This window comes from Leuresthes tenuis, unplaced genomic scaffold (genome assembly GCF_036924035.1).
Source record: "Leuresthes tenuis unplaced genomic scaffold, fLeuTen1.0.hap1 SCAF_8, whole genome shotgun sequence".
In the NCBI taxonomy this organism is placed as follows: Eukaryota; Metazoa; Chordata; class Actinopteri; order Atheriniformes; family Atherinopsidae; genus Leuresthes; species Leuresthes tenuis.
Window position 1 is genome coordinate 28,588,416 of NW_027325362.1, and position 144,179 is coordinate 28,732,594.

Consider the following 144,179-nt stretch of genomic DNA (forward strand, 5'->3'; position numbering starts at 1 on the left):
ACCGACCCGTCGTTGTGAAGAGGGAGCTGAGCCAGAAGGCGAAGCTCTCTACTTACTGGTCAATCTACGTTCCCATCCTCACCTATGGTCACGAGTTGTGGGTAGTGACCGAAAGAACAAGATCGCGAATACAAGCGGCCGAAATGGGTTTCCTCCGCAGGGTGTCTGGGCTCTCCCTTAGAGATAGGGTGAGAAGCTCAGTCATCCGGGAGGGGCTCGGAGTAGAACCGCTGCTCCTCCGCATTGAGAGGAGTCAGATGAGGTGGCTCGGGCATCTGGTTAGGATGCCCCCTGGGCGCCTCCCTGGGGAGGTGTTCCGGGCACGTCGCACTGGGAGGAGACCCCGGGGGAGACCCAGGACACGTTGGAGAGACTATGTCTCTCGGCTGGCCTGGGAACGCCCCGGGGTCCCCCCGGAAGAGCTGGAGGAAGTGGCCGGGGACAGAGACGTCTGGGTTTCTCTGCTCAAGCTGCTGCCCCCGCGACCCGACCCCCGGATAAGCGGCAGATGATGGATGGATGGATGGATATATCCTCCACCAACCAGACTTACAACCCCCGACTAGGGTAGCAGAATTTCTAAGCATCTGTACCCCAAAACTACTATCAAAAATATATAAATTATTGTCTAAGATAGATGACACAATGTCTCTTCCATCCTTAAAATGGGAGGCAGATTTATCCATCAGTTCTGGTCATAGCTTCTAACCACAAATATGTTTGAACACCTTCATAAAGACTTGAAATCCTAATTTACAGCACATACAATACAAAATCCTTCATAGAACACACTATACAGGACAAAGGATGTTCAGGATGGGTCTAACACACTCAAACATCTGCTCACATTGCACAGATAACACACCTGATGATTATGCACACGCTTTGTGGTTTTCTGCGCCTGTCCAGAAGTTCTGGCTTGAAGTCTGTGAGGACCTATCAACATGGCTAAAGTGTAGCATCCCTGCATGCCCCACACTGTGCATACTGGGTGACTTAGACAACATCAACATGGAAATTAACTCAGCACACATGGTTGTCACAGTGTTATGTATCGCAAAGAAAACTATTCTCATGAACTGGAAAGCGAAGAACAATCTGTGTATTAACCAGTTTAGAAATTTTCTTTTAGATTATATTAGCATGGAAACAATGTCTGCCTCCTCAAAACATCAATTGGCTGAATTTCATTCTCTCTGGTCCCCTCTGATTAGTTTTATCACATAGTGGTGGTGGTGGGTTGCTGGGTGATGGTGGGTCTCAGGCCCGGGCTGCTGCGACTGGTGTGACCGGGTTGTTTGTTTGTTTGTTTTTTGATGTTGTTTGTTTGTTTTTTGTAGTGGTCCTCCTGGGTGGGGTTGGGTTGAGTGGGGTGGGGCGGGATGGGTACCTTCTGGGGGTACAGTAGCTCCCGGAATATGGTCGCTGCAGGCCCCGAGCCTGGTGGACATCAGGCCCTCCTGCCCATTGTTGGCTCCCAGGTAGCGGGGATGCCTATTGCAGCCAGTCCCTGGCTGCCCTCTCTGGGGGAGAGTAGCTCCCCCGGTATATATCCCCATACCCCTCTCCCTTCTGGCTCCTGTACACAGCACACACTCACACATGAAGGGTTTTGGGGGCGTGTGTGTTCGGTGGGGTGTAGTGGATGGGGCCACGTAGGTGGTCCCCTTTGGTTGCACTCTGCAGTTCCCTGCCCCTGTTTTAATTACACCTTAGACATTACTACTTATCAAACACACTCACACACACACATTAGGTCTTGGGGGGTGGTTACACTGAGTGGCATCTTGTGGGCGGGGCTCTTTGGGTATGTAGGCTGCCCAGAGTGCCGCGCTCCCAGTTCTACAAGTTTGGCTGCCCCTCAATTTTAATTGCTCACTATTAGAAAATATTGAAGAGCCAGAAGGGTGAGGGGAGGGGTCTTCTTCGCACACCCCTGCTTCCTGGTGTCTGCTCGGGGCAGGAGGGGCCAGGAGGATTAATTAATTGTTCTGCTGGTTCGGGGTCTGTGGTGGCTGGGGGGTTGCTGGCCTCCTGGTGTGCCCGCTGCACTACACCCCAGCAGAGTCGAGGGAGGTAGGATGTGTGGATGTATGGGACGTGAAAGTGTGTGTGGTAATGATTGGGCCTGGATCTGGGACTTGCTGTCGCCTGGCCTGCCTGTGTTTCTCCCGATGGGGCATCAGCGTTGCCTCTCCCCACTGCTCGCGACTTCACCCACCTGTGGGCACGTCTTGACTCCCAGGGCACTTGGCCAGGGGCGCTGGGGCAGGCGCTGACCCACTTTGTGGCTGTCTGGGGCGCTTGGCCCTCCTGGGTATTGGGTGGGGCCTCTGCCGGGGGGTTTGGGGGCGCTCGGGCTCCTGGGGCCCAGGTCCAGTGCACGGCCCATGTCTGGGCGGCTGGGGCCTGGCGGGGTCGGTGGGCTGTTACCCCTGGTTCCCGGAGTGCCTCTGCCCTATGCTTATGGGGGCTCTTTCCGGGGGCTTCCTCTGCAGTCTTCTGGGTGGATGCGTGGTTGCCCCTGCGGTGGGCTGCCTGGGTTCTGTGCTCTGTGGGGGCTGCTGGTGGCCTGGGTCTTGTGGCCCTCTCTGCCTGCTTCTGATTGCTTGGGGGGGGGGGCTGTGGATTGTGGCCCTGTACGCTTATACACTCATAACTAAGCATGGTTATCATGTAGGTCCTGTGCCATGGGTGTTGCATGTTCTCACACACACACACACACATTCATTAGTCCAGTAGCATGGTCACTAAGCAGTTGATGTATTATCATGTCGTCTCAGGTCATCTATATCCACAGCTGTGTTGTATGCGATTGCCGCTTCTTGTGCTTGTTTTTGTTTGTTTGTGTGTTTGTTTTTTCTCTGCTTGTCTGCTTTCAGGTGCTCCTGGTGGCGCTAAGGCTGGATTCCCCTCATAGGCCATGGATTGTTGTCTGTTTTGTTTTTTACAGGTGTAGCAGCTGGTTGTCTGGTTTTTGTTTCTATTTTTGTTCTGTTTCCTCTTCTTTCCTCTTCTTCTTTCCTTGTCCCCCGGTCCGGTTCAGTTCAGTTCATGTCATATATTGTAAACAGAAATAAATAAATGGGCATCAAGGGGAGCTTTACATTTATAAAACTTCCCTTGGCAAAACAAATCTGTTTGGCATCAAAGGTATTCAGACTACAATTCTTCTGACATAATGCTGAACAGGACAAGGGGAAAAAAAAGTAAAGAAGACAGTTCTGCCGAAAGCCAGGGATAGACCTGTTCTAAGTTCTATACTTTTTAAAAGGGGCTTGTTTATCAACTATGGAATTAGAAGATTTACAAAAATGGTCAAGTGCTAGATCTTCATCTGGGATTTTAACAGTGTCATATAACTATTCAACAGATCAGTTAAAAAAAAGCCTGCTCATGGAGATGTTTCAGGATCTGGATACCAAGCGTGGACCTAATGTTTTCATTTTTGCAATTCTGATACAGGCTATTGAGCAGTGATAACTAACACCAAGTTCAGATACTGCGGATTTTCTACCTTTGATTTGTTAAGATTGAGCCAATCAGGGACAACCTTGAAGGATCTCTTTGGTTTTGTAGGATCAGTAATTACCTGAGAAAGGTTGATATTGGTACACACCTTTTTTAAATGATCAGAGGCAGAGTTCAACTTGTTTAAATTAAAATTGCCACACAGAGATTGGGTTTAGGCCACATGCACACAGAATGACATCAACAAATATAAGAAATATTAAACATTTACACATAGATTTTTGAATATATGTAGAGGAATGATACTTTGAAATGTGCTCATTGCGAAGTTATGATCAGTTGAGTAATGAAGGTTGAACTATTCTGGGAAAGAGGTTCTATTCCCAGCATCATGATGGACACTCCTGATATAGAAGGTTTCGCTAACGCATTGGAATTGTTTTACTATTTTCATATGCATGTGCAATGAAGAATTGCTTGCTGCTGATAAATGCAAAGAAGAACAGCTTACACATAGATGCTCACATATAGGCTGCTGAATGCAATGAAGACCTGCTTATCAAGTAAAGTTCAATGTCAATGTGTAATATTCAATTAGGATTTGCAAAACAGTGAAGTTAAACAATGAATGGGTCCATAGTCGGTATGAGAAGACTACAGGAATATTTACCTGGGTGTACGTTCAAACAGAGATGAGAAAATTGCGATAAATAATTGTTTGTTTGTTTGTTAGTATGTATATGAATGTTATGTGTATAAACTGTGTTGAGTTATAGTTACTCAGTAGTGTCTCAGTGAAACAACCGACGGGGGAAGCCTTGCGGTGACAACAAAAGCAGTGTTTTACTGATCAGTCAAGTTGCTCCAGTGTACTCCATACAAACCGGTTGGCTACTGAAGGGATAGAAAATGGGGAATACTTGTTTTAAAGCAAACAAGGAATTAGATGGGAAAAATACATGTTTTAACGGGACCCAGACAATATTAAATACTCAGACAGATGGTAGAAGAAGTGTAGTTTTGTAGGAAATCACAAAATTATTACATAGAATTAGTGAAATCAATTGAAGAATGCCTTTCTGAAGAGCTGTTTACCACAGATGAGCAGCTTTGCGACCAAGCACATAGTAGATCGCTTTACTGCCAAAATGATCTAATTTAATGGATTGGTTTAGACATGCATAACAGCATTTTAAGAACAAAGAGAGAAACAAAAAGGGACAACGCTTCATGGTGGAAGGTGATGTATAAATAACTGTGTATATGATGAAGGGGGTGGCAACACCCATTCCGAAATCCCGCCATTCCGCCATCCCGCTATTCCGACATCCCACCATTCCGACATACCACCATTCCGACATACCACCATTCCGACAAGCAAACGTCCCACCATTCCGACATCCCGCTATTCTGACGTTCAAATTCCCACCATTCCGACAAGGCTTTCCGTATAAGGAAATGTGTGTTACTCAACAGGTGAGTCCCTTCTTTCTGTTCATGCAATTTATATGTTTAACACATGTTTATAGACAAGCATTATTAAAAACACAAAGTCTCGGCAACTGGAGGAGGAGAAGCAGTCCGCGGTGGTTTTCAAAAGACGCATGGGCTCTGTGGAGAGCTCCGCTCCAGCTGGCTGCTGTGACAGCTCACTGACACTGTATTTCTGCTTAATCAGTTTCAGTCTCGCCAGAGTTACATTAATATCTGTATTTTTATATTTGAAATTCAGGGGATTTTGATAATAGATTATTAAAGTTTGTTTGCGAGGCTGTGGCCTCTGCATGTGCAAAGCTTGTGCGCCAAACTTTAGGGCGTATTTGCGCCGGCATATCATTAGTGCAAAATGTTTTGGGTAAAAAATAGGCTATTAAAAGGAACTGTCGGAATGGCGGTATGTTAAAAAAAACAAAAAACATACCGCCATTCCGACCATAGGAGGAAAAAAGTGTCGGAATGGTGGGACGTTTGATAAAAAATTAAGTGTCGCCATTCCGACAATTGGAGACCCATGTCGGAATGGCGAGATGTCGGAATGGCAGCATGTAACCATGATGAAGGAGAGACCATTTGAGCAGCACAGCCATTTCGCAGCACAGGGACAGCAATCCAAGTTACAGGATCTCCCACGTGGTATCACCTGTCACATTGTGTCAAGGCATCAAAAGAAGAAAAAATCACCAAACTCAAGGACAAAAAGACAAAGACTCCGGTGAACGAAGACAGAGGACTGACAAACCAGAAATATAAAAGGATTCTCGATATCAAGATCCAGAAGAAGAGGCTAACAATGCCACGAACACTTACGATGCTGGGAATGATGCCAGCAATGAACAGAGAAGAAGATTCAGTGTCATCAATCTGCATTACGTGCCTCTAATGAGGGGGTGAATATAGAATCCTCAACGATTACAACGTCTCTGGGAACTGTGACAACAACAAGGTTTAAACCATTTTGATATATATTGTAACCTATTGTCTAAGAAATAGTGCTGAAAATGAGGTAAATCTAATCCACCACTGTCCTTGGTCTTCTGTAGGGTTTTTAAACTAATACGTGGTGGTTTGTTTTTCCACAGAAATTTGGAGATGCATGAATCTAGTGACTTAAACCAAGTAGCAGATGGTTTTATGGGGATCATTGAGAACAAATAGTTAACTTTTGGTAGTATCATCATTTTAATGGATGTAACTCTCCCCATAAGTGATATAGGTAAGGACTTCCAACGAGAGATCGTCCTCTACTGTCTTTAATAATTGCACATAATTTAGCTTTGTTAGCTCTGAGAGCTAACAAGAAGATTTGAATGTCCATCAATAATTGCTTTAAAACATGAAAGAAAATTTTCGAATATCAAACCGCACATGATCATAAGCGGGAGAGGAGTTGTTCAGCTGCAAGAAGGTGTGAATGTCCACCCATAATTACTGAAAAATAGTTAAGAAAAGATGAAAATGCCCAACCATACATCATCAAAAGCAGGAGTGGATGTGTTCGGCTACAAGAAGGTTTGAATATCCGACCATAGTTTGTAAAAAGCGGGTAAGAAAAGGTTCGAATGCCCGAACATAGACCATCAAAAGAGGGAACGGAGGTGTTCCGCTGTAAGAAGGTGTAAATGTCCGACCATAGTTGGTAAAAAGCGGCTAAGAAAAGGTTGAAATACCCGACTGTACACAATCAATAGCGGGAGCGGAGTTGTTTGGCTACAAGAAAGTGTGAAAGTCCGACCACGGTTTGTAAAAAGCGGGTAAGAAAAGGTTCGAATGCCCGAATATATACCATCAAAAGTGGAAGTGGATGTGTTCGGCTGCAAGAAGGTGTGAACGTCCGACCAAAGTTTGTAAAAAGCAGTTAAGAAAAGGTTCGAATATCCAACCAAACATAATCAAAAGCGGGAGCAGAGCTGTTCGACTGCAAGTAGGTGTGAATGTCAGATCATAATTTGCAAAAAGCTGATGAGAAAGGGTGAGAATGCCCGGCTATACACCATCAAATGCGGGAGCGGAGTTGTTCGGCTGTGAGTAGGTGTGAATCTCCGAGCATAGTTTGTAAAAAGGGGGTAAGAATAGGTTCGAATGCCCGAACATACACTATCAAAACAGGGAGCTGAGGTGGCTCAGCTGCAAGGTGTGAATGTCTGACTAGAGTTTGTAAATAAGGTGCGAATGCCCAACAATGTATAATCAAAAGAGGGAGCGGAGGTTTTCGGCTACAAGAAGGGTTGAATGTCCGACCATAGTTTGTAAAAAGCGGGTAAGAAAAGGTTCAAATGCCTGACTATACACCATCAAAAGCGGGAGCAGAGGTGTTCCGCTGTAAGACGGTGTGAATGTCCAACAATATTTGGTAAAAAGCGGGTAAGAAAAGGTTAAAATACCCGACTGTACACAATCAATAGCGGGAGAGGAGGTGTTCAGCTGCAAGAAGGTGTGAATGTCCACCCATAATTACTGAAAAATGGGTAAGAAAAGGTGCGAATGCCCAACCATACATTATCAAAAGCAGGTGTGAATGTCAGATCATAATTTGCAAAAAGCTGATGAGAAAGGCTGAGAATTCCCGACTATACACCATCAAATGCGGGAGCGGAGTTGTTCGGCTGTGAGTAAGTGTGAATCTCGAGCCATGATTGCTGAAAAATGTGTTAGAAAAGGTAAGAATGCCGGTCCATACATCATCAAAAGCGGGAGAGGTGGTGTTCGGCTGCAAGTAGGTGTGAATGTCCAGCCATAATTACTAACAAACGGGTAAGAAAAGGTAGTATTGCCAGACCATACATGATCAAAACAGGGAGCGGAGGTGGTTCAGCTGCAAGAAGGTGTGAATGTCCGACTAAAGTTCAAATATATTAACAAAAGCGGGAGGAGAGGTCTTCGGATGAGAGTGGTTGAGAATTTCCAACCATAATCTATAAAATGCGGTGAAAAAAAAGGTGTGATAGAACACTTAAAGGTGGAGCGGAAGTGTTCGGCTGCAAGAAGGTGTGAATGTCCGACTATATTTGGTGAAAAGCAGGTGAAGCAAGGTCTGAATGCCCAACCTTACATCATCAAAAGCGAGATCAGAGGTGTTTGGCTGCATGAAGGCCATAGTTTGCCAAAAGCAGGTAAGCTGCGAATGACCGACTAAATATCAACAAAAGGTCTTCGGATGCAAGTGGGTGTGAATATCCCACCATACAAGTATGGTGGAGAGGAAGCTGTGAACAGCCGACCATAGTTGGCAAAAAGCGGGTGAGAAAAGGTGCGAATGTCCAACCATACATGATCAAAACAGGGAGCGGAGGTGTTTGGCTGTGACAAGGTGTGAATGTCCACCCAAAATTAATGAAAAGCAGGCAACAAGTAGGTTTGAATGCCCAACCATACATCATCAAAAGCAAGAGTGGATGTGTTCGGCTACAAGAAGGTTTGAATGTCCGAGCATAGTTTGTAAAAAGCGGGTAAGAAAAGGTTCGAATGCCCAAACATACACCATCAAAAGAGGGAGCGGAGGTGTTCCGCTGTAAGAAGGTGTGAATGTCCGACCATAGTTGGTAAAAAACGGGTAAGAAAAGGTTAAAATACCCGACTGTACACAATCAATAGCGGGAGCGGATGTGTTTGGCTACAAGAATGTGTGACAGTCCGACCATGGTTTGTAAAAAGCTGGTAAGAAAAGGTGCGAATGCCCGACAATGTATGATCAAAAGAGGGAGCGGAGGTTTTCGGCTACAAGAAGGTTTGAATGTCCGACCAAAGTTTGTAAAAAGCAGTTAAGAAAAGGTTCGAATATCCAACCAAACATAATCAAAAGCGGGAGCAGAGCTGTTCGACTGCAAGTAGGTGTGAATGTCAGATCATAATTTGCAAAAAGCTGATGAGAAAGGGTGAGAATGCCCGGCTATACACCATCAAATGCGGGAGCGGAAGTGTTCGGCTGTGAGTAGGTGTGAATGTCCGACCATGGTTTGTAAAAAGCTGCTAAGAAAAGGTTCGAATGCCCGAATATATACCATCAAAAGCGGGAGCAGAGCTGTTCGACTGCAAGTAGGTGTGAATGTCCAGCCATAATTACTCACAAACGGGTAAGAAAAGGTAGTATTGCCAGACCATACATGATCAAAACAGGGAGCTGAGGTGGTTCAGCTGCAAGGTGTGAATGTCTGACTATAGTTTGTCAAAAGCGGGTAAGACAAGGTGCGAATCCCCGACAATGTATGATCAAAAGAGGGAGTGGATGTCTTCGGCTGCAAGGTCTAAATGTCCAACCATAATTTCTAAAAACCGGGTAAGAAAAGGCTCGAAAGCCCGACTATACACAATCAAAAGCGGGAGCGGGAGGTTTTCAGCTGCAAATCCTTCACTCAAACCAAGTGAAAACTGCTTTGTCCTTCATATTTATCAATGTCTAGATCGACTTCAACAAAGAACAACATTGTATTTTGCAGTAGTAGAAAGAGCAACTCTTGAAGGAACAGGAATCCGAGAATAAGCTTATTTTCATACGTTCTGCATGATTTGGGATTTTATGTATAAAATGAATTCCTTTACTCAAACTATGTTAAAACTGCTTTGTCCTTCATATTTATCAATGTCTAGATTGACTTCAACAAAGAACAACATTGTATTTTTCAGTAGAAGAAATAGCAACACTGAAGGATCAGGAATCCGAAAACAAGCTTTTTTTCATACGTTCTGCTTGATTTTGGATTTTGCTATAAAATTAATTCCTTCACTCAAACAAAGTGGAAACTGCTTTGTCCTTCATATTTATCAATGTCTAGATTTACTTCAACAAAGAACAACATTGTATTTTGCATTAGTAGAAAGAGCAACACTTGAAGGAACAGGAATCCGAGAATAAGCTTATTTTCATACGTTCTGCATGATTTGGGATTTAATGTATAAAATGAATTCCTTTACTCAAACTATGTTAAAACTGCTTTGTCCTTCATATTTATCAATGTCTAGATCGCACCTTTTCTCACCCGCTTTTTGCCAACTATGGTCGGCTGTTCACAGCTTCCTCTCCACCATACTTGTATGGTGGGATGTTCACACCCAGTTGCATCCGAAGACCTCCGCCCCCACTTTTGTTGATATTTAGTTGGTCATTCGCAGCTTTCCCGCTTTTGGCAAACTATGGCCTTCTTGCAGCCAAACACCTCTGATCTCGCTTTTGATAATGTAAGGTTGGGCATTCAGACCTTGCTTCACCTGCTTTTCACCAAATATAGTCGGACATTCACACCTTCTTGCAGCCGAACACTTCCGCTCCACCTTTTAGTGTTCTATCACACCTTTTTTTCACCGAATTTTATAGATTATGGTTGGAAATTCTCAACTACTCTCATCCGAAGACCTCTCCTCCCGCTTTTGTTAATATATTTGAACTTTAGTCGGACATTCACACCTTCTTGCAGCTGAACCACCTCCGCTCCCTGTTTTGATCATGTATGGTCTGGCAATACTACCTTTTCTTACCCGTTTGTTAGTAATTATGGCTGGACATTCACACCTACTTCCAGCCGAACACCACCTCTCTCGCTTTTGATGATGTATGGACCGGCATTCTTACCTTTTCTAACACATTTTTCAGCAATTATGGTTGGACATTCACACCTACTCAGAGCCGAACACCTCCGCTCCCGCATTTGATGGTGTATAGTCGGGCATTCTCACCCTTTCTCATCAGCTTTTTGCAAATTATGATCTGACATTCACACCTGCTTTTGATAATGTATGGTTGGGCATTCACACCTTTTTTTACCCTTTTTTCAGGAATTATGGGTGGACATTCACACCTTCTTGCAGCTGAACACCTCCTCTCCTTCTTATGATCATGTGCGGATGATATTCGAAAATTTTCTTTCATGTTTTAAAAAAATTATTGATGGACATTCAGACCTTCTTGCAGCTGAACCACTCTGCTCCCGCTTTTGATGGTGTATAGTCGGGCTTTCGAGCCTTTCCTTCCCGGTTTTTACAAATTATGGTTGGACATTCAGACCTTCTTGCAGCCGAACACCTCCGCTCCCTCTTTTGATCATACATTGTCGGGCATTAGCACCTTTTCTTACCCGCTTTTTACAAACCATAGTCGGACTTTCACATCTTTTAGTAGCCGAACAACTCCGCTCCCGCTATTGATTGTGTACAGTCGGGTATTTTAACCTTTTCTTACCCGCTTTTTACCAACTATGGTCGGATATTCACACCTTCTTACAGCGGAACACCTCCGCTCCCTCTTTTGATGGTGTATGTTCGGGCAGTCAAACCTTTTCTTACCCGCTTTTTACAAACTATGGTCGGACATTCAAACCTTCTTGTAGCCGAACACATCCACTCCTGCTTTTGATTATGTATAGTTGTGCATTCGCACCTTTTCTTACCCATTTTTCAGTAATTATGGGTGTACATTCACACCTTCTTGCAGCCGAACACCTCCGCTCCCTCTTTTGATCATACATTTTCGGGCATTCGCACCTTTTCTTACCCGCTTTTTACAAACCATGGTCGGACTTTCACACCTTTTAGTAGCCGAACAACTCCGCACCCGCTACTGATTGTGTACAGTCGGGTATTTTAACCTTTTCTTACCCGTTTTTTACCAACTATGGTCGGACATTCACACCTTCTTACAGCGGAACACCTCCGCTCCCTCCTTTGATGGTGTATGTTCGGGCATTCGAACCTTTTCTTACCCGCTTTTTACAAACTATGGTCAGACGTTCAAACCTTCTTGTAGCCGAACATATCAACTCCTGCTTTTGATGATGTATGGTTGGGCATTCGAACCTACTTGTTGCCCGCTTTTCATTAATTATGGGTGGACATTCACACCTTGTCTCAGCCAAACACCTCCGCTCCCTGTTTTGATCATGTATGGTTTGACATTCGCACCTTTGCTTACCCTCTTTTTATACTGATTGCTCAAGATTAAGCTGTTCTTTCTCAAACTACAAAATTTTTTTAATTGTTGAAACTTGATTTGAAGTGGATAAATAAGGAAGACAAACAGTTTTAAGTCAGGCTGATAGCAATTAATTTTATAGCAAAATCTGTATTTCGTCATTTGTCGAGAGATGCTTATTGCTGAAGAAGTTCTTTCTCATTCTACAAAGTACAACGTTGTTTATCATTGAAACTTGATTAGACATGAATAAATATGAAGGACAAAGCAGTCTTAACTTGGTTTGAGTTAAGGAATTCATTTTATAGGAGAATCCGAATTCGTGCATAACTCGTAAAATAGAGCTTATTTTCGGATTCCTGAAGAATGAGTCTGGTTCTTTCTCATAATACAAAGTTTGTTGTTTATTGTTGAAACTTCATCAGACCGTTAGATATAGTCGGACTCACCTCGACGCACGGCTTGGGATCTGGAACCAGTACTCTTGAGAGGGGTTGGACTCTCTTCCACTCTGGAGTTGCCCGTGGTGAGAGGCGCAGAGCAGGTGTGGGCATACTTATTGCCCCCCGGCTGTGTGCCAGTACATTGGGGTTTACCCCAGTACCCTTTTTGGAGTCTCTGGGGGAGGCACTGGAGAATGCTCCTACCGGAGACTCCCTCATTCTGCTGGGGGACTTCAATGCTCACGTGGGCAATGACAGTGAGACCTGGAGGGGTGTGATTGGGAGGAACGGCCCCCCCGATCTGAATCAGAGTGGTGTTATGTTGTTGGACTTCTGTGCCAGTCATAGACTGTCCATAACGAACACCATGTTCAGGCATAAGGGTGTCCATATGTGCACTTGGCACCAGGACACCCTTGGCCGCAGTTCGATGATCGACTTTGTGGTTGTATCATCGGACTTGCGGCCGTATGTCCTGGACACTCGGGTGAAGAGAGGGGCGGAGCTGTCAACTGATCACCACCTGGTGGTGAGTTGGCTCCGCTGGTGGGGGAGGATGCCGATCAGACCTGGCAGGCCCAAATGTATTGTGAGGGTCTGCTGGGCGCGTTTGTCAGAATCCCCCGTCAGAAGGAGCTTTAACTTCCACCTCCGGCAGAGCTTCAACCATATTTGAGGTGGGGGACATTGAGTCCGAATGGGCCATGTTCCGTGACTCCATTGCCGAGGCAGCTGGTCGGAGTTGTGGCCGTAAGGTGGTCGGTGCCTGTCGTGGCGGCAACCCTCGAACCTGCTGGTGGACACCAGTGGTGAGGGAAGCCGTCAAGCTGAAGAAGGAGTCCTATCGGGCCTTTTTGGCCAGTGGGACCCTGGAAGAAGCTGATAGGTACCGACGGGCCAGACGGGCCACGGCTTCGGTGGTTGCTGAGGCAAAAACTCGGGCCTGGGAGGAGTTCGGTGAGACCATGGAGAACGATTTCCGGACGGCCTCGAAAAGATTCTGGTCCACCATCCGGCGTCTCAGGGGGGGGGGAGTGGCTCACAGTCAACACTGTTTACAGTGGGGACGGGGCTTTGCTGACCTCAACTAGGGATGTTGTGAGTTTCGGTGGGGGGAGTACTTCGAGGAACTCCTCAATCCTACCAACACGTGCTCGGAAGAGGCAGAGTCGGAGAGCTCGGAGACGGGGCCTCCCATTTCTGGGGCTGAGGTTGCCGAGGTGGTTAAAAAGCTCCTCGGTGGCAAGGCCCCGGGGGTGGATGAGGTCCGTCCTGAGTTTCTCAAGGCTCTGGATGTTGTAGGGCTGTCTTGGCTGACACGCCTCTGCAGTATCGCGTGGACATCGGGGACAGTGCCTCTGGACTGGCAGATTGGGGTGGTGGTCCCCCTCTTTAAAAAGGGGGACCGGAGGGTGTGTTCCAACTATAGGGGTATCACACTCCTCAGCCTCCCTGGTAAGGTCTATTCGGGGGTATTGGAGAGGAGGATCCGTCGGATAATCGAGCCTCGGATTCAGGAGATGCAGTGTGGCTTTCGTCCTGGCCGTGGAACAGTGGACCAGCTCTATACCCTCGGCAGGATCCTGGAGGGTGCATGGGAGTTCGCCCAACCAGTCTACATGTGTTTTGTGGACTTGGAGAAAGCGTTCGACCGTGTCCCTCGTGGAGTCCTGTGGGGGGTGCTCCGGGAATATGGAGTGCCGGACCCCTTGATAGGGGCCGTTCGGTCTCTGTATGACCGGTGCCAGAGTTTGGTCCGCATTGCCGGCAGTAAGTCGGATACGTTTCCGGTGAGAGTTGGACTCCGTCAGGGCTGCCCTTTGTCACCGATTCTGTTCCTAACTTTTATGGACAGAATTTCTAGGCGGAGCCAGGGCGTTGAGGGTGTCCCATTTGGCGACCTCAGAATCGGGTCTCTGCTTTTTGCAGATGATGTGGTTCTGTTAGCGTCGTCAGGCCGTGACCTTCAGCTCTCACTGGAGTGATTCGCAGCCGAGTGTGAAGCGGCTGGGATGAGAATCAGCACCTCCAAATCCGAGACTATGGTTCTCAGCCGGAAAAGGGTGGAATGCTCTCTCCGGGTCGGGAATGAGATCCTTCCCCAAGAGGAGGAGTTCAAGTATCTCGGGGTCTTGTTCACGAGTGACGGACGAATGGAGCGGGAGATTGACGGGCGGATCGGTGCGGCGCCTGCAGTGTTGCAGGCTCTGCACCGACCCGTCGTTGTGAAGAGGGAGCTGAGCCAGAAGGCGAAGCTCTCTACTTACTGGTCAATCTACGTTCCAATCCTCACCTATGGTCAAGAGTTGTGGGTAGTGACCGAAAGAACAAGATCGCGAATACAAGCGGCCGAAATGGGTTTCCTCCGCAGGGTGTCTGGGCTCTCCCTTAGAGATAGGGTGAGAAGCTCAGTCATCCGGGAGGGGCTCGGAGTAGAACCGCTGCTCCTCCGCATTGAGAGGAGTCAGATGAGGTGGCTCGGGCATCTGGTTAGGATGCCCCCTGGGCGCCTCCCTGGGGAGGTGTTCCGGGCACGTCCCACTGGGAGGAGACCCCGGGGGAGACCCAGGACACGTTGGAGAGACTATGTCTCTCGGCTGGCCTGGGAACGCCTCGGGGTCCCCCCGGAAGAGCTGGAGGAAGTGGCCGGGGACAGAGACGTCTGGGTTTCTCTGCTCAAGCTGCTGCCCCCGCGACCCGACCCCCGGATAAGCGGCAGATGATGGATGGATGGATGGATATATCCTCCACCAACCAGACTTACAACCCCCGACTAGGGTAGCAGAATTTCTAAGCATCTGTACCCCAAAACTACTATCAAAAATATATAAATTATTGTCTAAGATAGATGACACAATGTCTCTTCCATCCTCAAAATGGGAGGCAGATTTATCCATCAGTTCTGGTCATAGCTTCTAACCACAAATATGTTTGAACACCTTCATAAAGACTCGAAATCCTAATTTACAGCTCATACAATACAAAATCCTTCATAGAACACACTATACAGGACAAAGGATGTTCAGGATGGGTCTAACACACTCAAACATCTGCTCACATTGCACAGATAACACACCTGATGATTATGCACACGCTTTGTGGTTTTTCTGCGCCTGTCCAGAAGTTCTGGCTTGAAGTCTGTGAGGACCTATCAACATGGCTAAAGTGTAGCATCCCTGCATGCCCCACACTGTGCATACTGGGTGACTTAGACAACATCAACATGGAAATTAACTCAGCACACATGGTTGTCACAGTGTTATGTATCGCAAAGAAAACTATTCTCATGAACTGGAAAGAGAAGAACAATCTGTGTATTAACCAGTTTAGAAATTTTCTTTTAGATTATATTAGCATGGAAACAATGTCTGCCTCCTTAAACATCAATTGGCTGAATTTCATTCTCTCTGGTCCCCTCTGATTAGTTTTATCACATAGTGGTGGTGGTGGGTTGCTGGGTGATGGTGGGTCTCAGGCCCGGGCTGCTGCGACTGGTGTGACCGGGTGGTTTGTTTGTTTGTTTTTTGATGTTGTTTGTTTGTTTTTTGTAGAGGTCCTCCTGGGTGGGGTTGGGTTGAGTGGGGTGGGGCGGGATGGGTACCTTCTGGGGGTACAGTAGCTCCCGGAATATGGTCGCTGCAGGCCCCGAGCCTGGTGGACATCAGGCCCTCCTGCCCATTGTTGGCTCCCAGGTAGCGGGGATGCCTATTGCAGCCAGTCCCTGGCTGCCCTCTCTGGGGGAGAGTAGCTCCCCCGGTATATATCCCCATACCCCTCTCCCTTCTGGCTCCTGTACACAGCACACACTCACACATGAAGGGTTTTGGGGGCGTGTGTGTTCGGTGGGGTGTAGTGGATGGGGCCACGTAGGTGGTCCCCTTTGGTTGCACTCTGCAGTTCCCTGCCCCTGTTTTAATTACACCTTAGACATTACTACTTATCAAACACACTCACACACACACATTAGGTCTTGGGGGGTGGTTACACTGAGTGGCATCTGGTGGGCGGGGCTCTTTGGGTATGTAGGCTGCCCAGAGTGCCGCGCTCCCAGTTCTACAAGTTTGGCTGCCCCTCAATTTTAATTGCTCACTATTAGAAAATATTGAAGAGCCAGAAGGGTGAGGGGAGGGGTCTTCTTCGCACACCCCTGCTTCCTGGTGTCTGCTCGGGGCAGGAGGGGCCAGGAGGATTAATTAATTGTTCTGCTGGTTCGGGGTCTGTGGTGGCTGGGGGGTTGCTGGCCTCCTGGTGTGCCCGCTGCACTACACCCCAGCAGAGTCGAGGGAGGTAGGATATGTGGATGTGTGGATGTATGGGACGTGAAAGTGTGTGTGGTAATGATTGGGCCTGGATCTGGGACTTGCTGTCGCCTGGCCTGCCTGTGTTTCTCCCGATGGGGCATCAGCGTTGCCTCTCCCCACTGTTCGCGACTTCACCCACCTGTGGGCACGTCTTGACTCCCAGGGCACTTGGCCAGGGGCGCTGGGGCAGGCGCTGACCCACTTTGTGGCTGTCTGGGGCGCTTGGCCCTCCTGGGTATTGGGTGGGGCCTCTGCCGGGGGGTTTGGGGGCGCTCGGGCTCCTGGGGCCCAGGTCCAGTGCACGGCCCATGTCTGGGCGGCTGGGGCCTGGCGGGGTCGGTGGGCTGTTACCCCTGGTTCCCGGAGTGCCTCTGCCCTATGCTTATGGGGGCTCTTTCCGGGGGCTTCCTCTGCAGTCTTCTGGGTGGATGCGTGGTTGCCCCTGCGGTGGGCTGCCTGGGTTCTGTGCTCTGTGGGGGCTGCTGGTGGCCTGGGTCTTGTGGCCCTCTCTGCCTGCTTCTGATTGCTTGGGGGGGGGGCTGTGGATTGTGGCCCTGTACGCTTATACACTCATAACTAAGGACGGTTATCATGTAGGTCCTGTGCCATGGGTGTTGCATGTTCTCACACACACACACACACATTCATTAGTCCAGTAGCATGGTCACTAAGCAGTTGATGTATTATCATGTCGTCTCAGGTCATCTATATCCACAGCTGTGTTGTATGCGATTGCCGCTTCTTGTGCTTGTTTTTGTTTGTTTGTGTGTTTGTTTTTTCTCTGCTTGTCTGCTTTCAGGTGCTCCTGGTGGGGCTAAGGCTGGATTCCCCTCATAGGCCATGGATTGTTGTCTGTTTTATTTTTTACAGGTGTAGCAGCTGGTTGTCTGGTTTTTGTTTCTATTTTTGTTCTGTTTCCTCTTCTTTCCTCTTCTTCTTTCCTTGTCCCCCGGTCCGGTTCAGTTCAGTTCATGTCATTTATTGTAAACAGAAATAAATAAATGGGCATCAAGGGGAGCTTTACATTTATAAAACTTCCCTTGGCAAAGCAAATCTGTTTGGCATCAAAGGTATTCAGACTACAATTCTTCTGACATAATGCTGAACAGGACAAGGGAAAAAAAAAAAAAAAGTAAAGAAGACAGTTCTGCCGAAAATCAGGGACTAGACCTGTTCTAAGTTCTATACTTTTTAAAAGGGGCATGTTTATCAACTATGGAATTAGAAGATTTACAAAAATGGTCAAGTGCTAGATCTTCATCTGAGATTTTAACAGTGTCATATAACTATTCAACAGATCAGTTAAAAAAAAGCCTGCTCATGGAGATGTTTCAGGATCTGGATACCAAGCGTGGACCTAATGTTTTCATTTTTGCAATTCTGATACAGGCTATTGAGCAGTGATAACTAACACCAAGTTCAGATACTGCGGATATTCTACCTTTGATTTGTTAACATTGCCACACAGAGATTGGGTTTAGGCCACATGCACACAGAATGACTTCAACAAATATAAGAAATATTAAACATTTACACATAGATTTTTGAATACATGTAGAGGAATGATACTTTGAAATGTGCTCATTGCGGAGTTATGATCAGTTGAGTAATGAAGGTTGAACTATTCTGGGAACTATTCTATTCCCAGCATCATGATGGACACTCCTGATATAGAAGGTTTCGCTAACCCATTGGAATTGTTTTACTATTTTCATATGCATGTGCAATGAAGAATTGCTTGCTGCTGATAAATGCAAAGAAGAACAGCTTACACATAGATGCTCACATATAGGTTGCTGAATGCAATGAAGACCTGCTTATCCAGTAAAGTTCAATGTAAATGTGTAATATTCAATTAGGATTTGCAAAACAGTGAAGTTAAACAATGAATGGGTCCATAGTCGGTATGAGAAGACTACAGGAATATTTACCTGGGTGTACGTTCAAACAGATATGAGAAAATCGCGATAAATAATTGTTTCTTTGTTTGTTAGTATGTATATGAATGTTACGTGTATAAACTGTGTTGAGTTATAGTTACTCAGTAGTGTCTCAGTGAAACAACCGACGGGGGATGCCTTGCGGTGACAACAAAAGCAGTGTTTTACTGATCAGTCAAGTTGCTCCAGTGTACTCCATACAAACTGGTTGGCTACTGAAGGGATAGAAAATGGGGAATTCTTGTTTTAAAGCAAACAAGGAATTAGATGGGAAAAATACATGTTTTAACGGGACCTAGACAATATTAAATACTCAGACAGATGGGAGAAGAAGTGTAGTTTTGTAGGAAATCACAAAATTATTACATAGAATTAGTGAAATCAATTGAAGAATGCCTTTCTGAAGAGCTGTTTACCACAGATGAGCAGCTTTGCGACCAAGCACAATGTAGATCGCTTTACTGACAAAATGATCTAATTTAATGGATTGGTTTAGAGATGCATAACAGCATTTTAAGAACAAAGAGAGAAACAAAAAGGGACAACGCTTCATGGTGGAAGGTGATGTATAAATAAAAGTGTATATGATGAAGGGGGTGGCAACACCCATTCCGAAATCCCGCCATTCCGACATCCCGCTATTCCGACATCCCACCATTCCGACATACCACCATTCCGACATACCACCATTCCGACATGCAAACGTCCCACCATTCCGACGTTCAAATGTCCCACCATTCCGACAAGGCTTTCTGTATAAGGAAATGTGTGTTACTCAACAGGTGAGTCCCTTCTTTCTGTTCATGCAATTTATATGTTTAACACATGTTTATAGACAAGCGTTATTAAAAACACAAAGTCTCGGCAACTGGAGGAGGAGAAGCAGTCCGCGGTGGTTTTCAATCACACACTCCAATGCCACTTGTTTCAACTTCCGAAAATTTAATCCAGGAAAAAAAGGCTTACAAACATGGACCAAAACGGCTCCATAACACGCACAAGAATCCAAAAGAAACGAAAATTAACTAAAAGAAAGCAAATAAACAGTATGAAGTGGTCAAAATTGGTTTTACGCATGCCTATGTGCGTCTGGCACATGCGTCTTCGGGCTCTCCCACATTGGTTTGTGGATGAAAGCTATATGTTCAGCTGTAATGTCATGTAAAAACAATCTCTACATGACATTTACTCCCAGGTGTGACCAGTTACGTCCTTAAGATATCAACAGGCTGTATAAAGCCTTGCGCAACGGCTGTGTGTTTGTGCCAAATGCGCAAAGCCCATCCGCGCTTCCCAAAATTGGAGCGAGTACTCATAAATCACGTGAATAACATGAATAAACGTTTTTACTGCATTTTGTTGTGTTTTATACGTTCTATGCTGTCATTTCTCTCTTCTCCTATTGGCAAGGCAAGGCAGAGTGCTCGCAACTGTGTCCTGTGCCGTAGCCGTGATATCTGTGCAATTATTACTTTTGCATATGATGACAGCGTGCAAAAGACGCATGGGCTCTGTGGAGAGCTCCGCTCCAGCTGGCTGCTGTGACAGCTCACTGACAATGTATTTCTGCTTAATCAGTTTCAGTCTCGCCAGAGTTACATTAATATCTGTATTTTTATATTTGAAATTCAGGGGATTTTGATAATAGATTATTAAAGTTTGTTTGCGAGGCTGTGGCCTCTGCATGTGCAGAGCTTGTGCGCCAAACTTTAGGGCGTATTTGCGCCGGCATATCATTAGTGCAAAATGTTTTGGGTAAAAAATAGGCTATTAAAAGGAACTGTCGGAATGGCGGTATGTTAAAAAAAAAAAAAAACATACCGCCATTCCGACCATATGAGGAAAAAAGTGTCGGAATGGTGGGACGTTTGATAAAAAATTAAGTGTCGCCATTCCGACAATTGGAAACCCATGTCGGAATGGCGAGATGTCGGAATGGCAGCATGTAACCATGATGAAGGAGAGACCATTTGAGCAGCACAGCCATTTCGCAGCACAGGGACAGCAGTCCAAGTTACAGGATCTCCCACGTGGTATCACCTGTCACATTGTGTCAAGGCATCAAAAGAAGAAAAAATCACCAAACTCAAGGACAAAAAGACGAAGACGCCGGTGAACGAAGAGAGAGCACTGACAAACCAGAAATACAAAAGGATTCTCGATATCAAGATCCAGAAGAAGAGGCTAACAATGCCACGAACACTTACGATGCTGGGAATGATGCCAGCAATAAACAGAGAAGAAGATTCAGTGTCATCAATCTGCAACACGTGCCTCTAATGAGGGGGTGAATATAGAATCCTCAACGATTACAACGTCTCTGGGAACTGTGACAAAAACAAGGTTTAAACCATTTTGATATATATTGTAACCTATTGGCTAAGGAATAGTGCTGAAAATGAGGTAAATCTAATCCACCATTGTCCTTGGTCTTCTGTAGGGTTTTTAAACTAATACGTGGTGGTTTGTTTTTCCACAGAAATTTGGAGATGCATGAATCTAGTGACTTAAACCAAGTAGCAGATGGTTTTATGGGGATCATTGAGAACAAATAGTTAACTTTTGGTAGTATCATCATTTTAATGGATGTAATTCTCCCCATAAGTGATATAGGTAAGGACTTCCAACGAGAGAGATCGTCCTCTACTGTCTTTAATAATTGCACATAATTTAGCTTTGTTAGCTCTGAGAGCCTGGAGGAAATGTTTATGCCTAAATATCTAATATTTCCTGACTGTAAAGTGATCGCAGGTATATTATGGACCCTACAGTTAATGGGCAGAACTGTGGTCTTAGACCAGTTGATAGAGTAGTCAGAAAGTGTTGAGAATTTATTTATGAGTGTGATCGTGTGAGTGAGAGACGTCTGTGAGTTCTGAAGGAAAAGTAATACATCATCAGCATAAAGACTTATTTTATGCTCAATATTTTGGGATTAATTACTCACAAACGGGTAAGAAAAGGTAGTATTGCCAGACCATACATGATCAAAACAGGGAGCAGAGGTCGTTCAGCTGCAAGAAGGTGTGAATGTCCAACTAAAGTTTATAAAAAGCGGGTAAGATAAGGTGCGAATGCCCGACAATGCATGATCAAAAGAGGGAGTGGAGGTTTTCGGCTGCAAGAAGGTCTGAATGTCCACCCATAATTCCTGAAAAATGGGTAAAAAAAGGGTGCGAATGCCAAACCATACATCATCAAAAGCAGGAGTGGATGTGTTCGGCTACAAGAAGGTTTGAATGTCCGACCATAGTTTGTAAAAAGCGGGTAAGAAAAGGTTCGAATGCCCGAATATATACCATCAAAAGTGGAAGTGGAGGTGTTCGGCTGCAAGAAGGTGTGAACGTCCGACCAAAGTTTGTAAAAAGCAGTTAAGAAAAGGTTCGAATATCCAACCAAACATAATCAAAAGCGGGAGCAGAGCTGTTCGACTGCAAGTAGGTGTGAATGTCAGATCATAATTTGCAAAAAGCTGATGAGAAAGGGTGAGAATGCCCGGCTATACACCATCAAATGCGGGAGCGGAAGTGTTCGGCTGTGAGTAGGTGTGAATGTCCGACCATAATTGCTGAAAAATGTGTTAGAAGAGACTAGAATGCCGGACAATACATCATCAAAAGCGGGAGAGGTGGTGTTCGGCTGCAAGTAGGTGTGAATGTCCAGCCATAATTACTCACAAATGGGTAAGAAAAGGTAGTATTGCCAGACCATACATGATCAAAAGAGGGAGCAGAGGTGTTCAGCTGCAAGAAGGTCTGAATGTCGACCAATAATTACTGAAAAATGGGTAAGAAAAGGTGCGAATGCCCAACCATACATCATCAAAAGCAGGAGTGGATGTGTTCGGCTACAAGAAGGTTTGAATGTCCGACCAAAGTTTGTAAAAAGCAGGTAAGAAAAGGTGAAAATACCCGACTGCACACAATCAAAAGAGGGAGCGGAGTTGTTCAGCAACAAAGAGTGAAAGTCTGACCATGGTTTGTAAAAAGTGGGTAAGAAAAGGTTTGTATGCCCGAATATACAACATCAAAAGCGGAAGCGGAGGTGTTCGGCTGCTTGAAAGTTTGAACGTCCGACCAAACTTTGTAAAAAGCAGTTAAGAAAAGTTTCGCATATCCAACCAAACATAATCAAAAGCGGGAGCAGAGCATTTCGACTGCAAGTAGGTGTGAATGTCAGATAATAATTTGCAAAAAGCTGATGAGAAAGGGTGAGAATGCCCGACTATACACCATCAAATGCGGGAGCGGAGTTGTTCGGCTGTGAGTAGGTGTGAATCTCCGAGCATATTTTGTAAAAAGGGGGTAAGAATAGATTCGAATGCCCGAACATACACTATCAAAAGAGGGAGCGGAGGTGTTCCGCTGTAAGAAGGTGTGAATGTCCGACCATAGTTGGTAAAAAAACGGGTAAGAAAAGGTTAAAATACCCGACTGTACACAATCAATAGCGGGAGCGGATGTGTTTTGCTACAAGAATGTGTGACAGTCCGACCATGGTTTGTAAAAAACGGGTAAGAAAAGGTGCGAATGCCCGACAATGTATGATCAAAAGAGGGAGCGGAGGTTTTCGGCTACAAGAAGGTTTAAATGTCCGACCATAGTTTGTAAAAAGCGGGTAAGAAAAGGTTCGAATGCCCGAACATACACCATCAAAGGAGGGAGCGGAGGTGTTCCGCTGTAAGAAGGTGTGAATGTCCGACCATAGTTGGTAAAAAGCGGGTAAGAAAAGGTTAAAATACCTGACTGTACACAATCAATAGCGGGAGCGGAGTGGTTCGGCTACAAGAAGGTGTGAAAGTTCAACCATGGTTTGTAAAAAGCTGGTAAGAAAAGGTTTGAATGCCCGAATATATACCATCAAAAGCGGAAGCGGAGGTGTTCGGCTGCAAGAAGGTGTGAATGTCCGACCATAGTTTGTAAAAAGCAGTTAAGAAAAGTTTCGAATATCCAACCAAACATAATCAAAAGCGGGAGCAGAGCTTTTCGACTGCAAGTAGGTGTGAATGTCCAGCCATAATTACTCACAAACGGGTAAGAAAAGGTAGTATTGCCAGACCATACATGATCAAAACAGGGAGCTGAGGTTGTTCAGCTGCAAGGTGTGAATGTCTGACTATAGTTTGTAAAAAGCGGGTAAGATAAGGTGCGAATGCCCAACATTGTATAATCAAAAGAGAGAGCAGAGGTTTTCGGCTACAAGAAGGTTTGAATGTCCGACCATAGTTTGTAAAAAGCGGGTAAGAAAAGGTTCAAATGCCTGACTATACACCATCAAAAGCACGGAGCGGAGGTGTTCCGCTGTAAGACGGTGTGAATGTCCGACCATAGTTGATAAAAAGTGGGTAAGAAAAGGTTAAAATACCCGACTGTACACAATCAATAGGGGGAGCGGAGTTGTTCGGCTACAAGAAGATGTGAAAGTCCAACCATGGTTTGTAAAAAGCTGGTAAGAAAAGGTTCGAATGCCCGAATATATACCATCAAAAGCGGAAGCGGAAGTGTTCGGCTGCAAGAAGGTGTGAACGTCCGACCAAAGTTTGTAAAAAGCAGTTAAGAAAAGGTTCGAATATCAAAACGTAATTAAAAGCGAGAGAGATTGTGTTCAGCTGCAAGTAGGTGTGAATATCCAGCCATAATTACTCACAAACGGGTAAGAAAATGTAGTATTGCTTGACCATACATGATCAAAACAGGGAGCGGAGGTGGTTTAGCTGCAAAAAGGGGTGAATGTCCAACTAAAGTTCAAATATATTAACAAAAGCGGGAGGAGAGGTCTTCGGATTAGAGTGGTTGAGAATTTCCAACCATAATCTATAAAATGTGGTGAAAAAAAAAGGTGTGAAGGAATGAATTTTATAGCAAAATCCGAAATCATGCATAACTCCACAAAAGGAACGTATTGCTCAACCAAAGGGATGCTTCTTTCTCATTCAGGGTAATATGAGGAACTTTATGCTTGATACATTTTAGACATGGATAACTATGAAGGACAAAGCAGTTTCCACTTTGTTTGAGTGAAGGAATTAATTTTATAGCAAAATCCCAAATCAAGCAGAACGTATGAAAATAAGCTTGTTTTCGGATTCCTGATCCTTCAGTGTTGCTATTTCTTCTACTGCAAAATACAATGTTGTTCTTTGTTGAAGTCAATCTAGACATTGATAAATATGAAGGACAAAGCAGTTTTAACATAGTTTGAGTAAAGGAATTCATTTTATACATAAAATCCCAAATCATGCAGAACGTATGAAAATAAGCTTATTCTCGGATTCCTAAAACTTTTGATTTGCTCTTTCTTTACTGCAAAGTACAATGTTGTTCTTTGTTGAAGTCGATCTAGACATTGATAAATATGAAGGACAAAGCAGTTTTCACTTGGTTTGAGTGAAGGATTTGCAGCTGAAAACCTCCCGCTCCCGCTTTTGATTGTGTATAGTCGGGCTTTCGAGCCTTTTCTTACCCGGTTTTTAGAAATTATGGTTGGACATTCAGACCTTGCAGCCGAAGACCTCCACTCCCTCTTTTGATCATACATTGTTGGGCATTCGCACCTTGTCTTACCCGCTTTTTACAAACTATAGTCAGACATTCACACCTTGCAGCTGAACCACCTCAGCTCCCTGTTTTGATCATGTATGGTCTGGCAATACTACATTTTCTTACCCATTTGTGAGTAATTATGGCTGGACATTCACACCTACTTGCAGTCGAACAGCTCTGCTCCCGCTTTTGATGGTATATATTCGGGCATTCGAACCTTTTCTTAACTGCTTTTTGCAAACTTTGGTCGAACGTTCACACCTTCTTGCAGCCGAACACCTCCGCTTCCACTTTTGATGGTATATATTCGGGCATTCGAACCTTTTCTTAGCAGCTTTTTACAAACCATGGTTGAACTTTCACACCTTCTTGTAGCCGAACAACTCCGCTCCCGCTATTGATTGTGTACAGTCAGGTATTTTAACCTTTTCTTACCCGCTTTTTACCAACTATGGTCGGACATTCACACCGTCTTACAGCGGAACACCTCCGCTCCCTCTTTTGATGGTGTATAGTCAGGCATTTGAACCTTTTCTTACCCGCTTTTTACAAACTATGGTCGGACATTCAAACCTTCTTGTAGCCGAAAACCTCCGCTCCCTCTTTTGATCATACATTGTCGGGCATTCGCACCTTTTCTTACCCGTTTTTTACAAACCATGGTCGGACTGTCACACATTCTTGTAGCCAAACACATCCGCTCCCGCTATTGATTGTGTACAGTCGGGTATTTTAACCTTTTCTTACCCGTTTTTTTACCAACTATGGTCGGACATTCACACCTTCTTACAGCGGAACACCTCCGCTCCCTCTTTTGATGGTGTATGTTTGGGCATTCGAACCTTTTCTTACCCGCTTTTTACAAACTATGCTCGGACATTCAAACCTTGTAGCCGAACACATCCACTCCTGCTTTTGCTGATGTATGGTTGGGCATTCAAACCTACTTGTTGCCCGCTTTTCATTTATTTTGGGTGGACATTCACACCTTGTCACAGCCAAACACCTCCGCTCCCTGTTTTGATCATGTATGGTTGGACATTCGCACCTTTTCTCACCCGCTTTTTGCCAACTATGGTCAGCTGTTCACAGCTTCCTCTCCACCATACCTGTATGGTGGGATATTCACACCCACTTGCATCCGAAGACCTTTTGTTGATATTTAGTCGGTCATTCGCAGCTTACCCGCTTTTGGCAAACTATGGCCTTCATGCAGCCAAACACCTCTGATCTCGCTTTTGATGATGTAAGGTTGGGCATTCAGACCTTGCTTCACCTACTTTTCACCAAATATAGTCGGACATTCACACCTTCTTGCAGCCGAACACTTCCGCTCCACCTTTTAGTGTTCTATCACACCTTTTTTTTCACCGCATTTTATAGATTATGGTTGGAAATTCTCAACCACTCTCATCCGAAGACCTCTCCTCCCGCTTTTGTTAATATATTTGAACTTTAGTCAGACATTCACACCTTCTTGCAGCTGAACCACCTCCGCTCCCTGTTTTGATCATGTATGGTCTGGCAATACTACCTTTTCTTACCCGTTTGTTAGTAATTCTGGCTGGACATTCACACCTACTTGCAGCCGAACACCACCTCTCCCGCTTTTGATGATGTATGGACCGGCATTCTTACCTTTTCTAACACATTTTTCAGCAATTATGGTCGGAGATTCACACTTACTCACAGCCGAACAACTCCGCTCCCGCATTTGATGGTGTATAGTCGGGCATTCTCACCCTTTCTCATCAGCTTTTTGCAAATTATGATCTGACATTCACACCTGCTTTTGATAATGTATGGTTGGGCATTCGCACCTTTTCTTACCCATTTTTCAGTAATTATGGGTGGACATTCACATCTTCTTGCAGCTGAACACCTCCTCTCCCGCTATTGATTGTGTACAGTCGGGTATTTTAACCTTTTCTTACCCGCTTTTTACCAACTATGGTCGGACATTCACACCGTCTTACAGCGGAACACCTCTGCTCCCGCTTTTGATGGTGTATAGTCAGGCGCTTGAACCTTTTCTTACCCGCTTTTTACAAACTATGGTCGGACATTCAAACCTTCTTGTAGCCGAAAACCTCCGCTCCCTCTTTTGATTATACATTGTTGGGCATTCGCACCTTATTTACAAACTATAGTCAAACATTCACACCTTGCAGTTGAGCCACCTCAGCTCCCTGTTTTGATAGTGTATGTTCGGGCATTCGAACCTATTCTTACCCCCTTTTTACAAACTATGCTCGGAGATTCACACCTACTCACAGCCGAACAACTCCGCTCCCGCATTTGATGATGTATTGTCCGGCATTCTAGTCTCTTCTAACACATTTTTCAGCAATTATGGTCGGACATTCACACCTACTCACAGCCAAAAACTTCCGCTCCCGCATTTGATGGTGTATAGCCGGGCATTCTCACCCTTTCTCATCAGCTTTTTGCAAATTATGATCTGACATTCACACCTACTTGCAGTCGAACAGCTCTTTTCCCCGCTTTTGATTATGTTTGGTTGGATATTCGAACCTTTTCTTAACTGTTTTTTACAAACTTTGGTCGGACGTTCACACCTTCTTGCAGCCGAACACATCCACTTCCACTTTTGATGGTATATATTCGGGCATTCGAACCTTTTCTTACCCGCTTTTTACAAACCGTGGTCGGACTTTCACACCTTCTTGTAGCCAAACAACTCCGCTCCCGCTATTGATTGTGTACAGTCGGGTATTTTAACCTTTTCTTACCCGCTTTTTACCAACTATGGTCGGACATTTACACATTCTTACAGCGGAACACCTCCGCTCCCTCTTTTGATGGTCTATGTTCGGGCATTCGAACCTTTTCTTACCCGCTTTTTACAAACTATGGTCGGACATTCAAACCTTCTTGTAGCCGAACACATCCACTCCTGCTTTTGATGATGTATGGTTTGGCATTTTCACCTTTTCTTACCCATTTTTCAGTAATTATGGGTGGACATTCACACCTTCTTGCAGCTGAACAACTCCTCTCCCGCTTATGATCATGTGCGGTTTGATATTCGAAAATTTTCTTTCATGTTTTAAAGCAATTATTGATGGACATTCAAATCTTCTTGTAGCCGAACACATCCACTCCTGCTTTTGATGATGTATGGTTTGGCATTTGCACCCTTTTTTTACTCATTTTTCAGGAATTTTGGGTGGACATTCAGACCTTCTTGCAGCCGAAAACCTCCGCTCCCTCTTTTGATCATACATTGTCGGGCATTCGCACCTTATCTTACCCGCTTTTTACAAACTATAGTCAGACATTCACATCTTGCAGCTGAACCACCTCCGCTCCCTGTTTTGATCATGTATGGTCTGGCAATACTACCTTTTCTTACCCGTTTGTGAGTAATTAATACCAAAATATTGAGCATAAAATAAGTCTTTATGCTGATGATGTATTACTTTTCCTTCAGAACTCACAGACGTCTCTCAGTCACACGATCACACTCATAAATAAATTCTCAGCACTTTCTGACTACTCTATCAACTGGTCTAAGACCACAGTTCTGCCCATTAACTGTAGGGTCCATAATATACCTGCGATCACTTTACAGTCAGGAAATAATAGATATTTAGGCATAAACATTTCCTCCAGGCTCTCAGAGCTAACAAAGCTAAATTATGTGCAATTATTAAAGACAGTAGAGGACGATCTCTCGTTGGAAGTCCTTACCTATATCACTTATGGGGAGAGTTACATCCATTAAAATGATGATACTACCAAAAGTTAACTATTTGTTCTCAATGATCCCCATAAAACCATCTGCTACTTGGTTTAAGTCACTAGATTCATGCATCTCCAAATTTCTGTGGAAAAACAAACCACCACGTATTAGTTTAAAAACCCTACAGAAGACCAAGGACAGTGGTGGATTAGATTTACCTCATTTTCAGCACTATTCCTTAGACAATAGGTTACAATATATATCAAAATGGTTTAAACCTTGTTGTTGTCACAGTTCCCAGAGACGTTGTAATCGTTGAGGATTCTATATTCACCCCCTCATTAGAGGCACGTAATGCAGATTTATGACACTGAATCTTCTTCTCTGTTCATTGCTGGCATCATTCCCAGCATCGTAAGTGTTCGTGGCATTGTTAGCCTCTTCTTCTGGATCTTGATATCGAGAATCCTTTTGTATTTCTGGTTTGTCAGTCCTCTGTCTTCGTTCACCGGAGTCTTTGTCTTTTTGTCCTTGAGTTTGGTGATTTTTTCTTCTTTTGATGCCTTGACACAATGTGACAGGTGATACCACGTGGGAGATCCTGTAACTTGGACTGCTGTCCCTGTGCTGCGAAATGGCTGTGCTGCTCAAATGGTCTCTCCTTCATCATGGTTACATGCTGCCATTCCGACATCTCGCCATTCCGACATGGGTCTCCAATTGTCGGAATGGCGACACTTAATTTTTTATCAAACGTCCCACCATTCCGACACTTTTTTCCTCCTATGGTCGGAATGGCGGTATGTTTTTTGTTTTTTTTAACATACCGCCATTCCGACAGTTCCTTTTAATAGCCTATTTTTTACCCAAAACATTTTGCACTAATGATATGCCGGCGCAAATACGCCCTAAAGTTTGGCGCACAAGCTTTGCACATGCAGAGGCCACAGCCTCGCAAACAAACTTTAATAATCTATTATCAAAATCCCCTGAATTTCAAATATAAAAATACAGATATTAATGTAACTCTGGCGAGACTGAAACTGATTAAGCAGAAATACAGTGTCAGTGAGCTGTCACAGCAGCCAGCTGGAGCGGAGCTCTCCACAGAGCCCATGCGTCTTTTGCACGCTGTCATCATATGCAAAAGTAATAATTGCAATTACAGATATCACGGCTACTGCACAGGACACAGTTGCGAGCACTCTGCCTTGCCTTGCCAATAGGAGAAGAGAGAAATGACAGCATAGAACGTATAAAACACAACAAAATTCAGTAAAAACGTTTATTCATGTTATTCACGTGATTTATGAGTACTCACTCCAATTTTTGGAAGCGTGGATGGGCTTTGCGCATTTGGCACAAACACACAGCCGCAACGGTTGTAGCTTTATACAGCCTGTTGATATCTTAAGGACCTAACTGGTCACACAATGTCATGTAGAGATTGTTTTTACATGACATTACAGCTGAACATATAGCTTTCATCCACAAACCAACGTGGGAGAGCCCGAAGACGCATGTGCCAGACGCACATAGGCATGCGTAAAACCAATTTTGACCACTTCATACTGTTTATTTGCTTTCTTTTAGTTAACTTTCGTTTCTTTTGGATTCTTGTGCGTGTTATGGAGCCGTTTTGGTCCATGTTTGTAAGCCTTTTTTTCCTGGATTAAATTTTCGGAAGTTGAAACAAGTGGCATTGGAGTGTGTGATTGAAAACCACCGCGGACTGCTTCTCCTCCTCCAGTTGCCGAGACTTTGTGTTTTTAATAACGCTTGTCTATAAACATGTGTTAAACATATAAATTGCATGAACAGAAAGAAGGGACTCACCTGTTGAGTAACACACATTTCCTTATACGGAAAGCCTTGTCGGAATGGTGGGACATTTGAACGTCAGAATAGCGGGATGTCGCAATGGTGGGATGTCGGAATGGTGGGACGTTTGCATGTCGGAATGGTGGTATGTCGGAATGGTGGGATGTCGGAATAGCGGGATGTCGGAATGGCGGGATTTCGGAATGGGTGTTGCCACACCCTTCATCATATACACAGTTATTTATACATCACCTTCCACCATGAAGCGTTGTCCCTTTTTGTTTCTCTCTTTGTTCTTAAAATGCTGTTATGCATGTCTAAACCAATCCATTAAATTAGATCATTTTGGCAGTAAAGCGATCTACAATGTGCTTGGTCGCAAAGCTGCTCATCTGTGGTAAACAGCTCTTCAGAAAGGCATTCTTCAATTGATTTCACTAATTCTATGTAATAATTTTGTGATTTCCTACAAAACTACACTTCTTCTCCCATCTGTCTGAGTATTTAATATTGTCTGGGTCCCGTTAAAACATGTATTTTTCCCATCTAATTCCTTGTTTGCTTTAAAACAAGTATTCCCCATTTTCTATCCCTTCAGTAGCCAACCAGTTTGTATGGAGTACACTGGAGCAACTTGACTGATCAGTAAAACACTGCTTTTGTTGTCACCGCAAGGCTTCCCCCGTCGGTTGTTTCACTGAGACACTACTGAGTAACTATAACTCAACACAGTTTATACACATAACATTCCTATACATACTAACAAACAAACAAACAATTATTTATCGCAATTTTCTCATCTCTGTTTGAACGTACACCCAGGTAAATATTCCTGTAGTCTTCTCATACCGACTATGGACCCATTCATTGTTTAACTTCACTGTTTTGCAAATCCTAATTGAATATTACACATTGACATTGAACTTTACTTGATAAGCAGGTCTTCATTGCATTCAGCAGCCTATATGTGAGCATCTATGTGTAAGCTGTTCTTCTTTGCATTTATCAGCAGCAAGCAATTCTTCATTGCACATGCATATGAAAATAGTAAAACAATTCCAATGCGTTAGCGAAACCTTCTATATCAGGAGTGTCCATCATGATGCTGGGAATAGAACCTCTTTCCCAGAATAGTTCAACCTTCATTACTCAACTGATCATAACTCCGCAATGAGCACATTTCAAAGTATCATTCCTCTACATATATTCAAAAATCTATGTGTAAATGTTTAATATTTCTTATATTTGTTGATGTCATTCTGTGTGCATGTGGCCTAAACCCAATCTCTGTGTGGCAATTTTAATTTAAACAAGTTGAACTCTGCCTCTGATCATTTAAAAAAGGTGTGTACCAATATCAACCTTTCTCAGGTAATTACAGATCCTACAAAACCAAAGAGATCCTTCAAGGTTGTCCCTGATTGGCTCAATCTTAACAAATCAAAGGTAGAAAATCCGCAGTATCTGAACTTGGTGTTAGTTATCACTGCTCAATAGCCTGTATCAGAATTGCAAAAATGAAAACATTAGGTCCACGCTTGGTATCCAGATCCTGAAACATCTCCATGAGCAGGCTTTTTTTTAACTGATCTGTTGAATAGTTATATGACACTGTTAAAATCCCAGATGAAGATCTAGCACTTGACCATTTTTGTAAATCTTCTAATTCCACAGTTGATAAACACGCCCCTTTTAAAAAGTATAGAACTTAGAACAGGTCTATCCCTGGCTTTCGGCAGAACTGTCTTCTTTACTTTTTTTTCCCCTTGTCCTGTTCAGCATTATGTCAGAAGAATTGTAGTCTGAATACCTTTGATGCCAAACAGATTTGTTTTGCCAAGGGAAGTTTTATAAATGTAAAGCTCCCCTTGATGCCCATTTATTTATTTCTGTTTACAATATATGACATGAACTGAACTGAACCGGACCGGGGGACAAGGAAAGAAGAAGAGGAAAGAAGAGGAAACAGAACAAAAATAGAAACAAAAACCAGACAACCAGCTGCTACACCTGTAAAAAACAAAACAGACAACAATCCATGGCCTATGAGGGGAATCCAGCCTTAGCGCCACCAGGAGCACCCGAAAGCAGACAAGCAGAGAAAAAACAAACACACAAACAAACAAAAACAAGCACAAGAAGCGGCAATCGCATACAACACAGCTGTGGATATAGATGACCTGAGACGACATGATAATACATCAACTGCTTAGTGACCATGCTACTGGACTAATGAATGTGTGTGTGTGTGTGTGAGAACATGCAACACCCATGGCACAGGACCAACATGATAACCGTGCTTAGTTATGAGTGTATAAGCGTACAGGGCCACAATCCACAGCCCCCCCCCCAAGCAATCAGAAGCAGGCAGAGAGGGCCACAAGACCCAGGCCACCAGCATCCCCCACAGAGCACAGAACCCAGGCAGCCCACCGCAGGGGCAACCACGCATCCACCCAGAAGACTGCAGAGGAAGCCCCCGGAAAGAGCCCCCATAAGCATAGGGCAGAGGCACTCCGGGAACCAGGGGTAACAGCCCACCGACCCCGCCAGGCCCCAGCCGCCCAGACATGGGCCGTGCACTGGACCTGGGCCCCAGGAGCCCGAGCGCCCCCAAACCCCCCGGCAGAGGCCCCACCCAATACCCAGGAGGGCCAAGCGCCCCAGACAGCCACAAAGTGGGTCAGCGCCTGCCCCAGCGCCCCTGGCCAAGTGCCCTGGGAGTCAAGACGTGCCCACAGGTGGGTGAAGTCGCGAGCAGTGGGGAGAGGCAACGCTGATGCCCCATCGGGAGAAACACAGGCAGGCCAGGCGACAGCAAGTCCCAGATCCAGGCCCAATCATTACCACACACACTTTCACGTCCCATACATCCACACATCCACACATCCTACCTCCCTCGACTCTGCTGGGGTGTAGTGCAGCGGGCACACCAGGAGGCCAGCAACCCCCCAGCCACCACAGACCCCGAACCAGCAGAACAATTAATTAATCCTCCTGGCCCCTCCTGCCCCGAGCAGACACCAGGAAGCAGGGGTGTGCGAAGAAGACCCCTCCCCTCACCCTTCTGGCTCTTCAATATTTTCTAATAGTGAGCAATTAAAATTGAGGGGCAGCCAAACTTGTAGAACTGGGAGCGCGGCACTCTGGGCAGCCTACATACCCAAAGAGCCCCGCCCACTAGATGCCACTCAGTGTAACCACCCCCCAAGACCTAATGTGTGTGTGTGAGTGTGTTTGATAAGTAGTAATGTCTAAGGTGAAATTAAAACAGGGGCAGGGAACTGCAGAGTGCAACCAAAGGGGACCACCTACGTGGCCCCATCCACTACACCCCACCGAACACACACGCCCCCAAAACCCTTCATGTGTGAGTGTGTGCTGTGTACAGGAGCCAGAAGGGAGAGGGGTATGGGGATATATACCGGGGGAGCTACTCTCCCCCAGAGAGGGCAGCCAGGGACTGGCTGCAATAGGCATCCCCGCTACCTGGGAGCCAACAATGGGCAGGAGGGCCTGATGTCCACCAGGCTCGGGGCCTGCAGCGACCATATTCCGGGAGCTACTGTACCCCCAGAAGGTACCCATCCCGCCCCACCCCACTCAACCCAACCCCACCCAGGAGGACCTCTACAAAAAACAAACAAACAACATCAAAAAACAAACAAACAAACCACCCGGTCACACCAGTCGCAGCAGCCCGGGCCTGAGACCCACCATCACCCAGCAACCCACCACCACCACTATGTGATAAAACTAATCAGAGGGGACCAGAGAGAATGAAATCCAGCCAATTGATGTTTTGAGGAGGCAGACATTGTTTCCATGCTAATATAATCTAAAAGAAAATTTCTAAACTGGTTAATACACAGATTGTTCTTCGCTTTCCAGTTCATGAGAATAGTTTTCTTTGCGATACATAACACTTTGACAACCATGTGTGCTGAGTTAATTTCCATGTTGATGTTGTCTAAGTCACCCAGTATGCACAGTGTGGGGCATGCAGGGATGCTACACTTTAGCCATGTTGATAGGTCCTCACAGACTTCAAGCCAGAACTTCTGGACAGGCGCAGAAAACCACAAAGCGTGTGCATAATCATCAGGTGTGTTATCTGTGCAATGTGAGCAGATGTTTGAGTGTGTTAGACCCATCCTGAACATCCTTTGTCCTGTATAGTGTGTTCTATGAAGGATTTTGTATTGTATGAGCTGTAAATTAGGATTTCGAGTCTTTATGAAGGTGTTCAAACATATTTGTGGTTAGAAGCTATGACCAGAACTGATGGATAAATCTGCCTCCCATTTTGAGGATGGAAGAGACATTGTGTCATCTATCTTAGACAATAATTTATATATTTTTGATAGTAGTTTTGGGGTACAGATGCTTAGAAATTCTGCTACCCTAGTCGGGGGTTGTAAGTCTGGTTGGTGGAGGATATATCCATCCATCCATCCATCCATCATATGCCGCTTATCCGGGGGTCGGGTCGCGGGGGCAGCAGCTTGAGCAGAGAAACCCAGACGTCTCTGTCCCCGGCCACTTCCTCCAGCTCTTCCGGGGGGACCCCGAGGCGTTCCCAGGCCAGCCGAGAGACATAGTCTCTCCAACGTGTCCTGGGTCTCCCCCGGGGTCTCCTCCCAGTGGGACGTGCCCGGAACACCTCCCCAGGGAGGCGCCCAGGGGGCATCCTAACCAGATGCCCGAGCCACCTCATCTGACTCCTCTCAATGCGGAGGAGCAGCGGTTCTACTCCGAGCCCCTCCCGGATGACTGAGCTTCTCACCCTATCTCTAAGGGAGAGCCCAGACACCCTGCGGAGGAAACCCATTTCGGCCGCTTGTATTCGCGATCTTGTTCTTTCGGTCACTACCCACAACTCGTGACCATAGGTGAGGATGGGAACGTAGATTGACCAGTAAGTAGAGAGCTTCGCCTTCTGGCTCAGCTCCCTCTTCACAACGACGGGTCGGTGCAGAGCCTGCAACACTGCAGGCGCCGCACCGATCCGCCCGTCAATCTCCCGCTCCATTCGTCCGTCACTCGTGAACAAGACCCCGAGATACTTGAACTCCTCCTCTTGGGTAAGGATCTCATTCCCGACCCGGAGAGAGCATTCCACCCTTTTCCGGCTGAGAACCATAGTCTCGGATTTGGAGGTGCTGATTCTCATCCCAGCCGCTTCACACTCGGCTGCGAATCACTCCAGTGAGAGCTGAAGGTCACGGCCTGACGACGCTAACAGAACCACATCATATGCAAAAAAGCAGAGTCCCGATTCTGAGGTCGCCAAATGGGACACCCTCAACGCCCTGGTTCCGCCTAGAAATTCTGTCCATAAAAGTTAGGAACAGAATCGGTGACAAAGGGCAGCCCTGACGGAGTCCAACTCTTACCGGAAACGTATCCGACTTACTGCCGGCAATGCGGACCAAACTCTGGCACCGGTCATACAGAGACCGAACGGCCCCTATCAAGGGGTCCGGCACTCCATATTCCCGGAGCACCCCCCACAGGACTCCACGAGGGACACGGTCGAACGCTTTCTCCAAGTCCACAAAACACATGTAGACTGGTTGGGCGAACTCCCATGCACCCTCCAGGATCCTGCCGAGGGTATAGAGCTTGTCCACTGTTCCACGGCCAGGACGAAAGCCACACTGCATCTCCTGAATCCGAGGCTCGATTATCCGACGGATCCTCCTCTCCAATACCCCCGAATAGACCTTACCAGGGAGGCTGAGGAGTGTGATACCCCTATAGTTGGAACACACCCTCCGGTCCCCCTTTTATAAGAGGGGGACCACCAACCCAATCTGCCAGTCCAGAGGCACTGTCCCCGATGTCCACGCGATACTGCAGAGACAGCCCTACAACATCCAGAGCCTTGAGAAACTCAGGACGGACCTCATCCACCCCCGGGGCCTTGCCACCGAGGAGCTTTTTAACCACCTCGGCAACCTCAGCCCCAGAAATGGGAGGCCCCGTCTCCGAGCTCTCCGACTCTGCCTCTTCCGAGCACGTGTTGGTAGGATTGAGGAGTTCCTCGAAGTACTCCCCCCACCGACTCACAACATCCCTAGTTGAGGTCAGCAAAGCCCCGTCCCCACTGTAAACAGTGTTGACTGTGAGCCGCTTCCCCCCCCCTGAGACGCCGGATGGTGGACCAGAATCTTTTCGAGGCCGTCCGGAAATCGTTCTCCATGGTCTCACCGAACTCCTCCCAGGCCCGAGTTTTTGCCTCAGCAACGGCCGAAGCCGTGGCCCGTCTGGCCCGTCGGTACCTATCAGCTTCTTCCAGGGTCCCACTGGCCAAAAAGGCCCGATAGGACTCCTTCTTCAGCTTGACGGCTTCCCTCACCACTGGTTCCAGCAGGTTCGAGGGTTGCCGCCACGACAGGCACCGACCACCTTACGGCCACAACTCCGACCAGCTGCCTCGGCAATGGAGTCACGGAACATGGCCCGTTCGGACTCAATATCCCCCACCTCAAATATGGTTGAAGCTCTGCCGGAGGTGGGAGTTAAAGCTCCTTCTGACGGGGGATTCTGACAAACGTTCCCAGCAGACCCTCACAATACGTTTGGGCTTGCCAGGTCTGATCGGCATCCTCCCCCACCAGCGGAGCCAACTCACCACCAGGTGGTGATCAGTTGACAGCTCCGCCCCTCTCTTCACCCGAGTGTCCAGGACATACGGCCGCAAGTCCGATGATACAACCACAAAGTCGATCATCGAACTGCGGCCAAGGGTGTCCTGGTGCCAAGTGCACATATGGACACCCTTATGCCTGAACATGGTGTTCGTTATGGACAGTCTATGACTGGCACAGAAGTCCAACAACATAACACCACTCTGATTCAGATCGGGGGGGCCGTTCCTCCCAATCACACCCCTCCAGGTCTCACTGTCATTGCCCACGTGAGCATTGAAGTCCCCCAGCAGAATGAGGGAGTCTCCGGTAGGAGCATTCTCCAGTGCCTCCCCCAGAGACTCCAAAAAGGGTAGGTACTCTGAACTGCTGTTTGGCGCATAGGCACAAACAACAGTCAGGACTCGTCCCCCCACCCAAGGCGGAGGGAGGCTACCCTCTCGTTCACTGGGGTAAACCCCAATGTACTGGCACACAGCCGGGGGGCAATAAGTATGCCCACACCTGCTCTGCGCCTCTCACCACGGGCAACTCCAGAGTGGAAGAGAGTCCAACCCCTCTCAAGAGTACTGGTTCCAGATCCCAAGCCGTGCGTCGAGGTGAGTCCGACTATATCTAACGGTCTGATGAAGTTTCAACAATAAACAACAAACTTTGTATTATGAGAAAGAACCAGACTCATTCTTCAGGAATCCGAAAATAAGCTCTATTTTACGAGTTATGCACGAATTCGGATTCTCCTATAAAACGAATTCCTTAACTCAAACCAAGTTAAGACTGCTTTGTCCTTCATATTTATTCATGTCTAATCAAGTTTCAATGATAAACAACGTTGTACTTTGTCGAATGAGAAAGAACTTCTTCAGCAATAAGCATCTCTCGACAAATGACGAAATACAGATTTTGCTATAAAATTAATTGCTATCAGCCTGACTTAAAACTGTTTGTCTTCCTTATTTATCCACTTCAAATCAAGTTTCAACAATTAAAAAAATTTTGTAGTTTGAGAAAGAACAACTTAATCTTGAGCAATCAGTATAAAAAGAGGGTGGGCAAAGGTGCGAATGTCAAACCATACATGATCAAAACAGGGAGCGGAGGAGTTTGGCTGAGACAAGGTGTGAATGTCCAGCCATAATTAATGAAAAGCGGGCAACAAGTAGGTTCGAATGCCCAACCATACATCATCAAAAGCAGGAGTGGATATGTTCGGCTACAAGAAGGTTTGAACGTCTGACCATAGTTTGTAAAAAGCGGGTAAGAAAAGGTTCGAATGCCCGAACATACACCATCAAAGGAGGGAGCGGAGGTGTTCCGCTGTAAGAAGGTGTGAATGTCCGACCATAGTTGGTAAAAAGCGGGTAAGAAAAGGTTAAAATACCCGACTGTACACAATCAATAGCGGGAGCGGAGTTGTTCGGCTACTAAAAGATGTGAAAGTCCGACTGTGGTTTGTAAAAAGCGGGTAAGAAAAGGTGCTAATGCCCGACAATGTATGATCAAAAGAGGGAGCGGAGGTTTTCGGCTACAAGAAGGTTTGAATGTCCGACCATAGTTTGTAAAAAGCGGGTAAGAAAAGGTTCAAATGCCTGACTATACACCATCAAAAGCGGGAGCGGAGGTGTTCCGCTGTAAGAAGGTGTAAATGTCCGACCATAGTTGGTAAAAAGCGGGTAAGAAAAGGTTAAAATACCCGACTGTACACAATCAATAGCGGGAGCGGAGTTGTTTGGCTACAAGAAGGTGTGAAAGTCCTACCACGGTTTGTAAAAAGCGGGTAAGAAAAGGTTCGAATGCCCGAATATATACCATCAAAAGTGGAAGTGGATGTGTTCGGCTGCAAGAAGGTGTGAACGTCCGACCAAAGTTTGTAAAAAGCAGTTAAGAAAAGGTTCGAATATCCAACCAAACATAATCAAAAGCGGGAGCAGAGCTGTTCAACTGCAAGTAGGTGTGAATGTCAGATCATAATTTGCAAAAAGCTGATGAGAAAGGGTGAGAATGCCCGGCTATACACCATCAAATGCGGGAGCGGAAGTGTTCGGCTGTGAGTAGGTGTGAATCTCCGAGCATAGTTTGTAAAAAGGGGGTAAGAATAGGTTCGAATGCCCGAACATACACTATCGAAACAGGGAGCTGAGGTGGCTCAGCTGCAAGGTGTGAATGTGTGACTATAGTTTGTAAATAAGGTGCGAATGCCCAACAATGTATAATCAAAAGAGGGAGCGGAGGTTTTCGGCTACAAGAAGGTTTGAATGTCCGACCATAGATTGTAAAAAGCGGGTAAGAAAAGGTTCAAATGCCTGACTATACACCATCAAAAGCGGGAGCAGAGGTGTTCCGCTGTAAGACGGTGTGAATGTCCGACCATATTTGGTAAAAAGCGCGTAAGAAAAGGTTAAAATACCCGACTGTACACAATCAATAGCGGGAGAGGAGGTGTTCAGCTGCAAGAAGGTGTGAATGTCCACCCATAATTACTGAAAAATGGGTAAGAAAAGGTGCGAATGCCCAACCATACATTATCAAAAGCAGGTGTGAATGTCAGATCATAATTTGCAAAAAGCTGATGAGAAAGGGTGAGAATGCCCGACTATACACCATCAAATGCGGGAGCGGAGTTGTTCGGCTGTGAGTAAGTGTGAATGTCCGACCATAATTGCTGAAAAATGTGTTAGAAAAGGTAAGAATGCCGGTCCATACATCATCAAAAGCGGGAGAGGTGGTGTTCGGCTGCAAGTAGGTGTGAATGTCCAGCCAGAATTACTAACAAACGGGTAAGAAAAGGTAGTTTTGCCAGACCATACATGATCAAAACAGGGAGCGGAGGTGGTTCAGCTGCAAGAAGGTGTGAATGTCCGACTAAAGTTCAAATATATTAACAAAAGCAGGAGGAGAGGTCTTCGGATGAGAGTGGTTGAGAATTTCCAACCATAATCTATAAAATGCGGTGAAAAAAAAGGTGTTATAGAACACTAAAAGGTGGAGCGGAAGTGTTCGGCTGCAAGAAGGTGTGAATACCCGACTATATTTGGTGAAAAGCAGGTGATGCAAGGTCTGAATGCCCAACCTTACATCATCAAAAGCGAGATCAGAGGTGTTTGGCTGCAAGAAGGCCATAGTTTGCCAAAAGCGCGTAAGCTGCGAATGACCGACTAAATATCAACAAAAGGTCTTCGGATGCAAGTGGGTGTGAATATCCCACCATACAAGTATGGTGGAGAGGAAGCTGTGAACAGCCGACCATAGTTGGCAAAAAGCGGGTGAGAAAAGGTGCGAATGTCCAACCATACATGATCAAAACAGGGAGCGGAGGTGTTTGGCTGTGACAAGGTGTGAATGTCCACCCAAAATTAATGAAAAGCGGGCAACAAGTAGGTTTGAATGCCCAACCATACATCATCAAAAGCAGGAGTGGATGTGTTCGGCTACAAGAAGGTTTGAATGTCCGAGCATAGTTTGTAAAAAGCGGGTAAGAAAAGGTTCGAATGCCCAAACATACACCATCAAAAGAGGGAGCGGAGGTATTCCGCTGTAAGAAGGTGTGAATGTCCGACCATAGTTGGTAAAAAGTGGGTAAGAAAAGGTTAAAATACCCGACTGTACACAATCAATAGCGGGAGCGGATGTGTTTGGCTACAAGAATGTGTGACAGTCCGACCATGGTTTGTAAAAAACGGGTAAGAAAAGGTGCGAATGCCCGACAATGTATGATCAAAAGAGGGAGCGGAGGTTTTCGGCTACAAGAAGGTTTGAATGTTCGACCATAGTTTGTAAAAAGCTGCTAAGAAAAGGTTCGAATGCCTGAATATATACCATCAAAAGCGGAAGCGGAGGTGTTCGGCTACAAGAAGGTGTGAAAGTTCAACCATGGTTTGTAAAAAGCTGCTAAGAAATGGTTGGAATTCCCGAATATATACCATCAAAAGCGGGAGCAGAGCTGTTCGACTGCAAGTAGGTGTGAATGTCCAGCCATAATTACTCACAAACGGGTAAGAAAAGGTAGTATTGCCAGACCATACATGATCAAAACAGGGAAGCGGGTAAGACAAGGTGCGAATGCCCGACAATGTATGATCAAAAGAGGGAGTGGAGGTCTTCGGCTGCAAGGTCTGAATGTCCAACCATAATTTCTAAAAACCGGGTAAGAAAAGGCTCGAAAGCCCGACTATACACAATCAAAAGCGGGAGCGGGAGGTTTTCAGCTGCAAATCCTTCACTCAAACCAAGTGAAAACTGCTTTGTCCTTCATATTTATCAATGTCTAGATTGACTTCAACAAAGAACAACATTGTATTTTGCAGTAGAAGAAATAGCAACACTGAAGGATCAGGAATCCAAAAACAAGCTTATTTTCATACGTTCTGCTTGATTTGGGATTTTGCTATAAAATTAATTCCTTCACTCAAACAAAGTGGAAACTGCTTTGTCCTTCATATTTATCAATGTCTAGATTTACTTCAACAAAGAACAACATTGTATTTTGCAGTAGTAGAAAGAGCAACACTTGAAGGAACAGGAATCCGAGAATAAGCTTATTTTCATACGTTCTGCATGATTTGGGATTTTATGTATAAAATGAATTCCTTTACTCAAACTATGTTAAAACTGCTTTGTCCTTCATATTTATCAATGTCTAGATTGACTTCAACAAAGAACAACATTGTATTTTGCAGTAGAAGAAATAGCAACACTGAAGGATCAGGAATCCGAAAACAAGCTTATTTTCATACGTTCTGCTTGATTTGGGTTTTGCTATAAAATTAATTCCTTCACTCAAACAAAGTGGAAACTGCTTTGTCCTTCATATTTATCAATGTCTATATTGATTTCAACAAAGAACAAGGCTGTATTTTGCAGTATAGGAAAGAGCAACACTGGAGGATCAGGAATCCGAGAATAAGCTTACTTTCATGAGTCCTGCACGATTTCGGATTTTCCTATAAAATGAATTGCTTTGCTCAAACCAAGTTAAAATTGCTTTGTCCTTCATAGTTATCCATGTCTAAAATGTATCAATCATAAAGTTCCTCATATTATCCTGAATGAGAAAGAAGCATCCCTTTGGTTGAGCAATACGTTCCTTTTGCGGAGTTATGCATGATTTCGGATTTTGCTATAAAATTCATTCCTTCACACCTTTTTTTTCACCGCATTTTATAGATTATGGTTGGAAATTCTCAACCACTCTAATCCGAAGACCTCTCCTCCCGCTTTTGTTAATATATTTGAACTTTAGTTGGACATTCACCCCTTTTTGCAGCTAAACCACCTCCGCTCCCAGTTTTGATCATGTATGGTCTGGCAATACTACATTTTCTTACCCGTTTGTGAGTAATTATGGCTGGATATTCACACCTACTTGCAGCTGAACACAATCTCTCTCGCTTTTAATTATGTTTGGATATTCGAACCTTTTCTTTACTGCTTTTTGCCAACTTTGGTCGGACTTTCACACCTTCTTGCAGCCGAACACCTCCGCTTCCGCTTTTGATGGTATATATTCGGGCATTTGAACCTTTTCTTACCCACTTTTTACCAACTATGGTCGGACATTCAAACCTTCTTGTAGCCGAAAACCTCTGCTCCCTCTTTTGATTATACATTGCCGTGCATTCGCACCTTATCTTACCCGCTTTTTACAAACTATAGTCAGACATTCACACCTTGGTGCTGAACCACCTCAGCTCCCTGTTTTGATCATGTATGGTCTGGCAATACTACCTTTTCTTACCCGTTTGTGAGTAATTATGGCTGGACATTCACACTTACTTGCAGTCGAACAGCTCTGCTCCCGCTTTTGATTATATTTGGTTGGATATTCGAACCTTTTCTTAACTGCTTTTTACAAACTCCGCTCCCCCTATTGATTGTGTACAGTCGGGTATTTTAACCTTTTCTTACCCACTTTTTACCAACTATGGTCGGACATTCACACCTTCTTACAGCGGAACACCTCCGCTCCCTCTTTTGATGGTGTATGTTTGGGCATTCGAACCTTTTCTTACCCGCTTTTTACAAACTATGCTCGGACATTCAAACCTTCTTGTAGCCGAACACATCCACTCCTTCTTTTGATGATGTATGCTTGGGCATTCAAACCTACTTTTTGCCCGCTTTTCATTAATTTTGGGTGGACATTCACACCTTGTCACAGCCAAACACCTCCGCTCCCTGTTTTGATCATGTATGGTTGGACATTCGCACCTTGTCTCACCCGCTTTTTGCAAACTATGGTCGGCTGTTCACAGCTTCCTCTCCACCATACTTGTATGGTGGGATGTTCACACCCAGTTGCATCCGAAGACCTCCGCCCCCACTTTTGTTGATATTTAGTTGGTCATTCGCAGCTTACCCGCTTTTGGCAAACTATGGCCTTCTTGCAGCCAAACACCTCTGATCTCGCTTTTGATAATGTAAGGTTGGGCATTCAGACCTTGCTTCACCTGCTTTTCACCAAATATAGTCGGACATTCACACCTTCTTGCAGCCGAACATTTCCGCTCCACCTTTTAGTGTTCTATCACACCTTTTTTTCACCGAATTTTATAGATTATGGTTGGAAATTCTCAACCACTCTCATCCGAAGACCTCTCCTCCCGCTTTTGTTAATATATTTGAACTTTAGTCGGACATTCACACCTTCTTGCAGCTGAACCACCTCCGCTCCCTGTTTTGATCATGTATGGTCTGGCAATACTACCTTTTCTTACCCGTTTGTGAGTAATTATGGCTGGACATTCACACCTACTTGCAGCCGAACACCACCTCTCTCGCTTTTGATGATGTATGGACCGGCATTCTTACCTTTTCTAACACATTTTTCAGAAATTACGGTCGGAGATTCACACCTACTCACAGCCGAACAACTCCGCTCCCGCATTTGATGGTGTGCAGTCGGACATTCTCACCCTTTCTCATCAGCTTTTTGCAAATTATGATCTGACATTCACACCTACTTGCAGTCGAAAAGCTATGCTCCCGCTTTTGATTATGTTTGGTTGGATATTCAAACCTTTTCTTAACTGCTTTTTACAAACTTTGGTTGGACGTTCACACCTTCTTGTAGCCGAACACATCCACTCCTGCTTTTGATGATGTATGGTTGGGCATTCGCACCTTTTTTTTACCCATTTGTCAGGAATAATGGGTGGACATTCACACCTTCTTGCAGCTGAACACCTCCTTTCCCACTTATGATCATGTGCGGTTTGATTTTCGAAAATTTTCTTTCATGTTTTCTAGCAATTATTGATGGACATTTAGACCTTCTTGCAGCTGAACACCTCCGCTCCTGCTTTTGATCATACCTTGTCAGGCATTCGCACCATGTCTTACCCGCTTTTTACAAACTTTAGTCGAACATTTACACCTTTTTGCAGCCGAACACCACCTCTCTCGCTTTTGATGATGTATGGTCCGGCATTCTTTCCTTTTCTAACACATTTTTCAGCAATTATGGTCGGACATTCACACCTACTCAGAGCCGAACACCTCCGCTCCCGCATTTGATGGTGTATAGTCGGGCATTCTCACCCTTTCTCATCAGCTTTTTGCAAATTATGATCTGACATTCACACCTGCTTTTGATAATGTATGGTTGGGCATTCGCACCTTTTTTTACCCATTTTTCAGGAATTATGGGTGGACATTCACACCTTCTTGCAGCTGAACACCTCCTCTCCTTCTTATGATCATGTGCGGATGATATTCAAAAATTTTCTTTCATGTTTTAAAGCAATTATTGATGGACATTCAGACCTTCTTGCAGCTGAACCACTCTGCTCCCGCTTTTGATGGTGTATAGTCGGGCTTTCGAGCCTTTCCTTCCCGGTTTTTACAAATTATGGTTGGACATTCAGACCTTCTTGCAGCCGAACACCTCCGCTCCCTCTTTTGATCATACATTGTCGGGCATTAGCACCTTTTCTTACCCGCTTTTTACAAACCATAGTCGGACTTTCACATCTTTTAGTAGCCGAACAACTCCGCTCCCGCTATTGATTGTGTACAGTCGGGTATTTTAACCTTTTCTTACCCGCTTTTTACCAACTATGGTCGGACATTCACACCTTCTTACAGCGGAACACCTCCGCTCCCTCTTTTGATGGTGTATGTTCGGGCAGTCAAACCTTTTCTTACCTGCTTTTTACAAACTATGGTCAGACATTCAACCCTTCTTGGAGCCGAACACATCCACTCCTGCTTTTGATTATGTATAGTTGGGCATTCGCACCTTTTCTTACCCATTTTTCAGTAATTATGGGTGTACATTCACACCTTCTTGCAGCCAAACACCTCCGCTCCCTCTTTTTATCATACATTTTCGGGCATTCGCACCTTTTCTTACCCGCTTTTTACAAACCATGGTTGGACTTTCACACCTTTTAGTAGCCGAACAACTCCGCACCCGCTACTGATTGTGTACAGTCGGGTATTTTAACCTTTTCTTACCCGTTTTTTACCAACTATGGTCGGACATTCACACCTTCTTACAGCGGAACACCTCCGCTCCCTCCTTTGATGGTGTATGTTCGGGCATTCGAACCTTTTCTTACCCGCTTTTTACAAACTATGGTCAGACGTTCAAACCTTCTTGTAGCCGAACATATCCACTCCTGCTTTTGATGATGTATGGTTGGGCATTCGAACCTACTTGTTGCCCGCTTTTCATTAATTATGGGTGGACATTCACACCTTGTCTCAGCCAAACACCTCCGCTCCCTGTTTTGATCATGTATGGTTTGACATTCGCACCTTTGCTTACCCTCTTTTTATACTGATTGCTCAAGATTAAGTTGTTCTTTCTCAAACTACAAAATTTTTTTATTTGTTGAAACTTGATTTGAAGTGGATAAATAAGGAAGACAAACAGTTTTAAGTCAGGCTGATAGCAATTAATTTTATAGCAAAATCTGTATTTCGTCATTTGTCGAGAGATGCTTATTGCTGAAGAAGTTCTTTCTCATTCTACAAAGTACAACGTTGTTTATCATTGAAACTTGATTAGACATGAATAAATATGAAGGACAAAGCAGTCTTAACATGGTTTGAGTTAAGGAATTCGTTTTATAGGAGAATCCGAATTCGTGCATAACTCGTAAAATAGAGCTTATTTTCGGATTCCTGAAGAATGAGTCTGGTTCTTTCTCATAATACAAAGTTTGTTGTTTATTGTTGAAACTTCATCAGACCGCTAGATATAGTCGGACTCACCTCGACGCACGGCTTGGGATCTGGAACCAGTACTCTTGAGAGGGGTTGGACTCTCTTCCACTCTGGAGTTGCCCGTGGTGTGAGGCGCAGAGCAGGTGTGGGCATACTTATTGCCCCCCGGCTGTGTGCCAGTACATTGGGGTTTACCCCAGTGAACGAGAGGGTAGCCTCCCTTCGCCTTTGGGTGGGGGGACGAGTCCTCACTGTTGTTTGTGCCTATGCGCCAAACAGCAGTTCAGAGTACCTACCCTTTTTGGGGTCTCTGGGGGAGGCACTGGAGAATGCTCCTACCGGAGACTCCCTCATTCTGCTGGGGGACTTCAATGCTCACGTGGGCAATGACAGTGAGACCTGGAGGGGTGTGATTGGGAGGAACGGCCCCCCCGATCTGAATCAGAGTGGTGTTATGTTGTTGGACTTCTGTGCCAGTCATAGACTGTCCATAACGAACTCCATGTTCAGGCATAAGGGTGTCAATATGTGCACTTGGCACCAGGACACCCTTGGCCGCAGTTCGATGATCGACTTTGTGGTTGTATCATCGGACTTGCGGCCGTATGTCCTGGACACTCGGGTGAAGAGAGGGGCGGAGCTGTCAACTGATCACCACCTGGTGGTGAGTTGGCTCCGCTGGTGGGGGAGGATGCCGATCAGACCTGGCAGGCCCAAACGTATTGTGAGGGTCTGCTGGGAGCGTTTGTCAGAATCCCCCGTCAGAAGGAGCTTTAACTCCCACCTCCGGCAGAGCTTCAACCATATTTGAGGTGGGGGACATTGAGTCCGAATGGGCCATGTTCCGTGACTCCATTGCCGAGGCAGCTGGTCGGAGTTGTGGCCGTAAGGTGGTCGGTGCCTGTCGTGGCGGCAACCCTCGAACCTGCTGGTGGACACCAGTGGTGAGGGAAGCCGTCAAGCTGAAGAAGGAGTCCTATCGGGCCTTTTTGGCCAGTGGGACCCTGGAAGAAGCTGATAGGTACCGACGGGCCAGACGGGCCACGGCTTCGGCGGTTGTGAGGCAAAAACTCGGGCCTGGGAGGAGTTCGGTGAGACCATGGAGAACGATTTCCGGACGGCCTCGAAAAGATTCTAGTCCACCATCCGGCGTCTCAGGGGGGGGGAAGCGGCTCACAGTCAACACTGTTTACAGTGGGGACGGGGCTTTGCTGACCTCAACTAGGGATGTTGTGAGTCGGTGGGGGGAGTACTTCGAGGAACTCCTCAATCCTACCAACACGTGCTCGGAAGAGGCAGAGTCGGAGAGCTCGGAGACGGGGCCTCCCATTTCTGGGGCTGAGGTTGCCGAGGTGGTTAAAAAGCTCCTCGGTGGCAAGGCCCCGGGGGTGGATGAGGTCCGTCCTGAGTTTCTCAAGGCTCTGGATGTTGTAGGGCTGTCTTGGCTGACACGCCTCTGCAGTATCGCGTTGACATCGGGGACAGTGCCTCTGGACTGGCAGATTGGGGTGGTGGTCCCCCTCTTTAAAAAGGGGGACCGGAGGGTGTGTTCCAACTATAGGGGTATCACACTCCTCAGCCTCCCTGGTAAGGTCTATTCGGGGGTATTGGAGAGGAGGATCCGTCGGATAATCGAGCCTCGGATTCAGGAGATGCAGTGTGGCTTTTGTCCTGGCCGTGGAACAGTGGACCAGCTCTATACCCTCGGCAGGATCCTGGAGGGTGCATGGGAGTTCGCCCAACCAGTCTACATGTGTTTTGTGGACTTGGAGAAAGCGTTCGACCGTGTCCCTCGTGGAGTCCTGTGGGGGGTGCTCCGGGAATATGGAGTGCCTGACCCCTTGATAGGGGCCGTTCGGTCTCTGTCTGACCGGTGCCAGAGTTTGGTCCGCATTGCCGGCAGTAAGTCGGATACGTTTCCGGTGAGAGTTGGACTCCGTCAGGGCTGCCCTTTGTCACCGATTCTGTTCCTAACTTTTATGGACAGAATTTCTAGGCGGAGCCAGGGCGTTGAGGGTGTCCCATTTGGCGACCTCAGAATCGGGTCTCTGCTTTTTGCAGATGATGTGGTTCTGTTAGCGTCGTCAGGCCGTGACCTTCAGCTCTCACTGGAGTGATTCGCAGCCGAGTGTGAAGCGGCTGGGATGAGAATCAGCACCTCCAAATCCGAGACTATGGTTCTCAGCCGGAAAAGGGTGGAATGCTCTCTCCGGGTCGGGAATGAGATCCCCCCGGATAAGCGGCAGATGATGGATGGAGGGATGGATATATCCTCCACCAACCAGACTTACAACCCCCGACTAGGGTAGCAGAATTTCTAAGCATCTGTACCCCAAAACTACTATCAAAAATATATAAATTATTGTCTAAGATAGATGACACAATGTCTCTTCCATCCTCAAAATGGGAGGCAGATTTATCCATCAGTTCTGGTCATAGCTTCTAACCACAAATATGTTTGAACACCTTCATAAAGACTCGAAATCCTAATTTACAGCTCATACAATACAAAATCCTTCATAGAACACACTATACAGGACAAAGGATGTTCAGGATGGGTCTAACACACTCAAACATCTGCTCACATTGCACAGATAACACACCTGATGATTATGCACACGCTTTGTGGTTTTTCTGCGCCTGTCCAGAAGTTCTGGCTTGAAGTCTGTGAGGACCTATCAACATGGCTAAAGTGTAGCATCCCTGCATGCCCCACACTGTGCATACTGGGTGACTTAGACAACATCAACATGGAAATTAACTCAGCACACATGGTTGTCACAGTGTTATGTATCGCAAAGAAAACTATTCTCATGAACTGGAAAGCGAAGAACAATCTGTGTATTAACCAGTTTAGAAATTTTATTTTAGATTATATTAGCATGGAAACAATGTCTGCCTCCTCAAAACATCAATTGGCTGAATTTCATTCTCTCTGGTCCCCTCTGATTAGTTTTATCACATAGTGGTGGTGGTGGGTTGCTGGGTGATGGTGGGTCTCAGGCCCGGGCTGCTGCGACTGGTGTGACCGGGTGGTTTGTTTGTTTGTTTTTTGATGTTGTTTGTTTGTTTTTTGTAGAGGTCCTCCTGGGTGGGGTTGGGTTGAGTGGGGTGGGGCGGGATGGGTACCTTCTGGGGGTACAGTAGCTCCCGGAATATGGTCGCTGCAGGCCCCGAGCCTGGTGGACATCAGGCCCTCCTGCCCATTGTTGGCTCCCAGGTAGCGGGGATGCCTATTGCAGCCAGTCCCTGGCTGCCCTCTCTGGGGGAGAGTAGCTCCCCCGTTATATATCCCCATACCCCTCTCCCTTCTGGCTCCTGTACACAGCACACACTCACACATGAAGGGTTTTGGGGGCGTGTGTGTTCGGTGGGGTGCAGTGGATGGGGCCACGTAGGTGGTCCCCTTTGGTTGCACTCTGCAGTTCCCTGCCCCTGTTTTAATTACACCTTAGACATTAGTACTTATCAAACACACTCACACACACACATTAGGTCTTGGGGGGTGGTTACACTGAGTGGCATCTGGTGGGCGGGGCTCTTTGGGTATGTAGGCTGCCCAGAGTGCCGCGCTCCCAGTTCTACAAGTTTGGCTGCCCCTCAATTTTAATTGCTCACTATTAGAAAATATTGAAGAGCCAGAAGGGTGAGGGGAGGGGTCTTCTTCGCACACCCCTGCTTCCTGGTGTCTGCTCGGGGCAGGAGGGGCCAGGAGGATTAATTAATTGTTCTGCTGGTTCGGGGTCTGTGGTGGCTGGGGGTTGCTGGCCTCCTGGTGTGCCCGCTGCACTACACCCCAGCAGAGTCGAGGGAGGTAGGATGTGTGGATGTGTGGATGTATGGGACGTGAAAGTGTGTGTGGTAATGATTGGGCCTGGATCTGGGACTTGCTGTCGCCTGGCCTGCCTGTGTTTCTCCCGATGGGGCATCAGCGTTGCCTCTCCCCACTGCTCGCGACTTCACCCACCTGTGGGCACGTCTTGACTCCCAGGGCACTTGGCCAGGGGCGCTGGGGCAGGCGCTGACCCACTTTGTGGCTGTCTGGGGCGCTTGGCCCTCCTGGGTATTGGGTGGGGCCTCTGCCGGGGGGGTTGGGGGCTCTCGCGCTCCAGTGCACGGCCCATGTCTGGGCGGCTGGGGCCTGGCGGGGTCGGTGGGCTGTTACCCCTGGTTCCCGGAGTACCTCTGCCCTATGCTTATGGGGGCTCTTTCCGGGGGCTTCCTCTGCAGTCTTCTGGGTGGATGCGTGGTTGCCCCTGCGGTGGGCTGCCTGGGTTCTGTGCTCTGTGGGGGCTGCTGGTGGCCTGGGTCTTGTGGCCCTCTCTGCCTGCTTCTGATTGCTTGGGGGGGGGCTGTGGATTGTGGCCCTGTACGCTTATACACTCATAACTAAGCACGGTTATCATGTAGGTCCTGTGCCATGGGTGTTGCATGCTCTCACACACACACACACACATTCATTAGTCCAGTAGCATGGTCACTAAGCAGTTGATGTATTATCATGTCGTCTCAGGTCATCTATATCCACAGCTGTGTTGTATGCGATTGCCGCTTCTTGTGCTTGTTTTTGTTTGTTTGTGTGTTTGTTTTTTCTCTGCTTGTCTGCTTTCAGGTGCTCCTGGTGGCGCTAAGGCTGGATTCCCCTCATAGGCCATGGATTGTTGTCTGTTTTATTTTTTACAGGTGTAGCAGCTGGTTGTCTGGTTTTTGTTTCTATTTTTGTTCTGTTTCCTCTTCTTTCCTCTTCTTCTTTCCTTGTCCCCCGGTCCGGTTCAGTTCAGTTCATGTCATATATTGTAAACAGAAATAAATAAATGGGCATCAAGGGGAGCTTTACATTTATAAAACTTCCCTTGGCAAAACAAATCTGTTTGGCATCAAAGGTATTCAGACAACAATTCTTCTGACATAATGCTGAACAGGACAAGGGGGAAAAAAAGTAAAGAAGACAGTTCTGCCGAAAGCCAGGGATAGACCTGTTCTAAGTTCTATACTTTTTAAAAGGGGCGTGTTTATCAACTATGGAATTAGAAGATTTACAAAAATGGTCAAGTGCTAGATCTTCATCTGGGATTTTAACAGTGTCATATAACTATTCAACAGATCAGTTAAAAAAAAGCCTGCTCATGGAGATGTTTCAGGATCTGGATACCAAGCGTGGACCTAATGTTTTCATTTTTGCAATTCTGATACAGGCTATTGAGCAGTGATAACTAACACCAAGTTCAGATACTGCGGATTTTCTACCTTTGATTTGTTAAGATTGAGCCAATCAGGGACAACCTTGAAGGATCTCTTTGGTTTTGTAGGATCTGTAATTACCTGAGAAAGGTTGATATTGGTACACACCTTTTTTAAATGATCAGAGGCAGAGTTCAACTTGTTTAAATTAAAATTGCCACACAGAGATTGGGTTTAGGCCACATGCACACAGAATGACATCAACAAATATAAGAAATATTAAACATTTACACATAGATTTTTGAATATATGTAGAGGAATGATACTTTGAAATGTGCTCATTGCGGAGTTATGATCAGTTGAGTAATGAAGGTTGAACTATTCTGGGAAAGAGGTTCTATTCCCAGCATCATGATGGACACTCCTGATATAGAAGGTTTCGCTAACGCATTGGAATTGTTTTACTATTTTCATATGCATGTGCAATGAAGAATTGCTTGCTGCTGATAAATGCAAAGAAGAACAGCTTACACATAGATGCTCACATATAGGCTGCTGAATGCAATGAAGACCTGCTTATCAAGTAAAGTTCAATGTCAATGTGTAATATTCAATTAGGATTTGCAAAACAGTGAAGTTAAACAATGAATGGGTCCATAGTCGGTATGAGAAGACTACAGGAATATTTACCTGGGTGTACGTTCAAACAGAGATGAGAAAATTGCGATAAATAATTGTTTGTTTGTTTGTTAGTATGTATAGGAATGTTATGTGTATAAACTGTGTTGAGTTATAGTTACTCAGTAGTGTCTCAGTGAAACAACCGACGGGGGAAGCCTTGCGGTGACAACAAAAGCAGTGTTTTACTGATCAGTCAAGTTGCTCCAGTGTACTCCATACAAACTGGTTGGCTACTGAAGGGATAGAAAATGGGGAATACTTGTTTTAAAGCAAACAAGGAATTAGATGGGAAAAATACATGTTTTAACGGGACCCAGACAATATTAAATACTCAGACAGATGGGAGAAGAAGTGTAGTTTTGTAGGAAATCACAAAATTATTACATAGAATTAGTGAAATCAATTGAAGAATGCCTTTCTGAAGAGCTGTTTACCACAGATGAGCAGCTTTGCGACCAAGCACATTGTAGATCGCTTTACTGCCAAAATGATCTAATTTAATGGATTGGTTTAGACATGCATAACAGCATTTTAAGAACAAAGAGAGAAACAAAAAGGGACAACGCTTCATGGTGGAAGGTGATGTATAAATAACTGTGTATATGATGAAGGGGGTGGCAACACCCATTCCGAAATCCCGCCAATCCGACATCCCGCTATTCCGACATCCCACCATTCCGACATACCACCATTCCGACATACCACCATTCCGACATGCAAACGTCCCACCATTCCGACATCCCACCATTGCGACATCCCGCTATTCTGACGTTCAAATGTCCCACCATTCCGACAAGGCTTTCCGTATAAGGAAATGTGTGTTACTCAACAGGTGAGTCCCTTCTTTCTGTTCATGCAATTTATATGTTTAACATGTTTATAGACAAGCGTTATTAAAAACACAAAGTCTCGGCAACTGGAGGAGGAGAAGCAGTCCGCGGTGGTTTTCAATCACACACTCCAATGCCACTTGTTTCAACTTCCGAAAATTTAATCCAGGAAAAAAAGGCTTACAAACATGGACCAAAACGGCTCCATAACACGCACAAGAATCCAAAAGAAACGAAAGTTAACTAAAAGAAAGCAAATAAACAGTATGAAGTGGTCAAAATTGGTTTTACGCATGCCTATGTGCGTCTGGCACATGCGTCTTCGGGCTCTCCCACGTTGGTTTGTGGATGAAAGCTATATGTTCAGCTGTAATGTCATGTAAAAACAATCTCTACATGACATTTAGTCCCAGGTGTGACCAGTTAGGTCCTTAAGATATCAACAGGCTGTATAAAGCTACAACCGTTGCGGCTGTGTGTTTGTGCGAAATGCGCAAAACCCATCTGCGCTTCCCAAAATTGGAGTGAGTACTCATAAATCACGTGAATAACATGAATAAACGTTTTTACTGCATTTTGTTGTGTTTTATACGTTCTATGCTGTCATTTCTATCTTCTCCTATTGGCAAGGCAAGGCAGAGTGCTCGCAACTGTGTCCTGTGCAGTAGCCGTGATATCTGTAATTGCAATTATTACTTTTGCATATGATGACAGCGTGCAAAAGACGCATGGGCTCTGTGGAGAGCTCCGCTCCAGCTGGCTGCTGTGACAGCTCACTGACACTGTATTTCTGCTTAATCAGTTTCAGTCTCGCCAGAGTTAAATTAATATCTGTATTTTTATATTTGAAATTCAGGGGATTTTGATAATAGATTATTAAAGTTTGTTTGCGAGGCTGTGGCCTCTGCATGTGCAAAGCTTGTGCGCCAAACTTTAGGGCGTATTTGCGCCGGCATATCATTAGTGCAAAATGTTTTGGGTAAAAAATAGGCTATTAAAAGGAACTGTCGGAATGGCGGTATGTTAAAAAAAACAAAAAACATACCGCCATTCCGACCATAGGAGGAAAAAAGTGTCGGAATGGTGGGACGTTTGATAAAAAATTAAGTGTCGCCATTCCGACAATTGGAGACCCATGTCGGAATGGCGAGATGTCGGAATGGCAGCATGTAACCATGATGAAGGAGAGACCATTTGAGCAGCACAGCCATTTCGCAGCACAGGGACAGCAATCCAAGTTACAGGATCTCCCACGTGGTATCACCTGTCACATTGTGTCAAGGCATCAAAAGAAGAAAAAATCACCAAACTCAAGGACAAAAAGACAAAGACTCCGGTGAACGAAGACAGAGGACTGACAAACCAGAAATACAAAAGGATTCTCGATATCAAGATCCAGAAGAAGAGGCTAACAATGCCACGAACACTTACGATGCTGGGAATGATGCCAGCAATGAACAGAGAAGAAGATTCAGTGTCATCAATCTGCATTACGTGCCTCTAATGAGGGGGTGAATATAGAATCCTCAACGATTACAACGTCTCTGGGAACTGTGACAACAACAAGGTTTAAACCATTTTGATATATATTGTAACCTATTGTCTAAGGAATAGTGCTGAAAATGAGGTAAATCTAATCCACCACTGTCCTTGGTCTTCTGTAGGGTTTTTAAACTAATACGTGGTGGTTTGTTTTTCCACAGAAATTTGGAGATGCATGAATCTAGTGACTTAAACCAAGTAGCAGATGGTTTTATGGGGATCATTGAGAACAAATAGTTAACTTTTGGTAGTATCATCATTTTAATGGATGTAACTCTCCCCATAAGTGATATAGGTAAGGACTTCCAACGAGAGATCGTCCTCTACTGTCTTTAATAATTGCACATAATTTAGCTTTGTTAGCTCTGAGAGCCTGGAGGAAATGTTTATGCCTAAATATCTAATATTTCCTGACTGTAAAGTGATCGCAGGTATATTATGGACCCTACAGTTAATGGGCAGAACTGTGGTCTTAGACCAGTTGATAGAGTAGTCAGAAAGTGCTGAGAATTTATTTATGAGTGTGATCGTGTGACTGAGAGACGTCTGTGAGTTCTGAAGGAAAAGTAATACATCATCAGCATAAAGACTTATTTTATGCTCAATATTTTGGGATTAATTACTCACAAACGGGTAAGAAAAGGTAGTATTGCCAGACCAGACATGATCAAAACAGGGAGCGGAGGTGGTTCAGCTGCAAGGTGTGAATGTCTGACTATAGTTTGTAAAAAGCGGGTAAGATAAGGTGCGAATGCCCGACAACGTATGATCAAAAGAGGGAGCGGAGTGTTTTGGCTACAAGAAGGTTTGAATATCCGACCATAGTTTGTAAAAAGCGGGTAAGAAAAGGTTACCATACGTCATCAAAAGCAGGAGTGGATGTGTTCGGCTACAAGAAGATTTGAATGTCCATCAATAATTGCTTTAAAACATGAAAGAAAATTTTCGAATATCAAACCGCACATGATCATAAACGGGAGAGGAGTTGTTCAGCTGCAAGAAGGTGTGAATGTCCACCATAATTACTGAAAAATGGGTAAGAAAAGGTGAAAATGCCAAACCATACATCATCAAAAGCAGGAGTGGATGTGTTCGGCTACAAGAAGGTTTGAATGTCCGACCATAGTTTGTAAAAAGCGGGTAAGAAAAGGTTCGAATGCCCGAACATAGACATTCAAAAGAGGGAGCGGAGGTGTTCCGCTGTAAGAAGGTGTAAATGTCCGACCATAGTTGGTAAAAAAACGGGTAAGAAAAGGTTAAAATACCCGACTGTACACAATCAATAGGGGGAGCGGAGTTGTTCGGCTACAAGAAGGTGTGAAAGTCCAACCATGGTTTGTAAAAAGCTGGTAAGAAAATGTTCGAATGCCCGAATATATACCATCAAAAGCTGAAGCGGAGGTGTTCGACTGCAAGTAGGTGTGAATGTCCAGCCATAATTACTCACAAACGGGTAAGAAAAGGTAGTATTGCCAGACCATACATGATCAAAACAGGGAGCTGAGGTGGTTCAGCTGCAAGGTGTCTGACTATAGTTTGTAAAAAGCGGGTAAGACAAGGTGCGAATGCCCAACAATATATGATCAAAAGAGGGAGTGGAGGTCTTCGGCTTCAAGGTCTGAATGTCCAACCATAATTTCTAAAAACCAGGTAAGAAAAGGCTCGAAATTCCGACTATACACAATCAAAAGCGGGAGCGGGAGGTTTTCAGCTGCAAATCCTTCACTCAAACCAAGTGAAAACTGCTTTGTCCTTCATATTTATCAATGTCTAGATCGACTTCAACAAAGAACAACATTGTACTTTGCAGTAAAGAAAGAGCAAATCAAAAGTTTTAGGAATCCGAGAATAAGCTTATTTTCATGAGTTCTGCACGATTATTGATTTTACTATAAATGAATGCCTTCACTCAAACTATGTTAAAACTGCTTTGTCCTTCATATCTATCAATGTCTAGATTGACTTCAACAAAGAACAACACTGGATTTTGCAGTAGAAGAAAGAGCAACACTGAAGGATCAGTAATCCGAGAATAAGCTTATTTTCATACGTTCTGCATGATTTGGGATTTTATGTATAAAATGAATTCCTTCACTCAAACCAAGTTAAAACTGCTTTGTCCTTCATATTTATCAATGTCTAGATCGACTTCAACAAAGAACAACATTGTATTTTGCAGTAGAAGACAAAGCAACACTGAAGGATCAGGAATTCGAGAATAAGCTTCTTTTCATACGTTCTGCATGATTTGGGATTTTATGTATAAAATGAATTCCTTCACTCAAACCAAGTGAAAACTGCTTTGTCCTTCATATTTATCAATGTCTAGATTTACTTCAACAAAGAACAACATTGTATTTTGCAGTAGTAGAAAGAGCAACACTTGAAGGAACAGGAATCCGAGAATAAGCTTATTTTCATACGTTCTGCATGATTTGGGATTTTATGTATAAAATGAATTCCTTTACTCAAACTATGTTAAAACTGCTTTGTCCTTCATATTTATCAATGTCTACATTGACTTCAACAAAGAACAACATTGTATTTTGCAGTAGAAGAAATAGCAACACTGAAGGATCGGGAATCCGAAAACACGCTTATTTTCATACGTTCTGCTTGATTTGGGATTTTGCTATAAAATTAATTCCTTCACTCAAACAAAGTAGAAACTGCTTTGTCCTTCATATTTATCAATGTCTATATCGATTTCAACAAAGAACAAGGCTGTATTTTGCAGTATAGGAAAGAGCAACACTGGAGGATCAGGAATCCGAGAATAAGCTTACTTTCATGAGTCCTGCACGATTTCGGATTTCCTATAAAATGAATTGCTTTGCTCAAACCAAGTTGAAATTGCTTTGTCCTTCATAGTTATCCATGTCTAAAATGTATCAAGCATAAAGTTCCTCATATTACCCTGAATGAGAAAGAAGCATCCCTTTGGTTGAGCAATACGTTCCTTATGCGGAGTTATGCATGATTTCGGATTTTGCTATAAAATTCATTCCTTCACTCCTTTTTTTTTCACCGCATTTTATAGATTATGGTTGGAAATTTCAACCACTCTAATCCGAAGACCTCTCCTCCCGCTTTTGTTAATATATTTGAACTTTAGTTGGACATTCACCCCTTTTTGCAGCTAAACCACCTCCGCTCCCTGTTTTGATCATGTATGGTCTGGCAATACTACATTTTCTTACCCGTTTGAGTAATTATGGCTGGATATTGACACCTACTTGCAGCTGAACACAATCTCTCTCGCTTTTAATTATGTTTGGATATTCGAACCTTTTCTTTACTGCTTTTTACAAACTTTGGTCGGACGTTCACACCTTCTTGCAGCCGAACAACTCCTCTTCCGCTTTTGATGGTATATATTCGGGCATTCGAACCTTTTCTTACCAGCTTTTTACAAACGATGGTTGGACTTTCACACCTTCTTGTAGCCGAACAACTCCGCTCCCGCTATTGATTGTGTACAGTCGGGTATTTTAACCTTTTCTTAACTGCTTTTTACAAACTTTGGTCGGACGTTCACACCTTCTTGCAGCCGAACACCTCCGCTTCCGCTTTTGATGGTATATATTCGGGCATTCGAACCTTTTCTTACCAGCTTTTTACAAACCATGGTTGGACTTTCACATCTTCTTGTAGCCGAACAACTCCGCTCCCCCTATTGATTGTGTACAGTCGGGTATTTTAACCTTTTCTTACCCACTTTTTACCAACTATGGTCGGACATTCACACCTTCTTACAGCGGAACACCTCCGCTCCCTCTTTTGATGGTGTATGTTCGGGCAGTCAAACCTTTTCTTACCTGCTTTTTACAAACTATGGTCAGACATTCAACCCTTCTTGGAGCCGAACACATCCACTCCTGCTTTTGATTATGTATAGTTGGGCATTCGCACCTTTTCTTACCCATTTTTCAGTAATTATGGGTGTACATTCACACCTTCTTGCAGCCGAACACCTCCGCTCCCTCTTTTGATCATACATTTTCGGGCATTCGCACCTTTTCTTACCCGCTTTTTACAAACCATGGTCGGACTTTCACACCTTTTAGTAGCCAAACAACTCCGCACCCGCTACTGATTGTGTACAGTCGGGTATTTTAACCTTTTCTTACCCGTTTTTTACCAACTATGGTCGGACATTCACACCTTCTTACAGCGGAACACCTCCGCTCCCTCCTTTGATGGTGTATGTTTGGGCATTCGAACCTTTTCTTACCCGCTTTTTACAAACTATGGTCAGACGTTCAAACCTTCTTGTAGCCGAACATATCCACTCCTGCTTTTGATGATGTATGGTTGGGCATTCAAACCTACTTGTTGCCCGCTTTTCATTAATTATGGGTGGACATTCACACCTTGTCTCAGCCAAACACCTCCGCTCCCTGTTTTGATCATGTATGGTTTGACATTCGCACCTTTGCTTACCCTCTTTTTATACTGATTGCTCAAGATTAAGTTGTTCTTTCTCAAACTACAAAATTTTTTTAATTGTTGAAACTTGATTTGAAGTGGATAAATAAGGAAGACAAACAGTTTTAAGTCAGGCTGATAGCAATTAATTTTATAGCAAAATCTGTATTTCGTCATTTGTCGAGAGAAACTTATTGCTGAAGAAGTTCTTTCTCATTCTACAAAGTACAACGTTGTTTATCATTGAAACTTGATTAGACATGAATAAATATGAAGGACAAAGCAGTCTTAACTTGGTTTGAGTTAAGGAATTCGTTTTATAGGAGAATCCGAATTCGTGCATAACTCGTAAAATAGAGCTTATTTTCGGATTCCTGAAGAATGAGTCTGGTTCTTTCTCATAATACAAAGTTTGTTGTTTATTGTTGAAACTTCATCAGACCGTTAGATATAGTCGGACTCACCTCGACGCACGGCTTGGGATCTGGAACCAGTACTCTTGAGAGGGGTTGGACTCTCTTCCACTCTGGAGTTGCCCGTGGTGAGAGGCGCAGAGCAGGTGTGGGCATACTTATTGCCCCCCGGCTGTGTGCCAGTACATTGGGGTTTACCCCAGTGAACGAGAGGGTAGCCTCCCTCCGCCTTTGGGTGGGGGGACGAGTCCTGACTGTTGTTTGTGCCTTTGCGCCAAACAGCAGTTCAGAGTACATACCCTTTTTGGAGTCTCTGGGGGAGGCACTGGAGAATGCTCCTACCGGAGACTCCCTCATTCTGCTGGGGGACTTCAATGCTCACGTGGGCAATGACAGTGAGACCTGGAGGGGTGTGATTGGGAGGAACGGCCCCCCCGATCTGAATCAGAGTGGTGTTATGTTGTTGGACTTCTGTGCCAGTCATAGACTGTCCATAACGAACACCATGTTCAGGCATAAGGGTGTCCATATGTGCACTTGGCACCAGGACACCCTTGGCCGCAGTTCGATGATCAACTTTGTGGTTGTATCATCGGACTTGCGGCCGTATGTCCTGGACACTCGGGTGAAGAGAGGGGCGGAGCTGTCAACTGATCACCACCTGGTGGTGAGTTGGCTCCGCTGGTGGGGGAGGATGCCGATCAGACCTGGCAGGCCCAAACGTATTGTGAGGGTCTGCTGGGAGCGTTTGTCAGAATCCCCCGTCAGAAGGAGCTTTAACTCCCACCTCCGGCAGAGCTTCAACCATATTTGAGGTGGGGGACATTGAGTCCGAATGGGCCATGTTCCGTGACTCCATTGCCGAGGCAGCTGGTCGGAGTTGTGGCCCTAAGGTGGTCGGTGCCTGTCGTGGCGGCAACCCTCGAACCTGCTGGTGGACAGCTGAAGAAGGAGTCCTATCGGGCCTTTTTGGCCAGTGGGACCCTGGAAGAAGCTGATAGGTACCGACGGGCCAGACGGGCCACGGCTTCGGCGGTTGCTGAGGCAAAAACTCGGGCCTGGGAGGAGTTCGGTGAGACCATGGAGAACGATTTCCGGACGGCCTCGAAAAGATTCTGGTCCACCATCCGGCGTCTCAGGGGGGGGGAAGCGGCTCACAGTCAACACTGTTTACAGTGGGGACGGGAATTTGCTGACCTCAACTAGGGATGTTGTGAGTCGGTGGGGGGAGTACTTCGAGGAACTCCTCAATCCTACCAACACGTGCTCGGAAGAGGCAGAGTCGGAGAGCTCGGAGACGGGGCCTCCCATTTCTGGGGCTGAGGTTGCCGAGGTGGTTAAAAAGCTCCTCGGTGGCAAGGCCCCGGGGGTGGATGAGGTCCGTCCTGAGTTTCTCAAGGCTCTGGATGTTGTAGGGCTGTCTTGGCTGACACGCCTCTGCAGTATCGCGTGGACATCGGGGACAGTGCCTCTGGACTGGCAGATTGGGGTGGTGGTCCCCCTCTTTAAAAAGGGGGACCGGAGGGTGTGTTCCAACTATAGGGGTATCACACTCCTCAGCCTCCCTGGTAAGGTCTATTCGGGGGTATTGGAGAGGAGGATCCGTCGGATAATCGAGCCTCGGATTCAGGAGATGCAGTGTGGCTTTCGTCCTGGCCGTGGAACAGTGGACCAGCTTTATACCCTCGGCAGGATCCTGGAGGGTGCATGGGAGTTCGCCCAACCAGTCTACATGTGTTTTGTGGACTTGGAGAAAGCGTTCGACCGTGTCCCTCGTGGAGTCCTGTGGGGGGTGCTCCGGGAATATGGAGTGCCGGACCCCTTGATAGGGGCCGTTCGGTCTCTGTATGACCGGTGCCAGAGTTTGGTCCGCATTGCCGGCAGTAAGTCGGATACGTTTCCGGTGAGAGTTGGACTCCGTCAGGGCTGCCCTTTGTCACCGATTCTGTTCCTAACTTTTATGGACAGAATTTCTAGGCGGAGCCAGGGCGTTGAGGGTGTCCCATTTGGCGACCTCAGAATCGGGTCTCTGCTTTTTGCAGATGATGTGGTTCTGTTAGCGTCGTCAGGCCGTGACCTTCAGCTCTCACTGGAGTGATTCGCAGCCGAGTGTGAAGCGGCTGGGATGAGAATCAGCACCTCCAAATCCGAGACTATGGTTCTCAGCCGGAAAAGGGTGGAATGCTCTCTCCGGGTCGGGAATGAGATCCTTCCCCAAGAGGAGGAGTTCAAGTATCTCGGGGTCTTGTTCACGAGTGACGGACGAATGGAGCGGGAGATTGACGGGCGGATCGGTGCGGCGCCTGCAGTGTTGCAGGCTCTGCACCGACCCGTCGTTGTGAAGAGGGAGCTGAGCCAGAAGGCGAAGCTCTCTACTTCCTGGTCAATCTACGTTCCCATCCTCACCTATGGTCACGAGTTGTGGGTAGTGACCGAAAGAACAAGATCGCGAATACAAGCGGCCGAAATGGGTTTCCTCCGCAGGGTGTCTGGGCTCTCCCTTAGAGATAGGGTGAGAAGCTCAGTCATCCGGGAGGGGCTCGGAGTAGAACCGCTGCTCCTCCGCATTGAGAGGAGTCAGATGAGGTGGCTCGGGCATCTGGTTAGGATGCCCCCTGGGCGCCTCCCTGGGGAGGTGTTCCGGGCACGTCCCACTGGGAGGAGACCCCGGGGGAGACCCAGGACACGTTGGAGAGACTATGTCTCTCGGCTGGCCTGGGAACGCCTCGGGGTCCCCCCGGAAGAGCTGGAGGAAGTGGCCGGGGACAGAGACGTCTGGGTTTCTCTGCTCAAGCTGCTGCCCCCGCGACCCGACCCCCGGATAAGCGGCAGATGATGGATGGATGGATGGATATATCCTCCACCAACCGACTAGGGTAGCAGAATTTCTAAGCATCTGTACCCCAAAACTACTATCAAAAATATATAAATTATTGTCTAAGATAGATGACACAATGTCTCTTCCATCCTCAAAAGGGGAGGCAGATTTATCCATCAGTTCTGGTCATAGCTTCTAACCACAAATATGTTTGAACACCTTCATAAAGACTCGAAATCCTAATTTACAGCTCATACAATACAAAATCCTTCAGAGAACACAATATACAGGACAAAGGATGTTCAGGATGGGTCTAACACAGTCAAACATCTGCTCATATTGCACAGATAACACACCTGATGATTATGCACACGCTTTGTGGTTTTCTGCGCCTGTCCAGAAGTTCTGGCTTGAAGTCTGTGAGGACCTATCAACATGGCTAAAGTGTAGCATCCCTGCATGCCCCACACTGTGCATACTGGGTGACTTAGACAACATCAACATGGAAATTAACTCAGCACACATGGTTGTCACAGTGTTATGTATCGCAAAGAAAACTATTCTCATGAACTGGAAAGCGAAGAACAATCTGTGTATTAACCAGTTTAGAAATTTTCTTTTAGATTATATTAGCATGGAAACAATGTCTGCCTCCTCAAAACATCAATTGGCTGAATTTCATTCTCTCTGGTCCCCTCTGATTAGTTTTATCACATAGTGGTGGTGGTGGGTTGCTGGGTGATGGTGGGTCTCAGGCCCGGGCTGCTGCGACTGGTGTGACCGGGTGGTTTGTTTGTTTGTTTTTTTATGTTGTTTGTTTGTTTTTTGTAGAGGTCCTCCTGGGTGGGGTTGGGTTGAGTGGGGTGGGGTGGGATGGGTACCTTCTGGGGGTACAGTAGCTCCCGGAATATGGTCGCTGCAGGCCCCGAGCCTGGTGGACATCAGGCCCTCCTGCCCATTGTTGGCTCCCAGGTAGCGGGGATGCCTATTGCAGCCAGTCCCTGGCTGCCCTCTCTGGGGGAGAGTAGCTCCCCCGGTATATATCCCCATACCCCTCTCCCTTCTGGCTCCTGTACACAGCACACACTCACACATGAAGGGTTTTGGGGGCGTGTGTGTTCGGTGGGGTGTAGTGGATGGGGCCACGTAGGTGGTCCCCTTTGGTTGCACTCTGCAGTTCCCTGCCCCTGTTTTAATTACACCTTAGACATTACTACTTATCAAACACACTCACACACACACATTAGGTCTTGGGGGGTGGTTACACTGAGTGGCATCTGGTGGGCGGGGCTCTTTGGGTATGTAGGCTGCCCAGAGTGCCGCGCTCCAAGTTCTACAAGTTTGGCTGCCCCTCAATTTAAATTGCTCACTATTAGAAAATATTGAAGAGCCAGAAGGGTGAGGGGAGGGGTCTTCTTCGCACACCCCTGCTTCCTGGTGTCTGCTCGGGGCAGGAGGGGCCAGGAGGATTAATTAATTGTTCTGCTGGTTCGGGGTCTGTGGTGACTGGGGGGTTGCTGGCCTCCTGGTGTGCCCGCTGCACTACACCCCAGCAGAGTCGAGGGAGGTAGGATGTGTGGATGTGTGGATGTATGGGACGTGAAAGTGTGTGTGGTAATGATTGGGCCTGGATCTGGGACTTGCTGTCGCCTGGCCTGCCTGTGTTTCTCCCGATGGGTCATCAGCGTTGCCTCTCCCCACTGCTCGCGGCTTCACCCACCTGTGGGCACGTCTTGACTCCCAGGGCACTTGGCCAGGGGCGCTGGGGCAGGCGCTGACCCACTTTGTGGCTGTCTGGGGCGCTTGGCCCTCCTGGGTATTGGGTGGGGCCTCTGCCGGGGGGTTTGGGGGCGCTCGGGCTCCTGGGGCCCAGGTCCAGTGCACGGCCCATGTCTGGGCGGCTGGGGCCTGGCGGGGTCGGTGGGCTGTTACCCCTGGTTCCCCGAGTGCCTCTGCCCTATGCTTATGGGGGCTCTTTCCGGGGGCTTCCTCTGCGTGGTTTCCCCTGCAGTGGGCTGCCTGGGTTCTGTGCTCTGTGGGGGCTGCTGGTGGCCTGGGTCTTGTGGCCCTCTCTGCCTGCTTCTGATTGCTTGGGGGGGGGGGCTGTGGATTGTGGCCCTGTACGCTTATACACTCATAACTAAGCACGGTTATCATGTAGGTCCTGTGCCATGGGTGTTGCATGTTCTCACACACACACATTCATTAGTCCAGTAGCATGGTCACTAAGCAGTTGATGTATTATCATGTCGTCTCAGGTCATCTATATCCACAGCTGTGTTGTATGCGATTGCCGCTTCTTGTGCTTGTTTTTGTTTGTTTGTGTGTTTGTTTTTTCTCTGCTTGTCTGCTTTCAGGTGCTCCTGGTGGCGCTAAGGCTGGATTCCCCTCATAGGCCATGGATTGTTGTCTGTTTTATTTTTTACAGGTGTAGCAGCTGGTTGTCTGGTTTTTGTTTCTATTTTTGTTCTGTTTCCTCTTCTTTCCTCTTCTTCTTTCCTTGTCCCCCGGTCCGGTTCAGTTCAGTTCATGCCATATATTGTAAACAGAAATAAATAAATGGGCATCAAGGGGAGCTTTACATTTATAAAACTTCCCTTGGCAAAACAAATCTGTTTGGCATCAAAGGTATTCAGACTACAATTCTTCTGACATAATGCTGAACAGGACAAGGGGAAAAAAAAGTAAAGAAGACAGTTCTGCCGAAAGCCAGGGATAGACCTGTTCTAAGTTCTATACTTTTTAAAAGGGGCGTGTTTATCAACTATGGAATTAGAAGATTTACAAAAATGGTCAAGTGCTAGATCTTCATCTGGGATTTTAACAGTGTCATATAACTATTCAACAGATCAGTTAAAAAAAAGCCTGCTCATGGAGATGTTTCAGGATCTGAATACCAAGCGTGGACCTAATGTTTTCATTTTTGCAATTCTGATACAGGCTATTGAGCAGTGATAACTAACACCAAGTTCAGATACTGCAGATTTTCTACCTTTGATATGTTAAGATTGAGCCAATCAGGGACAACCTTGAAGGATCTCTTTGGTTTTGTAGGATCAGTAATTACCTGAGAAAGGTTGATATTGGTACACACCTTTTTTAAATGATCAGAGGCAGAGTTCAACTTGTTTAAATTAAAATTGCCACACAGAGATTGGGTTTAGGCCACATGCACACAGAATGACATCAACAAATATAAGAATTTTGAATATATGTAGAGGAATGATACTTTGAAATGTGCTCATTGCGGAGTTATGATCAGTTGAGTAATGAAGGTTGAACTATTCTAGGAAAGAGGTTCTATTCCCAGCATCATGATGGACACTCCTGATATAGAAGGTTTCGCTAACGCATTGGAATTGTTTTACTATTTTCATATGCATGTGCAATGAAGAATTGCTTGCTGCTGATAAATGCAAAGAAGAACAGCTTACACATAGATGCTCACATATAGGCTGCTGAATGCAATGAAGACCTGCTTATCAAGTAAAGTTCAATGTCAATGTGTAATATTCAATTAGGATTTGCAAAACAGTGAAGTTAAACAATGAATGGGTCCATAGTCGGTATGAGAAGACTACAGGAATATTTACCTGGGTGTACGTTCAAACAGAGATGAGAAAATTGCGATAAATAATTGTTTGTTTGTTTGTTAGTATGTATAGGAATGTTATGTGTATAAACTGTGTTGAGTTATAGTTACTCAGTAGTGTCTCAGTGAAACAACCGACGGGGGAAGCCTTGCGGTGACAACAAAAGTAGTGTTTTACTGATCAGTCAAGTTGCTCCAGTGTACTCCATACAAACTGGTTGGCTACTGAAGGGATAGAAAATGGGGAATACTTGTTTTAAAGCAAACAAGGAATTAGATGGGAAAAATACATGTTTTAACGGGACCCAGACAATATTAAATACTCAGACAGATGGGAGAAGAAGTGTAGTTTTGTAGGAAATCACAAAATTATTACATAGAATTAGTGAAATCAATTGAAGAATGCCTTTCTGAAGAGCTGTTTACCACAGATGAGCAGCTTTGCGACCAAGCACATTGTAGATCGCTTTACTGCCAAAATGATCTAATTTAATGGATTGGTTTAGACATGCATAACAGCATTTTAAGAACAAAGAGAGAAACAAAAAGGGACAACGCTTCATGGTGGAAGGGGATGTATAAATAACTGTGTATATGATGAAGGGGGTGGCAACACCCATTCCGAAATCCCGCCATTCCGACATCCCGCTATTCCGACATCCCACCATTCCGACATACCACCATTCCGACATACCACCATTCCGACATGCAAACGTCCCACCATTCCGACATCCCACCATTGCGACATCCCGCTATTCTGACGTTCAAATGTCCCACCATTCCGACAAGGCTTTCCGTATAAGGAAATGTGTGTTACTCAACAGGTGAGTCCCTTCTTTCTGTTCATGCAATTTATATGTTTAACACATGTTTATAGACAAGCGTTATTAAAAACACAAAGTCTCGGCAACTGGAGGAGGAGAAGCAGTCCGCGGTGGTTTTCAATCACACACTTGTTTCAACTTCCGAAAATTTAATCCAGGAAAAAAAGGCTTACAAACATGGACAAAAACGGCTCCATAACACGCACAAGAATCCAAAAGAAACGAAAGTTAACTAAAAGAAAGCAAATAAACAGTATGAAGTGGTCAACATTGGTTTTACGCATGCCTATGTGCGTCTGGCACATGCGTCTTCGGGCTCTCCCACGTTGGTTTGTGGATGAAAGCTATATGTTCAGCTGTAATGTCATGTAAAAACAATCTCTACATGACATTTACTCCCAGGTGTGACCAGTTAGGTCCTTAAGATATCAACAGGCTGTATAAAGCTACAACCGTTGCGGCTGTGTGTTTGTGCCAAATGCGCAAAGCCCATCCGCGCTTCCCAAAATTGGAGTGAGTACTCATAAATCACGTGAATAACATGAATAAACGTTTTTACTGAATTTTGTTGTGTTTTATACGTTCTATGCTGTCATTTCTCTCTTCTCCTATTGGCAAGGCAAGGCAGAGTGCTCGCAACTGTGTCCTGTGCAGTAGCCGTGATATCTGTAATTGCAATTATTACTTTTGCATATGATGACAGCGTGCAAAAGACGCATGGGCTCTGTGGAGAGCTCCGCTCCAGCTGGCTGCTGTGACAGCTCACTGACACTGTATTTCTGCTTAATCAGTTTCAGTCTCGCCAGAGTTACATTAATATCTGTATTTTTATATTTGAAATTCAGGGGATTTTGATAATAGATTATTAAAGTTTGTTTGCGAGGCTGTGGCCTCTGCATGTGAAAAGCTTGTGCGCCAAACTTTAGGGCGTATTTGCGCCGGCATATCATTAGTGCAAAATGTTTTGGGTAAAAAATAGGCTATTAAAAGGAACTGTCGGAATGGCGGTATGTTAAAAAAAACAAAAAACATACCGCCATTCCGACCATAGGAGGAAAAAAGTGTCGGAATGGTGGGACGTTTGATAAAAAATTAAGTGTCGCCATTCCGACAATTGGAGACCCATGTCGGAATGGCGAGATGTCGGAATGGCAGCATGTAACCATGATGAAGGAGAGACCATTTGAGCAGCACAGCCATTTCGCAGCACAGGGACAGCAGTCCAAGTTACAGGATCTCCCACGTGGTATCACCTGTCACATTGTGTCAAGGCATCAAAAGAAGAAAAAATCACCAAACTCAAGGACAAAAAGACAAAGACTCCGGTGAACGAAGACAGAGGACTGACAAACCAGAAATACAAAAGGATTCTCGATATCAAGATCCAGAAGAAGAGGCTAACAATGCCACGAACACTTACGATGCTGGGAATGATGCCAGCAATGAACAGAGAAGAAGATTCAGTGTCATCAATCTGCATTACGTGCCTCTAATGAGGGGGTGAATATAGAATCCTCAACGATTACAACGTCTCTGGGAACTGTGACAACAACAAGGTTTAAACCATTTTGATATATATTGTAACCTATTGTCTAAGGAATAGTGCTGAAAATGAGGTAAATCTAATCCACCACTGTCCTTGGTCTTCTGTAGGGTTTTTAAACTAATACGTGGTGGTTTGTTTTTCCACAGAAATTTGGAGATGCATGAATCTAGTGACTTAAACCAAGTAGCAGATGGTTTTATGGGGATCATTGAGAACAAATAGTTAACTTTTGGTAGTATCATCATTTTAATGGATGTAACTCTCCCCATAAGTGATATAGGTAAGGACTTCCAACGAGAGATCGTTCTCTACTGTCTTTAATAATTGCACATAATTTAGCTTTGTTAGCTCTGAGAGCCTGGAGGAAATGTTTATGCCTAAATATCTAATATTTCCTGACTGTAAAGTGATCGCAGGTATATTATGGACCCTACAGTTAATGGGCAGAACTGTGGTCTTAGACCAGTTGATAGAGTAGTCAGAAAGTGCTGAGAATTTATTTATGAGTGTGATCATGTGACTGAGAGACGTCTGTGAGTTCTGAAGGAAAAGTAATACATCATCAGCATAAAGACTTATTTTATGCTCAATATTTTGGGATTAATTACTCACAAACGGGTAAGAAAAGGTAGTATTGCCAGACCATACATGATCAAAACAGGGAGCGGAGGTGTTTCAGCACCAAGGTGTGAATGTCTGACTATAGTTTGTAAAAAGCGGGTAAGATAAGGTGCGAATGCCCGACAATGTATAATCAAAAGAGGGAGCAGAGGTTTTCGGCTACAAGAAGGTTTGAATGTCCGACCATAGTTGGTAAAAAGCGGGTAAGAAAAGGTTAAAATACCCGACTGTACACAATCAATAGCGGGAGCGGAGTTGTTCGGCTACAAGAAGGTGTGAAAGTCCAACCATCGTTTGTAAAAAGCTGGTAAGAAAAGGTTCGAATGCCCGAATATATACCATCAAAAGCGGAAGCGGAGGTGTTAATTTTATAGCAAAATCCCAAATCATGCAGAACGTATGAAAATAAGCTTGTTTTCGGATTCCTGATCCTTCGGTGTTGCTATTTCTTCTACTGCAAAATACAATGTTGTTCTTTGTTGAAGTCAATCTAGACATTGATAAATATGAAGGACAAAGCAGTTTGAACATAGTTTGAGTAAAGGAATTCATTTTATACATAAAATCCCAAATCATGCAGAACGTATGAAAATAAGCTTATTCTCGGATTCCTGATCCTTCAGTGTTGCTCTTTCTACTACTGCAAAATACAATGTTGTTCTTTGTTGAAGTAAATCTAGACATTGATAAATATGAAGGACAAAGCAGTTTTCACTTGGTTTGAGTGAAGGAATTAATTTTATACATAAAATCCCAAATCATGCAGAACGTATGAAAAGAAGCTTATTCTCGGATTCCTGATCCTTCAGTGTTGCTTTTTCTTCTACTGCAAAAAACAATGTTGTTCTTTGTTGAAGTCGATCTAGACATTGATAAATATGAAGGACAAAGCAGTTTTAACATAGTTTGAGTGAAGGCATTCATTTATAGTAAAATCAATAATCGTGCAGAACTCATGAAAATAAGCTTATTCTCGGATTCCTACAACTTTTGATTTGCTCTTTCTTTACTGCAAAGTACAATGTTGTTCTTTGTTGAAGTCGATCTAGACATTGATAAATATGAAGGACAAAGCAGTTTTCACTTGGTTTGAGTGAAGGATTTGCAGCTGAAAACCTCCCGCTCCAGCTTTTGATTGTGTATAGTCGGGCTTTCGAGCCTTTTCTTACCCGGTTTTTAGAAATTATGGTTGGACATTCAGACCTTGCAGCCGAAGACCTCCACTCCCATTTTTGATCATACATTGTCGGGCATTCGCACCTTGTCTTACCCGCTTTTTACAAACTATAGTCAGACATTCACACCTTGCAGCTGAACCACCTCAGCTCCCTGTTTTGATCATGTATGGTCTGGCAATACTACCTTTTCTTACCCGTTTGTGAGTAATTATGGCTGGACATTCACACCTACTTGCAGTCGAACAGCTCTGCTCCCGCTTTTGATGGTATATATTCGGGCATTCGAACCTTTTCTTAACTGCTTTTTACAAACCATGGTTGAACTTTCACACCTTCTTGTAGCCGAACACCTCCGCTCCCGCTTTTGATGGTGTATAGTCAGGCATTTGAACCTTTTCTTACCCGCTTTTTACCAACTATGGTCGGACATTCAAACCTTCTTGTAGCCGAAAACCTCCGCTCCCTCTTTTGATCATACATTGTCGGGCATTCGCACCTTTTCTTACCCGTTTTTTACAAACCATGGTCGGACTGTCACACATTCTTGTAGCCAAACACCTCCTCTCCCGCTATTGATTGTGTACAGTCGGGTATTTTAACCTTTTCTTACCCGTGTTTTACCAACTATGGTCGGACATTCACACCTTCTTACAGCGGAACACCTCCGCTCCCTCTTTTGATGGTGTATGTTTGGGCATTCGAACCTTTTCTTACCCGCTTTTTACAAACTATGCTCGGACATTCAAACCTTCTTGTAGCCGAACACATCCACTCCTGCTTTTGATGATGTATGGTTGGGCATTCAAACCTACTTGTTGCCCGCTTTTCATTAATTTTGGGTGGACATTCACACCTTGTCACAGCCAAACACCTCCGCTCCCTGTTTTGATCATGTATGGTTGGACATTCGCACCTTTTCTCACCCGCTTTTTGCCAACTATGGTCGGCTGTTCACAGCTTCCTCTCCACCATACTTGTATGGTGGGATATTCACACCCACTTGCATCCGAAGACCTTTTGTTGATATTTAGTCGGTCATTCGCAGCTTACCCGCTTTTGGCAAACTATGGCCTTCATGCAGCCAAACACCTCTGATCTCGCTTTTGATGATGTAAGGTTGGGCATTCAGACCTTGCTTCACCTGCTTTTCACCAAATATAGTCGGACATTCACACCTTCTTGCAGCCGAACACTTCCGCTCCACCTTTTAGTGTTCTATCACACCTTTTTTTTCACCGCATTTTATAGATTATGGTTGGAAATTCTCAACCACTCTCATCCGAAGACCTCTCCTCCCGCTTTTGTTAATATATTTGAACTTTAGTCGGACATTCAAACCTTCTTGCAGCTGAACCACCTCCGCTCCCTGTTTTGATCATGTATGGTCTGGCAATACTACCTTTTCTTACCCGTTTGTTAGTAATTATGGCTGGACATTCACACCTACTTGCAGCCGAACACCACCTCTCCCGCTTTTGATGATGTATGGACCGGCATTCTTACCTTTTCTAACACATTTTTCAGCAATTATGGTCGGAGATTCACACTTACTCACAGCCGAACAACTCCGCTCCCGCATTTGATGATGTCTTGTCCGGCATTCTAGTCTCTTCTAACACATTTTTCAGCAATTATGGTCGGACATTCACACCTACTCACAGCCGAACACTTCCGCTCCCGCATTTGATGGTGTATAGCCGGGCATTCTCACCCTTTCTCATCAGCTTTTTGCAAATTATGATCTGACATTCACACCTACTTGCAGTCGAACAGCTCTGCTCCCGCTTTTGATTATGTTTGGTTGGATATTCGAACCTTTTCTTAACTGCTTTTTACAAACTTTGGTCGGACGTTCACACCTTCTTGCAGCCGAACACATCCATTTCCACTTTTGATGGTATATATTCGGGCATTCGAACCTTTTCTTACCCGCTTTTTAAAACCGTGGTCGGACATTCAAACCTTCTTGTAGCCGAACACATCCACTCCTGCTTTTGATGATGTATGGTTGGGCATTTTCACCTTTTCTTACCCATTTTTCAGTAATTATGGGTGGACATTCACACCTTCTTGCAGCTGAACAACTCCTCTCCCGCTTATGATCATGTGCGGTTTGATATTCGAAAATTTTCTTTCATGTTTTAAAGCAATTATTGATGGACATTCAAATCTTCTTGTAGCCGAACACATCCACTCCTGCTTTTGATGATGTATGGTTTGGCATTTGCACCCTTTTTTTACTCATTTTTCAGGAATTTTGGGTGGACATTCAGACCTTCTTGTAGCCGAAAACCTCCGCTCCCTCTTTTGATCATACATTGTCGGGCATTAGCACCTTTTCTTACCCGCTTTTTACAAACCGTGGTCGGACTTTCACACCTTCTTGTAGCCAAACAACTCCGCTCCCACTATTGATTGTGTACAGTCGGGTATTTTAACCTTTTCTTACCCGTTTTTTACCAACTATGGTCGGACATTTACACATTCTTACAGCGGAACACCTCCGCTCCCTCTTTTGATGGTCTATGTTCGGGCATTCGAACCTTTTCTTACCTGCTTTTTACAAACTATGGTCAGACATTCAACCCTTCTTGTAGCCGAACACATCCACTCCTGCTTTTGATGATGTATGGTTTGGCATTTTCACCTTTTCTTACCCATTTTTCAGTAATTATGGGTGGACATTCACACCTTCTTGCAGCTGAACAACTCCTCTCCCGCTTATGATCATGTGCGGTTTGATATTCGAAAATTTTCTTTCATGTTTTAAAGCAATTATTGATGGACATTCAAATCTTCTTGTAGCTGAACACATCCAATCCTGCTTTTGATGATGTGTGGTTTGGCATTCGCACCTATTTTTTACCCAATTCTCAGGAATTTTGGGTGGACATTCAGACCTTCTTGCAGCCGAAAACCTCTGCTCCCTCTTTTGATCATACATTGTCGGGCATTCGCACCTTATCTTACCCGCTTTTAACAAACTATAGTCAGACATTCACACCTTGGTGCTGAACCACCTCAGCTCCCTGTTTTGATCATGTATGGTCTGGCAATACTACCTTTTCTTACCCGTTTGTGAGTAATTATGGCTGGACATTCACACCTACTTGCAGTCGAACAGCTCTGCTCCCGCTTTTGATTATGTTTGGTTGGATATTCGAACCTTTTCTTAACTGCTTTTTACAAACTTTGGTCGGACGTTCACACCTTCTTGCAGCCGAACACCTCCGCTTCCACTTTTGATGGTATATATTCGGGCATTCGAACCTTTTCTTAGCAGCTTTTTACAAACCATGGTTCGACTTTCACACCTTCTTGTAGCCGAACAACTCCGCTCCCGCTATTGATTGTGTACAGTCGGGTATTTTAACCTTTTCTTACCCGCTTTTTACCAACTATGGTCGGACATTCACACCGTCTTACAGCGGAACACCTCCGCTCCCGCTTTTGATGGTGTATTGTCAGGCATTTGAACCTTTTCTTACCTGCTTTTTACAAACTATGGTCGGACATTCAAACCTTCTTGTAGCCAAAAACCTCCGCTCCCTCTTTTGATCATACATTGTCGGGCATTCGCACCTTTTCTTACCCGTTTTTTACAAACTAATGTCGGACTTTCAAACCTTCTTGTAGCCCAACACATCCACTCCTTCTTTTGATGATGTATGTTTGGGCATTCGCACCTTTTCTTACCCATTTTTCAGTAATTATGGGTGGACATTCACACCTTCTTGCAGCTGAACACCTCCTCTCCCGCTTATGATGGTGTATAGTCGGGCTTTCAAGCCTTTTCTTACCCGGTTTTTACAAATTATAGTTGGACATTCAGACCTTCTTACAGCTGAAAACCTCCACTCCCTCTTTTGATCATACATTGTCGGGCATTAGCACCTTTTCTTACCCGCTTTTTACAAACCATAGTCGGACTTTCACATCTTTTAGTAGCCGAACAACTCCGCTCCCGCTATTGATTGTGTACAGTCGGGTATTTTAACCTTTTCTTACCCGCTTTTTACCAACTATGGTCGGACATTCACACCGTCTTACAGCGGAACACCTCTGCTCCCGCTTTTGATGGTGTATAGTCAGGCGCTTGAACCTTTTCTTACCCGCTTTTTACAAACTATGGTCGGACATTCAAACCTTCTTGTAGCCGAAAACCTCCGCTCCCTCTTTTGATTATACATTGTTGGGCATTCGCACCTTATTTACAAACTATAGTCAGACATTCACACCTTGCAGCTGAGCCACCTCAGCTCCCTGTTTTGATAGTGTATGTTCGGGCATTCGAACCTATTCTTACCCCCTTTTTACAAACTATGCTCGGAGATTCACACCTACTCACAGTCGAACAACTCCGCTCCCGCATTTGATGATGTCTTGTCCGGCATTCTAGTCTCTTCTAACACATTTTTCAGCAATTATGGTCGGACATTCACACCTACTTACAGCCGAACACTTCCGCTCCCGCATTTGATGGTGTATAGCCGGGCATTCTCACCCTTTCTCATCAGCTTTTTGCAAATTATGATCTGACATTCACACCTACTTGCAGTCGAACAGCTCTGCTCCCGCTTTTGATTATGTTTGGTTGGATATTCGAACCTTTTCTTAACTGCTTTTTACAAACTTTGGTCGGACGTTCACACCTTCTTGCAGCCGAACACATCCACTTCCACTTTTGATGGTATATATTCGGGCATTCGAACCTTTTCTTACCCGCTTTTTACAAACCGTGGTCGGACTTTCACACCTTCTTGTAGCCAAACAACTCCGCTCCCGCTATTGATTGTGTACAGTCGGGTATTTTAACCTTTTCTTACCCGCTTTTTACCAACTATGGTCGGACATTCACACCGTCTTACAGCGGAACACCTCCGCTCCCTCTTTTGATGGTGTATGTTCGGGCAGTCAAACCTTTTCTTACCCGCTTTTTACAAACTATGGTCAGACATTCAACCCTTCTTGGAGCCGAACACATCCGCTCCTGCTTTTGATTATGTATAGTTAGGCATTTGCACCTTTTCTTACCCATTTTTCAGTAATTATGGGTGTACATTCAAACCTTCTTGCAGCCGAACACCTCCGCTCCCTCTTTTGATCATACATTTTCGGGCATTCGCACCTTTTCTTACCCGTTTTTTACCAACTATGGTCGGACATTCACACCTTCTTACAGCGGAACCCCTCCGCTCCCTCCTTTGATGGTGTATGTTCGGGCATTCGAACCTTTTCTTACCCGCTTTTTACAAACTATGGTCAGACGTTCAAACCTTCTTGTAGCCGAACATATCCACTCCTGCTTTTGATGATGTATGGTTGGGCATTCGAACCTACTTGTTGCCCGCTTTTCATTAATTATGGGTGGACATTCACACCTTGTCTCAGCCAAACACCTCCGCTCCCTGTTTTGATCATGTATGGTTTGACATTCGCACCTTTGCTTACCTTCTTTTTATACTGATTGCTCAAGATTAAGTTTTTCTTTCTCAAACTACAAAATTTTTTTAATTGTTGAAACTTGATTTGAAGTGGATAAATAAGGAAGACAAACAGTTTTAAGTCAGGCTGATAGCAATTAATTTTATAGCAAAATCTGTATTTCGTCATTTGTCGAGAGATGCTTATTGCTGAAGAAGTTCTTTCTCATTCTACAAAGTACAACGTTGTTTATCATTGAAACTTGATTAAACATGAATAAATATGAAGGACAAAGCAGTCTTAACTTGGTTTGAGTTAAGGAATTCGTTTTATAGGAGAATCCGAATTCGTGCATAACTCGTAAAATAGAGCTTATTTTCGGATTCCTAAAGAATGAGTCTGGTTCTTTCTCATAATACAAAGTTTGTTGTTTATTGTTGAAACTTCATCAGACCGTTAGATATAGTCGGACTCACCTCGACGCACGGCTTGGGATCTGGAACCAGTACTCTTGAGAGGGGTTGGACTCTCTTCCACTCTGGAGTTGCCTGTGGTGAGAGGCGCAGAGCAGGTGTGGGCATACTTATTGCCCCCCGGCTGTGTGCCAGTACATTGGGGTTTACCCCAGTGAACGAGAGGGTAGCCTCCCTCCGCCTTGGGTGGGGGGACGAGTCCTGACTGTTGTTTGTGCCTATGCGCCAAACAGCAGTTCAGAGTACCTACCCTTTTTGGAGTCTCTGGGGGAGGCACTGGAGAATGCTCCTACCGGAGACTCCCTCATTCTGCTGGGGGACTTCAATGCTCACGTGGGCAATGACAGTGAGACCTGGAGGGGTGTGATTGGGAGGAACGGCCCCCCCCGATCTGAATCAGAGTGGTGTTATGTTGTTGGACTTCTGTGCCAGTCATAGACTGTCCATAACGAACACCATGTTCAGGCATAAGGGTGTCCATATGTGCACTTGGCACCAGGACACCCTTGGCCGCAGTTCAATGATCGACTTTGTGGTTGTATCATCGGACTTGCGGCCGTATGTCCTGGACACTCGGGTGAAGAGAGGGGCGGAGCTGTCAACTGATCACCACCTGGTGGTGAGTTGGCTCCGCTGGTGGGGGAGGATGCCGATCAGACCTGGCAGGCCCAAACGTATTGTGAGGGTCTGCTGGGAGCGTTTGTCAGAATCCCCCGTCAGAAGGAGCTTTAACTCCCACCTCCGGCAGAGCTTCAACCATATTTGAGGTGGGGGACATTGAATGGGCCATGTTCCGTGACTCCATTGCCGAGGCAGCTGGTCGGAGTTGTGGCCGTAAGGTGGTCGGTGCCTGTCGTGGCGGCAACCCTCGAACCTGCTGGTGGACACCAGTGGTGAGGGAAGCCGTCAAGCTGAAGAAGGAGTCCTATCGGGCCTTTTTGGCCAGTGGGACCCTGGAAGAAGCTGATAGGTACCGACGGGCCAGACGGGCCGCGGCTTCGGCGGTTGCTGAGGCAAAAACTCGGGCCTGGGAGGAGTTCGGTGAGACCATGGAGAACGATTTCCGGACGGCCTCGAAAAGATTCTTGTCCACCATCCGGCGTCTCAGGGGGGGAAGCGGCTCACAGTCAACACCGTTTACAGTGCGGACGGGGCTTTGCTGACCTCAACTAGGGATGTTGTGAGTCGGTGGGGGGAGTACTTCGAGGAACTCCTCAATCCTACCAACACGTGCTCGGAAGAGGCAGAGTCGGAGAGCTCGGAGACGGGGCCTCCCATTTCTGGGGCTGAGGTTACCGAGGTGGTTAAAAAGTTCCTCGTGGCAAGGCCCCGGGGATGGATGAGGTCCGTCCTGAGTTTCTCAAGGCTCTGGATGTTGTAGGGCTGTCTTGGCTGACACGCCTCTGCAGTATCGCGTGGACATCGGGGACAGTGCCTCTGGACTGGCAGATTGGGGTGGTGGTCCCCCTCTTTAAAAAGGGGGACCGGAGGGTGTGTTCCAACTATAGGGGTATCACACTCCTCAGCCTCCCTGGTAAGGTCTATTCGGGGGTATTGGAGAGGAGGATCCGTCGGATAATCGAGCCTCGGATTCAGGAGATGCAGTGTGGCTTTCGTCCTGGCCGTGGAACAGTGGACCAGCTCTATACCCTCGGCAGGATCCTGGAGGGTGCATGGGAGTTCGCCCAACCAGTCTACATGTGTTTTGTGGACTTGGAGAAAGCGTTCGACCGTGTCCCTCGTGGAGTCCTGTGGGGGGTGCTCCGGGAATATGGAGTGCCGGACCCCTTGATAGGGGCCGTTTGGTCTCTGTATGACCGGTGCCAGAGTTTGGTCCGCATTGCCGGCAGTAAGTCGGATACGTTTCCGGTGAGAGTTGGACTCCGTCAGGGCTGCCCTTTGTCACCGATTCTGTTCCTAACTTTTATGGACAGAATTTCTAGGCGGAGCCAGGGCGTTGAGGGTGTCCCATTTGGCGACCTCAGAATCGGGTCTCTGCTTTTTGCAGATGATGTGGTTCTGTTAGCGTCGTCAGGCCGTGACCTTCAGCTCTCACTGGAGTGATTCGCAGCCGAGTGTGAAGCGGCTGGGATGAGAATCAGCACCTCCAAATCCGAGACTATGGTTCTCAGCCGGAAAAGGGTGGAATGCTCTCTCCGGGTCGGGAATGAGATCCTTCCCCAAGAGGAGGAGTTCAAGTATCTCGGGGTCTTGTTCACGAGTGACGGACGAATGGAGCGGGAGATTGACGGGCGGATCGGTGCGGCACCTGCAGTGTTGCAGGCTCTGCACCGACCCGTCGTTGTGAAGAGGGAGCTGAGCCAGAAGGCGAAGCTCTCTACTTACTGGTCAATCTACGTTCCCATCCTCACCTATGGTCACGAGTTGTGGGTAGTGACCGAAAGAACAAGATCGCGAATACAAGCGGCCGAAATGGGTTTCCTCCGCAGGGTGTCTGGGCTCTCCCTTAGAGATAGGGTGAGAAGCTCAGTCATCCGGGAGGGGCTCGGAGTAGAACCGCTGCTCCTCCGCATTGAGAGGAGTCAGATGAGGTGGCTCGGGCATCTGGTTAGGATGCCCCCTGGGCGCCTCCCTGGGGAGGTGTTCCGGGCACGTCCCACTGGGAGGAGACCCCGGGGGAGACCCAGGACACGTTGGAGAGACTATGTCTCTCGGCTGGCCTGGGAACGCCTCGGGGTCCCCCCGGAAGAGCTGGAGGAAGTGGCCGGGGACAGAGACGTCTGGGTTTCTCTGCTCAAGCTGCTGCCCCCGCGACCCGACCCCCGGATAAGCGGCAGATGATGGATGGATGGATGGATATATCCTCCACCAACCAGACTTACAACCCCCGACTAGGGTAGCAGAATTTCTAAGCAGCTGTACCCCAAAACTACTATCAAAAATATATAAATTAGTGTCTAAGATAGATGACACAATGTCTCTTCCATCCTCAAAATGGGAGGCAGATTTATCCATCAGTTCTGGTCATAGCTTCTAACCACAAATATGTTTGAACACCTTCATAAAGACTCGAAATCCTAATTTACAGCTCATACAATACAAAATCCTTCATAGAACACACTATACAGGACAAAGGATGTTCAGGATGGGTCTAACACACTCAAACATCTGCTCACATTGCACAGATAACACACCTGATGATTATGCACACGCTTTGTGGTTTTCTGCGCCTGTCCAGAAGTTCTGGCTTGAAGTCTGTGAGGACCTATCAACATGGCTTAAGTGTAGCATCCCTGCATGCCCCACACTGTGCATACTGGGTGACTTAGACAACATCAACATGGAAATTAACTCAGCACACATGGTTGTCACAGTGTTATGTATCGCAAAGAAAACTATTCTCATGAACTGGAAAGCGAAGAACAATCTGTGTATTAACCAGTTTAGAAATTTTCTTTTAGATTATATTAGCATGGAAACAATGTCTGCCTCCTCAAAACATCAATTGGCTGAATTTCATTCTCTCTGGTCCCCTCTGATTAGTTTTATCACATAGTGGTGGTGGTGGGTTGCTGGGTGATGGTGGGTCTCAGGCCCGGGCTGCTGCGACTGGTGTGACCGGGTGGTTTGTTTGTTTTTTGTAGAGGTCCTCCGGGGTGGGGTTGGGTTGAGTGGGGTGGGGCGGGATGGGTACCTTCTGGGGGTACAGTAGCTCCTGGAATATGGTTGCTGCAGGGCCCGAGCCTGGTGGACATCAGGCCCTCCTGCCCATTGTTGGCTCCCAGGTAGCGGGGATGCCTATTGCAGCCAGTCCCTGGCTGCCCTCTCTGGGGGAGAGTAGCTCCCCCGGTATATATCCCCATACCCCTCTCCCTTCTGGCTCCTGTACACAGCACAAACTCACACATGAAGGGTTTTGGGGGCGTGTGTGTTCGGTGGGGTGTAGTGGATGGGGCCACGTAGGTGGTCCCCTTTGGTTGCACTCTGCAGTTCCCTGCCCCTGTTTTAATTACACCTTAGACATTACTACTTATCAAACACACTCACACACACACATTAGGTCTTGGGGGGTGGTTACACTGAGTGGCATCTGGTGGGCGGGGCTCTTTGGGTATGTAGGCTGCCCAGAGTGCCGCGCTCCCAGTTCTACAAGTTTGGCTGCCCCTCAATTTAAATTGCTCACTATTAGAAAATATTGAAGAGCCAGAAGGGTGAGGGGAGGGGTCTTCTTCGCACACCCCTGCTTCCTGGTGTCTGCTCGGGGCAGGAGGGGCCAGGAGGATTAATTAATTGTTCTGCTGGTTCGTAGTCTGTGGTGGCTGGGGGGTTGCTGGCCTCCTGGTGTGCCCGCTGCACTACACCCCAGCAGAGTCGAGGGAGGTAGGATGTGTGGATGTGTGGATGTATGGGACGTGAAAGTGTGTGTGGTAATGATTGGGCCTGGACTTGGAGAAAGCGTTCGACCGTGTCCCTCGTGGAGTCCTGTGGGGGGTGCTCCGGGAATATGGAGTGCCGGACCCCTTGATAGGGGCCGTTCGGTCTCTGTATGACCAGTGCCAGAGTTTGGTCCGCATTGCCGGCAGTAAGTCGGATACGTTTCCGGTGAGAGTTGGACTCCGTCAGGGCTGCCCTTTGTCACCGATTCTGTTCCTAACTTTTATGGACAGAATTTCTAGGCGGAGCCAGGGCGTTGAGGGTGTCCCATTTGGCGACCTCAGAATCGGGTCTCTGCTTTTTGCAGATGATGTGGTTCTGTTAGCGTCGTCAGGCCGCGACCTTCAGCTCTCACTGGAGTGATTCGCAGCCGAGTGTGAAGCGGCTGGGATGAGAATCAGCACCTCCAAATCCGAGACTATGGTTCTCAGCCGGAAAAGGGTGGAATGCTCTCTCCGGGTCAGGAATGAGATCCTTCCCCAAGAGGAGGAGTTCAAGTATCTCGGGGTCTTGTTCACGAGTGACGGACGAATGGAGCGGGAGATTGACGGGCGGATCGGTGCGGCACCTGCAGTGTTGCAGGCTCTGCACCGACCCGTCGTTGTGAAGAGGGAGCTGAGCCAGAAGGCGAAGCTCTCTACTTACTGGTCAATCTACGTTCCCATCCTCACCTATGGTCACGAGTTGTGGGTAGTGACCGAAAGAACAAGATCGCGAATACAAGCGGCCGAAATGGGTTTCCTCCGCAGGGTGTCTGGGCTCTCCCTTAGAGATAGGGTGAGAAGCTCAGTCATCCGGGAGGGGCTCGGAGTAGAACCGCTGCTCCTCCGCATTGAGAGGAGTCAGATGAGGTGGCTCGGGCATCTGGTTAGGATGCCCCCTGGGCGCCTCCCTGGGGAGGTGTTCCGGGCACGTCCCACTGGGAGGAGACCCCGGGGGAGACCCAGGACACGTTGGAGAGACTATGTCTCTCGGCTGGCCTGGGAACGCCTCGGGGTCCCCCCGGAAGAGCTGGAGGAAGTGGCCGGGGACAGAGACGTCTGGGTTTCTCTGCTCAAGCTGCTGCCCCCGCGACCCGACCCCCGGATAAGCGGCAGATGATGGATGGATGGATGGATATATCCTCCACCAACCAGACTTACAACCCCCGACTAGGGTAGCAGAATTTCTAAGCAGCTGTACCCCAAAACTACTATCAAAAATATATAAATTAGTGTCTAAGATAGATGACACAATGTCTCTTCCATCCTCAAAATGGGAGGCAGATTTATCCATCAGTTCTGGTCATAGCTTCTAACCACAAATATGTTTGAACACCTTCATAAAGACTCGAAATCCTAATTTACAGCTCATACAATACAAAATCCTTCATAGAACACACTATACAGGACAAAGGATGTTCAGGATGGGTCTAACACACTCAAACATCTGCTCACATTGCACAGATAACACACCTGATGATTATGCACACGCTTTGTGGTTTTCTGCGCCTGTCCAGAAGTTCTGGCTTGAAGTCTGTGAGGACCTATCAACATGGCTTAAGTGTAGCATCCCTGCATGCCCCACACTGTGCATACTGGGTGACTTAGACAACATCAACATGGAAATTAACTCAGCACACATGGTTGTCACAGTGTTATGTATCGCAAAGAAAACTATTCTCATGAACTGGAAAGCGAAGAACAATCTGTGTATTAACCAGTTTAGAAATTTTCTTTTAGATTATATTAGCATGGAAACAATGTCTGCCTCCTCAAAACATCAATTGGCTGAATTTCATTCTCTCTGGTCCCCTCTGATTAGTTTTATCACATAGTGGTGGTGGTGGGTTGCTGGGTGATGGTGGGTCTCAGGCCCGGGCTGTTGCGACTGGTGTGACCGGGTGGTTTGTTTGTTTGTTTTTTGTAGAGGTCCTCCGGGGTGGGGTTGGGTTGAGTGGGGTGGGGCGGGATGGGTACCTTCTGGGGGTACAGTAGCTCCTGGAATATGGTTGCTGCAGGCCCCGAGCCTGGTGGACATCAGGCCCTCCTGCCCATTGTTGGCTCCCAGGTAGCGGGGATGCCTATTGCAGCCAGTCCCTGGCTGCCCTCTCTGGGGGAGAGTAGCTCCCCCGGTATATATCCCCATACCCCTCTCCCTTCTGGCTCCTGTACACAGCACACACTCACACATGAAGGGTTTTGGGGGCGTGTGTGTTCGGTGGGGTGTAGTGGATGGGGCCACGTAGGTGGTCCCCTTTGGTTGCACTCTGCAGTTCCCTGCCCCTGTTTTAATTACACCTTAGACATTACTACTTATCAAACACACTCACACACACACATTAGGTCTTGGGGGGTGATTACACTGAGTGGCATCTGGTGGGCGGGGCTCTTTGGGTATGTAGGCTGCCCAGAGTGCCGCGCTCCCAGTTCTACAAGTTTGGCTGCCCCTCAATTTAAATTGCTCACTATTAGAAAATATTGAAGAGCCAGAAGGGTGAGGGGAGGGGTCTTCTTCGCACACCCCTGCTTCCTGGTGTCTGCTCGGGGCAGGAGGGGCCAGGAGGATTAATTAATTGTTCTGCTGGTTCGGGGTCTGTGGTGGCTGGGGGGTTGCTGGCCTCCTGGTGTGCCCGCTGCACTACACCCCAGCAGAGTCGAGGGAGGTAGGATGTGTGGATGTGTGGATGTATGGGACGTGAAAGTGTGTGTGGTAATGATTGGGCCTGGACTTGGAGAAAGCGTTCGACCGTGTCCCTCGTGGAGTCCTGTGGGGGGTGCTCCGGGAATATGGAGTGCCGGACCCCTTGATAGGGGCCGTTCGGTCTCTGTATGACCGGTGCCAGAGTTTGGTCCGCATTGCCGGCAGTAAGTCGGATACGTTTCCGGTGAGAGTTGGACTCCGTCAGGGCTGCCCTTTGTCACCGATTCTGTTCCTAACTTTTATGGACAGAATTTCTAGGCGGAGCCAGGGCGTTGAGGGTGTCCCATTTGGCGACCTCAGAATCGGGTCTCTGCTTTTTGCAGATGATGTGGTTCTGTTAGCGTCGTCAGGCCGCGACCTTCAGCTCTCACTGGAGTTATTCGCAGCCGAGTGTGAAGCGGCTGGGATGAGAATCAGCACCTCCAAATCCGAGACTATGGTTCTCAGCCGGAAAAGGGTGGAATGCTCTCTCCGGGTCGGGAATGAGATCCTTCCCCAAGAGGAGGAGTTCAAGTATCTCGGGGTCTTGTTCACGAGTGACGGACGAATGGAGCGGGAGATTGACGGGCGGATCGGTGCGGCACCTGCAGTGTTGCAGGCTCTGCACCGACCCGTCGTTGTGAAGAGGGAGCTGAGCCAGAAGGCGAAGCTCTCTACTTACTGGTCAATCTACGTTCCCATCCTCACCTATGGTCACGAGTTGTGGGTAGTGACCGAAAGAACAAGATCGCGAATACAAGCGGCCGAAATGGGTTTCCTCCGCAGGGTGTCTGGGCTCTCCCTTAGAGATAGGGTGAGAAGCTCAGTCATCCGGGAGGGGCTCGGAGTAGAACCGCTGCTCCTCCGCATTGAGAGGAGTCAGATGAGGTGGCTCGGGCATCTGGTTAGGATGCCCCCTGGGCGCCTCCCTGGGGAGGTGTTCCGGGCACGTCCCACTGGGAGGAGACCCCGGGCACGTTGGAGAGACTATGTCTCTCGGCTGGCCTGGGAACGCCTCGGGGTCCCCCCGGAAGAGCTGGAGGAAGTGGCCGGGGACAGAGACGTCTGGGTTTCTCTGCTCAAGCTGCTGCCCCCGCGACCCGACCCCCGGATAAGCGGCAGATGATGGATGGATGGATGGATATATCCTCCACCAACCAGACTTACAACCCCCGACTAGGGTAGCAGAATTTCTAAGCAGCTGTACCCCAAAACTACTATCAAAAATATATAAATTATTGTCTAAGATAGATGACACAATGTCTCTTCCATCCTCAAAATGGGAGGCAGATTTATCCATCAGTTCTGGTCATAGCTTCTAACCACAAATATGTTTGAACACCTTCATAAAGACTCGAAATCCTAATTTACAGCTCATACAATACAAAATCCTTCATAGAACACACTATACAGGACAAAGGATGTTCAGGATGGGTCTAACACACTCAAACATCTGCTCACATTGCACAGATAACACACCTGATGATTATGCACATGCTTTGTGGTTTTCTGCGCCTGTCCAGAAGTTCTGGCTTGAAGTCTGTGAGGACCTATCAACATGGCTTAAGTGTAGCATCCCTGCATGCCCCACACTGTGCATACTGGGTGACTTAGACAACATCAACATGGAAATTAACTCAGCACACATGGTTGTCACAGTGTTATGTATCGCAAAGAAAACTATTCTCATGAACTGGAAAGCGAAGAACAATCTGTGTATTAACCAGTTTAGAAATTTTCTTTTAGATTATATTAGCATGGAAACAATGTCTGCCTCCTCAAAACATCAATTGGCTGAATTTCATTCTCTCTGGTCCCCTCTGATTAGTTTTATCACATAGTGGTGGTGGTGGGTTGCTGGGTGATGGTGGGTCTCAGGCCCGGGCTGCTGCGACTGGTGTGACCGGGTGGTTTGTTTGTTTGTTTTTTGTAGAGGTCCTCCGGGGTGGGGTTGGGTTGAGTGGGGTGGGGCGGGATGGGTACCTTCTGGGGGTACAGTAGCTCCCGGAATATGGTCGCTGCAGGCCCCGAGCCTGGTGGACATCAGGCCCTCCTGCCCATTGTTGGCTCCCAGGTAGCGGGGATGCCTATTGCAGCCAGTCCCTGGCTGCCCTCTCTGGGGGAGAGTAGCTCCCCCGGTATATATCCCCATACCCCTCTCCCTTCTGGCTCCTGTACACAGCACACACTCACACATGAAGGGTTTTGGGGGCGTGTGTGTTCGGTGGGGTGTAGTGGATGGGGCCACGTAGGTGTTCCCCTTTGGTTGCACTCTGCAGTTCCCTGCCCCTGTTTTAATTACACCTTAGACATTATTACTTATCAAACACACTCACACACACACATTAGGTCTTGGGGGGTGGTTACACTGAGTGGCATCTGGTGGGCGGGGCTCTTTGGGTATGTAGGCTGCCCAGAGTGCCGCGCTCCCAGTTCTACCAGTTTGGCTGCCCCTCAATTTTAATTGCTCACTATTAGAAAATATTGAAGAGCCAGAAGGGTGAGGGGAGGGGTCTTCTTCGCACACCCCTGCTTCCTGGTGTCTGCTCGGGGCAGGAGGGGCCAGGAGGATTAATTAATTGTTCTGCTGGTTCGGGGTCTGTAGTGGCTGGGGGGTTGCTGGCCTCCTGGTGTGCCCGCTGCACTACACCCCAGCAGAGTCGAGGGAGGTAGGATGTGTGGATGTGTGGATGTATGGGACGTGAAAGTGTGTGTGGTAATGATTGGGCCTGGATCTGGGACTTGCTGTCGCCTGGCCTGCCTGTGTTTCTCCCGATGGGGCATCAGCGTTGCCTCTCCCCACTGCTCGCGACTTCACCCACCTGTGGGCACGTCTTGACTCCCAGGGCACTTGGCCAGGGGCGCTGGGGCAGGCGCTGACCCACTTTGTGGCTGTCTGGGGCGCTTGGCCCTCCTGGGTATTGGGTGGGGCCTCTGCCGGGGGGTTTGGGGGCGCTCGGGCTCCTGGGGCCCAGGTCCAGTGCACGGCCCATGTCTGGGCGGCTGGGGCCTAGCGGGGTCGGTGGGCTGTTGCCCCTGGTTCCCGGAGTGCCTCTGCCCTATGCTTATGGGGGCTCTTTCCGGGGGCTTCCTCTGCAGTCTTCTGGGTGGAAGCGTGGTTGCCCCTGTGGTGGGCTGCCTGGGTTCTGTGCTCTGTGGGGGCTGCTGGTGGCCTGGGTCTTGTGGCCCTCTCTGCCTGCTTCTGATTGCTTGGGGGGGGGCTGTGGATTGTGGCCCTGTACGCTTATACACTCATAACTAAGCACGGTTATCATGTAGGTCCTGTGCCATGGGTGTTGCATGTTCTCACACACACACACACACATTCATTAGTCCAGTAGCATGGTCACTAAGCAGTTGATGTATTATCATGTCGTCTCAGGTCATCTATATCCACAGCTGTGTTGTATGCGATTGCCGCTTCTTGTGCTTGTTTTTGTTTGTTTGTGTGTTTGTTTTTTCTCTGCTTGTCTGCTTTCAGGTGCTCCTGGTGGCGCTAAGGCTGGATTCCCCTCATAGGCCATGGATTGTTGTCTGTTTTGTTTTTTACAGGTGTAGCAGCTGGTTGTCTGGTTTTTGTTTCTATTTTTGTTCTGTTTCTTCTTCTTTCCTCTTCTTCTTTCCTTGTCCCCCGGTCCGGTTCAGTTCAGTTCATGTCATATATTGTAAACAGAAATAAATAAATGGGCATCAAGGGGAGCTTTACATTTATAAAACTTCCCTTGGCAAAACAAATCTATTTGGCATCAAAGGTATTCAGAATACAATTCTTCTGACATAATGCTGAACAGGACAAGGGGAAAAAAAAGTAAAGAAGACAGTTCTGCCGAAAGCCAGGGATAGACCTGTTCTAAGTTCTATACTTTTTAAAAGGGGCGTGTTTATCAACTATGGAATTAGAAGATTTACAAAAATGGTCAAGTGCTAGATCTTCATCTGGGATTTTAACAGTGTCATATAACTATTCAACAGATCAGTTAAAAAAAAGCCTGCTCATGGAGATGTTTCAGGATCTGGATACCAAGCGTGGACCTAATGTTTTCATTTTTGCAATTCTGATACAGGCTATTGAGCAGTGATAACTAACACCAAGTTCAGATACTGCGGATTTTCTACCTTTGATATGTTAAGATTGAGCCAATCAGGGACAACCTTGAAGGATCTCTTTGGTTTTGTAGGATCAGTAATTACCTGAGAAAGGTTGATATTGGTACACACCTTTTTTAAATGATCAGAGGCAGAGTTCAACTTGTTTAAATTAAAATTGCCACACAGAGATTGGGTTTAGGCCACATGCACACAGAATGACATCAACAAATATAAGAAATATTAAACATTTACACATAGATTTTTGAATACATGTAGAGGAATGATACTTTGAAATGTGCTCATTGCGGAGTTATGATCAGTTGAGTAATGAAGGTTGAACTATTCTAGGAAAGAGGTTTTATTCCCAGCATCATGATGGACACTCCTGATATAGAAGGTTTCGCTAACGCATTGGAATTGTTTTACTATTTTCATATGCATGTGCAATGAAGAATTGCTTGCTGCTGATAAATGCAAAGAAGAACAGCTTACACATAGATGCTCACATATAGGCTGCTGAATGCAATGAAGACCTGCTTATCAAGTAAAGTTCAATGTCAATGTGTAATATTCAATTAGGATTTGCAAAACAGTGAAGTTAAACAATGAATGGGTCCATAGTCGGTATGAGAAGACTACAGGAATATTTACCTGGGTGTACGTTCAAACAGAGATGAGAAAATTGCGATAAATAATTGTTTGTTTGTTTGTTAGTATGTATAGGAATGTTATGTGTATAAACTGTGTTGAGTTATAGTTACTCAGTAGTGTCTCAGTGAAACAACCGACGGGGGAAGCCTTGCGGTGACAACAAAAGCAGTGTTTTACTGATCAGTCAAGTTGCTCCAGTGTACTCCATACAAACTGGTTGGCTACTGAAGGGATAGAAAATGGGGAATACTTGTTTTAAAGCAAACAAGGAATTAGATGGGAAAAATACATGTTTTAACGGGACCCAGACAATATTAAATACTCAGACAGATGGGAGAAGAAGTGTAGTTTTGTAGGAAATCACAAAATTATTACATAGAATTAGTGAAATCAATTGAAGAATGCCTTTCTGAAGAGCTGTTTACCACAGATGAGCAGCTTTGCGACCAAGCACATTGTAGATCGCTTTACTGCCAAAATGATCTAATTTAATGGATTGGTTTAGACATGCATAACAGCATTTTAAGAACAAAGAGAGAAACAAAAAGGGACAACGCTTCATGGTGGAAGGGGATGTATAAATAACTGTGTATATGATGAAGGGGGTGGCAACACCCATTCCGAAATCCCGCCATTCCGACATCCCGCTATTCCGACATCCCACCATTCTGACATACCACCATTCCGACATACCACCATTCCGACATGCAAACGTCCCACCATTCCGACATCCCACCATTGTGACATCCCGCTATTCTGACGTTCAAATGTCCCACCATTCCGACAAGGCTTTCCGTATAAGGAAATGTGTGTTACTCAACAGGTGAGTCCCTTCTTTCTGTTCATGCAATTTATATGTTTAACACATGTTTATAGACAAGCGTTATTAAAAACACAAAGTCTCGGCAACTGGAGGAGGAGAAGCAGTCCGCGGTGGTTTTCAATCACACACTCCAATGCCACTTGTTTCAACTTCCGAAAATTTAATCCAGGAAAAAAAGGCTTACAAACATGGACCAAAACGGCTCCATAACACGCACAAGAATCCAAAAGAAACGAAAGTTAACTAAAAGAAAGCAAATAAACAGTATGAAGTGGTCAAAATTGGTTTTACGCATGCCTATGTGCGTCTGGCACATGCGTCTTCGGGCTCTCCCACGTTGGTTTGTGGATGAAAGCTATATGTTCAGCTGTAATGTCATGTAAAAACAATCTCTACATGACATTTAGTCCCAGGTGTGACCAGTTAGGTCCTTAAGATATCAACAGGCTGTATAAAGCTACAACCGTTGCGGCTGTGTGTTTGTGCCAAATGCGCAAAACCCATCCGCGCTTCCCAAAATTGGAGTGAGTACTCATAAATCACGTGAATAACATGAATAAACGTTTTTACTGCATTTTGTTGTGTTTTATACGTTCTATGCTGTCATTTCTATCTTCTCCTATTGGCAAGGCAAGGCAGAGTGCTCGCAACTGTGTCCTGTGCAGTAGCCGTGATATCTGTAATTGCAATTATTACTTTTGCATATGATGACAGCGTGCAAAAGACGCATGGGCTCTGTGGAGAGCTCCGCTCCAGCTGGCTGCTGTGACAGCTCACTGACACTGTATTTCTGCTTAATCAGTTTCAGTCTCGCCAGAGTTACATTAATATCTGTATTTTTATATTTGAAATTCAGGGGATTTTGATAATAGATTATTAAAGTTTGTTTGCGAGGCTGTGGCCTCTGCATGTGCAAAGCTTGTGCGCCAAACTTTAGGGCGTATTTGCGCCGGCATATCATTAGTGCAAAATGTTTTGGGTAAAAAATAGGCTATTAAAAGGAACTGTCGGAATGGCGGTATGTTAAAAAAAACAAAAAACATACCGCCATTCCGACCATAGGAGGAAAAAAGTGTCGGAATGGTGGGACGTTTGATAAAAAATTAAGTGTCGCCATTCCGACAATTGGAGACCCATGTCGGAATGGCGAGATGTCGGAATGGCAGCATGTAACCATGATGAAGGAGAGACCATTTGAGCAGCACAGCCATTTCGCAGCACAGGGACAGCAATCCAAGTTACAGGATCTCCCACGTGGTATCACCTGTCACATTGTGTCAAGGCATCAAAAGAAGAAAAAATCACCAAACTCAAGGACAAAAAGACAAAGACTCCGGTGAACGAAGACAGAGGACTGACAAACCAGAAATACAAAAGGATTCTCGATATCAAGATCCAGAAGAAGAGGCTAACAATGCCACGAACACTTACGATGCTGGGAATGATGCCAGCAATGAACAGAGAAGAAGATTCAGTGTCATCAATCTGCATTACGTGCCTCTAATGAGGGGGTGAATATAGAATCCTCAACGATTACAACGTCTCTGGGAACTGTGACCACAACAAGGTTTAAACCATTTTGATATATATTGTAACCTATTGTCTAAGGAATAGTGCTGAAAATGAGGTAAATCTAATCCACCACTGTCCTTGGTCTTCTGTAGGGTTTTTAAACTAATACGTGGTGGTTTGTTTTTCCACAGAAATTTGGAGATGCATGAATCTAGTGACTTAAACCAAGTAGCAGATGGTTTTATGGGGATCATTGAGAACAAATAGTTAACTTTTGGTAGTATCATCATTTTAATGGATGTAACTCTCCCCATAAGTGATATAGGTAAGGACTTCCAACGAGAGATCGTCCTCTACTGTCTTTAATAATTGCACATAATTTAGCTTTGTTAGCTCTGAGAGCCTGGAGGAAATGTTTATGCCTAAATATCTAATATTTCCTGACTGTAAAGTGATCGCAGGTATATTATGGACCCTACAGTTAATGGGCAGAACTGTGGTCTTAGACCAGTTGATAGAGTAGTCAGAAAGTGCTGAGAATTTATTTATGAGTGTGATCGTGTGACTGAGAGACGTCTGTGAGTTCTGAAGGAAAAGTAATACATCATCAGCATGAAGACTTATTTTATGCTCAATATTTTGGGATTAATTACTCACAAACGGGTAAGAAAAGGTAGTATTGCCAGACCATACATGATCAAAACAGGGAGCGGAGGTGGTTCAGCTGCAAGGTGTGAATGTCTGACTATAGTTTGTAAAAAGCGGGTAAGATAAGGTGCGAATGCCCGACAATGTATGATCAAAAGAGGGAGCTGAGGGTTTTGGCTACAAGAAGGTTTGAATGTCCGACCATAGTTTGTAAAAAGCGGGTAAGAAAAGGTTACCATACATCATCAAAAGCAGGAGTGGATGTGTTCGGCTACAAGAAGATTTGAATGTCCATCAATAATTGCTTTAAAACATGAAAGAAAATTTTCGAATATCAAACCTGCTGTAAACAATCAATAGTGGGAGAGGAGGTGTTCAGCTGCAAGAAGGTGTGAATGTCCACCCATAATTACTGAAAAATGGGTAAGAAAAGGTGAAAATGCCCAACCATACATCATCAAAAGCAGGAGTGGATGTGTTCGGCTACAAGAAAGTTTGAATGTCCGACCATAGTTTGTAAAAAGCGGGTAAGAAAAGGTTCGAATGCCCGAACATAGACCATCAAAAGAGGGAGCAGAGGTGTTCCGCTGTAAGAAGGTGTAAATGTCCGACCATAGTTGGTAAAAAGCGGGTAAGAAAAGGTTAAAATACCCGACTGTACACAATCAATAGCGGGAGCGGAGTTGTTTGGCTACAAGAAGGTGTGAAAGTCCGACCACGGTTTGTAAAAAGCGGGTAAGAAAAGGTTCGAATGCCCGAATATATACCATCAAAAGTGGAAGTGGATGTGTTCGGCTGCAAGAAGGTGTGAACGTCCGACCAAAGTTTGTAAAAAGCAGTTAAGAAAAGGTTCGAATATCCAACCAAACATAATCAAAAGCGGGAGCAGAGCTGTTCGACTGCAAGTAGGTGTGAATGTCAGATCATAATTTGCAAAAAGCTGATGAGAAAGGGTGAGAATGCCCGGCTATACACCATCAAATGTGGGAGCGGAAGTGTTCGGCTGTGAGTAGGTGTGAATGTCCAACCATAATTGCTGAAAAATGTGTTAGAAGAGACTAGAATGCCGGACAAGACATCATCAAATGCGGGAGCGGAGTTGTTCGGCTGTGAGTAGGTGTGAATCTCCGAGCATAGTTTGTAAAAAGGGGGTAAGAATAGGTTCGAATGCCCGAACATACACTATCAAAACAGGGAGCTGAGGTGGCTCAGCTGCAAGGTGTGAATGTCTGACTATAGTTTGTAAATAAGGTGCGAATGCCCAACAATGTATAATCAAAAGAGGGAGCGGAGGTGTTCGGCTGCAAGAAGGTGTGAATGTACACCCATAATTACTGAAAAATGGGTAAGAAAAGGTGCGAATGCCCAACTATACATAATCAAAAGCAGGAGTGGATGTGTTCGGCTACAAGAAGGTTTGAATGTCCGACCATAGTTTGTAAAAAGCGGGTAAGAAAAGGTTCAAATGCCTGACTATACACCATCAAAAGCGGGAGAGGAGGTGTTCCGCTGTAAGACGGTGTGAATGTCCGACCATATTTGGTAAAAAGCGGGTAAGAAAAGGTTAAAATACCCGACTGTAAACAATCAATAGTGGGAGAGGAGGTGTTCAGCTGCAAGAAGGTGTGAATGTCCACCCATAATTACTGAAAAATGGGTAAGAAAAGGTGCGAATGCCAAACCATACGTTATCAAAAGCAGGTGTGAATGTCAGATCATAATTTGCAAAAAGCTGATGAGAAAGGGTGAGAATGCCCGACTATACACCATCAAATGCGGGAGCGGAGTTGTTCGGCTGTGAGTAAGTGTGAATCTCCGACCATAATTGCTGAAAAATGTGTTAGAAAAGGTAAGAATGCCGGTCCATACATCATCTAAAGCGGGAGAGGTGGTGTTCGGCTGCAAGTAGGTGTGAATGTCCAGCCATAATTACTAACAAACGGGTAAGAAAAGGTAGTATTGCCAGACCATACATGATCAAAACAGGGAGCGGAGGTGGTTCAGCTGCAAGAAGTTGTGAAAGTCCAACCATGGTTTGTAAAAAGCTGGTAAGAAAAGGTTCGAATGCCCGAATATATACCATCAAAAGCGGAAGTGGAGGTGTTTGGCTGCAAGAAGGTGTGAACGTCCGACCAAAGTTGGCAAAAAGCAGTAAAGAAAAGGTTCGAATATCCAAACATAATTAAAAGCGAGAGAGATTGTGTTCAGCTGCAAGTAGGTGTGAATATCCAGCCATAATTACTCACAAACGGGTAAGAAAATGTAGTATTGCCAGACCATACATGATCAAAACAGGGAGCGGAGGTGGTTTAGCTGCAAAAAGGGGTGAATGTCCAACTAAAGTTCAAATATATTAACAAAAGCGGGAGGAGAGGTCTTCGGATTAGAGTGGTTGAAATTTCCAACCATAATCTATAAAATGCGGTGAAAAAAAAGGTGTGAAGGAATGAATTTTATAGCAAAATCCGAAATCATGCATAACTCCGCAAAAGGAACGTATTGCTCAACCAAAGGGATGCTTCTTTCTCATTCAGGGTAATATGAGGAACTTTATGCTTGATACATTTTAGACATGGATAACTATGAAGGACAAAGCAATTTTAACTTGGTTTGAGCAAAGCAATTCATTTTATAGGAAAATCCGAAATCGTGCAGGACTCATGAAAGTAAGCTTATTCTCGGATTCCTGATCCCCCAGTGTTGCTCTTTCCTATACTGCAAAATACAGCCTTGTTCTTTGTTGAAATCGATATAGACATTGATAAATATGAAGGACAAAGCAGTTTCCACTTTGTTTGAGTGAAGGAATTAATTTTATAGCAAAATCCCAAATCAAGCAGAACGTATGAAAATAAGCGTGTTTTCGGATTCCTGATCCTTCAGTGTTGCTATTTCTTCTACTGCAAAATACAATGTTGTTCTTTGTTGAAGTCAATCTAGACATTGATAAATATGAAGGACAAAGCAGTTTTAACATAGTTTGAGTAAAGGAATTCATTTTATACATAAAATCCCAAATCATGCAGAACGTATGAAAATAAGCTTATTCTCGGATTCCTGTTCCTTCAAGTGTTGCTCTTTCTACTACTGCAAAATACAATGTTGTTCTTTGTTGAAGTAAATCTAGACATTGATAAATATGAAGGACAAAGTAGTTTTCACTTGGTTTGAGTGAAGGAATTCATTTTATACATAAAATCCCAAATCATGCAGAACGTATGAAAAGAAGCTTATTCTCGGATTCCTGATCCTTCAGTCTTGCTTTTTCTTCTACTGCAAAATACAATGTTGTTCTTTGTTGAAGTCGATCTAGACATTGATAAATAAACCAGTCTACATGTGTTTTGTGGACTTGGAGAAAGCGTTCGACCGTGTCCCTCGTGGAGTCCTGTGGGGGGTGCTCCGGGAATATGGAGTGCCGGACCCCTTGATAGGGGCCATTCGGTCTCTGTATGACCGGTGCCAGAGTTTGGTCCGCATTGCCGGCAGTAAGTCGGATACGTTTCCGGTGAGAGTTGGACTCCGTCAGGGCTGCCCTTTGTCACCGATTCTGTTCCTAACTTTTATGGACAGAATTTCTAGGCGGAGCCAGGGCGTTGAGGGTGTCCCATTTGGCGACCTCAGAATCGGGTCTCTGCTTTTTGCAGATGATGTGGTTCTGTTAGCGTCGTCAGGCCGCGACCTTCAGCTCTCACTGGAGTGATTCGCAGCCGAGTGTGAAGCGGCTGGGATGAGAATCAGCACCTCCAAATCCGAGACTATGGTTCTCAGCCGGAAAAGGGTGGAATGCTCTCTCCGGGTCGGGAATGAGATCCTTCCCCAAGAGGAGGAGTTCAAGTATCTCGGGGTCTTGTTCACGAGTGACGGACGAATGGAGCGGGAGATTGACGGGCGGATCGGTGCGGCACCTGCAGTGTTGCAGGCTCTGCACCGACCCGTCGTTGTGAAGAGGGAGCTGAGCCAGAAGGCGAAGCTCTCTACTTACTGGTCAATCTACGTTCCCATCCTCACCTATGGTCACGAGTTGTGGGTAGTGACCGAAAGAACAAGATCGCGAATACAAGCGGCCGAAATGGGTTTCCTCCGCAGGGTGTCTGGGCTCTCCCTTAGAGATAGGGTGAGAAGCTCAGTCATCCGGGAGGGGCTCGGAGTAGAACCGCTGCTCCTCCGCATTGAGAGGAGTCAGATGAGGTGGCTCGGGCATCTGGTTAGGATGCCCCCTGGGCGCCTCCCTGGGGAGGTGTTCCGGGCACGTCCCACTGGGAGGAGACCCCGGGGGAGACCCAGGACACGTTGGAGAGACTATGTCTCTCGGCTGGCCTGGGTCCCCCCGGAAGAGCTGGAGGAAGTGGCCGGGGACAGAGACGTCTGGGTTTCTCTGCTCAAGCTGCTGCCCCCGCGACCCGACCCCCGGATAAGCGGCAGATGATGGATGGATGGATGGATATATCCTCCACCAACCAGACTTACAACCCCCGACTAGGGTAGCAGAATTTCTAAGCAGCTGTACCCCAAAACTACTATCAAAAATATATAAATTATTGTCTAAGATAGATGACACAATGTCTCTTCCATCCTCAAAATGGGAGGCAGATTTATCCATCAGTTCTGGTCATAGCTTCTAACCACAAATATGTTTGAACACCTTCATAAAGACTCGAAATCCTAATTTACAGCTCATACAATACAAAATCCTTCATAGAACACACTATACAGGACAAAGGATGTTCAGGATGGGTCTAACACACTCAAACATCTGCTCACATTGCACAGATAACACACCTGATGATTATGCACACGCTTTGTGGTTTTCTGCGCCTGTCCAGAAGTTCTGGCTTGAAGTCTGTGAGGACCTATCAACATGGCTTAAGTGTAGCATCCCTGCATGCCGCACACTGTGCATACTGGGTGACTTAGACAACATCAACATGGAAATTAACTCAGCACACATGGTTGTCACAGTGTTATGTATCGCAAAGAAAACTATTCTCATGAACTGGAAAGCGAAGAACAATCTGTGTATTAACCAGTTTAGAAATTTTCTTTTAGATTATATTAGCATGGAAACAATGTCTGCCTCCTCAAAACATCAATTGGCTGAATTTCATTCTCTCTGGTCCCCTCTGATTAGTGTTATCACATAGTGGTGGTGGTGGGTTGCTGGGTGATGGTGGGTCTCAGGCCCGGGCTGCTGCGACTGGTGTGACCGGGTGGTTTGTTTGTTTGTTTTTTGTAGAGGTCCTCCGGGGTGGGGTTGGGTTGAGTGGGGTGGGGCGGGATGGGTACCTTCTGGGGGTACAGTAGCTCCTGGAATATGGTTGCTGCAGGCCCCGAGCCTGGTGGACATCAGGCCCTCCTACCCATTGTTGGCTCCCAGGTAGCGGGGATGCCTATTGCAGCCAGTCCCTGGCTGCCCTCTCTGGGGGAGAGTAGCTCCCCCGGTATATATCCCCATACCCCTCTCCCTTCTGGCTCCTGTACACAGCACACACTCACACATGAAGGGTTTTGGGGGCGTGTGTGTTCGGTGGGGTGTAGTGGATGGGGCCACGTAGGTGGTCCCCTTTGGTTGCACTCTGCAGTTCCCTGCCCCTGTTTTAATTACACCTTAGACATTACTACTTATCAAACACACTCACACACACACATTAGGTCTTGGGGGGTGGTTACACTGAGTGGCATCTGGTGGGCGGGGCTCTTTGGGTATGTAGGCTGCCCAGAGTGCCGCGCTCCCAGTTCTACAAGTTTGGCTGCCCCTCAATTTAAATTGCTCACTATTAGAAAATATTGAAGAGCCAGAAGGGTGAGGGGAGGGGTCTTCTTCGCACACCCCTGCTTCCTGGTGTCTGCTCGGGGCAGGAGGGGCCAGGAGGATTAATTAATTGTTCTGCTGGTTCGGGGTCTGTGGTGGCTGGGGGGTTGCTGGCCTCCTGGTGTGCCCGCTGCACTACACCCCAGCAGAGTCGAGGGAGGTAGGATGTGTGGATGTGTGGATGTATGGGACGTGAAAGTGTGTGTGGTAATGATTGGGCCTGGACTTGGAGAAAGCGTTCGACCGTGTCCCTCGTGGAGTCCTGTGGGGGGTGCTCCGGGAATATGGAGTGCCGGACCCCTTGATAGGGGCCGTTCGGTCTCTGTATGACCGGTGCCAGAGTTTGGTCCGCATTGCCGGCAGTAAGTCGGATACGTTTCCGGTGAGAGTTGGACTCCGTCAGGGCTGCCCTTTGTCACCGATTCTGTTCCTAACTTTTATGGACAGAATTTCTAGGCGGAGCCAGGGCGTTGAGGGTGTCCCATTTGGCGACCTCAGAATCGGGTCTCTGCTTTTTGCAGATGATGTGGTTCTGTTAGCGTCGTCAGGCCGCGACCTTCAGCTCTCACTGGAGTGATTCGCAGCCGAGTGTGAAGCGGCTGGGATGAGAATCAGCACCTCCAAATCCGAGACTATGGTTCTCAGCCGGAAAAGGGTGGAATGCTCTCTCCGGGTCGGGAATGAGATCCTTCCCCAAGAGGAGGAGTTCAAGTATCTCGAGGTCTTGTTCACGAGTGACGGACGAATGGAGCGGAAGATTGACGGGCGGATCGGTGCGGCACCTGCAGTGTTGCAGGCTCTGCACCGACCCGTCGTTGTGAAGAGGGAGCTGAGCCAGAAGGCGAAGCTCTCTACTTACTGGTCAATCTACGTTCCCATCCTCACCTATGGTCACGAGTTGTGGGTAGTGACCGAAAGAACAAGATCGCGAATACAAGCGGCCGAAATGGGTTTCCTCCGCAGGGTGTCTGGGCTCTCCCTTAGAGATAGGGTGAGAAGCTCAGTCATCCGGGAGGGGCTCGGAGTAGAACCGCTGCTCCTCCGCATTGAGAGGAGTCAGATGAGGTGGCTCGGGCATCTGGTTAGGATGCCCCCTGGGCGCCTCCCTGGGGAGGTGTTCCGGGCACGTCCCACTGGGAGGAGACCCCGGGGGAGACCCAGGACACGTTGGAGAGACTATGTCTCTCGGCTGGCCTGGGAACGCCTCGGGGTCCCCCCGGAAGAGCTGGAGGAAGTGGCCGGGGACAGAGACGTCTGGGTTTCTCTGCTCAAGCTGCTGCCCCCGCGACCCGACCCCCGGATAAGCGGCAGATGATGGATGGATGGATGGATATATCCTCCACCAACCAGACTTACAACCCCCGACTAGGGTAGCAGAATTTCTAAGCATCTGTACCCCAAAACTACTATCAAAAATATATAAATTATTGTCTAAGATAGATGACACAATGTCTCTTCCATCCTCAAAATGGGAGGCAGATTTATCCATCAGTTCTGGTCATAGCTTCTAACCACAAATATGTTTGAACACCTTCATAAAGACTCGAAATCCTAATTTACAGCTCATACAATACAAAATCCTTCATAGAACACACTATACAGGACAAAGGATGTTCAGGATGGGTCTAACACACTCAAACATCTGCTCACATTGCACAGATAACACACCTGATGATTATGCACATGCTTTGTGGTTTTCTGCGCCTGTCCAGAAGTTCTGGCTTGAAGTCTGTGAGGACCTATCAACATGGCTTAAGTGTAGCATCCCTGCATGCCCCACACTGTGCATACTGGGTGACTTAGACAACATCAACATGGAAATTAACTCAGCACACATGGTTGTCACAGTGTTATGTATCGCAAAGAAAACTATTCTCATGAACTGGAAAGCGAAGAACAATCTGTGTATTAACCAGTTTAGAAATTTTCTTTTAGATTATATTAGCATGGAAACAATGTCTGCCTCCTCAAAACATCAATTGGCTGAATTTCATTCTCTCTGGTCCCCTCTGATTAGTTTTATCACATAGTGGTGGTGGTGGGTTGCTGGGTGATGGTGGGTCTCAGGCCCGGGCTGCTGCGACTGGTGTGACCGGGTGGTTTGTTTGTTTGTTTTTTGTAGAGGTCCTCCGGGGTGGGGTTGGGTTGAGTGGGGTGGGGCGGGATGGGTACCTTCTGGGGGTACAGTAGCTCCCGGAATATGGTCGCTGCAGGCCCCGAGCCTGGTGGACATCAGGCCCTCCTGCCCATTGTTGGGTCCCAGGTAGCGGGGATGCCTATTGCAGCCAGTCCCTGGCTGCCCTCTCTGGGGGAGAGTAGCTCCCCCGGTATATATCCCCATACCCCTCTCCCTTCTGGCTCCTGTACACAGCACACACTCACACATGAAGGGTTTTGGGGGCGTGTGTGTTCGGTGGGGTGTAGTGGATGGGGCCACGTAGGTGGTCCCCTTTGGTTGCACTCTGCAGTTCCCTGCCCCTGTTTTAATTACACCTTAGACATTACTACTTATCAAACACACTCACACACACACATTAGGTCTTGGGGGGTGGTTACACTGAGTGGCATCTGGTGGGCGGGGCTCTTTGGGTATGTAGGCTGCCCAGAGTGCCGCGCTCCCAGTTCTACCAGTTTGGCTGCCCCTCAATTTTAATTGCTCACTATTAGAAAATATTGAAGAGCCAGAAGGGTGAGGGGAGGGGTCTTCTTCGCACACCCCTGCTTCCTGGTGTCTGCTCGGGGCAGGAGGGGCCAGGAGGATTAATTAATTGTTCTGCTGGTTCGGGGTCTGTAGTGGCTGGGGGGTTGCTGGCCTCCTGGTGTGCCCGCTGCACTACACCCCAGCAGAGTCGAGGGAGGTAGGATGTGTGGATGTGTGGATGTATGGGACGTGAAAGTGTGTGTGGTAATGATTGGGCCTGGATCTGGGACTTGCTGTCGCCTGGCCTGCCTGTGTTTCTCCCGATGGGGCATCAGCGTTGCCTCTCCCCACTGCTCGCGACTTCACCCACCTGTGGGCACGTCTTGACTCCCAGGGCACTTGGCCAGGGGCGCTGGGGCAGGCGCTGACCCACTTTGTGGCTGTCTGGGGCGCTTGGCCCTCCTGGGTATTGGGTGGGGCCTCTGCCGGGGGGTTTGGGGGCGCTCGGGCTCCTGGGGCCCAGGTCCAGTGCACGGCCCATGTCTGGGCGGCTGGGGCCTGGCGGGGTCGGTGGGCTGTTGCCCCTGGTTCCCGGAGTGCCTCTGCCCTATGCTTATGGGGGCTCTTTCCGGGGGCTTCCTCTGCAGTCTTCTGGGTGGATGCGTGGTTGCCCCTGTGGTGGGCTGCCTGGGTTCTGTGCTCTGTGGGGGCTGCTGGTGGCCTGGGTCTTGTGGCCCTCTCTGCCTGCTTCTGATTGCTTGGGGGGGGCTGTGGATTGTGGCCCTGTACGCTTATACACTCATAACTAAGCACGGTTATCATGTAGGTTCTGTGCCATGGGTGTTGCATGTTCTCACACACACACACACACATTCATTAGTCAAGTAGCATGGTCACTAAGCAGTTGATGTATTATCATGTCGTCTCAGGTCATCTATATCCACAGCTGTGTTGTATGCGATTGCCGCTTCTTGTGCTTGTTTTTGTTTGTTTGTGTGTTTGTTTTTTCTCTGCTTGTCTGCTTTCAGGTGCTCCTGGTGGCGCTAAGGCTGGATTCCCCTCATAGGCCATGGATTGTTGTTTGTTTTGTTTTTTACAGGTGTAGCAGCTGGTTGTCTGGTTTTTGTTTCTATTTTTGTTCTGTTTCCTCTTCTTTCCTCTTCTTCTTTCCTTGTCCCCCGGTCCGGTTCAGTTCAGTTCATGTCATATATTGTAAACAGAAATAAATAAATGGGCATCAAGGGGAGCTTTACATTTATAAAACTTCCCTTGGCAAAACAAATCTGTTTGGCATCAAAGGTATTCAGACTACAATTCTTCTGACATAATGCTGAACAGGACAAGGGGAAAAAAATGTAAAGAAGACAGTTCTGCCGAAAGCCAGGGATAGACCTGTTCTAAGTTCTATACTTTTTAAAAGGGGCGTGTTTATCAACTATGGAATTAGAAGATTTACAAAAATGGTCAAGTGCTAGATCTTCATCTGGGATTTTAACAGTGTCATATAACTATTCAACAGATCAGTTAAAAAAAAGCCTGCTCATGGAGATGTTTCAGGATCTGGATACCAAGCGTGGACCTAATGTTTTCATTTTTGCAATTCTGATACAGGCTATTGAGCAGTGATAACTAACACCAAGTTCAGATACTGCGGATTTTCTACCTTTGATTTGTTAAGATTGAGCCAATCAGGGACAACCTTGAAGGATCTCTTTGTAGGATCAGTAATTACCTGAGAAAGGTTGATATTGGTACACACCTTTTTTAAATGATCAGAGGCAGAGTTCAACTTGTTTAAATTAAAATTGCCACACAGAGATTGGGTTTAGGCCACATGCACACAGAATGACATCAACAAATATAAGAAATATTAAACATTTACACATAGATTTTTGAATATATGTAGAGGAATGATACTTTGAAATGTGCTCATTGCGGAGTTATGATCAGTTGAGTAATGAAGGTTGAACTATTCTGGGAAAGAGGTTCTATTCCCAGCATCATGATGGACACTCCTGATATAGAAGGTTTCGCTAACGCATTGGAATTGTTTTACTATTTTCATATGCATGTGCAATGAAGAATTGCTTGCTGCTGATAAATGCAAAGAAGAACAGCTTACACATAGATGCTCACATATAGGCTGCTGAATGCAATGAAGACCTGCTTATCAAGTAAAGTTCAATGTCAATGTGTAATATTCAATTAGGATTTGCAAAACAGTGAAGTTAAACAATGAATGGGTCCATAGTCGGTATGAGAAGACTACAGGAATATTTACCTGGGTGTACGTTCAAACAGAGATGAGAAAATTGCGATAAATAATTGTTTGTTTGTTTGTTAGTATGTATATGAATGTTATGTGTATAAACTGTGTTGAGTTATAGTTACTCAGTAGTGTCTCAGTGAAACAACTGACGGGGGAAGCCTTGCGGTGACAACAAAAGCAGTGTTTTACTGATCAGTCAAGTTGCTCCAGTGTACTCCATACAAACTGGTTGGCTACTGAAGGGATAGAAAATGGGGAATACTTGTTTTAAAGCAAACAAGGAATTAGATGGGAAAAATACATGTTTTAACGGGACCCAGACAATATTAAATACTCAGACAGATGGGAGAAGAAGTGTAGTTTTGTAGGAAATCACAAAATTATTACATAGAATTAGTGAAATCAATTGAAGAATGCCTTTCTGAAGAGCTGTTTACCACAGATGAGCAGCTTTGCGACCAAGCACATTGTAGATCGCTTTACTGCCAAAATGATCTAATTTAATGGATTGGTTTAAACATGCATAACAGCATTTTAAGAACAAAGAGAGAAACAAAAAGGGACAACGCTTCATGGTGGAAGGTGATGTATAAATAACTGTGTATATGATGAAGGGGGTGGCAACACCCATTCCGAAATCCCGCCATTCCGACATCCCGCTATTCCGACATCCCACCATTCCGACATACCACCATTCCGACATACCACCATTCCGACATGCAAACGTCCCACCATTCCGACATCCCACCATTGCGACATCCCGCTATTCTGACGTTCAAATGTCCCACCATTCCGACAAGGCTTTCCGTATAAATGTGTGTTACTCAACAGGTGAGTCCCTTCTTTCTGTTCATGCAATTTATATGTTTAACATGTTTATAGACAAGCGTTATTAAAAACACAAAGTCTCGGCAACTGGAGGAGGAGAAGCAGTCCGCGGTGGTTTTCAATCACACACTCCAATGCCACTTGTTTCAACTTCCGAAAATTTAATCCAGGAAAAAAAGGCTTACAAACATGGACCAAAACGGCTCCATAACACGCACAAGAATCCAAAAGAAACGAAAGTTAACTAAAAGAAAGCAAATAAACAGTATGAAGTGGTCAAAATTGGTTTTACGCATGCCTATGTGCGTCTGGCACATGCGTCTTCGGGCTCTCCCACGTTGGTTTGTGGATGAAAGCTATATGTTCAGCTGTAATGTCATGTAAAAACAATCTCTACATGACATTTACTCCCAGGTGTGACCAGTTAGGTCCTTAAGATATCAACAGGCTGTATAAAGCTACAACCGTTGCGGCTGTGTGTTTGTGCCAAATGCGCAAAGCCCATCCGCGCTTCCCAAAATTGGAGTGAGTACTCATAAATCACGTGAATAACATGAATAAACGTTTTTACTGCATTTTGTTGTGTTTTATACGTTCTATGCTGTCATTTCTATCTTCTCCTATTGGCAAGGCAAGGCAGAGTGCTCGCAACTGTGTCCTGTGCAGTAGCCGTGATATCTGTAATTGCAATTATTACTTTTGCATATGATGACAGCGTGCAAAAGACGCATGGGCTCTGTGGAGAGCTCCGCTCCAGCTGGCTGCTGTGACAGCTCACTGACACTGTATTTCTGCTTAATCAGTTTCAGTCTCGCCAGAGTTACATTAATATCTGTATTTTTATATTTGAAATTCAGGGGAACTTTAATAATCTATTTAAACTTTAATAATCTATTATCAAAAGATAATAGATTATTAAAGTTTGTTTGCGAGGCTGTGGCCTCTGCATGTGCAAAGCTTGTGCGCCAAACTTTAGGGCGTATTTGCGCCGGCATATCATTAGTGCAAAATGTTTTGGGTAAAAAATAGGCTATTAAAAGGAACTGTCGGAAAGGCGGTATGTTAAAAAAAACAAAAAACATACCGCCATTCCGACCATAGGAGGAAAAAAGTGTCGGAATGGTGGGACGTTTGATAAAAAATTAAGTGTCGCCATTCCGACAATTGGAGACCCATGTCGGAATGGCGAGATGTCGGAATGGCAGCATGTAACCATGATGAAGGAGAGACCATTTGAGCAGCACAGCCATTTCGCAGCACAGGGACAGCAATCCAAGTTACAGGATCTCCCACGTGGTATCACCTGTCACATTGTGTCAAGGCATCAAAAGAAGAAAAAATCACCAAACTCAAGGACAAAAAGACAAAGACTCCGGTGAACGAAGACAGAGGACTGACAAACCAGAAATACAAAAGGATTCTCGATATCAAGATCCAGAAGAAGAGGCTAACAATGCCACGAACACTTACGATGCTGGGAATGATGCCAGCAATGAACAGAGAAGAAGATTCAGTGTCATCAATCTGCATTACGTGCCTCTAATGAGGGGGTGAATATAGAATCCTCAACGATTACAACGTCTCTGGGAACTGTGACAACAACAAGGTTTAAACCATTTTGATATATATTGTAACCTATTGTCTAAGGAATAGTGCTGAAAATGAGGTAAATCTAATCCACCACTGTCCTTGGTCTTCTGTAGGGTTTTTAAACTAAGACGTGGTGGTTTGTTTTTCCACAGAAATTTGGAGATGCATGAATCTAGTGACTTAAACCAGATCATTGAGAACAAATAGTTAACTTTTGGTAGTATCATCATTTTAATGGATGTAACTCTCCCCATAAGTGATATAGGTAAGGACTTCCAACGAGAGATCGTCCTCTACTGTCTTTAATAATTGCACATAATTTAGCTTTGTTAGCTCTGAGAGCCTGGAGGAAATGTTTATGCCTAAATATCTAATATTTCCTGACTGTAAAGTGATCGCAGGTATATTATGGACCCTAGATTTAATGGACAGAACTGTGGTCTTAGACCAGTTGATAGAGTAGTCAGAAAGTGCTGAGAATTTATTTATGAGTGTGATCGTGTGACTGAGAGACGTCTGTTAGTTCTGAAGGAAAAGTAATACATCATCAGCATAAAGACTTATTTTATGCTCAATATTTTGGGATTAATTACTCACAAACGGGTAAGAAAAGGTAGTATTGCCAGACCATACATGATCAAAACAGGGAGCGGAGGTGGTTCAGCTGCAAGGTGTGAATGTCTGACTATAGTTTGTAAAAAGCGGGTAAGATAAGGTGCGAATGCCCGACAATGTATGATCAAAAGAGGGAGCGGAGGTTTTTGGCTACAAGAAGGTTTGAATGTCCGACCATAGTTTGTAAAAAGCGGGTAAGAAAAGGTTCAAATGCCTGACTATACACCATCAAAAGCGGGAGCGGAGGTGTTCGGCTACAAGAAGGTGTGAAAGTTCGACTGCAAGTAGGTGTGAATGTCAGATCATAATTTGTAAAAAGCTGATGAGAAAGGGTGAGAATGCCCGGCTATACACAATCAAATGCGGGAGCGGAAGTGTTCGGCTGTGAGTAGGTGTGAATGTCCAACCATAATTGCTGAAAAATGTGTTAGAAGAGACTAGAATGCCGGCCAAGACATCATCAAATGCGGGAGCGGAGTTGTTCGGCTGTGAGTAGGTGTGAATCTCCGAGCATAGTTTGTAAAAAGGGGGTAAGAATAGGTTCGAATGCCCGAACATACACTACCAAAACAGGGAGCTGAGGTGGCTCAGCTGCAAGGTGTGAATGTCTGACTATAGTTTGTAAATAAGGTGCGAATGCCCAAAATGTATAATCAAAAGAGGGAGCGGAGGTTTTCGGCTACAAGAAGGTTTGAATGTCCGACCATAGTTTGTAAAAAGCGGGTAAGAAAAGGTTCAAATGCCTGACTATACACCATCAAAAGCGGGAGCAGAGGTGTTCCGCTGTAAGACGGTGTGAATGTCCGACCATATTTGGTAAAAAGCGGGTAAGAAAAGGTTAAAATACCCGACTGTACACAATCAATAGCGGGAGAGGAGGTGTTCAGCTGCAAGAAGGTGTGAATGTCCACCCATAATTACTGAAAAATGGGTAAGAAAAGGTGCGAATGCCAAATGATACATTATCAAAAGCAGGTGTGAATGTCAGATCATAATTTGCAAAAAGCTGATGAGAAAGGGTGAGAATGCCCGACTATACACCATCAAATGCGGGAGCGGAGTTGTTCGGCTGTTAGTAAGTGTGAATCTCCGACCATAATTGCTGAAAAATGTTTTAGAAAAGGTAAGAATGCCGGTCCATACATCATCAAAAGCGGGAGAGGTGGTGTTCGACTGCAAGTAGGTGTGAATGTCCAGCCATAATTACTAACAAACGGGTAAGAAAAGGTAGTATTGCCAGACCATACATGATCAAAACAGGGAGCGGAGGTGGTTCAGCTGCAAGAAGTAGTGAATGTCCGACTAAAGTTCAAATATATTAACAAAAGCGGGAGGAGAGGTCTTCGGATGAGAGTGGTTGAGAATTTCCAACCATAATCTATAAAATGCGGTGAAAAAAAAGGTGTGATAGAACACTAAAAGGTGGAGCGGAAGTGTTCGGCTGCAAGAAGGTGTGAATGTCCGACTATATTTGGTGAAAAGCAGGTAAGCAAGGTCTGAATGCCCAACCTTACATCATCAAAAGCGAGATCAGAGGTGTTTGGCTGCATGAAGGCCATAGTTTGCCAAAAGCGGGTAAGCTGCGAATGACCAACTAAATATCAACAAAAGTGGGGGCGGAGGTCTTCGGATGCAACTGGGTGTGAACATCCCACCATACAAGTATGGTGGAGAGGAAGCTGTGAACAGCCGACCATAGTTTGCAAAAAGCGGGTGAGACAAGGTGCGAATGTCCAACCATACATGATCACAACAGGGAGTGGAGGTGTTTGGCTGTGACAAGGTGTGAATGTCCACCCAAAATTAATGAAAAGCGGGCAAAAAGTAGGTTTGAATGCCCAAGCATACATCATCAAAAGCAGGAGTGGATGTGTTCGGCTACAAGAAGGTTTGAATGTCCGAGCATAGTTTGTAAAAAGCGGGTAAGAAAAGGTTCGAATGCCCAAACATACACCATCAAAAGAGGGAGCGGAGGTGTTCCGCTGTAAGAAGGTGTGAATGTCCCACCATAGTTGGTAAAAAACGGGTAAGAAAAGGTTAAAATACCCGACTGTACACAATCAATAGCGGGAGCGGATGTGTTTGGCTACAAGAATGTGTGACAGTCCGACCATGGTTTGTAAAAAACGGGTAAGAAAAGGTGCGAATGCCAAACAATGTATGATCAAAAGAGGGAGCGGAGGTTTTCGGCTACAAGAAGGTTTGAATGTCCGACCATAGTTTGTAAAAAGCGGGTAAGAAAAGGTTCAAATGCCTGACTATACACCATCAAAAGCGGGAGCGGAGGTGTTCGGCTACAAGAAGGTGTGAAAGTTCAACCATGGTTTGTAAAAAGCAGCTACGAAAAGGTTCGAATGCCCGAATATATACCATCAAAAGCGGAAGCGGAGGTATTCGGCTGCAAGAAGGTGTGAACGTCCGACCAAAGTTTGCAAAAAGCAGTTAAGAAAAGGTTCGAATGCCCGAATATATACCATCAAAAGCGGGAGCGGAGGTGTGAACGTCCGACCAAAGTTTGCAAAAAGCAGTTAAGAAAAGGTTCGAATGCCCGAATATATACCATCAAAAGCGGGAGCAGAGCTGTTCGACTGCAAGTAGGTGTGAATGTCCAGCCATAATTACTCACAAACGGGTAAGAAAAGGTAGTATTGCCAGACCATACATGATCAAAACAGGGAGCTGAGGTGGTTCAGCTGCAAGGTGTGAATGTCTGACTATAGTTTGTAAAAAGCGGGTAAGACAAGGTGCGAATGCCCGACAATGTATGATCAAAAGAGGGAGTGGAGGTCTTCGGCTGCAAGGTCTGAATGTCCAACCATAATTTCTAAAAACCGGGTAAGAAAAGGCTCGAAATTCCGACTATACACAATCAAAAGCGGGAGCGGGAGGTTTTCAGCTGCAAATCCTTCACTCAAACCAAGTGAAAACTGCTTTGTCCTTCATATTTATCAATGTCTAGATTTACTTCAACAAAGAACAACATTGTATTTTGCAGTAGTAGAAAGAGCAACACTTGAAGGAACAGGAATCCGAGAATAAGCTTATTTTCATACGTTCTGCATGATTTGGGATTTCATGTATAAAATGAATTCCTTTACTCAAACTATGTTAAAACTGCTTTGTCCTTCATATTTATCAATGTCTAGATCGACTTCAACAAAGAACAACACTGGACTTTCCTGTAGAAGAAAGAGCAAAACTGAAGGATCAGTAATCCGAGAATAAGCTTATTTTCATACGTTCTGCATGATTTGGGATTTTATGTATAAAATTAATTCCTTCACTCAAACCAAGTGAAAACTGCTTTGTCCTTCATATTTATCAATGTCTAGATTTACTTCAACAAAGAACAACATTGTATTTTGCAGTAGTAGAAAGAGCAACACTGAAGGAACAGGAATCCGAGAATAAGCTTATTTTCATACGTTCTGCATGATTTGGGATTTCATGTATAAAATGAATTCCTTTACTCAAACTATGTTAAAACTGCTTTGTCCTTCATATTTATCAATGTCTAGATTGACTTCAACAAAGAACAACATTGTATTTTGCAGTAGAAGAAATAGCAACACTGAAGGATCAGGAATCCGAGAATAAGCTTCTTTTCATACGTTCTGCATGATTTGGGATTTTATGTATAAAATGAATTCCTTCACTCAAACCAAGTGAAAACGTCTTTGTCCTTCATATTTATCAATGTCTAGATTTACTTCTACAAAGAACAACATTGTATTTTGCAGTAGAAGAAATAGCAACACTGAAGGATCAGGAATCCGAGAATAAGCTTAATTTCATGAGTCCTGCACGATTTCGGATTTTCCTATAAAATGAATTGCTTTGCTCAAACCAAGTTAAAATTGCTTTGTCCTTCATAGTTATCCATGTCTAAAATGTATCAAGCATAAAGTTCCTCATATTACCCTGAATGAGAAAGAAGCATCCCTTTGGTTGAGCAATACGTTCCTTTTGCGGAGTTATGCATGATTTCGGATTTTGCTATAAAATTCATTCCTTCACACCTTTTTTTTCACCACATTTTATAGATTATGGTTGGAAATTCTCAACCACTCTAATCCGAAGACCTCTCCTCCCGCTTTTGTTAATATATTTGAACTTTAGTTGGACATTCACCCCTTTTTGTAGCTAAACCACCTCCGCTCCCTGTTTTGATCATGTATGGTCTGGCAATACTACATTTTCTTACCCGTTTGTGAGTAATTATGGCTGGATATTCACATCTACTTGCAGCTGAACACAATCTCTCTCGCTTTTAATTATGTTTGGATATTCGAACCTTTTCTTTACTGCTTTTTGCCAACTTTGGTCGGACGTTCACACCTTCTTGCAGCCGAACACCTCCGCTTCCGCTTTTGATGGTATATATTCGGGCATTCGAACCTTTTCTTACCAGCTTTTTACAAACGATGGTTGGACTTTCACACCTTCTTGTAGCCGAACAACTCCGCTCCCGCTATTGATTGTGTACAGTCGGGTATTTTAACCTTTTCTTACCCGCTTTTTACCAACTATGGTCGGACATTCACACCGTCTTACAGCGGAACATCTCCGCTCCCGCTTTTGATGGTGTATAGTCAGGCATTTGAACCTTTTCTTACCCGCTTTTTACAAACTATGGTCGGACATTCAAACCTTCTTGTAGCCGAAAACCTCTGCTCCCTCTTTTGATTATACATTGTCGGGCATTCGCACCTTATCGTACCCGCTTTTTACAAACTATAGTCAGACATTCACACCTTGGTGCTGAACCACCTCAGCTCCCTGTTTTGATCATGTATGGTCTGGCAATACTACCTTTTCTTACACGTTTGTGAGTAATTATGGCTGGACATTCACACCTACTTGCAGTCGAACAGCTCTGCTCCCGCTTTTGATTTTGTTTGGTTGGATATTCGAACCTTTTCTTAACTGCTTTTTACAAACTTTGGTCGGACGTTCACACCTTCTTGCAGCCGAACACCTCCGCTTCCGCTTTTGATGGTATATATTCGGGCATTCGAACCTTTTCTTACCAGCTTTTTACAAACCATGGTTGGACTTTCACACCTTCTTGTAGCCGAACAACTCCGCTCCCCCTATTGATTGTGTACAGTCGGGTATTTTAACCTTTTCTTACCCACTTTTTACCAACTATGGTCGGACATTCACACCTTCTTACAGCGGAACACCTCCGCTCCCTCTTTTGATGGTGTATTTTTGGGCATTCGAACCTTTTCTTACCCGCTTTTTACAAACTATGCTCGGACATTCAAACCTTCTTGTAGCCGAACACTTCCACTCCTTCTTTTGATGATGTATGCTTGGGCATTCAAACCTACTTTTTGCCCTTTTTTCATTAATTTTGGGTGGACATTCACACCTTGTCACAGCCAAACATCTCCGCTCCCTGTTTTGATCATGTATGGTTGGACATTCGCACCTTGTCTCACCCGCTTTTTGCAAACTATGGTCGGCTGTTCCCGGCTTCCTCTCCACCATACTTGTATGGTGGGATATTCACACCCACTTGCATCCGAAGACCTTTTGTTGATATTTAGTCGGTCATTCGCAGCTTACCCGCTTTTTACAAACTATAGTCAGACATTCACACCTTGGTGCTGAACCACCTCAGCTCCCTGTTTTGATCATGTATGGTCTGGCAATACTACCTTTTCTTACCCGTTTGTGAGTAATTATGGCTGGACATTCACACCTACTTGCAGTCGAACAGCTCTGCTCCCGCTTTTGATTATGTTTGTTTGTATATTCGAACCTTTTCTTAACTGCTTTTTACAAACTTTGGTTGGACGTTCACACCTTCTTGCAACCGAACACCTCCGCTTCCACTTTTGATGGTATATATTCGGGCATTCGAACCTTTCCTTACCAGCTTTTTACAAACCATGGTTGGACTTTCACACCTTCTTTTAGCCGAACAACTCCGCTCCCGCTATTGATTATGTACAGTCGGGTATTTTAACCTTTTCTTACCCGCTTTTTACCAACTATGGTCGGACATTCACACCGTCTTACAGCGGAACATCTCCGCTCCCGCTTTTGATGGTGTATAGTCAGGCATTTGAACCTTTTCTTACCCGCTTTTTACAAACTATGGTCGGACATTCAAACCTTCTTGTAGCCGAAAACCTCTGCTCCCTCTTTTGATAATACATTGTCGGGCATTCGCACCTTATCGTACCCGCTTTTTACAAACTATAGTCAGACATTCACACCTTGGTGCTGATCCACCTCAGCTCCCTGTTTTGATCATGTATGGTCTGGCAATACTACCTTTTCTTACCCGTTTGTGAGTAATTATGGCTGGACATTCACACCTACTTGCAGTCGAACAGCTCTGCTCCCGCTTTTGATTATGTTTGGTTGGATATTCGAACCTTTTCTTAACTGCTTTTTACAAACTTTGGTCGGACGTTCACACCTTCTTGCAGCCGAACACCTCCGCTTCCGCTTTTGATGGTATATATTCGGGCATTTGAACCTTTTCTTACCAGCTTTTTACAAACCATGGTTGGACTTTCACACCTTCTTGTAGCCGAACAACTCCGCTCCCCCTATTGATTGTGTACAGTCGGGTATTTTAACCTTTTCTTACCCACTTTTTACCAACTATGGTCGGACATTCACACCTTCTTACAGCGGAACACCTCCGCTCCCTCTTTTGATGGTGTATGTTTGGGCATTCGAACCTTTTCTTACCCGCTTTTTACAAACTATGCTCGGACATTCAAACCTTCTTGTAGCCGAACACATCCACTCCTTCTTTTGATGATGTATGCTTGGGCATTCAAACCTACTTTTTGCCCGCTTTTCATTAATTTTGGGTGGACATTCACACCTTGTCACAGCCAAACACCTCCGCTCCCTGTTTTGATCATGTATGGTTGGACATTCGCACCTTGTCTCACCCGATTTTTGCAAACTATGGTCGGCTGTTCACAGCTTCCTCTCCACCATACTTGTATGGTGGGATATTCACACCCACTTGCATCTGAAGACCTTTTGTTGATATTTAGTCGGTCATTCGCAGCTTACCCGCTTTTTACAAACTATAGTCAGACATTCACACCTTGGTGCTGAACCACCTCAGCTCCCTGTTTTGATCATGTATGGTCTGGCAATACTACCTTTTCTTACCCGTTTGTGAGTAATTATGGTCTGACATTCACACCTACTTGCAGTCGAACAGCTCTGCTCCCGCTTTTGATTATGTTTGGTTGGATATTCGAACCTTTTCTTAACTGCTTTTTACAAACTTTGGTCGGACGTTCACACCTTCTTGCAGCCGAACACCTCCGCTTCCGCTTTTGATGGTATATATTCGGACATTCGAACCTTTTCTTAGCAGCTTTTTACAAACCATGGTTGGACTTTCACACCTTCTTGTAGCCGAACAACTCCGCTCCCGCTATTGATTGTGTACAGTCGGGTATTTTAACCTTTTCTTACCCGCTTTTTACCAACTATGGTCGGACATTCACACCGTCTTACAGCGGAACACCTCCGCTCCCGCTTTTGATGGTGTATTGTCAGGCATTCGCACCTTTTCTTACCCGTTTTTTACAAACCATGGTCGAACTTTCAAACCTTCTTGTAGCCCAACACATCCACTCCTGCTTTTGATGATGTATGTTTGGGCATTCGCACCTTTTCTTACCCATTTTTCAGTAATTATGGGTGGACATTCACACCTTCTTACAGCTGAACACCTCCTCTCCCGCTTATGATGGTGTATAGTCGGGCTTTCAAGCCTTTTCTTACCCGGTTTTTACAAATTATAGTTGGACATTCAGACCTTCTTACAGCCGAAAACCTCCACTCCCTCTTTTGATCATACATTGTCGGGCATTATCACCTTTTCTTACCCGCTTTTTACAAACCATAGTCGGACTTTCACATCTTTTAGTAGCCGAACAACTCCGCTCCCGCTATTGATTGTGTACAGTCGGGTATTTTAACCTTTTCTTACCCGCTTTTTACCAACTATGGTCGGACATTCACACCTTCTTACAGCGGAACACCTCCGCTCCCTCTTTTGATGGTGTATGTTCGGGCAGTCAAACCTTTTCTTACCTGCTTTTTACAAACTATGGTCAGACATTCAACCCTTCTTGGAGCCGAACACATCCACTCCTGCTTTTGATTATGTATAGTTGGGCATTCGCACCTTTTCTTACCCATTTTTCAGTAATTATGGGTGTACATTCACACCTTCTTGCAGCCAAACACCTCCGCTCCCTCTTTTGATCATACATTTTCGGGCATTCGCACCTTTTCTTATCCGCTTTTTACAAACCATGGTCGGACTTTCACACCTTTTAGTAGCCGAACAACTCCGTACCCGCTACTGATTGTGTACAGTCGGGTATTTTAACCTTTTCTTACCCGTTTTTTACCAACTATGGTCGGACATTCACACCTTCTTACAGCGGAACACCTCCGCTCCCTCCTTTGATGGTGTATGTTCGGGCATTCGAACCTTTTCTTACCCGCTTTTTACAAACTATGGTCAGACGTTCAAACCTTCTTTTAGCCGAACATATCCACTCCTGCTTTTGATGATGTATGGTTGGGCATTCGAACCTACTTGTTGCCCGCTTTTCATTAATTATGGGTGGACATTCACACCTTGTCTCAGCCAAACACCTCCGCTCCCTGTTTTGATCATGTATGGTTTGACATTCGCACCTTTGCTTACCCTCTTTTTATACTGATTGCTCAAGATTAAGTTGTTCTTTCTCAAACTACAAAATTTTTTTAGTTGTTGAAACTTGATTTGAAGTGGATAAATAAGGAAGACAAACAGTTTTAAGTCAGGCTGATAGCAATTAATTTTATAGCAAAATCTGTATTTCGTCATTTGTCGAGAGATGCTTATTGCTGAAGAAGTTCTTTCTCATTCTACAAAGTACAACGTTGTTTATCATTGAAACTTGATTAGACATGAATAAATATGAAGGACAAAGCAGTCTTAACATGGTTTGAGTTAAGGAATTCGTTTTATAGGAGAATCCGAATTTGTGCATAACTCGTAAAATAGAGCTTATTTTCGGATTCCTGAAGAATGAGTCTGGTTCTTTCTCATAATACAAAGTTTGTTGTTTATTGTTGAAACTTCATCAGACCGTTAGATATAGTCGGACTCACCTCGACGCACGGCTTGGGATCTGGAACCAGTACTCTTGAGAGGGGTTGGACTCTCTTCCACTCTGGAGTTGCCCGTGGTGAGAGGCGCAGAGCAGGTGTGGGCATACTTATTGCCCCCCGGCTGTGTGCCAGTACATTGGGGTTTACCCCAGTGAACGAGAGGGTAGCCTCCCTCCGCCTTTGGGTGGGGGGACGAGTCCTGACTGTTTTTTGTGCCTATGCGCCAAACAGCAGTTCAGAGTACCTACCCTTTTTGGAGTCTCTGGGGGAGGCACTGGAGAATGCTCCTACCGGAGACTCCCTCATTCTGCTGGGGGACTTCAATGCTCACGTGGGCAATGAGAGTGAGACCTGGAGGGGTGTGATTGGGAGGAACGGCCCCCCCGATCTGAATCAGAGTGGTGTTATGTTGTTGGACTTCTGTGCCAGTCATAGACTGTCCATAACGAACACCATGTTCAGGCATAAGGGTGTCCATATGTGCACTTGGCACCAGGACACCCTTGGCCGCAGTTCGATGATCGACTTTGTGGTTGTATCATCGGACTTGCGGCCGTATGTCCTGGACACTCGGGTGAAGAGAGGGGCGGAGCTGTCAACTGATCACCACCTGGTGGTGAGTTGGCTCCGCTGGTGGGGGAGGATGCCGATCAGACCTGGCAGGCCCATACGTATTGTGAGGGTCTGCTGGGAGCGTTTGTCAGAATCCCCCGTCAGAAGGAGCTTTAACTCCCACCTCTGGCAGAGCTTCAACCATATTTGAGGTGGGGGACATTGAGTCCGAATGGGCCATGTTCCGTGACTCCATTGCCGAGGCAGCTGGTCGGAGTTGTGGCCGTAAGGTGGTCGGTGCCTGTCGTGGCGGCAACCCTCAAACCTGCTGGTGGACACCAGTGGTGAGGGAAGCCGTCAAGCTGAAGAAGGAGTCCTATCGGGCCTTTTTGGCCAGTGGGACCCTGGAAGAAGCTGATAGGTACCGACGGGCCAGACGGGCCACGGCTTCGGCGGTTGTGAGGCAAAAACTCGGGCCTGGGAGGAGTTCGGCAAGACCATGGAGAACGATTTCCGGACGGCCTCGAAAAGATTCTGGTCCACCATCCGGCGTCTCAGGGGGGGGGAAGCGGCTCACAGTCAACACTGTTTACAGTGGGGACGGGGCTTTGCTGACCTCAACTAGGGATGTTGTGAGTCGGTGGGGGGAGTACTTCGAGGAACTCCTCAATCCTACCAACACGTGCTCGGAAGAGGCAGAGTCGGAGAGCTCGGAGACGGGGCCACCCATTTCTGGGGCTGAGGTTGCCGAGGTGGTTAAAAAGCTCCTCGGTGGCAAGGCCCCGGGGGTGGATGAGGTCCGTCCGGAGTTTCTCAAGGCTCTGGATGTTGTAGGGCTGTCTTGGCTGACACGCCTCTGCAGTATCGCGTGGACATCGGGGACAGTGCCTCTGGACTGGCAGATTGGGGTGGTGGTCCCCCTCTTTAAAAAGGGGGACCGGAGGGTGTGTTCCAACTATAGGGGTATCACACTCCTCAGTCTCCCTGGTAAGGTCTATTCGGGGGTATCGGAGAGGAGGATCCGTCGGATAATCGAGCCTCGGATTCAGGAGATGCAGTGTGGCTTTCGTCCTGGCCGTGGAACAGTGGACCAGCTCTATACCCTCGGCAGGATCCTGGAGGGTGCATGGGAGTTCGCCCAACCAGTCTACATGTGTTTTGTGGACTTGGAGAAAGCGTTCGACCGTGTCCCTCGTGGAGTCCTGTGGGGGGTGCTCCGGGAATATGGAGTGCCGGACCCCTTGATAGGGGCCGTTCGGTCTCTGTATGACCGGTGCCAGAGTTTGGTCCGCATTGCCGGCAGTAAGTCGGATACGTTTCTGTTGAGAGTTGGACTCCGTCAGGGCTGCCCTTTGTCACCGATTCTGTTCCTAACTTTTATGGACAGAATTTCTAGGCGGAGCCAGGGCGTTGAGGGTGTCCCATTTGGCGACCTCAGAATCGGGTCTCTGCTTTTTGCAGATGATGTGGTTCTATTAGCGTCGTCAGGCCGTGACCTTCAGCTCTCACTGGAGTGATTCGCAGCCGAGTGTGAAGCGGCTGGGATGAGAATCAGCACCTCCAAATCCGAGACTATGGTTCTCAGCCAGAAAAGGGTGGAATGCTCTCTCCGGGTCGGGAATGAGATCCTTCCCCAAGAGGAGGAGTTCAAGTATCTTGGGGTCTTGTTCACGAGTGACGGACGAATGGAGCGGGAGATTGACGGGCGGATCGGTGCGGCGCCTGCAGTGTTGCAGGCTCTGCGTACTTACTGGTCAATCTATGTTCCCATCCTCACCTATGGTCACGAGTTGTGGGTAGTGACCGAAAGAACAAGATCGCGAATACAAGCGGCCGAAATGGGTTTCCTCCGCAGGGTGTCTGGGCTCTCCCTTAGAGATAGGGTGAGAAGCTCAGTCATCCGGGAGGGGCTCGGAGTAGAACCGCTGCTCCTCCGCATTGAGAGGAGTCAGATGAGGTGGCTCGGGCATCTGGTTAGGATGCCCCCTGGGCGCCTCCCTGGGGAGGTGTTCCGGGCACGTCCCACTGGGAGGAGACCCCGGGGGAGACCCAGGACACGTTGGAGAGACTATGTCTCTCGGCTGGCCTGGGAACGCCTCGGGGTCCCCCCGGAAGAGCTGGAGGAAGTGGCCGGGGACAGAGACGTCTGGGTTTCTCTGCTCAAGCTGCTGCCCCCGCGACCCGACCCCCGGATAAGCGGCAGATGATGGATGGATGGATGGATATATCCTCCACCAACCAGACTTACAACCCCCGACTAGGGTAGCAGAATTTCTAAGCATCTGTACCCCAAAACTACTATCAAAAATATATAAATTATTGTCTAAGATAGATGACACAATGTCTCTTCCATCCTCAAAATGGGAGGCAGATTTATCCATCAGTTCTGGTCATAGCTTCTAACCACAAATATGTTTGAACACCTTCATAAAGACTCGAAATCCTAATTTACAGCTCATACAATACAAAATCCTTCATAGAACACACTATACAGGACAAAGGATGTTCAGGATGGGTCTAACACACTCAAACATCTGCTCACATTGCACAGATAACACACCTGATGATTATGCACACGCTTTGTGGTTTTTCTGCGCCTGTCCAGAAGTTCTGGCTTGAAGTCTGTGAGGACCTATCAACATGGCTAAAGTGTAGCATCCCTGCATGCCGCACACTGTGCATACTGGGTGACTTAGACAACATCAACATGGAAATTAACTCAGCACACATGGTTGTCACAGTGTTATGTATCGCAAAGAAAACTATTCTCATGAACTGGAAAGCGAAGAACAATCTGTGTATTAACCAGTTTAGAAATTTTCTTTTAGATTATATTAGCATGGAAACAATGTCTGCCTCCTCAAAACATCAATTGGCTGAATTTCATTCTCTCTGGTCCCCTCTGATTAGTTTTATCACATAGTGGTGGTGGTGGGTTGCTGGGTGATGGTGGGTCTCAGGCCCGGGCTGCTGCGACTGGTGTGACCGGGTGGTTTGTTTGTTTGTTTTTTGATGTTGTTTGTTTGTTTTTTGTAGAGGTCCTCCTGGGTGGGGTTGGGTTGAGTGGGGTGGGGCGGGATGGGTACCTTCTGGGGGTACAGTAGCTCCCGGAATATGGTCGCTGCAGGCCCCGAGCCTGGTGGACATCAGGCCCTCCTGCCCATTGTTGGCTCCCAGGTAGCGGGGATGCCTATTGCAGCCAGTCCCTGGCTGCCCTCTCTGGGGGAGAGTAGCTCCCCCGTTATATATCCCCATACCCCTCTCCCTTCTGGCTCCTGTACACAGCACACACTCACACATGAAGGGTTTTGGGGGCGTGTGTGTTCGGTGGGGTGCAGTGGATGGGGCCACGTAGGTGGTCCCCTTTGGTTGCACTCTGCAGTTCCCTGCCCCTGTTTTAATTACACCTTAGACATTAGTACTTATCAAACACACTCACACACACACATTAGGTCTTGGGGGGTGGTTACACTGAGTGGCATCTGGTGGGCGGGGCTCTTTGGGTATGTAGGCTGCCCAGAGTGCCGCGCTCCCAGTTCTACAAGTTTGGCTGCCCCTCAATTTTAATTGCTCACTATTAGAAAATATTGAAGAGCCAGAAGGGTGAGGGGAGGGGTCTTCTTCGCACACCCCTGCTTCCTGGTGTCTGCTCGGGGCAGGAGGGGCCAGGAGGATTAATTAATTGTTCTGCTGGTTCGGGGTCTGTGGTGGCTGGGGGGTTGCTGGCCTCCTGGTGTGCCCGCTGCACTACACCCCAGCAGAGTCGAGGGAGGTAGGATGTGTGGATGTGTGGATGTATGGGACGTGAAAGTGTGTGTGGTAATGATTGGGCCTGGATCTGGGACTTGCTGTCGCCTGGCCTGCCTGTGTTTCTCCCGATGGGGCATCAGCGTTGCCTCTCCCCACTGCTCGCGACTTCACCTACCTGTGGGCACGTCTTGACTCCCAGGGCACTTGGCCAGGGGCGCTGGGGCAGGCGCTGACCCACTTTGTGGCTGTCTGGGGCGCTTGGCCCTCCTGGGTATTGGGTGGGGCCTCTGCCGGGGGGTTTGGGGGCGCTCGGGCTCCTGGGGCCCAGGTCCAGTGCACGGCCCATGTCTGGGCGGCTGGGGCCTAGCGGGGTCGGTGGGCTGTTGCCCCTGGTTCCCGGAGTGCCTCTGCCCTATGCTTATGGGGGCTCTTTCCGGGGGCTTCCTCTGCAGTCTTCTGGGTGGATGCGTGGTTGCCCCTGCGGTGGGCTGCCTGGGTTCTGTGCTCTGTGGGGGCTGCTGGTGGCCTGGGTCTTGTGGCCCTCTCTGCCTGCTTCTGATTGCTTGGGGGGGGGGCTGTGGATTGTGGCCCTGTACGCTTATACACTCATAACTAAGCACGGTTATCATGTAGGTCCTGTGCCATGGGTGTTGCATGTTCTCACACACACACACACACATTCATTAGTCCAGTAGCATGGTCACTAAGCAGTTGATGTATTATCATGTCGTCTCAGGTCATCTATATCCACAGCTGTGTTGTATGCGATTGCCGCTTCTTGTGCTTGTTTTTGTTTGTTTGTGTGTTTGTTTTTTCTCTGCTTGTCTGCTTTCAGGTGCTCCTGGTGGCGCTAAGGCTGGATTCCCCTCATAGGCCATGGATTGTTGTCTGTTTTGTTTTTTACAGGTGTAGCAGCTGGTTGTCTGGTTTTTGTTTCTATTTTTGTTCTGTTTCCTCTTCTTTCCTCTTCTTCTTTCCTTGTCCCCCGGTCCGGTTCAGTTCAGTTCATGTCATATATTGTAAACAGAAATAAATAAATTGGCATCAAGGGGAGCTTTACATTTATAAAACTTCCCTTGGCAAAACAAATCTGTTTGGCATCAAAGGTATTCAGACTAAAATTCTTCTGACATAATGCTGAACAGGACAAGGGGAAAAAAAAGTAAAGAAGACAGTTCAGCCGAAAGCCAGGGATAGACCTGTTCTAAGTTCTATACTTTTTAAAAGGGGCATGTTTATCAACTATGGAATTAGAAGATTTACAAAAATGGTCAAGTGCTAGATCTTCATCTGGGATTTTAACAGTGTCATATAACTATTCAACAGATCAGTTAAAAAAAAGCCTGCTCATGGAGATGTTTCAGGATCTGGATACCAAGCGTGGACCTAATGTTTTCATTTTTGCAATTCTGATACAGGCTATTGAGCAGTGATAACTAACACCAAGTTCAGATACTGCGGATTTTCTACCTTTGATTTGTTAAGATTGAGCCAATCAGGGACAACCTTGAAGGATCTCTTTGGTTTTGTAGGATCTGTAATTACCTGAGAAAGGTTGATATTGGTACACACCTTTTTTAAATGATCAGAGGCAGAGTTCAACTTGTTTAAATTAAAATTGCCACACAGAGATTGGGTTTAGGCCACATGCACACAGAATGACATCAACAAATATAAGAAATATTAAACATTTACACATAGATTTTTGAATATATGTAGAGGAATGATACTTTGAAATGTGCTCATTGCGGAGTTATGATCAGTTGAGTAATGAAGGTTGAACTATTCTGGGAAAGAGGTTCTATTCCCAGCATCATGATGGACACTCCTGATATAGAAGGTTTCGCTAACGCATTGGAATTGTTTTACTATTTTCATATGCATGTGCAATGAAGAATTGCTTGCTGCTGATAAATGCAAAGAAGAACAGCTTACACATAGATGCTCACATATAGGCTGCTGAATGCAATGAAGACCTGCTTATCAAGTAAAGTTCAATGTCAATGTGTAATATTCAATTAGGATTTGCAAAACAGTGAAGTTAAACAATGAATGGGTCCATAGTCGGTATGAGAAGACTACAGGAATATTTACCTGGGTGTACGTTCAAGCAGAGATGAGAAAATTACGATAAATAATTGTTTGTTTGTTTGTTAGTATGTATATGAATGTTATGTGTATAAACTGTGTTGAGTTATAGTTACTCAGTAGTGTCTCAGTGAAACAACCGACGGGGGAAGCCTTGCGGTGACAACAAAAGCAGTGTTTTACTGATCAGTCAAGTTGCTCCAGTGTACTCCATACAAACTGGTTGGCTACTGAAGGGATAGAAATGGGGAATACTTGTTTTAAAGCAAACAAGGAATTAGATGGGAAAAATACATGTTTTAACGGGACCCAGACAATATTAAATACTCAGACAGATGGGAGAAGAAGTGTAGTTTTGTAGGAAATCACAAAATTATTACATAGAATTAGTGAAATCAATTGAAGAATGCCTTTCAGAAGAGCTGTTTACCACAGATGAGCAGCTTTGCGACCAAGCACATTGTAGATCGCTTTACTGCCAAAATGATCTAATTTAATGGATTGGTTTAGACATGCATAACAGCATTTTAAGAACAAAGAGAGAAACAGAAAGGGACAACGCTTCATGGTGGAAGGTGATGTATAAATAACTGTGTATATGATGAAGGGGGTGGCAACACCCATTCCGAAATCCCGCCATTCCGACATCCCGCTATTCCGACATCCCACCATTCCGACATACCACCATTCCGACATACCACCATTCCGACATGCAAACGTCCCACCATTCCGACATCCCACCATTGCGACATCCCGCTATTCTGACGTTCAAATGTCCCACCATTCCGACAAGGCTTTCCGTATAAGGAAATGTGTGTTACTCAACAGGTAAGTCCCTTCTTTCTGTTCATGCAATTTATATGTTTAACACATGTTTATAGACAAGCGTTATTAAAAACACAAAGTCTCGGCAACTGGAGGAGGAGAAGCAGTCCGCGGTGGTTTTCAATCACACACTCCAATGCCACTTGTTTCAACTTCCGAAAATTTAATCCAGGAAAAAAAGGCTTACAAACATGGACCAAAACGGCTCCATAACACGCACAAGAATCCAAAAGAAACGAAAGTTAACTAAAAGAAAGCAAATAAACAGTATGAAGTGGTCAAAATTGGTTTTACGCATGCCTATGTGCATCTGGCACATGCGTCTTCGGGCTCTCCCACGTTGGTTTGTGGATGAAAGCTATATGTTCAGCTGTAATGTCATGTAAAAACAATCTCTACATGACATTTACTCCCAGGTGTGACCAGTTAGGTCCTTAAGATATCAACAGGCTGTATAAAGCTACAACCGTTGCGGCTGTGTGTTTGTGCCAAATGCGCAAAACCCATCCGCGCTTCCCAAAATTGGAGTGAGTACTCATAAATCACGTGAATAACATGAATAAACGTTTTTACTGCATTTTGTTGTGTTTTATACGTTCTATGCTGTCATTTCTCTCTTCTCCTATTGGCAAGGCAAGGCAGAGTGCTCGCAACTGTGTCCTGTGCAGTAGCCGTGATATCTGTAATTGCAATTATTACTTTTGCATATGATGACAGCGTGCAAAAGACGCATGGGCTCTGTGGAGAGCTCCGCTCCAGCTGGCTGCTGTGACAGCTCACTGACACTGTATTTCTGCTTAATCAGTTTCAGTCTCGCCAGAGTTACATTAATATCTGTATTTTTATATTTGAAATTCAGGGGATTTTGATAATAGATTATTAAAGTTTGTTTGCGAGGCTGTGGCCTCTGCATGTGCAAAGCTTGTGCGCCAAACTTTAGGGCGTATTTGCGCCGGCATATCATTAGTGCAAAATGTTTTGGGTAAAAAATAGGCTATTAAAAGGAACTGTCGGAATGTTAAAAAAAAAAAAAAAACCTACCGCCATTCCGACCATAGGAGGAAAAAAGTGTCGGAATGGTGGGACGTTTGATAAAAAATTAAGTGTCGCCATTCCGACAATTGGAGACCCATGTCGGAATGGCGAGATGTCGGAATGGCAGCATGTAACCATGATGAAGGAGAGACCATTTGAGCAGCACAGCCATTTCGCAGCACAGGGACAGCAATCCAAGTTACAGGATCTCCCACGTGGTATCACCTGTCACATTGTGTCAAGGCATCAAAAGAAGAAAAAATCACCAAACTCAAGGACAAAAAGACAAAGACTCCGGTGAACGAAGACAGAGGACTGACAAACCAGAAATACAAAAGGATTCTCGATATCAAGATCCAGAAGAAGAGGCTAACAATGCCACGAACACTTACGATGCTGGGAATGATGCCAGCAATGAACAGAGAAGAAGATTCAGTGTCATCAATCTGCATTACGTGCCTCTAATGAGGGGGTGAATATAGAATCCTCAACGATTACAACGTCTCTGGGAACTGTGACAACAACAAGGTTTAAACCATTTTGATATATATTGTAACCTATTGTCTAAGGAATAGTGCTGAAAATGAGGTAAATCTAATCCACCACTGTCCTTGGTCTTCTGTAGGGTTTTTAAACTAAGACGTGGTGGTTTGTTTTTCCACAGAAATTTGGAGATGCATGAATCTAGTGACTTAAACCAGATCATTGAGAAGAAATAGTTAACTTTTGGTAGTATCATCATTTTAATGGATGTAACTCTCCCCATAAGTGATATAGGTAAGGACTTCCAACGAGAGATCGTCCTCTACTGTCTTTAATAATTGCACATAATTTAGCTTTGTTAGCTCTGAGAGCCTGGAGGAAATGTTTATGCCTAAATATCTAATATTTCCTGACTGTAAAGTGATCGCAGCTATATTATGGACCCTAGAGTTAATGGACAGAACTGTGGTCTTAGACCAGTTGATAGAGTAGTCAGAAAGTGCTGAGAATTTATTTATGAGTGTGATCGTGTGACTGAGAGACGTCTGTGAGTTCTGAAGGAAAAGTAATACATCATCAGCATAAAGACTTATTTTATGCTCAATATTTTGGGATTAATTACTCACAAACGGGTAAGAAAAGGTAGTATTGCCAGACCATACATGATCAAAACAGGGAGCGGAGGTGGTTCAGCTGCAAGGTGTGAATGTCTGACTATAGTTTGTAAAAAGCGGGTAAGATAAGGTGCGAATGCCCGACAATGTATGATCAAAAGAGGAAGCGGAGGTTTTTGGCTACAAGAAGGTTTGAATGTCCGACCATAGTTTGTAAAAAGCGGTTAAGAAAAGGTTACCATACATCATCAAAAGCAGGAGTGGATGTGTTCGGCTACAAGAAGATTTGAATGTCCATCAATAATTGCTTTAAAACATGAAAGAAAATTTTCGAATATCAAACCGCACATGATCATAGTTGTTCAGCTGCAAGAAGGTGTGAATGTCCACCCATAATTAGTGAAAAATGGGTAAGAAAAGGTGAAAATGCCCAACCATACATCATCAAAAGCAGGAGTGGATGTGTTCGGCTACAAGAAGGTTTGAATGTCCGACCATAGTTTGTAAAAAGCGGGTAAGAAAAGGTTCGAATGCCCGAACATAGACCATCAAAAGAGGGAGCGGAGGTGTTCCGCTGTAAGAAGGTGTAAATGTCCGACCATAGTTGTTTAAAAAGCGGGTAAGAAAAGGTTAAAATACCCGACTGTACACAATCAATAGCGGGAGCGGAGTTGTTTGGCTACAAGAAGGTGTGAAAGTCCGACCACGGTTTGTAAAAAGCGGGTAAGAAAAGGTTCGAATGCCCGAATATATACCATCAAAAGTGGAAGTGGATGTGTTCGGCTGCAAGAAGGTGTGAACGTCCGACCAAAGTTTGTAAAAAGCAGTTAAGAAAAGGTTCGAATATCCAACCAAACATAATCAAAAGCGGGAGCAGAGCTGTTCGACTGCAAGTAGGTGTGAATGTCAGATCATAATTTGGAAAAAGCTGATGAGAAAGGGTGAGAATGCCCGGCTATACACCATCAAATGCGGGAGCGGAAGTGTTCGGCTGTGAGTAGGTGTGAATGTCCAACCATAATTGCTGAAAAATGTGTTAGAAGAGACTAGAATGCCGGCCAAGACATCATCAAATGCGGGAGCGGAGTTGTTCGGCTGTGAGTAGGTGTGAATCTCCGAGCATAGTTTGTAAAAAGGGGGTAAGAATAGGTTCGAATGCCCGAACATACACTACCAAAACAGGGAGCTGAGGTGGCTCAGCTGCAAGGTGTGAATGTCTGACTATAGTTTGTAAATAAGGTGCGAATGCCCAACAATGTATAATCAAAAGAGGGAGCGGAGGTTTTCGGCTACAAGAAGGTTTGAATGTCCGACCATAGTTTGTAAAAAGCGTGTAAGAAAAGGTTCAAATGCCTAACTATACACCATCAAAAGCGGGAGCAGAGGTGTTCCGCTGTAAGACGGTGTGAATGTCCAACCATATTTGGTAAAAAGCGGGTAAGAAAAGGTTAAAATACCCGACTGTACACAATCAATAGCGGGAGAGGAGGTGTTCAGCTGCAAGAAGGTGTGAATGTCCACCCATAATTACTGAAAAATGGGTAAGAAAAGGTGCGAATGCCAAACCATACATTATCAAAAGCAGGTGTGAATGTCAGATCATAATTTGCAAAAAGCTGATGAGAAAGGGTGAGAATGCCCGACTATACACCATCAAATGCGGGAGCGGAGTTGTTCGGCTGTGAGTAAGTGTGAATCTCCGACCATAATTGCTGAAAAATGTGTTAGAAAAGGTAAGAATGCCGGTCCATACATCATCAAAAGCGGGAGAGGTGGTGTTCGGCTGCAAGTAGGTGTGAATGTCCAGCCATAATTACTAACAAACGGGTAAGAAAAGGTAGTATTGCCAGACCATACATGATCAAAACAGGGAGCGGAGGTGGTTCAGCTGCAAGAAGGTGTGAATATCCGACTAAAGTTCAAATATATTAACAAAAGCGGGAGGAGAGGTCTTCGGATGAGAGTGGTTGAGAATTTCCAACCATAATCTATAAAATGCGGTGAAAAAAAAGGTGTGATAGAACACTAAAAGGTGGAGCGGAAGTGTTCGGCTGCAAGAAGGTGTGAATGTCCGACTATATTTGGTGAAAAGCAGGTGAAGCAAGGTCTGAATGCCCAACCTTACATCATCAAAAGCGAGATCAGAGGTGTTTGGCTGCATGAAGGCCATAGTTTGCCAAAAGCGGGTAAGCTGCGAATGACCGACTAAATATCAACAAAAGGTCTTCGGATGCAAGTGGGTGTGAATATCCCACCATACAAGTATGGTGGAGAGGAAGCTGTGAACAGCCGACCATAGTTGGCAAAAAGCGGGTGAGAAAAGGTGCGAATGTCCAACCATACATGATCAAAACAGGGAGCGGAGGTGTTTGGCTGTGACAAGGTGTGAATGTCCACCCAAAATTAATGAAAAGCGGGCAACAAGTAGGTTTGAATGCCCAACCATACATCATCAAAAGCAGGACTGGATGTGTTCGGCTACAAGAAGGTTTGAATGTCCGAGCATAGTTTGTAAAAAGCGGGTAAGAAAAGGTTCGAATGCCCAAACATACACCATCAAAAGAGGGAGCGGAGGTGTTCCGCTGTAAGAAGGTGTGAATGTCCGACCATAGTTGGTAAAAAACGGGTAAGAAAAGGTTAAAATACCCGACTGTACACAATCAATAGCGGGAGCGGATGTGTTTGGCTACAAGAATGTGTGACAGTCCGACCATGGTTTGTAAAAAACGGGTAAGAAAAGGTGCGAATGCCCGACAATGTATGATCAAAAGAGGGAGCGGAGGTTTTCGGCTACAAGAAGGTTTGAATGTCCGACCATAGTTTGTAAAAAGCGGGTAAGAAAAGGTTCAAATGCCTGACTATACACCATCAAAAGCGGGAGCGGAGGTGTTCCGCTGTAAGACGGTGTGAATGTCCGACCATAGTTGGTAAAAAGCGGGTAAGAAAAGGTTAAAATACCCGACTGTACACAATCAATAGCGGGAGCGGATGTGTTTGGCTACAAGAATGTGTGACAGTCCGACCATGGTTTGTAAAAAACGGGTAAGAAAAGGTGCGAATGCCCGACAATGTATGATCAAAAGAGGGAGCGGAGGTTTTCGGCTACAAGAAGGTTTGAATGTCCGACCATAGTTTGTAAAAAGCGGGTAAGAAAAGGTTCAAATGCCTGACTATACACCATAAAAAGCGGGAGCGGAGGTGTTCGGCTACAAGAAGGTGTGAATGTCCGACCATGGTTTGTAAAAAGCTGCTAAGAAAAGGTTCGAATGCCCGAATATATACCATCAAAAGCGGGAGCAGAGCTGTTCGACTGCAAGTAGGTGTGAATGTCCAGCCATAATTACTCACAAACGGGTAAGAAAAGGTAGTATTGCCAGACCATACATGATCAAAACAGGGAGCTGAGGTGGTTCAGCTGCAAGGTGTGAATGTCTGACTATAGTTTGTAAAAAGCGGGTAAGACAAGGTGCGAATGCCCGACAATGTATGATCAAAAGAGGGAGTGGAGGTCTTCGGCTGCAAGGTCTGAATGTCCAACCATAATTTCTAAAAACCGGGTAAGAAAAGGCTCGAAAGCCCGACTATACACAATCAAAAGCGGGAGCGGGAGGTTTTCAGCTGCAAATCCTTCACTCAAACCAAGTGAAAACTGCTTTGTCCTTCATATTTATCAATGTCTAGATCGACTTCAACAAAGAACAACATTGTACTTTGCAGTAAAGAAAGAGCAAATCAAAAGGTTTAGGAATCCGAGAATAAGCTTATTTTCATGAGTTCTGCACGATTATTGATTTTACTATAAATGAATGCTTTCACTCAAACTATGTTAAAACTGCTTTGTCCTTCATATTTATCAATGTCTAGATTGACTTCAACAAAGAACAACACTGGATTTTGCAGTAGAAGAAAGAGCAACACTGAAGGATCAGTAATCCGAGAATAAGCTTATTTTCATACGTTCTGCATGATTTGGGATTTTATGTATAAAATGAATTCCTTCACTCAAACCAAGTTAAAACTGCTTTGTCCTTCATATTTATCAATGTCTAGATTGACTTCAACAAAGAACAACATTGTATTTTGCAGTAGAAGAAATAGCAACACTGAAGGATCAGGAATCCGAAAACACGCTTATTTTCATACGTTCTGCTTGATTTGGGATTTTGCTATAAAATTAATTCCTTCACTCAAACAAAGTGGAAACTGCTTTGTCCTTCATATTTATCAATGTCTATATCGATTTCAACAAAGAACAAGGCTGTATTTTGCAGTATAGGAAAGAGCAACACTGGAGGATCAGGAATCCGAGAATAAGCTTACTTTCATGAGTCCTGCACGATTTCGGATTTTCCTATAAAATGAATTGCTTTGCTCAAACCAAGTTAAAATTGCTTTGTCCTTCATAGTTATCCATGTCTAAAATGTATCAAGCATAAAGTTCCTCATATTACCCTGAATGAGAAAGAAGCATCCCTTTGGTTGAGCAATACGTTCCTTTTGCGGAGTTATGCATGATTTCGGATTTTGCTATAAAATTCATTCCTTCACACCTTTTTTTTTCACCACATTTTATAGATTATGGTTGGAAATTTCAACCACTCTAATCCGAAGACCTCTCCTCCCGCTTTTGTTAATATATTTGAACTTTAGTTGGACATTCACCCCTTTTTGCAGCTAAACCACCTCCGCTCCCTGTTTTGATCATGTATGGTCTGGCAATACTACATTTTCTTACCCGTTTGTGAGTAATTATGGCTGGATATTCACACCTACTTGCAGCTGAACACAATCTCTCTCGCTTTTGATTATGTTTGGATATTCGAACCTTTTCTTTACTGCTTTTTGCCAACTTTGGTCGGACTTTCACACCTTCTTGCAGCCGAACACCTCCGCTTCCGCTTTTGATTGTGTACAGTCGGGTATTTTAACCTTTTCTTACCCACTTTTTACCAACTATGGTCGGACATTCACACCTTCTTACAGCGGAACACCTCCGCTCCCTCTTTTGATGGTGTATGTTTGGGCATTCGAACCTTTTCTTACCCGCTTTTTACAAACTATGCTCGGACATTCAAACCTTCTTGTAGCCGAACACATCCACTCCTTCTTTTGATGATGTATGCTTGAGCATTCAAACCTACTTTTTGCCCGCTTTTCATTCATTTTGGGTGGACATTCACACCTCCGCTCCCTGTTTTGATCATGTATGGTTGGACATTCGCACCTTGTCTCACCGGCTTTTTGCAAACTATGGTCGGCTGTTCACAGCTTCCTCTCCACCATACTTGTATGGTGGGATATTCACAACCACTTGCATCCGAAGACCTTTTGTTGATATTTAGTCGGTCATTCGCAGCTTACCCGCTTTTTACAAACTATAGTCAGACATTCACACCTTGGTGCTGAACCACCTCAGCTCCCTGTTTTGATCATGTATGGTCTGGCAATACTACCTTTTCTTACCCGTTTGTGAGTAATTATGGCTGGATATTCACACCTACTTGCAGTCGAAAAGCTCTGCTCCCGCTTTTGATTATGTTTGGTTGGATATTCGAACCTTTTCTTAACTGCTTTTTACAAACTTTGGTCGGACGTTCACACCTTCTTGCAGCCGAACACCTCCGCTTCCGCTTTTGATGGTATATATTCGGGCATTCGAAGCTTTTCTTAGCAGCTTTTTACAAACCATGGTTGGACTTTCACACCTTCTTGTAGCCGAACAACTCCGCTCCCGCTATTGATTGTGTACAGTCGGGTATTTTAACCTTTTCTTACCCGCTTTTTACCAACTATGGTCGGACATTCACACCGTCTTACAGCGGAACATCTCCGCTCCCGCTTTTGATGGTGTATTGTCAGGCATTTGAACCTTTTCTTACCCGCTTTTTACCAACTATGGTCGGACATTCACACCGTCTTACAGCGGAACATCTCCGCTCCCGCTTTTGATGGTGTATTGTCAGGCATTTGAACCTTTTCTTACCCGCTTTTTACAAACTATGGTCGGACATTCAAACCTTCTTGTAGCCAAAAACCTCCGCTCCCTCTTTTGATCATACATTGCCGGGCATTCGCACCTTTTCTTACCAGTTTTTTACAAACCATGGTGGGACTTTCAAACCTTCTTGTAGCCCAACACATCCACTCCTGCTTTTGATGATGTATGTTTGGGCATTCGCACCTTTTCATACCCATTTTTCAGTAATTATGGGTGGACATTCACACCTTCTTGCAGCTGAACACCTCCTCTCCCGCTTATGTTGGTGTATAGTCGGGCTTTCAAGCCTTTTCTTACCCGGTTTTTACAAAATATAGTTGGACATTCAGACCTTCTTACAGCCGAAAACCTCCACTCCCTCTTTTGATCATACATTGTCGGGCATTAGTACCTTTTCTTACCCGCTTTTTACAAACCATAGTCGGACTTTCACATCTTTTAGTAGCCGAACAACTCCGCTCCCGCTTTTGATTGTGTACAGTCGGGTATTTTAACCTTTTCTTACCCGCTTTTTACCAACTATGGTCGGACATTCACACCTTCTTACAGCGGAACACCTCCGCTCCCTCTTTTGATGATGTATGTTCGGGCAGTCAAACCTTTTCTTACCTGCTTTTTACAAACTATGGTCAGACATTCAACCCTTCTTGGAGCCGAACACATCCACTCCTGCTTTTGATTATGTATAGTTGGGCATTCGCACCTTTTCTTACCCATTTTTCAGTAATTATGGGTGTACATTCACACCTTCTTGCAGCCGAACACCTCCGCTCCCTCTTTTGATCATACATTTTCGGGCATTCGCACCTTTTCTTACCCGCTTTTTACAAACCATGGTCGGACTTTCACACCTTTTAGTAGCCGAACAACTCCGCACCCGCTACTGATTGTGTACAGTCGGGTATTTTAACCTTTTCTTACCCGTTTTTTACCAACTATGGTCGGACATTAACACCTTCTTACAGCGGAACACCTCCGCTCCCTCCTTTGATGGTGTATGTTCGGGCATTCGAACCTTTTCTTACCCGCTTTTGACAAACTATGGTCAGACGTTCAAACCTTCTTGTAGCCGAACATATCCACTCCTGCTTTTGATGATGTATGGTTGGGCATTCGAACCTACTTGTTGCCCCTTTTTCATTAATTATGGGTGGACATTCACACCTTGTCTCAGCCAAACACCTCCGCTCCCTGTTTTGATCATGTATGGTTTGACATTCGCACCTTTGCTTACCTTCTTTTTATACTGATTGCTCAAGATTAAGTTGTTCTTTCTCAAACTACAAAATTTTTTTAATTGTTGAAACTTGATTTGAAGTGGATAAATAAGGAAGACAAACAGTTTTAAGTCAGGCTGATAGCAATTAATTTTATAGCAAAATCTGTATTTCGTCATTTGTCGAGAGATGCTTATTGCTGAAGAAGTTCTTTCTCATTCTAAAAAGTACAACTTTGTTTATCATTGAAACTTGATTAGACATGAATAAATATGAAGGACAAAGCAGTCTTAACTTGGTTTGAGTTAAGGAATTCGTTTTATAGGAGAATCCGAATTCGTGCATAACTCGTAAAATAGAGCTTATTTTCGGATTCCTGAAGAATGAGTCTGGTTCTTTCTCATAATACAAAGTTTGTTGTTTATTGTTGAAACTTCATCAGACCGTTAGATATAGTCGGACTCACCTCGACGCACGGCTTGGGATCTGGAACCAGTACTCTTGAGAGGGGTTGGACTCTCTTCCACTCTGGAGTTGCCCGTGGTGAGAGGCGCAGAGCAGGAGTGGGCATACTTATTGCCCCCCGGCTGTGTGCCAGTACATTGGGGTTTACCCCAGTGAACGAGAGGGTAGCCTCCCTCCGCCTTTGGGTGGGGGGACGAGTCCTGACTGTTGTTTGTGCCTATGCGCCAAACAGCAGTTCAGAGTACCTACCCTTTTTGGAGTCTCTGGGGGAGGCACTGGAGAATGCTCCTACCGGAGACTCCCTCATTCTGCTGGGGGACTTCAATGCTCACGTGGGCAATGAGAGTGAGACCTGGAGGGGTGTGATTGGGAGGAACGGCCCCCCCGATCTGAATCAGAGTGGTGTTATGTTGTTGGACTTCTGTGCCAGTCATAGACTGTCCATAACGAACACCATGTTCAGGCATAAGGGTGTCCATATGTGCACTTGGCACCAGGACACCCTTGGCCGCAGTTCGATGATCGACTTTGTGGTTGTATCATCGGACTTGCGGCCGTATGTCCTGGACACTCGGGTGAAGAGAGGGGCGGAGCTGTCAACTGATCACCACCTGGTGGTGAGTTGGCTCCGCTGGTGGGGGAGGATGCCGATCAGACCTGGCAGGCCCAAACGTATTGTGAGGGTCTGCTGGGAGCGTTTGTCAGAATCCCCCGTCAGAAGGAGCTTTAACTCCCACCTCCGGCAGAGCTTCAACCATATTTGAGGTGGGGGACATTGAGTCCGAATGGGCCATGTTCCGTGACTCCATTGCCGAGGCAGCTGGTCGGAGTTGTGGCCGTAAGGTGGTCGGTGCCTGTTGTGGCGGCAACCCTCCAACCTGCTGGTGGACACCAGTGGTGAGGGAAGCCGTCAAGCTGAAGAAGGAGTCCTATCGGGCCTTTTTGGCCAGTGGGACCCTGGAAGAAGCTGATAGGTACCGACGGGCCAGACGGGCCACGGCTTCGGCGGTTGCTGAGGCAAAAACTCGGGCCTGGGAGGAGTTCGGTGAGACCATGGAGAACGATTTCCGGACGGCCTCGAAAAGATTCTGGTCCACCATCCGGCGTCTCAGGGGGGGGGAAGCGGCTCACAGTCAACACTGTTTACAGTGGGGACGGGGCTTTGCTGACCTCAACTAGGGATGTTGTGAGTCGGTGGGGGGAGTACTTCGAGGAACTCCACAATCCTTCCAACACGTGCTCGGAAGAGGCAGAGTCGGAGAGCTCGGAGACGGGGCCTCCCATTTCTGGGGCTGAGGTTGCCGAGGTGGTTAAAAAGCTCCTCGGTGGCAAGGCCCCGGGGGTGGATGAGGTCCGTCCTGAGTTTCTCAAGGCTCTGGATGTTGTAGGGCTGTCTTGGCTGACACGCCTCTGCAGTATCGCGTGGACATCGGGGACAGTGCCTCTGGACTGGCAGATTGGGGTGGTGGTCCCCCTCTTTAAAAAGGGGGACCGGAGGGTGTGTTCCAACTATAGGGGTATCACACTCCTCAGCCTCCCTGGTAAGGTCTATTCGGGGGTATTGGAGAGGAGGATCCGTCGGATAATCGAGCCTCGGATTCAGGAGATGCAGTGTGGCTTTCGTCCTGGCCGTGGAACAGTGGACCAGCTCTATACCCTCGGCAGGATCCTGGAGGGTGCATGGGAGTTCGCCCAACCAGTCTACATGTGTTTTGTGGACTTGGAAAAAGCGTTCGACCGTGTCCCTCGTGGAGTCCTGTGGGGGGTGCTCCGGGAATATGGAGTGCCGGACCCCTTGATAGGGGCCGTTCGGTCTCTGTATGACCGGTGCCAGAGTTTGGTCCGCATTGCCGGCAGTAAGTCGGATACGTTTCCGGTGAGAGTTGGACTCCGTCAGGGCTGCCCTTTGTCACCGATTCTGTTCCTAACTTTTATGGACAGAATTTCTAGGCAGAGCCAGGGCGTTGAGGGTGTCCCATTTGGCGACCTCAGAATCGGGTCTCTGCTTTTTGCAGATGATGTGGTTCTGTTAGCGTCGTCAGGCCGTGACCTTCAGCTCTCACTGGAGTGATTCGCAGCCGAGTGTGAAGCGGCTGGGATGAGAATCAGCACCTCCAAATCCGAGACTATGGTTCTCAGCCGGAAAAGGGTGGAATGCTCTCTCCGGGTCGGGAATGAGATCCTTCCCCAAGAGGAGGAGTTCCAGTATCTCGGGGTCTTGTTCACGAGTGACGGACGAATGGAGCGGGAGATTGACGGGCGTCGTTGTGAAGAGGGAGCTGAGCCAGAAGGCGAAGCTCTCTACTTACTGGTCAATCTACGTTCCCATCCTCACCTATGGTCACGAGTTGTGGGTAGTGACCGAAAGAACAAGATCGCGAATACAAGTGGCCGAAATGGGTTTCCTCCGCAGGGTGTCTGGGCTCTCCCTTAGAGATAGGGTGAGAAGCTCAGTCATCCGGGAGGGGCTCGGAGTAGAACCGCTGCTCCTCCGCATTGAGAGGAGTCAGATGAGGTGGCTCGGGCATCTGGTTAGGATGCCCCCTGGGCGCCTCCCTGGGGAGGTGTTCCGGGCACGTCGCACTGGGAGGAGACCCCGGGGGAGACCCAGGACACGTTGGAGAGACTATGTCTCTCGGCTGGCCTGGGAACGCCCCGGGGTCCCCCCGGAAGAGCTGGAGGAAGTGGCCGGGGACAGAGACGTCTGGGTTTCTCTGCTCAAGCTGCTGCCCCCGCGACCCGACCCCCGGATAAGCGGCAGATGATGGATGGATGGATGGATATATCCTCCACCAACCGACTAGGGTAGCAGAATTTCTAAGCATCTGTACCCCAAAACTACTATCAAAAATATATAAATTATTGTCTAAGATAGATGACACAATGTCTCTTCCATCCTCAAAATGGGAGGCAGATTTATCCATCAGTTCTGGTCATAGCTTCTAACCACAAATATGTTTGAACACCTTCATAAAGACTTGAAATCCTAATTTACAGCACATACAATACAAAATCCTTCATAGAACACACTATACAGGACAAAGGATGTTCAGGATGGGTCTAACACACTCAAACATCTGCTCACATTGCACAGATAACACACCTGATGATTATGCACACGCTTTGTGGTTTTCTGCGCCTGTCCAGAAGTTCTGGCTTGAAGTCTGTGAGGACCTATCAACATGGCTAAAGTGTAGCATCCCTGCATGCCCCACACTGTGCATACTGGGTGACTTAGACAACATCAACATGGAAATTAACTCAGCACACATGGGTGTCACAGTGTTATGTATCGCAAAGAAAACTATTCTCATGAACTGGAAAGCGAAGAACAATCTGTGTATTAACCAGTTTAGAAATTTTCTTTTAGATTATATTAGCATGGAAACAATGTCTGCCTCCTCAAAACATCAATTGGCTGAATTTCATTCTCTCTGGTCCCCTCTGATTAGTTTTATCACATAGTGGTGGTGGTGGGTTGCTGGGTGATGGTGGGTCTCAGGCCCGGGCTGCTGCGACTGGTGTGACCGGGTTGTTTGTTTGTTTGTTTTTTGATGTTGTTTGTTTGTTTTTTGTAGTGGTCCTCCTGGGTGGGGTTGGGTTGAGTAGGGTGGGGCGGGATGGGTACCTTCTGGGGGTACAGTAGCTCCCGGAATATGGTCGCTGCAGGCCCCGAGCCTGGTGGACATCAGGCCCTCCTGCCCATTGTTGGGTCCCAGGTAGCGGGGATGCCTATTGCAGCCAGTCCCTGGCTGCCCTCTCTGGGGGAGAGTAGCTCCCCCGGTATATATCCCCATACCCCTCTCCCTTCTGGCTCCTGTACACAGCACACACTCACACATGAAGGGTTTTGGGGGCGTGTGTGTTCGGTGGGGTGTAGTGGATGGGGCCACGTAGGTGGTCCCCTTTGGTTGCACTCTGCAGTTCCCTGCCCCTGTTTTAATTACACCTTAGACATTACTACTTATCAAACACACTCACACACACACATTAGGTCTTGGGGGGTGGTTACACTGAGTGGCATCTGGTGGGCGGGGCTCTTTGGGTATGTAGGCTGCCCAGAGTGCCGCGCTCCCAGTTCTACAAGTTTGGCTGCCCCTCAATTTTAATTGCTCACTATTAGAAAATATTGAAGAGCCAGAAGGGTGAGGGGAGGGGTCTTCTTCGCACACCCCTGCTTCCTGGTGTCTGCTCGGGGCAGGAGGGGCCAGGAGGATTAATTAATTGTTCTGCTGGTTCGGGGTCTGTGGTGGCTGGGGGGTTGCTGGCCTCCTGGTGTGCCCGCTGCACTACACCCCAGCAGAGTCGAGGGAGGTAGGATGTGTGGATGTATGGGACGTGAAAGTGTGTGTGGTAATGATTGGGCCTGGATCTGGGACTTGCTGTCGCCTGGCCTGCCTGTGTTTCTCCCGATGGGGCATCAGCGTTGCCTCTCCCCACTGCTCGCGACTTCACCCACCTGTGGGCACGTCTTGACTCCCAGGGCACTTGGCCAGGGGCGCTGGGGCAGGCGCTGACCCACTTTGTGGCTGTCTGGGGCGCTTGGCCCTCCTGGGTATTGGGTGGGGCCTCTGCCGGGGGGTTTGGGGGCGCTCGGGCTCCTGGGGCCCAGGTCCAGTGCACGGCCCATGTCTGGGCGGCTGGGGCCTGGCGGGGTAGGTGGGCTGTTGCCCCTGGTTCCCGGAGTGCCTCTGCCCTATGCTTATGGGGGCTCTTTCCGGGGGCTTCCTCTGCAGTCTTCTGGGTGGATGCGTGGTTGCCCCTGCGGTGGGCTGCCTGGGTTCTGTGCTCTGTGGGGGCTGCTGGTGGCCTGGGTCTTGTGGCCCTCTACACCATCAAAAGCGGGAGCGGAGATGTTCCGCTGTAAGACGGTGTGAATGTCCGACCATAGTTGATAAAAAGCGGGTAAGAAAAGGTTAAAATACCCGACTGTACACAATCAATAGCGGGAGCGGAGTTGTTCGGCTACAAGAAGGTGTGAAAGTCCAACCATCGTTTGTAAAAAGCTGGTAAGAAAAGGTTCGAATGCCCGAATAGATACCATCAAAAGCGGAAGCGGAGGTGTTCGGCTGCAAGAAGGTGTGAACGTCCGACCAAAGTTGTCAAAAAGCAGTAAAGAAAAGGTTCGAATATCCAAACATAATTAAAAGCGAGAGAGATTGTGTTCAGCTGCAAGTAGGTGTGGATATCCAGCCATAATTACTCACAAACGGGTAAGAAAATGTAGTATTGCCAGACCATACATGATCAAAACAGGGAGCGGAGGTGGTTTAGCTGCAAAAAGGGGTGAATGTCCAACTAAAGTTCAAATATATTAACAAAAGCGGGAGGAGAGGTCTTCGGATTAGAGTGGTTGAAATTTCCAACCATAATCTATAAAATGCGGTGAAAAAAAAAGGTGTGAAGGAATGAATTTTATAGCAAAATCCGAAATCATGCATAACTCCGCAAAAGGAACGTATTGCTCAACCAAAGGGATGCTTCTTTCTCATTCAGGGTAATATGAGGAACTTTATGCTTGATACATTTTAGACATGGATAACTATGAAGGACAAAGCAATTTTAACTTGGTTTGAGCAAAGCAATTCATTTTATAGGAAAATCCGAAATCGTGCAGGACTCATGAAAGTAAGCTTATTATCGGATTCCTGATCCTCCAGTGTTGCACTTTCCTATACTGCAAAATACAGCCTTGTTCTTTGTTGAAATCGATATAGACATTGATAAATATGAAGGACAAAGCAGTTTCCACTTTGTTTGAGTGAAGGAATTAATTTTATAGCAAAATCCCAAATCATGCAGAACGTATGAAAATAAGCTTGTTTTCGGATTCCTGATCCTTCAGTGTTGCTATTTCTTCTACTACAAAATACAATGTTGTTCTTTGTTGAAGTCAATCTAGACATTGATAAATATGAAGGACAAAGCAGTTTTAACATAGTTTGAGTAAAGGAATTCATTTTATACATAAAATCCCAAATCATGCAGAACGTATGAAAATAAGCTTATTCTCGGATTACTGATCCTTCAGTGTTGCTCTTTCTACTACTGCAAAATACAATGTTGTTCTTTGTTGAAGTAAATCTAGACATTGATAAATATGAAGGACAAAGCAGTTTTCACTTGGTTTGAGTGAAGGAATTAATTTTATACATAAAATCCCAAATCATGCAGAACGTATGAAAAGAAGCTTATTCTCGGATTCCTGATCCTTCAGTGTTGTTTTTTCTTCTACTGCAAAATACAGTGTTGTTCTTTGTTGAAGTCGATCTAGACATTGATCAATATGAAGGACAAAGCAGTTTTAACTTGGTTTGAGTGAAGGAATTAATTTTATACATAAAATCCCAAATCATGCAGAACGTATTTTTCATACTTAAGCTTATTCTCGGATTACCGATCCTTCAGTGTTGCTCTTTCTTCTACTGCAAAATCCAGTGTTGTTCTTTGTTGAAGTCAATCTAGACATTGATAAATATGAAGGACAAAGCAGTTTTAACATAGTTTGAGTGAAGGCATTCATTTATAGTAAAATCAATAATCGTGCAGAACTCATGAAAATAAGCTTATTCTCGGATTCCTAAAACGTTTGATTTGCTCTTTCTTTACTGCAAAGTACAATGTTGTTCTTTGTTGAAGTCGATCTAGACATTGATAAATATGAATGACAAAGCAGTTTTCACTTGGTTTGAGTGAAGGATTTGCAGCTGAAAACCTCCCGCTCCCGCTTTTGATTTTGTATAGTCGGGCTTTCGAGCCTTTTCTTACCCGCTTTTTAGAAATTATGGTTGGACATTCAGACCTTGCAGCCGAAGACCTCCACTCCCTCTTTTGATCATACATTGTCGGGCATTCGCACCTTGTCTTACCCGCTTTTTACAAACTATAGTCAGACATTCACACCTTGCAGCTGAACCACCTCAGCTCCCTGTTTTGATCATGTATGGTCTGGCAATACTACCTTTTCTTACCCGTTTGTGAGTAATTATGGCTGGACATTCACACCTACTTGCAGTCGAACAGCTCTGCTCCCGCTTTTGATTATGTTTGGTTGGATATTCGAACCTTTTCTTACCTTAACCTCCGCTTCCGCTTTTGATGGTATATATTCGGGCATTCGAACCTTTTCTTAGCAGCTTTTTACAAACCATGGTTGAACTTTCACACCTTCTTGTAGCTGAACACCTCCGCTCCCGCTTTTGATGGTGTATAGTCAGGCATTTGAACCTTTTCTTACCCGCTTTTTACAAACTATGGTCGGACATTCAAACCTTCTTGTAGCCGAAAACCTCCGCTCCCTCTTTTTTTCATACATTGTCGGGCATTCGCACCTTTTCTTACCCGTTTTTTACAAACCATGGTCGGACTGTCACACATTCTTGTAGCCCAACACCTCCTCTCCCGCTATTGATTGTGTACAGTCGGGTATTTTAACCTTTTCTTACCCGCTTTTTACCAAATATGGTCGGACATTCAGACCGTCTTACAGCGGAACACCTCTGCTCCCGCTTTTGATGGTGTATAGTCAGGCGCTTGAACCTTTTCTTACCCGCATTTTACAAACTATGGTCGGACATTCAAACCTTCTTGTAGCCGAAAACCTCCGCTCCCTCTTTTGATTATACATTGTTGGGCATTCGCACCTTATTTACAAACTATAGTCACACATTCACACCTTCTTACAGCGGAACACCTCCGCTCCCTCTTTTGATGGTGTATGTTTGGGCATTCGAACCTTTTTCTTACCCGCTTTTTACAAACTATGCTCGGACATTCAAACCTTCTTGTAGCCGAACACATCCACTCCTGCTTTTGATGATGTATGGTTGGGCATTCAAACCTACTTGTTGCCTGCTTTTCATTAATTTTGGGTGGACATTCACTCCTTGTCACAGCCAAACACCTCCGCTCCCTGTTTTGATCATGTATGGTTGGACATTCGCACCTTTTCTCACCCGCTTTTTGCCAACTATGGTCGGCTGTTCACAGCTTCCTCTCCACCATACTTGTATGGTGGGATATTCACACCCACTTGTATCCGAAGACCTTTTGTTGATATTTAGTCGGTCATTCGCAGCTTACCCGCTTTTGGCAAACTATGGCCTTCATGCAGCCAAACACCTCATATCTCGCTTTTGATGATGTAAGGTTGGGCATTCAGACCTTGCTTCACCTGCTTTTAACCAAATATAGTCGGACATTCACACCTTCTTGCAGCCGAACACTTCCGCTCCACCTTTTAGTGTTCTATCACACCTTTTTTTTCACCGCAATTATAGATTATGGTTGGAAATTCTCAACCACTCTCATCCGAAGACCTCTCCTCCCGCTTTTGTTAATATATTTGAACTTTAGTCGGACATTCACACCTTCTTGCAGCTGAACCACCTCCGCTCCCTGTTTTGATCATGTATGGTCTGGCAATACTACCTTTTCTTACCCGTTTGTTAGTAATTATGGCTGGACATTCACACCTACTTGCAGCCGAACACCACCTCTCCTGCTTTTGATGATGTATGGACCGGCATTCTTACCTTTTCTAACACATTTTTCAGCAACTCCGCTCCCGCATTTGATGGTGTATAGTCGGGCATTCTCACCCTTTCTCATCAGCTTTTTGCAAATTATGATCTGACATTCACATCTGCTTTTGATAATGTATGGTTGGGCATTCGCACCTTTTCTTACCCATTTTTCAGTAATTATGGGTGGACATTCACACCTTCTTGCAGCTGAACACCTCCTCTCCCGCTATTGATTGTGTACAGTCGGGTATTTTAACCTTTTCTTACCCGCTTTTTACCAAATATGGTCGGACATTCACACCGTCTTACAGCGGAACACCTCTGCTCCCGCTTTTGATGGTGTATAGTCAGGCATTTGAACCTTTTCTTACCCGCTTTTTACAAACTATGGTCGGACAATCAAACCTTCTTGTAGCCGAAAACCTCCGCTTCCTCCTTTGATTATACATTGTTGGGCATTCGCACCTTATTTACAAACTATAGTCAGACATTCACACCTTGCAGCTGAGCCACCTCAGCTCCCTGTTTTGATAGTGTATGTTCGGGCATTCGAACCTATTCTTACCCCCTTTTTACAAACTATGCTCGGAGATTCACACCTACTCACAGCCGAACAACTCCGCTCCCGCATTTGATGATGTCTTGTCCGGCATTCTAGTCTCTTCTAACACATTTTTCAGCAATTATGGTCGGACATTCACACCTACTCACAGCCGAACACTTCCGCTCCCGCATTTGATGGTGTATAGCCGGGCATTCTCACCCTTTCTCATCAGCTTTTTGCAAATTATGATCTGACATTCAAACCTACTTGCAGTCGAACAGCTCTGCTCCCGCTTTTGATTATGTTTGGTTGGATATTCGAACCTTTTCTTAACTGCTTTTTACAAACTTTGGTCGGACTTTCACACCTTCTTGTAGCCAAACAACTCCGCTCCCGCTATTGATTGTGTACAGTCGGGTATTTTAACCTTTTCTTACCCGCTTTTTACCAACTATGGTCGGACATTTACACCTTCTTACAGCGGAACACCTCCGCTCCCTCTTTTGATGGTCTATGTTCGGGCATTCGAACCTTTTCTTACCCGCTTTTCACAAACTATGGTCGGACATTCAAACCTTCTTGTAGCCGAACACATCCACTCCCGCTTTTGATGATGTATGGTTTGGCATTTTCACCTTTTCTTACCCATTTTTCAGTAATTATGGGTGGACATTCACACCTTCTTGCAGCTGAACAACTTCTCTCCCGCTTATGATCATGTGCGGTTTGATATTCGAAAATTTTCTTTCATGTTTTAAAGCAATTATTGATGGACATTCAAATCTTCTTGTAGCCGAACACATCCACTCCTGCTTTTGATGATGTATGGTTTGGCATTCGCACCCTTTTTTTACCCATTTTTCAGGAATTTTGGGTGGACATTCAGACCTTCTTGCAGCCGAAAACCTCCGCTCCCTCTTTAGATAATACATTGTCGGGCATTCGCACCTTATCTTACCCGCTTTTTACAAACTATAGTCAGACATTCACACCTTGCAGCTGAACCACCTCCGCTCCCTGTTTTGATCATGTATGGTCTGGCAATACTATCTTTTCTTACCCGTTTGTGAGTAATTAATCCCAAAATATTGAGCATAAAATAAGTCTTTATGCTGATGATGTATTACTTTTCCTTCAGAACTCACAGACGTCTCTCAGTCACACGATCACACTCATAAATAAATTCTCAGCACTTTCTGACTACTCTATCAACTGGTCTAAGACCACAGTTCTGCCCATTAACTGTAGGGTCCATAATATACCTGCGATCACTTTACAGTCAGGAAATATTAGATATTTAGGCATAAACATTTCCTCCAGGCTCTCAGAGCTAACAAAGCTAAATTATGTGCAATTATTAAAGACAGTAGAGGACGATCTCTCGTTGGAAGTCCTTACCTATATCACTTATGGGGAGAGTTACATCCATTAAAATGATGATACTACCAAAAGTTAACTATTTGTTCTCAATGATCCCCATAAAACCATCTGCTACTTGGTTTAAGTCACTAGATTCATGCATCTCCAAATTTCTGTGGAAAAACAAACCACCACGTATTAGTTTAAAAACCCTACAGAAGACCAAGGACAGTGGTGGATTAGATTTACCTCATTTTCAGCACTATTCCTTAGACAATAGGTTACAATATATATCAAAATGGTTTAAACCTTGTTGTTGTCACAGTTCCCAGAGACGTTGTAATCGTTGAGGATTCTATATTCACCCCCTCATTAGAGGCACGTAATGCAGATTGATGACACTGAATCTTCTTCTCTGTTCATTGCTGGCATCATTCCCAGCATCGTAAGTGTTTGTGGCATTGTTAGCCTCTTCTTCTGGATCTTGATATCGAGAATCCTTTTGTATTTCTGGTTTGTCAGTCCTATGTCTTCGTTCACCGGAGTCTTTGTCTTTTTGTCCTTGAGTTTGGTGATTTTTTCTTCTTTTGATGCCTTGACACAATGTGACAGGTGATACCACGTGGGAGATCCTGTAACTTGGATTGCTGTCCCTGTGCTGCGAAATGGCTGTGCTGCTCAAATGGTCTCTCCTTCATCATGGTTACATGCTGCCATTCCGACATCTCGCCATTCCGACATGGGTCTCCAATTGTCGGAATGGCGACACTTAATTTTTTATCAAACGTCCCACCATTCCGACACTTTTTTCCTCCTATGGTCGGAATGGCGGTATGTTTTTTGTTTTTTTTTAACATTCCGACAGTTCCTTTTAATAGCCTATTTTTTACCCAAAACATTTTGCACTAATGATATGCCGGCGCAAATACGCCCTAAAGTTTGGCGCACAAGCTTTGCACATGCAGAGGCCACATCCTCGCAAACAAACTTTAATAATCTATTATCAAAATCCCCTGAATTTCAAATATAAAAATACAGATATTAATGTAACTCTGGCGAGACTGAAACTGATTAAGCAGAAATACAGTGTCAGTGAGCTGTCACAGCAGCCAGCTGGAGCGGAGCTCTCCACAGAGCCCATGCGTCTTTTGCACGCTGTCATCATATGCAAAAGTAATAATTGCAATGACAGATATCACGGCTACTGCACAGGACACAGTTGCGAGCACTCTGCCTTGCCTTGCCAATAGGAGAAGAGAGAAATGACAGCATAGAACGTATAAAACACAACAAAATGCAGTATAAACGTTTATTCATGTTATTCACGTGATTTATGAGTACTCACTCCAATTTTGGGAAGCGCGGATGGGTTTTGCGCATTTGGCACAAACACACAGCCGCAACGGTTGTAGCTTTATACAGCCTGTTGATATCTTAAGGACCTAACTGGTCACACCTGGGAGTAAATGTCATGTAGAGATTGTTTTTACATGACATTACAGCTGAACATATAGCTTTCATCCACAAACCAACGTGGGAGAGCCCGAAGACGCATGTGCCAGACGCACATAGGCATGCGTAAAACCAATTTTGACCACTTCATACTGTTTATTTGCTTTCTTTTAGTTAACTTTCGTTTCTTTTGGATTCTTGTGCGTGTTATGGAGCCGTTTTGGTCCATGTTTGTAAGCCTTTTTTTCCTGGATTAAATTTTCGGAAGTTAAAACAAGTGGCATTGGAGTGTGTGATTGAAAACCACCGCGGACTGCTTCTCCTCCTCCAGTTGCCGAGACTTTGTGTTTTTAATAACGCTTGTCTATAAACATGTGTTAAACATATAAATTGCATGAACAGAAAGAAGGGACTCACCTGTTGAGTAACACACATTTCCTTATACGGAAAGCCTTGTCGGAAATGTGGGACATTTGAACGTCAGAATAGCGGGATGTCGCAATGGTGGGATGTCGGAATGGTGGGACGTTTGCATGTCGGAATGGTGGTATGTCGGAATGGTGGTATGTCGGAATGGTGGGATGTCGGAATAGCGGGATGTCGGAATGGCTGGATTTCGGAATGGGTGTTGCCACCCCCTTCATCATATACACAGTTATTTATACATCACCTTCCACCATGAAGCGTTGTCCCTTTTTGTTTCTCTCTTTGTTCTTAAAATGCTGTTATGCATGTCTAAACCAATCCATTAAATTAGATCATTTTGGCAGTAAAGCGATCTACAATGTGCTTGGTCGCAAAGCTGCTCATCTATGGTAAACAGCTCTTCAGAAAGGCATTCTTCAATTGATTTCACTAATTCTATGTAATAATTTTGTGATTTCCTACAAAACTACACTTCTTCTCCCATCTGTCTGAGTATTTAATATTGTCTGGGTCCCGTTAAAACATGTATTTTTCCCATCTAATTCCTTGTTTGCTTTAAAACAAGTATTCCCCATATTCTATCCCTTCAGTAGCCAACCAGTTTGTATGGAGTACACTGGAGCAACTTGACTGATCAGTAAAACACTGCTTTTGTTGTCACCGCAAGGCTTCCCCCGTCGGTTGTTTCACTGAGACACTACTGAGTAACTATAACTCAACACAGTTTATACACATAACATTCATATACATACTAACAAACAAACAAACAATTATTTATCGCAATTTTCTCATCTCTGTTTGAACGTACACCCAGGTAAATATTCCTGTAGTCTTCTCATACCGACTATGGACCCATTCATTGTTTAACTTCACTGTTTTGCAAATCCTAATTGAATATTACACATTGACATTGAACTTTACTTGATAAGCAGGTCTTCATTGCATATATGTGAGCATATATGTGTAAGCTGTTCTTCTTTGCATTTATCAGCAGCAAGCAATTCTTCATTGCACATGCATATGAAAATAGTAAAACAATTCCAATGCGTTAGCGAAACCTTCTATATCAGGAGAGTCCATCATGATGCTGGGAATAGAACCTCTTTCCTAGAATAGTTCAACCTTCATTACTCAACTGATCATAACTCCGCAATGA